Raw genomic sequence first — 121896 nt, 5'->3', positions numbered from 1 at the left:
GAGCAACACATGTCTGTGTCCTGACAGAAAGGGGAACTGAAGGGTCTTAATCTGGTTTGGATTATGCATATTTGTTGCCAAGCTCCAGGCAGAGTTTTCCTAGGGAAATCTGCATTACCTCTGCACTGCAGCTGTGAAAAGAAAAACGTGCTTTGCTCTGTCTTATGATGCGGGAAAACAGTAACTATTGACTGTGCAGCTTCACACAGGGATGACTTCACACATGACTCTCTGTATTAACGGGTCGTATTTTCATCTCTAGCATATCTTGTTCCGTAAGACCACAGTAAGTGGATAAAAGGCAAACTAGCAAAACCTCTGCTAAGATATAACTTTTCATAAACATCCAATGTAAATTGTTTAAAAGTCATAGGTTCAGAAACATGTACAGAAATATCCACCACAATTTTCTGGCATCCCGAGAGGTTGTCTTCGAAAACGCAGAGACCCCGCTGCTCCGGAACCTCCCGCCACCAGCCGGGACCAGCCACTGCTGCCCCCCCCGTCCCCCGGCGCGCCGCCGGGACGTCACTGCGCCCCGAGTCGCGGCCGCCTCTCCTCGCCGAGCGGATGGGAGCCGCAGGGGGCGGGGACTCCGGACTTGTGGGCGGGGCGCCTGGCGCGCGGCACCGCCTGACGTCACGGCTTCCCCGAGAGGGGCGGGGATACCACGGGGATCGCCGCGTGCAGCAGTTCTGGGCAAAGCCCGGTCTGGACAATGCGGCGCAGGACCCTGTCCAGCTGAACCTTAAGCGTGTCCAGTGTTGGGGAACCCACCGCGTTCCAGGGAGGCTGTTCCAGGGGCGGGTTGTTCCCGTTGGGAAGCCCCTGCAGCTCTGCGGGGTCTCGCTTTCGGGCGCGCGGCTCCTGCTTTCCGCGGGATGGCCGCGCGCTGACCCTAAAACCGGCCGTTCTGCCGCGGAACTGGCCCGCACACACCTCCGGCCCGCGGGGGGGCGCTGTCCGCGCGGCGCTCCGCCCTGCTACCGCGCGGCGCTCCTGCTGCAGGCCTGTCGGGAGTTGTGGTCCCGCGCGGCACGTGCGCGGGGCCCAGTCGTGGCCGCCATGCCCAAGGTGCGGGCGGGGAAGCGGCCGCGGCAGGAGCGGCGGGACGGCTGTGCCGGCGGTGAGTGCCGGGCGGGACTGGACAGGCTGGGCGGCGGTGGCCCCGCCGGGTTCGTCCTTGCTGCGGGGACGGCTCGGTGCTGCGAGCGGCCCCGGGGGAGGGCAGCGCCCGGCGGGGAGCGCGGTCCGGGCAGGGAGCGGCGGCGGCCGGTGGCGGTTCCGCGACGCGGCTGCGGCAGGAGTAACGCCGCTTTCTGCCCCAGGGATCCTCTTCAACACCGGGGCCGGGCAGCACATCCTGAAGAACCCGCTTGTCGTCAACAGCATCATCGAGAAGGTGCGTGGCGCGCGGGGCCTCCCGCCAGGAGAGTCCTGCGGCGCGGCCCTCGACCCGAACCGGCGCTGCGGCGCTCTCGCAGGGACCTTCCGCCTCCGCCGCAGCTACTGCCTTGATAGTGCTGCTCGCTTTTTGTTACTGCTTTCTACGTGTGGCGGCTTGCTTAGTTTTCTGTACGTGCAGAATCACACAGTCCTAGAACTCTTTAGTTTCGAAAAGACCTTTAAGGTCATCGAGTCCAACCATTAACCTAACACTGCCAAATCCACCACTAAACCATGTCCATAAGAACATCATCTACGCATGTTTTAAACCCCTCCAGGGATGGTGATTCCACCACTTCCCTGGCCAGCCTGTTCCAATACCTGACAACGCTTTCCGTGAAGGATTTTTTTCCTAATATCCGATATAAATCTCCCTGGCACAACTTGAGGCCATTTCCTCTTGTTCTATCACTTGCTATTTGGGAGACCAACCCCCTCCATGCTACAACCTCCTTTCAGGTACTTGTAGACAGGGATAAGGTCTCCCCTCAGCCTCCTTTTCTCCAGACTGAACAGGCCCAATTCCCTCAGCTGTTCCTCATCAGACTTGAGCTCCAGACCTCCCGACAGCTTCGTTGCCTCCTCTGCACTCTCTCCAGCACGTCGGTGGCTTTCTTATGATTAGGGTCCCAAAACTAAACACAATATTTGAGGTGTAGCCTCTCCAGTGCTGAGTACAGCGGTCAGTCAGATACTCCTGTTTTCACAGTTTTGCTCCCATCCCTTTCTAAACAACACTCACACTCCTCTGCTGGCTGACTTTGGCCTTTTACCAAGCTGCGCATATGTCACATGCGTTTTGTTTTAAAATTAAATGGTTACTTGAAATTGGTTCTAGAAAAGTAACTGAAATGCTGTTTGTTCATAGGCTGCCCTGCGACGCACAGATGTCGTTCTGGAAGTAGGCCCAGGAACCGGTAACCTAACAGTAAAGATGTTAGAGAAAGTAAAAAAAGTAAGTGAATTTCTCCCTCACCTTCCTCAAGCTCAAACCACCTCATGGCTTAGACTGTGGCAAGCAGAAGGATCTTCATTTGCTTGATTAAATTAAGCAGAATTATGGATACTTTTCGTAATATTTGCGTAATACCAATGAGCTTTTAGCTATTCATGTAAATCTTGCATGGTTTTATCAAACTATATTGCTGTTACCCATTTATGTGGTGAGTCTGCATGTTTTGGAGGAGGGAGGAAAGATGCACAGCCTTTTTGGGAATTTTAAAGAATGATATGAACCCATAGCAACAGATACACGTTTTTTTTCACAACTGGAATTTTAACATAAAGTTGTAAATATATACTTTGTTTTCAGGTTATTGCTTGTGAAATTGATCCTAGGCTTGTTGGTGAGCTTCAGAAGAGAGTTCAGGGCACGTGAGTACCAACTGTGGAAACAGCAAGCACTTAAAGCAGCAGAGCTGCCGTGGAAGAACTTTGGCAACGTGCATCTCTGAGGATAACCACACTGTATTTTCCCCCAGGTGTCTGGCAAACAAACTTGAAATCAAGGTTGGAGATGTCTTGAAATCAGACTTACCGTTTTTTGATGCGTGTGTTGCTAACTTGCCTTACCAGGTATGGGCTAAACAACATAGCAAAACTTCTTTCTCTTTTAATGATGATTGCCCTGAAGTTATACTAATGAGATTGCTCTTTTCCTCAGATTTCTTCACCTTTTGTGTTCAAATTATTGCTTCATAGACCTTTTTTCAGGTATGTGGAAGAGAGCTCTGCATTACTTGATAGAAAAACAAAACAAACTTTAAAAAATATTCTCAAATCTAATTTTTTCAGTTCTTAAAGTATCAGTTTGATGGGTCAGAGCTGCACCAGGTTTTTTTTCTAATACGAAAACTGACAGTGCCCAGGAATTAGTTCAAGTCTGTGTAGTAAGCGCAAGAAAATTGAGTCTTGGCATCAGTGAGTGTCCAGCTGATGAAAACAGGAGTTGCACCTCGTTACATTAGTATTATAACAAATCGTTATTCTGCGGATAAGTAGGGCGTTGTAGCATCTCAAATGCCTTTCTGCCTTAAAAATGAAGGGTGGAAAGTGCCTTAAAAAGGAAGAGTGGAAAGGGTAGGATCAATGCCAAGACACTTCCTGTTATCTGGTTCAAAAATGCAGGTGCTTAGGTACTGCCGTGTGTTATTCAATGTGTCAGCAGTTACTGATTTCACTCACTGAAGTGCTAATGTTAGTGACGTTACTGGTCAATTTGTGGAGCTAGAGAGTCTGGATTTGAAGGATTTGTCATAGAATTGTTCAAAATGGTTGGTTACAGTCAGGCACAAAACTCTGAGACTAGTCTCTTCCATCCTAATCCATTTAGTGGTATAAATAATCAAATTCTTCTGTAGCTTTAAGGAGATTTAGATGGTTTCACCATGTTTTATGGTGGTTGTTCTTTTAAGAGAGTGAGCTGATTAAGGCAGAGTTTGTTTATGACAAACTTTTATTGCTTCTAAGCAGTGAGGAACATCCTTTGTTTTCCAAGTGTGTTAGTTGGCTTTTGACATAGAAGTTGATTACTTATAATGGATTTTCTCATTTCTGTTATTCTCAGGTGTGCAATACTTATGTTTCAAAGGGAGTTTGCACTTCGTTTGGTTGCAAAACCAGGAACAAAACTGTACTGCAGACTCTCCATTAATACTCAGTTATTAGCTCGCGTGGACCATTTGATGAAGGTACGTTGTTCTGTGCTGCCTAACAGAGCTATGAAAGACAGAAGAATGTGTCTAGGAATGTGAGGATTTGCTGTTTATTCATCCAGCTGCCTGACTTCTCCCAACTAACAGGTTGGAAAGAACAATTTCAGGCCCCCTCCCAAAGTGGAATCAAGTGTTGTCAGAATAGAACCAAAGAACCCACCACCACCTATCAACTTTCAGGTGAGTGTGGCATACTCAATAAATGTGTAGTGTACTAGTGATAATACTTAATTTCATTTTTATTTTCCCTTCTTACTGAGTTGCATGTGCTGTTTTCACTATTAAGTACCAGCTATTCATTGGCATTCACTTTCTCTGTTGATGAGTCTTGTGTTAGGATGTTACCTGAGTGTGCCACCATCAATTCAGGTGAACCTTCATTTGCAGTATTTCTGACAAGACTGAGATGCCATCTCCATGTTGGTTGGGGAGTTGCTAATAATAATGTCCCTTTCTTCATGGTTTGTATCTCCCAGATACATTCTGGCTGATGACTTTGTTGGTTATGATCAAAGTGGTATTTATGAGAAGTCTCATGTTCACGTGAGTGGGTATTATCTCAGAAGACAGATGTTACAGCATGCTATTCTTAAACCTAATTTTTTAAAACATTTTGATCTTCAAGACCGTCTTGCCCAAGGTTAGCTGTAGTTTCAAGTGTCTGCTTCCGCAGCACATAAAATCTGGCCAATAGTGCCTAGGCATGAAAATGAGCAATCAAAAGGATTTTGTGGGTTAAATATTTTCTCCTCCGTTTGTATTGCCTTGTTCAAGGCAGGACTGGTTTTTATTGTTTAGAAAGGTATTTTCCTGAAAGATTTTCTTGCGTGTTTGGTACTGTGAAGTTGTCCGTAGTGGCTGTTCTGGTTTGTAGTAGCTGTCTGTTCCATTCTGTAAATTCTGAAATTTTTTGTTTCAGGAGTGGGATGGTCTGGTAAGGATAGCCTTTGTTAGGAAAAACAAGACACTCTCCGCAGCATTTAAGTAAGTAACTTCTATAAAAGGAAATATTTTCAAAGTTTGAGAGTTCATCCAGTGAACCATTTCTTTTGTGCAAATGCAGAGCTGTGTTAGATGCATGCCGGCACAGTCTGGGGTAAACCATGATGGAGGATTTCTGCTGAGGTCACGAGCTTTTTCTTTTCAAAGAAAACTAGGCAGCTGTTGAACAGCTTTGTATAGTAGTTACAGGTTTTTATAATAAAGATTTAAAACCAACCTCAGTTACCTCAAAAAAAGAATCTCATTAAAGCTGAGTTTTCATTCTAAACTTGTATTTCTTTCAGGTCAAGTGCTGTAGAGCAGCTGCTGGATCATAATTACCGAATTCATTGTTCCTTACATAATACAGTAAGTGCCTTTTTAGTATATTAAATTCTGTTTCTGTGTACTGTGACCTACACACTGGCTTTTATAAGAGTAAAAAATTAACATTGACAAGCTTAACATGTTAAAAAGATTTTCATGGGACAGTTTGAGGGAGGAGCTTCCTTCCTAGAGGAAAATCTAAAACTGTCAGTATATAACAGTGCAAAAGCTGAAAGCTGAGTATGTTATTAATGCATTGGCTGTACAGGTCTCAAGGACATTAACTGATGTAAGGAAACATTTTGTCTCTGCTTAGCAATACTGCTGTGATTAATTTATAGTGAACGAGCTGAAGTGTGAAAATTCAGATACAACAACAGAAGAATATAGTAGTCAACACAAGATAAAATACAACTTATTTCTATCACTTGAAACAAGAATTATTCTAAAGCAGAAAAATAACAGATTATTAAAATGAACTATTTCTATGCTATGAATAGCAAATGAATTTGTATCCTATTTTCTATTGACAGGAAATACCTGAAAATTTCAAAATTTCAGAGAAAATACAGACAGTCCTGAAAAATACAGGTTACTCTGAGAAACGAGCCCGTTCAATGGATATAGATGATTTTATTAGGTATTTTTTTGTTTCAATTTATGCCTTTTAAGCTTCTTCACGTTCTGTTTGCACCTGTACCCATGTATCACAGATTAGTATTGGGTTACACAGGAACAGTACTAACTCTGTTTTCCACTCAATACCAGACACTCCTGGCTCCCAGTCTTGAGCATGAACAAACATGTGAACCCTGTATATGCATTTTAACTGCTGCTTACAGTATTTAGAAGGAACTAGCAAAAGATCCCTATTGCTGGTATTTGTGTAATAGACCATTCCATGTCTCCTCTAAAAGTGGCTCTAATATGGAATTGGTTGTTATAATTTCTCTGGAAGCAGACGCAGCCATTCTCTATATGTCCTGAGGATTAGGTCTTAGTCTATAGCACAATTTGGAAATTTGGGTAATGAAGTGCTATATTCTGCTCTTACTTCTGTCAGTTAATTTAAGTGGCAACATGAATCCTCTTCTGACTTAAGAATTCCCAGCTGTTTCTCAGTTTGACAACAAATACAGGTTCCATTTTTCTACCCTCTTTAAAAGGGGTACAACGTTTCCATTTTTCCAGTCATCAGAGACTTCACCTGACTGTCGTGACTTTTCAAATATCATGGAGAGCGGCTTGGCAAGTGCATCAGCCAATTCCCTCAGGACCCTGGGATATATCTCATCAGGTCCCATAGACTTATGTATGTTCAGGCTCCATGAGTGGCCACAGACCTGATCCTCACTAACGTGGGAGGGACTTTGCTCCCTCAGTCCCCTCTTGCAGTTCATCCACTTGAGAGGTGTGGGAAGAGAGCTTGCTCGTGAAGACTGAGGCAATTTGCTGAGTGCTCAGCCTCCTCCTCATCCATTGTTACCAGTTCACCAGTCTTGTTCATTGAGGGGCTGCACTACCTCTGACCTTCCTGTTCTGCCTGACCTACCTGTAGAAGCCCTTCTTGTTATTCTTTGTGTTCCTTGCCAAGTTCAGCTCCAGCTGCGCCTTGGCCTTCCTGACCTCATCTCTGCACAACCGCAGTGTCCCCTCTGCTCTTCCCAGGATCCCTGTCCCTGCTGCCACTGCCTGTGCATTTCCTTCTTGCCCCTTGGTTTGTCCAGCAGGTCACGACTCAGCCATGCCGGCCTCTTGCCCTCCTTACCCCATTTCTTATACTGGGAATCGGGAGCTCTTGCACTCAGTGGAACGTGTCCTTAAAGCTCTGCCAGCTCTGTTCTGTTCCCTTGTCCCTGAGGGCAGTTTCCCAGGGGTCATGTTCACTAACTCCTTGAAGAGCTGGAAGTTGACTTTCCTACCATTCAGGGCCCTGACTTTATTCGTCATCTGTCCCACGTCCCTCAGGACTGTGAACTCCATGAGTGTGTGATCACTGCAGCCCAGGCTGCCTCCAGTGTTGGCATCACTGATTAGCTCACTTGCACTGGTGGCCATCAGGTGTGGTGTCACATCCCCTCTGGTAGGGCTGTCTCTTACCTGGCCTAGAAGTTATCCTCAGTGCATTCCAGGAGTCTCCTGGATTGCCTACAGCTCACTGTGCCACTTTTCCAGCACGTGTCAGGGTGGTTGAAGTCCCCCAGCAGGACGAGCCTGCAAGCACGATGCCTCCTGTAGCTGGAGTAAGAAGGCTTCATCAGTAGCCTCCCCCTGATTGGGTGGCCTGTAGGAGACACCAGCCACAAGGCTTTCTTTGTTACCTAATTCTCTGACTCTTACCCGTAAGCTTTCAGCCTGCTTGTGGCCATTCTTCAGAGACAGCTCTTCACACTTTGTCCATTTCTTGATGTAGAGGGCAACACCTGCACCCTTCCTTCCTTGTCTGTCTCTTCTAAACAGCCTGTAGCCACCAGTCACTGCACTCCAGTCATGGGATCTGTCCCACCAAGTTTCAATCATCGCCACAAGGTTGTAGCTTTCTAGCAGCACAGTGGCTTCCAGTTCCTCCTGTTTGTTGCCCATGCTGCGTGCATTGGTGTAGAGGCACTTCAGCTGGGCTGTTGGCTGCGTCATGTTGTTAGAGGAACCCCCTTAATTCTTTAGAAGTATTTCACTGGAGTTTTCCTGTTGGCCTCAGTTACCTCGGAGTCCCTGCCTTGTCTCCATAAGACTTCAGGTGTGTTCCAGTGAGGCCAGCATGTCTCAAGGCCACTGGCTGAGGGTCCTAACTAGCACCCCACCCCTCTGTCCTTGGTGGCTTGTCCCACAGCTTGTCACAGGCTATATCGTCTCCGTCCCCCATCATGTCTAGTTTAAAACTCTGTTGATGAGCCCAGGTAGCTCATGTGCAGAGACCCTGTTTCCCCTTTGAGAAAGGTGAGTTACATCTGACACCAGCAAACCTGGTGTTGTGTAGGCCATGCCATTATCAAAAAACCTAAAATTGTGGTGGTGACACCAGCCACAGAGCCATGTATTAATAGATGGTGTCCATTTGTTTCCTCAAATGTCACTGTCCACAACTGCAAGGAGGGAGGAGAAAATAACCTGTGGTCCCAATTCCCTTACCAACTGTCCTAAGTCCCTGAAGTCTCTTTTGATCACCCCTGGACACCTTCATCACCACCCAAATGTAAGACCAGCAATGGGTGGTAGTCCTGAGGGCCGTACCAGTCTGAGAAGTTTCCTGGTGATGTCCTTAACCAGGGCCCCAGGAAGGCAGCAGGCTTCCCTAAGAGGGGGGTCTGTTTGGGTCCTCTGTTCCCTTCAGAAGGGAGTCACCTACAACTACAACCCATCTTTTCTTCGTCATGGAGGTGGTTGTAATACAGGGGATAGGCCTTTCTGATTCTGTCAATACTTGTGGTGTAGATGTACCTTCATTTTCCTCATCCATTGTGGCCTTCTACATCCAGAGCCTCATACCTGTTGTACAGAGACACCTAGGAGGATGAGGTGGGTTTCACCTGCCAGCCTGAGTGTGGATTTGTGGCCATTCACTCCTTTCCCTTGAGCTGCTGTCTGCAGTTTGGCAGGGGGAGGATACAGGACTCCTTTGATCTTGTGTTTTTACTGGTGGCCATTCCTGTCTCAGGGAGGCCAGAGCACGGTCCCAACAGTCTGTCTCCTCCTCTGTCTCCCTGATGTTTCTTGACCTTTCTACTTCAGTACAAAAACTGCACTGAAAATATACCTGTCTCTCTAAAGTAAAAAATTTGCAAATAACTTCTATTTTAACATTTGTAACAATTCTTGATGACAGTTGAACAGCAATGGCTACTTTCCTGCTATTTTTGCATGTTCTTTGCCAGGCAGCACATCTTAAAAATGCTGTAAGCTGAAGTATAAATTGCTAGAAATGGTAACAGAAATGTTTTACTCTTTCAGACTGCTGCATGGCTTCAATTCAGAAGGCATCCATTTCTCATAGATCCTACTGCAAGCATGGAAGATGGTCTGTGTTTTGTCACCAAAACCTCACATCAGACAGAGTGACTGCAGTGAGACCAACTCTTCTCACAAAAGGGGTGGACAGAACACAACATCCACACTCCGGTTCTTATTAAATCTTACATGCAGTTTTATCGCAGAGAGGAGGCAAAAAGCTGCTGCTCTGTATTTTAAAAGCAGTAAATTCCTTCCTGGCAAAAGTGAGGTGCTGGACTTCCAAGTGACTCTGTGTTCAAATACACCAAATAACATGTATTGATGCTGCCGTAATTGAAATCTACGTTCTCTGATCATGGCCTTCACCTCACTATATTCTTGCACAATGCTTGACAGTACAACCCATAGTCTGGTCTGGGCAATGGAAACAGAGTTACAGTCATTTTTCTTGTTGGGGATTATTTGTATTAAAGTGTATTTAAACACTTCCTTTTGATGCAAAATGCCTGTGTCTTCCATTTGTCCTCTGGTAGTGACACACATTCCAGGTCTGTCCATAACCTTTTCTTGGAGAAATCCCAGTAACTGTTTCTCAGAAACAAGAGCATTGCAAAAACGTTATCGAGGTACCTGAAACTACCGCCATCCTTTACCCCCTCCTCGTTGCCACCAAACCACTCTAGGAACCAGCAGAAAACTACCCAAGGGCCGGTGCTCGTAAGCATGGACAGAAGGTGTGGGGGGTTTTGTCAACTGTAACTTCAATTTTAATAAGAAAACCCCCCGGCACTTCGGGGCAAGGAGGAGTTGTAGCCTCCATCAAAGCTGTCAGTGAGTCTTAGAGCAGCACATATCTGTGTCCTGACAGAAAGGGGAACTGAAGGGTCTTAATCTGGTTTGGATTATGCATATTTGTTGCCAAGCTCCAGGCAGAGTTTTCCTAGGGAAATCTGCATTACCTCTGCACTGCAGCTGTGAAAAGAAAAACGTGCTTTGCTCTGTCTTATGATGCGGGAAAACAGTAACTATTGATTCTGCAGCATCATGCAGGGATTACACAAACTATTCAGCCACAACTTCAAGATGCATCTGCTACCTGACAGGACACGTGTAATTTGCAAGATGTGGTAAAAAGCTGCTGAAATCCAGCTGCGTCTGTCCTTCCCACTCCTGTTTGGTACCTCCTGTAAAGCACAGCCTGGCTGTGGCTCTGGGGGCACATGCGGGAAGAGGAGGGAAGGCACCGCTTCTCAGGTAGGGTGTCTCAATCTTCCGAGGCTTTTTAGAAAGTGCGATTTCCCTAGAGCAGCTCCAAAGAAACCCACTGGGACTACACCTCTACTATCACCTGCTAACAAAAGCTGCCCCCTTCTATTTCCGTGTTTTCTTCTCTTCACTCTGACGGACGATGCTCTTAAACAACTGCTCAGAAAGATGGGTGATGGTTCTTTGAAGATCTTCTGCAAAACTAAAGTCAGGACACTACTCTGGGGAACTTCTTCCCCTATGACACGTTTGTACAGAAGCGTTAGCTCCAAGTAAATATCCCATCTGAAATCAGAGGCCTTTTCAAAAGTGTAACTCCAATGTGCTTTCAATGTGAAACCCTTCCCACAGCGCAATATAACTTTTGTATGAATAAATTCAGACGTACAATTCATGTAATAGCTTACTTTTATTAAACACATGTAAAATCTACATTGTTTCAGTTTTTATGTTTACACACAGGAGGACTTTTTTTTGTTTTTTTAATCTTGATGCAACAAGAGCGTCCCATAGCCTATCTTGCTATGGGAGATACAAACATGGAACACGACAAGAATCCTGGCTCATTTAACTCTCTTTTCATTGCCTTCCCCTTATTTCCCTCCAGGCCTGGCACAAACAGACAGGCCTGTCTTCCAAAAGCAATTGTTCAACAGCTCCAAGGGAAAGTCTGCTGACACAAACTCCTGGAAACAGGGAGAACTCCTAGAGAGTTCTACAATTCTTCATTTGACAAGAAGTCTTACATGAAAGATCAATCTTTTTTGGATACTTGCAAAAATAACGTGAGTGCCACCAGCTAAAAAGTGCTGACACACGTGGTGCCATTTGTGAGAGTTCAGGTACTTGTGGGATTTCTGTTAGCACTAGGTAAAGGTATTGCGCAAAATCCTCAAATGACGCAATTTCACCCCACTTTTCAGTTGCTGGCACTGTACAAAGGGAAAAATAGGCATGAGCTACTTTATTTTAAAGCAACAGAGCTACTCAAACTACCTGCAAACTACAATTAATGTACACGTAAGTTTCTCATGCATCAAAAGCTAAATTTTAACAGTATGTGAAAGGCAAAGTTTGCATTTAGCTATATCCCCATAGTTTGACAACGCAGAGGTCAGATCATACCTTTACGCTGACAGTATTATCACGCCACGCCACATACTGTATAGCTGCTTTATGCTAAGATACAACTCTCCTCAGTGCTTAAACATGACCCTTTTATACATCAACTATTTTTTTCTCTTTTTTTTTTTTTTTTTTAATTACAGAGAAAAATGTTAGAATTTTATAATCATTTTCATGGCATTCAAATAAATCTAGATTCCAGATTTTTCAAAAGGAGGATGGAATGTCCAGCTGTTTGTCCACTCCAACAGCTCTTGCAGTTCCTGTTCAAATGATATGGCACATCCTGTGAAATGACACTAGCCAGCAAAAATTAAAGTCTAAAAACACGTTAAAAACGTACACGCACTAAAAGTAATTCATACTGACAAATAAGGAATGTCGTTCATTAAGGCTGTGCTTCAGGAGGATGTTCAGGGTTAAGTAGCCTTCAGCAAGGCACCGAACGGGAAGAGGTCAGCACAGCTGTCTCTGGAAGAGGAGGTATGTACAACCACTAGTGAGGTGTGCATGCACGCAAACACAATTTAAATCTGCACAGCTGGTCTTCGTAATAAAACTGAACACAGCTAAAAGGAAATACTGCGTCTTTTTAATGGCCACATTTTTACTTCATTATTAAAACATGGCCGATATTTCCAAACATAAAGTTCACACTTTGAATAAATGAAATATTTTAAACAAAGTGCTTCACAGATCCGAACCCTGCACGCTTGTGCTGTCTGGTCTAGAAGCATTTTGTAGACATTGGAGCATTTCACACGAATCTGAAAATGTCACTCAGGTGAATAAGAAACAGGACATTTCCACAGACATTTCTAACAGTTTTACACTTTCAAGTAATTGAGTTCTTACGGCCACTGGGATTTGTAACAAATGTTGTGCTACAGCAGTACAGGTTCGTGGATTCCTTTAGCAGCAGAGGCCCCTTTCAAAGGGCACGTGGTCTTTTCGGGTTGATCTGTTTACTGGCCTGTTCCTCCTCTTGCAGAGCTGCCCGGAAAGATTTCACTTTGTCTTTAAAGAAAAAGAGAGAGTAAGTGCTGATGTGCCTGCGCTCAACACAGATCTTGAAACTAAGCCCTGATGCTCGGCATCCCGGCCCCAATGCACAACAAAGAACATTCTTCTGCAGAAACAGCTGACGCCACAAACTACAAGAGGATTGAGAGAAGCTTAAATTCAATACTCACCACACAAACAAGTTGCTTAGCAACTCAGTCCCTTCTGAGATGCCACCCCTGTCTCCAAGCAGGAGAGGGCTGGAAGCTGCACAATTGCATTCCCAGCATGAAACCTCTTCACACCTAAATTCTGCTTCTAACTGACAGAGTACAGGGAGATGCACACCACACACACCCTTCTGCTTCCCAGCAGCTTCCAACCATGCTCAGAGGCACACAGAATTGTATTTAGCGTACAGTCTCTTCTGTACATTCCAAAGCCCAGCAGAGTAAATTCTACTCCCCTTGTGATCTTCTATGAATGTGAAAAGCATTTGTGATTAAATTTTAGAAGTTCTTCACTGTAAAGACATAAACGTATCATTTGTTTCATCGTAACTTGAAGAGGAATGGCAGAAACGTCAGATAGGAAGTGCAGCATCCTTTCATATTTCCGTTCCTATCCCCTTCCACTCTCCAGTAATAATAATAACAATAATAATAAAGAAGAAGAAGAAGAATAGTAAAATACCACTCCACTCGTCAGCCCCCAGCAACACCCTTGAATTTTTACCAGAACACCATGCTGCCTGGAGTACAAATTGTTATAGAAACTAGAACGAAGAATTCATCTCCGGGAGGTACCAAGTTGACAAGCTGATTTTGGAAGTGCAATAGTCAGTTCTGGGCACTAAGAATTATCTGCAGTTTGTTTTTCAACAAAGAGAGGCTGACAAAATTCAGACCAAAAGGCTGCTGAAGGAAAAGGAAGGCTAATAAACAAGCTCCTCAGAGCTCGATGCCACTCGTAAGCACAGTCTTAAAAATGACGTTAGGCTGCCTGCTACACTACAGAATGCAACAGAGCAGGAACTGGGAGCACCTATTACCTTTTTCTCATTGCAGTGCCCTCTTTTTTGTTTACGATGTGTTTGGATTTTCTTTTTCTTTATTGTTTTGAAACAAAGGAAAAGCAAAGTTGCAGGATTGGATTTATACTTGAGGTAAAGCAGAGGTTTTTCCTTTCAAGTAGGAGGAACTGAGCACAGATGGGAACTTGTTCTCATGCAGCAGGATAGAAGTTCCTTCCACAGGACATTACAGGGCAGTGTAAGAGGGAAAAGGACCCTAAACCACAACCACACTCTTCTGTTTCTCATCATTATTACTGCAAGTCTCCTTGGCATATGAAAACACATTGCTAATAATGCACACAAAAGTGATTGAAAGCAATCTACCTCTAAGTTCGGTCAGAATATCGATTTTTTGCTCTAGAATTGCTTCAAGTTGAGTAGCGTAGGAATCCACATCATAGTCTACTTCTTCTGTCATCTCAAGAAGAGCTTTTTCATCTTCCAGCCATCTAATAGATTCCTAAAACAAACAAACAACAAAAAAGTTAAAGCCAACGCCAAAAATTAAAGACAAAGAACCAAGCTAGACCTTTTCTCAAGCTGACCACAATTTTCCTTTCAAGCCACCTCACTAAAACAGGTTTCAATCCTAAAATGAAATCTTATTCCTAAATCAGAAAAACTGAAACCTTATTCCTAAGGTAGCAAAGTGGCACATTTCCCACATGGTTTCCTAATTCTGGTGGCCATAACACCAACAGGTAAACACCAGTGAACGCAGTTCTCTTCAAATTCAGAATACTAGGTGGTTGTAAAGCTAAGAAACTCAGAGAACAGAACTTTATATCACAGTTATTTCCCCTTAAGCACGTATCAAACTTGAAGTCAGACTTTCGTTTTAAGTATGGGCTGGTTGCCACTGAGTAGAATCACAGTGGTATTGCTACACTCAAGGAACCAAGACAATTCTGTCCATAACAGAAGCCCACTATTGCATGAGCTATCTTCCCAGATAGAGAGAGTACTTTAAAGGTTGGCTAAGTCAGCTCTTCGGCATCTTTGAACTCTGAATATTACAAAAAAAGAAAAACAAAAAAAAGTCTTGCAGTAAAGAAGCGTGCGACCAGGAGCTTAGAGCTTACAGCACCATGCAAAGCTGTGATCAGGAGAACTGAACCCATTGGAAATACTGTGATTTAAGAGAACCAAAGCAGCTGACATGCTGCGCCTGAAATACAATTAAGTCTTCCCCTCTGTGCTCAGTAGCCCAAGTAATATTGAAAGCTCAGTCCTAACCCCACGTATGCTTTCTGCCTTTCTGGAAAAATGAGCTCATACTGGGATAGGATTCACCTCATCCAGTGTAAAATCATACATCCAAGACACTAAGGAAAATCAACACCTCCACAGCACTATTTACTCCATTGACCTATTCTAGACATTTTTGTTAGGAATGGATGTTTTGTATTGGCAGCTTCCAGAAGAAAGCTGACAGAAGACAAGTTCTGGCTGGTGCAGCTGGTAGATTTTGTACTGGTCCAGCTCACCCCCACTCACAGCATAAACTAACAAGCCACGCTGTGAGCGAAGGGAGCTGAGGTTTGCACACGTTTCCTTCCAGCGGCTGCTCGGAGGAGAGCTGATCTCCAGCAGAAGGGCAGATGGACACAAAGAGGCAGTGACATCTTAAGCTAACACAGTTCATCCCTCCAGAAGTCACAAGCAGTAGGACACAGCTACAGCATATGGCAGGTGACTTTCACACTTCTGCATGTTTTACTTCAGGGTTGATGTTTCATTATAATGAAATCCTTACATTTGTTACAAAATGCGATGTTTAGCATCCTACTGAATCACAAACACACCTCAATGTTCCACTAAGTCAGACACCTAAACTGAGATGTGCGTATTCCCTACAGGTTTAGTGCTCTGCTGTTCTCTTAGTAAAATAAAACAATTTAGAAATCTCTGACAGCAGTGGAATGACAGTATGATATCCCACAACTTCAATACTATGCATTTTCATGGCAAAAGATCTGGACAGGCTGGAGGAGGGGGCAGAGAAGAACTTCATGAAATTCAACACAGGCAAATGTAGGGTCCTGCACCTGGGGAGGAATAACCTCAGGCACCACCACATATTATGACTGACCTGCTGGAAAGGAGTGCTGCAGAGAAGGACTTGGGAGCTCTGGCAAACAGGCTGACCATGAATCACAGAATCACCGAATGTTAGGGATTGGAAGGGACCTCAAAAGATCATCTAGTCCAATCCCCCTGACAGAGCAGGAACACCTAGGTGAGGCTACACAGGAATGTGTCCAGGGGGTTCTGAATGTCTCCAGAGTAGGAGACTCCACAACCTCCCTGGGCAGCCTGTTCCAGCGCTCAGTTACCCTTACTGAGAAGCAGTTTCTTCTCATATTTAAGTGGAACCTCTTGTGTTCCAATTTGAACCCATTACCCCTTGCCCTGTTGGTTGTCACCAAGAAGAGCCTGGCTCCATCCTCGTGACAATCACCCTTTACGTATTTATAAACATTAATGAAGTCACCCCTCAGTCTCCTCTTCTCCAAGCTAAAGAGACCCAGCTCCCTCAGCCTTTCCTCATAAGGGAGATGCTCCACTCCCTTCATCATCTTTGTTGCCCTGAGCTGGACTCTCTCCAGCAGTTCCCTGTCCTTCTGGAACTGAGGGGCCCAGAACTGGACACAATATTCCAGATGGGGTCTCACCAGGGCAGAGTAGAGGGGGAGGAGAACCTCTCTTGACCTACTAACCAGTCCCCTTCTAATACACCTCAGGATGCCATTGGTCTTCCTGGCCACAAGGGCACAGTGCTGGCTCATGGTCATCCTGCTGTCCACCACAACCCCCAGGTCCCTTCCCCCTATGCTGCACTCTAATAGGTCATTCCCCAACTTATAATGGAAGCTGGGGTTGTTCCTACCCAGATGCAAGCATCTTTCCTATGAAGAAAGATGGAGAGAGCTGGGTCTGTTCAGCCTGGAGAAGAGAAGGCTGAGAGGGGACCTTATTTATGGTTACAAATATCTCAAGGGTGGGTGTTAAGAGGATGGATCAGGCTCTTTTCAGTGGTGCCCAACAACAGGATGAGAGCAACAGGCACAGACTGAAGCACAGGAGGTTCCGTGTGAATATGAGGAGAAACTTCTTTACTTTGAGGGTGCCAGAGCACTGGAACAGGCTGCCCAGAGACCTTGTGGAGTCTCCTTCTCTGGAGACATTCAAACCCCATCTGGACTCATTTCTGTGCAATCTGCTCAGGGTGAACCTGCTTTAGCAGGTAGGCTGGACTAGATGATCTCCCAAGGTCCCTTCCAACCCTAACAGCTCTGTGATTCTGCAAAAATCCAAACTCCTGGATTAGGATAAAATGAAGTACAACTCCATCTCTTACCTGGAAGACAGCTCTGTGGTCTTCTAGAACTTGCTCTTCCATTTCTACCATTTGTGACACAGCTTCATGGAAAGTAAACAACTGTGGAGAAACTTCCTCCTCCTGAAAACAATATTTAAGCTTGTCAGTCTGGAAAGAACTGTGGTTATAGGATACATAATGAATGTGATCCATCCCATCACAGAACACAAAAAGAAATATGCAGAAAGCAGAACCTGTGATAACCAGAATTTAATGCTTTTAACAATAAAATCTTCAGAAATGAGAGCAATATATAAAGAAATGTTCAAAGAGTTAAATTTAGTTCATGTTTTGTTTTGTTTTTTTGTGGGTATAGGTTTGTTTGGTTTCGTTTTTTTGGAGGGGTGGGTTGGTATGGCAATTAACATAATCCTACGAAGTGACAAGGTGAAGAAGCATATTCTGTTTACTTAATGGTCTTGCTAACAGGCTATAAATAAACATTAACCTGGATTTGTTCTGCCCCTGTCTTTACCATCACCTCTTTCCACCTAATGCTGTAAACTACTCACATTTTGTTCACAAAGCAGTTTGAGATCATCTCTCTGAGGAGAGCTACCCACACCCCACTGTGTCTCCAGGTCGTCAATCTGACTGGGAGCGTGGTGTATAACGGGACGGGCATCTCCTGCTGTACTGGGATCGACCGTCAGCTCCTTCACCCTGCGAGCACAGAATGTTTCATTTGGAAATCAGTAACTTCCTGTGCAAACGAGTCTAACCAAAAATAAAGCTCTATGGGTTTATGCGCAATTAATCCATTTATTAAGGAAGATGATGATGTCAACTTCACAAATTCAATGTGCTTTCACTGACAAAAGGTTGTTTCTCCAACTCCTAAAAAGCGTGGACCATCAAATTTCAACTCCTTGTAGGTGCATTAAACCCCATCTTCTGGCCAAAAGCATTCTCTGATTGAAAACTTCCTGTTCTTTAACAGCTAAGAAGGCAAAAATCTTCAAGTCTGTTAAGTTTAAGAACATAGTCTTCATCTCTTTAAAGAGAAAAACATTTTTTCCAAGTTGTACTTATTTACTACAATGGAGACTATTTTTCATTCAATGCCAGAGGGATGAGAAGTTTTTAAAATAGACACATATGAAAACAGTTTTATTTTTTAATTAGAGATATTCAAATTACCCTAAACACAAACTTGTCATATTTGGTCCACTAAATGTACAAAGGTGACATCACCATTTGTTTTAAAATGTACAAAGGAAACTATTATAGCAAGCCTGGATACAGAGTGTGGATGTTTAAGGAGGGTGAACAAAATACTGGGAAGATGATTGCAGATCATGCAGAACCATCGCCTGCCAAACAAAATAAAAACAAAGTATGTGTGATTCAAGGCAAGGAAACTAATGAAAGGTTGGTCCGTAAAATTACATTGCCAAAAACAAAACTTAAAAATAAAGATTCCATGTATAGAATGAAGTAGACCTGGTGATTGAAGGAGAAAAGTCGTCATACTCATAGGAAGGAGAGAGATCAGAGCGACTGCCACTACCCTGTGAGAAGGGAATGTCCGAAGGACTAATTCCAAATTCCTTTACTCTGCAGCAGCAAAATACAGCAGCAAATTAAAAGAAAATGTTCTTACAAACACAGTTAAAATGACAACACTTTGTTTAGCATACTTCTTTAATAGTTTAACAATAAAACTATTGGTATATTAAAACATAAGTGTGCCAACATGTTTAAACCTTCTACAAACAGAATTACAGATCATGAACACAACTGAACAAAATCAGTACTGCTGATTTGCAGCAGACTGTAATAGCGGTATTTTCAGAAAAGTAGTTCCAGATTTCAGTTCTACATTCAATATTCCACTAAATGGTTCCTTTGAAAACATCGAACTACTACAGCTACAAAACTTTAAATTCTATTCTGTCCTTTCTGTTACACTGCACACACACTGGTGTCCAGCATCTAAAATATAATTGTACTACGAAAGTGATATTGTGCTAGAAAAAATCAAAATACTACACAAAACACATGAGTCATTTACTCCACAGGCTGGTCCAAGCCAGGCAGATGTGCTACTAGTTCCCTCAACCCAGGCACAGAAACATCTGGATACCAGGAGGAGCAGGCACTCGGCCCCCCTGGCAGCCCACAGTGCCCCCGGGCGACGGCCCGGGGTGCCCGGCCAAGCAGGGTCTCCGGGTCACAGCTGTGACTGCAGGGACAGGCGGGGCCTCACCACCTCTTCTCCACAGACATTAAACAAAGAACTGAGCAGGGGAAGGCACCTTTCACACTCACCGAAGAGATGAACACCTGCAGCAAGCGGTACAGGTCTCAAAGGTGATGATTTCTCTACACAGTTTATAAAGTCACTATTGGATTAACTGACTCTCTACTTAGGGGTCTCAGAAACTTGCCTGAAGTCAGGAAGTATAAAATTTCATCTGTATCTATGAAACAGACTGGCAACTGCATGCAGTTCCACCAGGGGGATGAAAAAAAAACCAACACATCACAGAAGGGTATTTCAGCTAACACCTCAGGAATCATCCCGAATACAGACAACCCTTATGCAAGAGATGGTGCCTCCAGAGCTGGGGCAAAACTAATAGTAGCATCTCCAACATTCCTTGCAAGCCACTTTATCCATCTTTGGGTAATGGCTTAAAAGTAGTTGCTATTGACTCCATTGTAATGGTCATAAAGAATAACAAATTAAATGTAAGCCTGGATCAGTAATTTGGTTTTAATCTTATTCAGAAATGCACATACGAGAAAATTATTCAAGTAACTAAAATAACTATACATCATGGAAAAACACTATTCTAAATGTTGGTGATCAACAGACAGTATAGCTATAAGCAATAACATTTTCCATACCTATTTGCGTATCTCAACGTATTTAGAGTGTTTTCACATGATGCCATCCCCGGAGAAATCGTAGCGATCTGGAGAAAATAAGCCACCTGTTAATGAATTACTTTGTACAGTTTCATTTGAGATCTTCTACAAAAACGGTCTACTACATACATCTGTCCTTATCTAATGACATCTTATGTGGCAGATGCATTCAGCACCCCCAGCCAAAGCAGCACCAGTCTGGTCCAGGCTCCAGAGGAAGTGAAGGAGGAGCCACGGCTGGGCCAAGAGCTCCTGTCACAAAAGCCCCAAGGAAGCAGAATGGCACACGGACGTTGCGGGTGCAGGGAGTCTCCTGCAGACCTTTCCCACTGTGTGCAACATGACTATGAGCCAACCACTTTATTCAATAAATATGATAGCCTGTGTCAGCCTACTCTGAGCTCTCCCTGCTAAATAAGCCGGCTGTATGGCGATGATTTTTACTACTCACAGATCAGTGCATAAGCCCAGTTTAAGTTTCATATCAGTCATTTATTTTAAGTCAATTCATACTGAATACAATGAATCACCTAGAATTACACAGTTGTGTGATTTTTTTTAACATGCTCTCTGCTTCATGTTACTTAGTAAGCTCTGTAAAGTTCTGCCCGTATTTACCAAAAGCAGTTACACACTACACTGAACATCTGTGAGATAAGGTCTAGTTCGCACTTTGCTGAGAACAATGTAGTTGGCTGGGGAGAAAATTACAACTTCTAGGCTAACGAGAAGACACCACAGACATCTGTGAAATAGGGCCTGTCCTGCACTTTGCTGCAAAGGGAAGGATTCATTCGGACAAAACAGCACCTTCAAGGCTATGGATTATAAACAATAACTACAGTTAAAGAAAACAAAGGCCCATCTAAGATCTATGAAATAGAACCAATGAGAAGCAAGAAGACCCGAGACTCAAATATGGCTTCTGGGCTGAATCATGGTATGAATGGTCTGCAAAAATACAAAAATACAGGGATTTCTGTGCTCAGCTGGGACCTCTGTACAGGCACCCAGCTCGAGCCAGCCCTCCTGCTATTCTACTCCATTAAATTATTTATTTCTATGAACTCTGATGCCTGAGAGTTTGCTTTGGGAGTTCTAGGATCCAGACTCCAGTGTGACTGGACACCAGGCCTCTGGAGGGAAGGTCAGCAGCATTCAACTTGGCATATTTCCTCCATGCAGCAAATGACAGAGTGAACCTGCTCGCAAACTCTCTTAAGTCACACTCTTCTCTGGGTGATCTAAACATTACAGCAAGCTGAACCCTAAATCGCTCATCCATGGCACTTAAGGAGACAGGTGTCGAGTCAAAGCTACAATTTATTTTTTTTTTTAACCACACCCGGAACATTAAGAATTCACAAAAATTCAGTCAATTTCCCCCATCTCACTGTCTCGGCAACATAACATGTAAATGCAAAACTCTAACTGAAAAAATAAAGACTCCTCAAAATGGGAAATATGCTACTCAATAGAAAGTGAGCCTAACATATCTGGGAAACAATTACCAGATTATTTATAAATACATATATATCTTTGCAGGCTGTTCTTTAGCTAACTCAGAGAGTAATTTCCAACAGGCTAACTTTCCAAACCTTCAGCAGTGTGGATATAGTAGTGAGAGATGCAAAATCTAGCTTTCTGATCCTGCAGAGCATTTATGAAGTTACAGAATCATAGAATAGTTCCAGTTGGAAGGGACCTTTAAACGACATCTAGTCGAACCCCACTGCAGCGAGCAGGGACATCTTCAACTAGATCATGTATGTCTCAGTGGGAAATAAAGCAATCCTGTCTTTTCATCAGAAAACTGAAGGAGAAAAAAATACTAATAAAAATGCTGTTTTGCCACCATTTTCAAATTAGAACCATACCTAACAGCTAAAGGGAAGACTAGGCTGCCCTAACACCATGGTTTTAATGTTGTGGTCAGCAGACTTCTCTGTCTTATAGACTAATTAATTCTAGGGAGCCTGTGAAAAGTAATGAACACAAACAAGCCTAGCAATTGGTGTCCACTGCAGAGAGTTCGCATTTCCATAAGGAGAAATGTTAAGGATGCACAAATAAAAACAGCTGGATCATCATCATCAATTCTCTGTCCTTTCTGCCATCTTTTCTTTTTGTAATGGATAGAACAAACAGTTAACCAAACCAACTTACCATACAGGTACGGGAGTTTTCTCCTATGAATGAATCTCTTAGCACCTGAGTAAGTTTACTTGCTCTGAAAGGTGTGTGAGGTTTATTTCGGCCTAAGGCTCTAATGCACTCCTGAAAGAACAAACAAGTTTATGAATTTTTGTCTAACATGGGCTGAATAAATATAATACAAATGCAATTCAAAATCAGAAAATACATGCTTTAGATAAGCTGCTGTCCCCTAAAATAGCATTAAAATTTACCATTAGAGTTTGTGTTCGAGAAGTGCTAGGCTTTCACCTCTCCCTAATTTCAGTAGAGAGGTAGGAATCTGAAAGGACTTGGGAGCCCAAAAACTTTCTGAATTTCATACAGAATGTTTCTATGTGTTGTAACTAACGCCACCACCAAAACAAACCAGAAAATAATGAACTTAAGTGTCCAGACTAACAATTATTTCTCATTATCAGCTGCAAAAGCCTGAATGATTCACAGCCTCCACCAGCAGAAGCAGTGTGGACAGAGACACATGTTCCATCTATCGGTTGAAGGCAGTAGCTTTGCTTCTGGCCCTACCACTGACTTTCTTTACAGCTCAGAAGAAAACAAACTTTCTGAAAGCTTCCACAGGTCACATACCTCCTACTGATGTACTCAGTGTTGGAAGACAATTGAAAACCTAAGTCATTCTCTCCATGTGAAAAAAAAAAGGGGGGATAAGGTCTCTTCTTTCACTCACAAGGGTGTGGGGCTAGACTAACATCTGCAATCGGTTGGAGAGTTTCAGTGAGAAATACTGTACAGATGTAATTATTATTAAATTACTATAGAAGTTGGAGCAGCGACTAAATATAACAGTGCAAACCAAGACCACTTTTTCCCACTCGGAGCCCTAGCATCAGAAAATAAATTACTTAATAGGCAAAGAAAGTTTACATTTAAATGTCTATGTTGTTGTCATCATTGTCATATTTTGATCATTAATTCCAGTTTCTGACTTTGCCTCAGTACTTTGTGTACAGGCATTTCTTCAGATGCATGGCTTCCTTGGTAGAGTTTTAACACACGTACATACAGGACTTCTTCAAACAGCCACACTTTAAAGCTTTTCAAATCATAACTTTGCATTTAGTCGGGCTTTTGTGCCACATGGACAGTTCTACAGCAGTTCAGCTAATCCTCCTGCTGCAGCCATATCCCTGTGGCCTTTTAAAATTTCCTAGAAACAGTGTCTTCCAAAAGCCAGGCTAGAAACTGTGGGATGATAATCTAAGAAAGCACTGCAACTGCGAAACAGAATAAAACAGAGCTAAACATGGGATCAGAATAAAACTGCACTGATACAGAACAGAACCAACACTAGGGCCAGCCGGCTTTAACTAAAGTGATTCTTTAAAAACTCTCATCAGCTGAATTTTATAGAATGGACATGGCTCAAACAGAAAGACTGAAGCTTGCTGAATGTGAATTTCACTCACAAGTGCTAAAAAAGATTTATTTAAAAATATTTATTTATAAATATTTTATATATAAATTTATTTTTATATATTTATATATATATATTTATATATATATTTATATTTATATATATATATAAAAATATTTATTTAAAAATATTTAAACGTGAGCAAGGTGGTGAATTCCTTGCACCTTCTGAATTTGTACATTACACTACACTTAACTAAGGAGAAAAGCAGATTAGGCATGAAGTGGGTAACAAATTTTCAACAAGTCATGTTACAGACCAAAACCAGTAACAAATGTGCATGTTGAGTTATAGATATGGAAACCAATAAGTTTAATAAAGATATTTCAATTTACTATAATGATTTTTAGTTTGCTTGCTCCTGAAAAAATAGAATCGTATTATCTCCTTATTAGTAAAATGACTGCAGGACACTGCCAGCTTCTAAATTAATGGAGTTTTTAACTACTTTTGCTTTTCATCACAGCTCAGAAAACCCGGGAACAAAAATTAGGTTGGTGCAAAAGTAACTGTGGTTTTGGACCACGAATTTTAAATCATTATAACTAGGCTCAAACACATCCTTATTAATCAAAATAGGAACCATTACAATCAACACATTTTTGCCAAGGAGAAATAGGTTTGTTTGTTCCCGTAGCATAAAAATCTGTGCTTTGGGATTCAACAAACTCTTGGAAAGCATTTTCTGCATCCTGCTGGGTGTGGAAACGTTTTCTCTGCAAAAAGTGTCTGAGAGGCTTGAGAAGCAGCAGCCAGTTGGCGAGAGGTAAGGGGAATACGATGGATGAGGCAAAACTTTGTAGCCCAATTCCTTCAACTTCGGAAGCATTGGTTGTGCAATGTGTGGTCCAGCACTGTCGTGGAGAAGAACTGGGCCCTTTCTGCTGACCAATGTCAGCTGCAGGCACTGCAGTTTTTGGTGCAACTCGTCGATTTGCTCAGCATCCTTCTCAGACGGAATGGTTTCGCCAGGATTCAGAAAGCTGTAGTGGATCAGACTGGCAGCTGACCATCAAATAGTGACCATGACCTTTTTTTGGTGTAAGTTTGGCTTTGGGAAGTGCTTTGGAGGTTCTTCTTGGTCCAACCACTGAGCTGGTCACCTCCAGTTGAAATGGTTTGTTGTTACTGCATAGAGTAAGAGAAGATGATACTTCAAAATGATGATTTTCCTGATTTTCAGTCAGCTCATGAGGCAGCCACTTATCAAGCTTTTACACCTTTCCAATTTGCTTCGGATGCCAAACAACTGTAGAATGGTCTTTGTGAAGTTCTTTGGCAATTTCCAATGCAGTTGTAAGAGGATCAGGTGTGATGATTGCTCTCAGTTGGTCAATGTCAACTTCCCATGGCCACCATTACGCTCCTTGTTTCCAAGACTCTTGTCTCCTTTGTGAAACCTCTTGACACAGCCCTGCACTGTCCATTCATTAGCGGTTGCTGGGCTAAATATGTTGTTGATATTGTAAGTTGTCTCCACTGCTTTGTAACCCATTTTCAACTCAAATAAGAAAATTGCTCAAATTTGCTTTTTGTCTAACATCATTTGCATAGTCTAAAATAAATATAAACAGCAAGTAATAAGTCAGTAGCAAAAAAAAAAAGAAAAGTGGGAAAAGCACATTAAAATTATGTATAACATAACCACATTTACTTAAGAATGTATCCAATATCAAATGGCAAATTTCAAAAATGCAAAAACTGCAATTCCTTTTGCACCAACCTAATAGTACATTAAACTGCTAAAAACTGGAGAACAGGCAGTTTACAGAAATAACTTCCTGGGCCAAAAATCTGAACAATTTAAGACAGGACTGATATCCACATGCAAACAGTAAGTCTTGGATAAGCACCAAAGACCACTTATCAGAACATACTAATTTAATTCAAACTTTACAGTAACTTCAAGGGTCTTGAATACAAATGGAAAAAGCTGTGTCATGTTTTGGGGGATAAATGGAAAATGGAAAGCTAACATACGACTGAGAAACGTATAACTTCTTATACCACTGTTTAGACCTCTCCAAACCTCCACGTATTTTTATTTCCCCTTCCCATATAATTTGGGTCACAACCACTAGTATGGCAGCAGCAGAACCTTTCACTATAATTAAAAAGATAAGCTGTACGAAAATGAACTAAGTATGTTGTATGGCTATTGCACTGAATGTACTAGCCAGTACAAAATCAAGTAAACTGAAAAAAAAAACAGAACAAAACCAAAAACAAACCCTAACCAATCAACCAACAGCGAAACAAACAAACAATCCCCCCCCCAAAATGATTAGAAAAACCTGCTTTATTCAACTATTACACATTTAGAAGAAAGTGATAATGTCAACATAATGTTGCTTGCATGATCTACTTTGATGCTAAATCAAAACAGGCCACAATTTCAGAACTGCTGCTTCCCGTTTTTCAACATGCCACACAATTTTGTAACACATCATAGGTTACAATTTTGTGTTTTGCGAGATATGCTTAGAGTCAGATAGAAGTCTTCTCCCACATTTATACTGGAGATAAACAAGTAAGCACAGTGATTTTGGCGGTCAGGTTCTTTATATAAAACTGCAGTGCTGGTGCTGATAGCAGTGAACCCAAGCAAAACTACACAACAACAGAGAAGTTCTCCCCAGGTAAGACCAAAAAAATACTTTCCCTGTTTAGACTGAACCTCTTTTAAGCACTATAAAACACACAAACAAAAAAGGCATATGAATATTTAAATAATATGCCTTAGCTCTCTTGATGTGTCCTGAATTAATGTATGAAAATCTGACAAGTCACTGTATCAGGCCATTTCCTGTCAAAAAGAGTAGTCAAAAATGGATTCCAACTTTCAAGGGTTATTTTAGTCTACTTGCTAGCTCTTTCTGGATACATTGCTGCTGTGTTTCTTTAGTGAATTAATTAACAGCAGTAAATAAATATGTTGTAAAGGTAATTCTATTTTTATAAATAAAAAAAGAAATAAATACAGAGATCAGCAAGAATATTTCTAGCTAGTATTTCAGACCTTGAGTACCAAAGTCCCCCCAAAGTACCTCCCATTTTAGAGGACAGGTTTTTTTTTTTTAATTTAAATACAAGCTGACAGTACAACGTTTATACAATGTTTCTACTTGGCAATTACCAAGTGCTCCTTCAGGCATTTAGAGGAAACATCATTACATTATTTTACCTGTCACATCAGAAGACAATGTAGACAAGCAAAGCCTCCAAAACCACTCATTTTAATAGTCATTGCTATTACATGCAGAAGGCTTCCACCTACTCAAAGGCAATGGAAACATTTCAGTTACCTTGAGTGCTAAAAGGCTCTTGTTAATTTCTGCACCTTCCAGTCGGGTCTGCCTATCAGCACTGGAAGTATCTGCTCCTCTTTCATTGCCAGCCAAATCAATCAGAGAAAATTTACCATGTAATTTCCCTTTCCGTCTGAGAATAATCTGAAACACTGCATGGCTTCGAGATGAGTGTGCATTTGCAGATGTCTGGCCAGATGTCCTTAAATAAAAGGAGAGAAGGGAAGGACATGTGAAGAGGCGAAGGACCATACATGCTAAACACACTAACCTTAGAACGTCAGTTTTCTCAGGGCAGAGTGCTGTGTTTTCTTACATGTGTTGACAGCATGTCTAATGTTCTTGTGGATACTAGATTTACAACCCTAATAACTGGATGCACATAGTACAATTATACCTCTTTTTTCATCTCTTGAAACAGAAACGGTATATTAGTAGCATTTAACCTCCCTTTTAATATCAAGAATAAACAGATCTTCAAAGATTCAGATTATCAGAGAGCTTACATGTAAAATGCTGATGGCATTTTTATCTGGTCAGGCAGCACTCTACGCACTAGGCTAATTTTAAGAACAATGAAGCTGGGTTCTTAAAAAAAATATATATATAAATAGATATGTATATATACGCTTAACCATCTCTCACTATGAATCAAGGCCTTTTAGAGCAGAAGAATCTGGCAGTATTCCAGATTAAAAATGATTTGAATTTAAGTCAGTAAGCTGCTTACATAATGCATGCAGTTCACATCCTTTAGAAAAATCAGTTATTTCTCTGTAGGAGATAGAGAAACTCTAAATATCTTTATTTAAATGGTAGTCAGTCCTCACTTGCAGCCAACTTCATCAAAAAACGCTCTGCATATTAAAAAGCCATCACTATGAAGAAACCCCAAGAAAAGCTTCTGATTCTTTAACAATGAAAAACTGGTATAAGCTATGGGAGATACCTGCAGCTGTTGCCTATTTCAATAAGCTTAAGAACATCTTCAACACATTTGACTTCCCGTTCCTGTAATCCCACCACCTGGACTTGCTGTTTACCATCTTCTAAGACTCTTAATTTTGTCTTCCTGTTCAACAAGTCAAAAACCTTAGAGGGGGGAAAACAGCACAGTTAAAGAGGAGCTTTAAAATACATTTTTATTTTAAGATCCTATATCAAAATATGTAAAGCATTCCATGGAAAAACATGATTGGAAGGGCAGCATAAAGAATCACGCGAAATAAAGCTTTTAGTACAAAGAGGAAAAAATATTTTATGTGACAAACTCAGAATCTTTTTCATGAAAGAGAAATGCCCCCTTCCTCAGAGAAAGATCTGGTGCTTACCTTACCACTGTAGATCTCAAAAAATGTTGCATATACTTGAAGTTCTAACTTCTTATAGTTTGGTTTCTTTAGCATTAAAAAGACATCTCGAGCTGTGAATACATTTCCAGAATAAAAAGAAAATTTGTTCTTTATTTTCATTTAGTGCAGACTCACTAATGTGTAACAGTCTATTTTACAGCGTCTCATATTTTTCAAGGATAACACATAGGGCCAGTTAGCTAAGTCTAAAATGCTGGAGTTTCAACTGCCACATTACACCGGAAGATGCAAAAGATCCCAAAATTATAAACTTTGTTAATCATCTGTTGCATTTATTGCGTCTTTTGAAGTAATCTACATATACCTTTATTTCACTGTGTAAAGACTACACCTCTAGGAACTACTTTTGATGTCAACAAAGCTCCACTGTAATGCAAAATATGTAGACCCTTATGTTTGTACAACAGGGAGCAAAAAACTTATTGGCCTCAACTAATCTGCAAAAAGCCAACAGACCAATAAAGTCTCACCTGCAAGTGCATATATTCCGTTAGAACAATCTTGGTTCTTTCCTAAAAAGTCACCACCCATAGTCTAAATTAAAAAAAAAAAGGAAAAAAAAATCAAAAATACACTGTGAGAAAATCACAGAACTGTAGCTCGCATATTTGTTACTTATTAGAACTTATTTAAGTGTATCATATATAAAAAGAAGTGTATTGCTGACATGTAGAACAAATACTTACATGGGTTTTTCCACTGCCTGTTTGCCCATATGCAAAACAAGTGGCCATCCCCCTTTCAAATATGGTTTCCACTAAAGGTCGAGCTGTAAACCTTAAATGCAAAAAACAACATAACTTAAGAAATTGAATTACTTTAAGATGCTACTACCACAAGGATGCTATAAATATTAAGGCCAGAAGTGACAAAACTGGTCCTGTGATTCAAGAGATCAAAGGACACCACCTCATTAATTCCTGAACTAAAGAGACTACTAGCTCTAAGGCATTAAAATATCCCAAACAAACAAACATAAGCTACAAGGTCTCTCCCATTTATTTCACAACACTATTATCCTTCTTTAAACCCTAAGTAAAAAAAAAAAATCTTGTTTTAATAATGCAACACAACTGTTTTGTTTTGCCAATACTAAAATTCTGCTACAGATTTTTTTTTTTAGTCCTTTTTGGGGGGGGTTCTTGTTTTGTTTTTTCCAGCTCAAATCAGCTTTCAAGGTATAATTTAGAAGATGAGTGGCTAAAAGAACACTGCACATCTTAGTATTCTGAGAACATACATACACTGAGAAAAGGCTCAAGAAAACAGAAGATACCCAAGCCTTTCAGAACTGAAAAATCTATTTTTCTCTGAAGTATTACTTGATGTGTCAAAAAAATATTATCCGAAGTATAATTTTTCTGTTTTAGAGACTTAATTTTTACTTTAGAAAACAGATGATTTATTGTTCCTACTTCAGCTGCTTATCACCGTTACTTCATGATGAACTCCTAAAGCAAAGGGTAAACTAATGGAGGGTTACCAAGGGAGGTAAGAGTCTCTCTGCAAGTCTCTGTTTCTGAATTTTTTCCAGGTGTTCACACAAAAAGTACCTTTAAGCGACAGAAACAGGAACAATTGTTCACAGAAACACAGAGCTGCTAGAACTTTATTTCATGCCACTTTGGAACAAACACAAGACTACTTACAAAAATAATATGGGCAAGACTAAGCCATTTCGCAGCCAAAGGTTATAGAAAAAACTAAGATTAACTGAATACTGAATTTTCATCAAAAATGTACCAGTGATTCCTGATCAGCCTTACTGTTTCTATTTTGCTTCTTCTAAACATATACTTCCTTTGTCCTCAAGAGGATATACCCGCATTCTGATGTTTGTGCCTTTTATATATAAAATACAAAATTTCACAAAGCCTATCAACCTAACAAATACACTCCATTATCTCTTTTTAACTGACTTTGAAAAGATTCATTTTGCTGATTCATAAGAAAGAAACTTAATTATATCTATTTTAAAGTAAGGCAAAATACAAACATATCTACAAAAGTTATCATAAAGCATTATAAACCTCTAAATGGTACCATGCAAAAACAGTCCAACTTTACTTTTAATAGAACCTTATTTGCAAACTTGATCTTTCAGAAATGTAAAATCTGGTTCTGCTTTAAAACGTGTGTACGTTTTTTAACATCAGTGAAAACTTACAACTCAGTGTTGTGGCTCAGAGATTCAAATATACTTAAAATATAGCTTAATAATAATAATAATAATAATAATAATAATAATAATAATAATAGAGTAGTACTCTTCTCCTGCAAACTGGAGGCTGTTTTTCAATATAGAAATACAGTGACTCATTTTAGTAAACTGGAGAAAACTGGAGGAACTTGTCACACTATTTTTTGCCCCACTGTGACCCTGGCATTCTGGTAGGAGCAGATGATGATACCTATGTTGTTCTTAGTTCTATTTTACAGGAGACCTTGAAGCAGTTTGCTCTTCAAATAATAATAACCATTATTGTGCCATGAGGGAGAAGGAGAAAGTCTGCACTGCCCCACAGACTAGAGGTTTACTGTTTCAGTACAAATACAATCATCTTTCAATATTTCCAGTACTATCATTAATGCATTACGTAACTAATAAAAATTGTCTGGCAAAAACTCAATACAAAAATTCAACAACACTGTATGCGAAAAACACCCCTTGCATTTATACACTGCTCACAAATGTAAGTAGCAGGAAGGAGGGATATTAGAAGAACTGTTTGCTAAGTGGGAGAAGAACTACTGCAAGAGGCGCACATCACCGGCTAGATCGCTCTCCCGCAGCTCTTCAGTCTCAAGGAACTAAAGATGCTACCAGTAAACTACCATTAGAGACAGACATCTCCACAGGCACAGCTTTGCTGTTTAGAAGCCTTTTGTGAGTGTAAACAGACTATGCCAATTTTCCTTCTACCACCTTCATCCTTCTAATTATATCAAGCATAAGACAGCAGTTTTAATTTTCAAGGCCTTTTAATAATTCTTGTATTATGAATTTTCTGTTATCCATCAACAGGACATCAATATCTAACATCCATCAGGACATACTGCTAACTTCTGCTTCCTAGTTCTTGGATTAAAAACAAGAATTAAGGTATTTCTCTGTCACTCTTCCCTAAGGCTACGAGAAGCACTTTCCAAGCATAAGGAAAATAATCTTAATCGAATTCCTCTCTAATATCAAAAGCTTCACAACATTTAGACTCTGTACCAAGATTATAACCTGGTATGGTGTCTAACATTGCCTGCTACTGTACCTGCTCCATTTAGTGACTCGTACAAGGTAAATAGCTACTTCCAAACATGTTTTTAAAAGCATTATTCTGTGCTAGCTTTAGAAAGGAGACAGAAGAATAAAGGAGAAAATGGAGATTAAAATACCTTGGGGCTGAAAGTGGATGTGTGTCTTTGTTACTGGGCGGTTTTTGTGTGGGGGGGTTTTTTTTTGTTTGTTTAGGATTTTTTGTTTGTTTGTTTGTTTGGGTTTTATTTAAATCAGGAAGATTCAGCATTTTGAGCAAGTTAACTTAGCTCCATGCAGCTCTGTGTTACATCAGCCAGATTGCTCCCAGCAGCCAAGCCATTCTGGTGTCAGCACTGCAGCAACATAACCTCTCCCACTTTCTTCGTACTTTCCCCGCCCTCTCCCCATTTGTTTCCATCTCTTTTCACATATGTAAACTGCTCTTCTGGGCTGGGGCTGCCCTTTTCTTCCAAGTTTCCTGAAGACCAAAAGCCTCAGGTGCTGCACGCACACTAATTAATAAGACAATAACCCTGATGCGAAGGGAGAGCTCATGAAGTTGTTCAAATATTCAGCAGCTGAGGAGGCACGAAATACACGCCAGAGCCTGGAAACCATCAGGGCTTGGAGGAGAACCTGCAGCAGGACTGAGGCCAACAGAGGTGGAGACGACATTGCAGGTGAGGAATTCAGGATAAAGAGTTAAAACAAAAGTAAACAGAATAATGGAGTAGCAATATATATTGTCTGGTAACACAGAGAATAGGAGTAAAGTCCATGAGCAAGGAAATCCCACAGTTATTGACATGGGAGATACATGAGAAAAAAGATTCACATAAAAAAAAATAAAAAAAAGCATATACACATACCTGTAAACCATTTCATTAGGAGCCGTGTCATCAAAGGCATAATCAAAACGAAAAGTTTGGTTTTCTAGGTACCTTGTTAAATCCACCTTTTGTTTTGGTTCATGTACCATCACAACATCTTTACTAGGAATTGTTATTACATCAAGGTCTTTCATTAAAGTTTCTATAAAATAAGTGAAATATATATTTAACTAGCAACACATAATTCTTTTTTACATTTTTTTCATTGTTTACAGTCTTAGAACATCTCAGATAACACAGCTCCTCCAAGTAACAACAATGCAATGGATTTGGGCTTCCGATGCCTAGATAGTAATCTGCTATGGAAGAGATTTAATTTTGGAAGCCTAGTCATCCTACCAACTGCTAGAAATTAAAGAGAGGTTGTACAAAGCTAATTCGAAAAACTATCACTGTAGCTTGTTATGTATTCTCTAAAAAAAACACTTTCCATGGATTTGAGTTCTTTTTCCTCAGGGCTTCTATACTGTTTCACAGATTACTGCCATATTCTTTGAGTTTTTAAAATTAACTTCTCTGCTGGATAAACTGGACACCGAAAGCCCTATACTGCTTGGACGGTTAAACATGCGAAGAAACTAATATCCTTACGATAATCTGCTTAATTTTAAATTATCAACTTTTTTACGTTCCCTAAATCCTTAATGTTACAGTCATATGTTCACAGATTTCAAAAAGAAAAAAAATAATTTCATTCTACACAGATATTTTAATTTGCATATTCCTCCTGGAACCTACAGTATACGTCTTTAATACAGAACTTACCTTGTAAGCAGAAAGCTGAAAATGCTAATGATCCTTCCTATTGCTAGGCATGAACAAAAGCCATCTAGACAGGATTTCGGCAGTGAGATCCCAGGTTATAATTACTACACAGCACTACAATTTACTGCTAATTGTTGTGTGAGATATGAGTCAGCAAAACAGAGAACCCAGGAATCCGTAATATGCACAAAAATAAAGATCCTTTGTGTGCACAGCCAGGATCATTAATGTGTCCTAGTTGCATTTCTATGTAAAACGTCTTCAGGCATGCAGTTCAAGAATTTGATGTGACTTTATACAATCACATAGAAATCTTTTCACCAGTTAACGTACTGATCAAACAGTACAATGGTTACCATTACATGACATTACACACCAACAGAAACATGTATTCAAGTCACTATATAATAAACTTCTCAACTGCACTGAAGTCAAATAAAATGCAATTATTCTGCAGTAATCACAGAGAAGAAATAAGGAACAGTAATGAACAGAGATGTATGACAGTCAATTTTTGCAGCAAAAGCTTTTAAGTTTAAGTAGTCAAGAGCTGATTTTCCTTAAACAGTTGTTTGAAATAAGACATTTACCTGTTCCCAGCTATTTGTTATGACAACCTGTATTCCTTGATGATGAAAATTTGGAATAGTGTCTGTGAAACCCACCATACATTTCTCAATTATAAAAATACATCACTGAAATAAAACTTTAAAATGTAAATCTGAACACCTACTTCCTGTGAAGTCAATTCACAGAATGGTGTTGAGAACCTAAAGATTTTTGTGATAATTCTCTGTATATGAGGCTGACAAGAAAAACTAATTTTGTTTTTTCTCTTCATGTGGTTACATACTAGTATCTTGGATTCTTCAATTTTAAAACATGTCACGAGAAATACTGTTTCTTATGAAGCGTGTGTTTTCAGAAGATTGTATAATGTGGGTAGTAGATTATCTCGATGGTTCACCCCCTGCATAGATTATTTCATTAATACCTTTTTACTATAGCTTATTCTTAAAAATGCGAAACAACTTTAGCGCCAACCTCATTTTTACTTGGACACTCATCTTCCTACAAATACCTCTGAACTATTTTTAATAGCTCTAAATCACTAATACTTAATATAAGCAACTTTCACAAAAGCAAATCCTACTTCTGAATCCCAGCCCATGCCAACTTCCTCTCATTCACTGTCATTTCCCTTTGTCCACCTTCAGTGCAGGTAGAAGGTGATGCTTCCCCCAAATGTATCAGATTTCTAAGTCATATTTCATTAAAGATAACCTCCAATGCTAAAACAGAAATTCAGCTGCTACCAGACTTGTATACTGAGTGCCCTTATTAAATACGTTGTGCAACTATAGACTGGTATCAACATATGTTTTCCCTTTTCCACACAATTCTCCCATCTTCCTCTCGATATGCGCTAGATAATCCTTAGTTCTGACAGTACAAAAATAGTAAATGCACACCATGTTGTTTCAGAGTCAGAGTGATGATCTTTGAGTCCCCTAACTAAGCAAAATATAATAGAAAGAAAAGGAAAGAAACATCTTTCAAAACAAATGTCAGTTTACTTAAGTCCTGGGATTCAGATAGGCTGCAATCCAGAAGCATTTGCGTTCTTAATTTCCCACTGAAAGTACAGAACTTCATCAGAAGAATGAGATTCAACATATCAAAAAAGTCACTAGGGAGTCATTCCAGTATCTAATAGTTTTTTAGTGGCATTTCATATGCCCCAGGGTATCTTGCCCCACCTCCAGTTTGCCCTGCAAGGATGTCTTGTCTTGTCGTAAGACATCAGCGTTTAAGCACCTCAACTGCTCTCTTGATGTCTGATTCAAGACCATTTGAAAGTATAAAAATAAGTGTACAAAAAATGTGTATGAAAGTTTTCACGGGGCAGGTCTCTGGTCAGGTCATCCCTTGAAGGACAGTCTGAAAGAATGGTGATCCTAATGCAAGGTAAGAACACTGAAGAAATTACAGTAGAATTAATGCCTAGATCAACTAAATACAGCCTACATGATCTTGGAAAAAAACTGCAGTCTCTCTGCACCTCAGCTCCGAATCCATAAAATGGTGACAGTTAAACTACTTTTCTCCCATCTTTATCCAGTTTATGATGAGCCTATGAATTTTCTGGGTCTGTCACACATACTGTCTAGCCTAACAGGTTCCCCTTTGATCAGTATTTCTAGATCTCTTTAGCACAAATCATACTACTATCAGAAGCAGTTTTAAAAGAAAAAAAAATAAACAGCAAAATCTTCAATGGTCATACCTTTTTTATTGAGTGGTCGTTTTCGTACACAAACACATATCCTGTGCTCATCAATCTGCAAAAGAAACAGTCTTTCAGTGAACCATACACCAATTCAGTTATACAATATTTTACCTTATTTTACTTATATTCTTGATTTAATTAGCCAATCATGTATACAAAGAGAAATTTCCAAGACAGTGAGTCATCTGAACATGTAAAAGCTCCATGTGTCTGCAAAATAGCCAAAAACCCAAAAGGGAGAAGCAGAGATTAACAAAACTCCCTGCAGACAGTGATCCAATTCCATAGAGTACCAGGGGCTTCTTGGAATATGGTAAGAAAACCCACATCTAAGAGGGCAGGCGCTATGGACAGGAATTGTCACAACCTCTGATTTCCACAGAGATCTGACAGTGTTCATCATTTAGGGATTCTGCTCCTCTGACTCCTCTGCAAACCAAAGGCCCTCATCACCTTCAAATATCAAATCTTAATCCTTACACTCACGAGGGTTTTTCAGAGAAGCTTAATGATTTTGTGTGCACATCCCCTGCTATCCCAGGAAAATTTACAATAGAGGCTGAGTGACTACTTAGTACATATTGGTACTATTTTACAGTAAAAAGACATTTAAATGAGATAATTAACAAAATTTAGTAACCTAGGACTTTCAATACCTACAAATTTCAATATCAAATTAGTGAAAAAAATAAAACCCATGTTATAATGAATACTAATATATATTAAACTACTTGTTTTTCATGTTTACAGACAGAAGTATACATTGAAAAAATTGAAAACACATATCAAAAACAAAGGAGGATAAAACATTTCCATGTTGCTAGGGTACTTACAGGATCTGCAGTTGTCAGTGGTCTATAATCCAAACTTCCCCTGAAATCTCTTATCATACACATAATTTCATAATTTGGGTTTGTAGCATCAACATCCTGGGGAAGTGAACAAAAGAATTGCTAAATTTACTTTTTTCATGAAATGGACTAAACTTCAGTATCTTCTGTATTCTTGATAACAAAAATACACACCAACTGAAACCTTATTTTTTCTCCAAAACATTAGAAATGTCTCATATGCAAGTTTAATGCCTTTTCCCATTCTGATGTAGCTAATTTACTGATCATAAAGCAAAACAATTACATGCTTTCTATTTCATGGTTTTGGTTGGCATGTAATATAAAATACTTTTTAATTAACTGTCTGCTCAAGAAAGAGAAACTACTCCTGCTTTGCCAGGGTCATGACGTTGAAGAAACACCTCCAAGCGATTGCACAACATTGGACAGCACATACAGCCAACACTTCCTGAAAAAAGGCGGTCCGATGGACACACTGCATTACAGGGGTACAACACACACTTCAGAGGACAGCGCAGGCACCCTGGCTACTCTAAACACAACACGGCTGCAACTAAGTAGGTTTAAGGAGCTTGATCCAACTACTGGTCCTGAGTTAACTCCTACAGTCACTCAGATGAACTGGAATCTCTTCTAAGACTTCTAGACCCCTCAAAAGGCAGAAGCAATCCCAAAGATATGTGGTAGGCAACATCCCAGCTCAGAAGACCTCCCACCCCTACACCTAAACTCATCACTACCAGAGCAATTGGGCACCTAAGAAGCCATGCACAGAGTCCCTTCAAGCCTTGCTAAGCCTGAGCCTACTGTGAGCTGAGCTAGTCCTCTGCAAGATCAATCAAATATCCTTGCTGTCACTTCTTCCCGCGACTGTCGGTTTTTACACCTTTTCAGAACATGGTCTGCTGATGCCACACACAACCAGCTCTGGTGCTCAGACCTTATAGAGTCGTGCATGGCTCCTCCCAAAATGACATAAACCTCCTCCTGGATTGCCACTCCTTGTGGAAACAGTTGAAGTGCTTTCAGAAAGCGCTGCACTGGGGTTAATGAGCTGAAAGGGAGCATGCTCATGTCTCTGCACCTCTGACACAGCCGACCATACCCCAGATAAAACTGCATCCTGCTCATCAGAAGCTGATGGTACTTGGTGTTGTTGACCCTGATCACAGTGAACTAAAAACTGCTGACTGTAAGCCCCCACAAAATGTATCCCTGCTGTAGTGCTTCCTTCTAACAGTCAGAAAGGAGTATTGCTTATTGCAGAAAAAGTGTTTGCCTGATACTCTTCAAACCCTGCCTTAGCCACTAGAAAAGAGTGTTTGGCTAGTTATTGCTGCATTTCATAATGACAACAAATGACAGACTAGACGAAGCAACAGGAAGCAGAGGTAAGCACAGGCCACCAAGACAAACAAAGCTTCCTCATACAGAAGTTTAAGACTCAGATGCAAAGGGACTCTTCACAGGAGTGACAAAAGGAAAATTTTAGCTGTAGTGTGAAGTCAAAATATTTCAATATCAAAAGTAATATATAAAAAGTATAGAAATATAAATACAAAATAAACCTAAACATGTAATATGAAATATAATATTAAATATTATATGTAAAAATAACATATATTTTTAAATATATTTGTTCCTTGCACATAAAGGCATAGTAATGTTTTCTGTTTGTGTAAATGGATGGAAATTAGAGAACATGAATTCAACATAGGTGATTTTAGGTCAACTTAGAAACAGCATAAACTGTGAAGTGAATTGCCTGAATTATTTACTTGGTGATGGTACTTCCCATGTCAGCAGTGGATTGGTCGTATCTCTTTAGAGACTAACACATAGCCACAGGGCTGCCAACAAGATTACACTACGAGTTTTGCAAAAGCTTTTGCACCACTGTGACAGAAAGTCATCTAATATTAAGAGATTTTTCTCACAGGATTAGCAACTTCATTTCTTTCACACAAGTTTCTAACAACTTACTGCTGACCTGCTTGCATGATGCAAAGGTAAAATATAAATACATAGAATGGTTTAAAGAAAAAAAAAACATTAAAAATCACTGTCTGAACTTGAGCCTCAAATCAATCTCCTACAAAGCATCAAAGATCACAAAGAGTAATTTATCATAATGCTGTAATACCTCCTGTAGAATAACAGACCTATCTAAAAGCGAAAGACTTGATTATTTTCTTCAATATATTTCCCTTAAGAAATAGCTATTATCAGTATTTGATCTTTAAAGAACACATGGCAAGATAAGCAGTTGTAAGCAATTATTTCTGTAGGATGAAAAGGAGGGGGAAAACTGTCTAAAGTAATAGTTATGAGGGCAATGCAACCAAGCATGAAAATATTTATCAAACTTGTATACAGGATGAAAACATTTAATTTCAAGATCAATACAGTTCATAAGAACCATTAAAGACTGAAAAAAGCACAATGATTTTGCAAAGTTCTCTTGCTGACGTAACATTTTCCATCCAAGCTAGAAATACTAACCTGAGCTCTTTTTTCTCTAAGTTCCTGCTGCTGTAACCTTCTTTTTTCACGTTTCTCTTGCAATTTTTCAACCTCTTTTACACAATTAGATTTTCTACGTGCTTAAAGAAAACGATACACTCGTAAAAATATTTTCAGTGTTGCATGAATTTAGTATTTACACTGTAACACTTCAATTATATTAATTTATCAATAATTAGAATGTATTTATTTCAACTATTTTTTCAAGCAAATCAGTATTAGTACAAAATAATTATGGCAATTTTATTTCTAAAATTCATAAAATAAATGAATTAGAAAAAAAATCATTGGAATAGGACAATAATTGCATGACCAAAAATATAAGGACAATGACCCTCAAAAAATATTTGGACGGATACATGTGATCTCTTGGTTTGAATTAAAAGAAAGCCCAGGAAAATTAAAAAAAAAAAAAACCAAAACAAACACCAAACCACCAACAAACACCACCATGGTTAAAAAATATAAAGGAAAAACGAAATCCGCATACTGGCGTAACTATGACAAAGTGAACCTTTTTTGAGCCATAGCGCTCTGAAAAGGCTCCTCGAGGAAGCCCCACAGACAACTGTGCATGTACACCACTGGCCACTTATGGACAACACAATCCAAGAGAATGCACATGTAACGCCCAGAATAAATGAATCCTTGATACACGGTTTACATACAAGGGGGTCCAAATTCCTTTTTTGCAGCTTGAACTGGAGATATATCTGAAACACTACCATTCTGTTGAGAAGAGGAAGACTGCTCAGGAAGCTGAGTAGGTCGCGCGCGTGCAGAACCAACCACTGCAAAGGGAAAAAGCACAAAGCTCATGTGGACAAGGAAGAGTATCATTTCTACACAATTCTGAAACGCTTTGGTACGATGAGGAGATAAAACAAGGCCCCTTTTCCAGACACAACAGTTTACTGGGGGTTAGGGGGAGCCATACATGTAGAAAGTCTATTAATAAAGACCTTTGGTATGTAGCCTTTTTTATCCTAGTATCATACACCAACACAATGTAATTATTAAGTACCAACACTGCGTGTGCATATTTTAAAATACTCTACTGCAGAATTAGTACAACTTATTATGTGCATAGAATGAAGCATGCACTTGAAGGTATGCAGTCCTGAAGTTTTAAAGTGCTGAAGTTTTATTTATATTGTGACTATACCCAAAAAGTGAGTAAAAAGAGAAGCCCTGCTGTTTCACATTCTCTAGACATTACAAAATGGTCCCACCCCACTGAGCCTACAATCTCTGGAGGGCCAAAGGGATAGAAATGAAAGGCAGCCAAGTGCAGCTCAATCTGTGAGTGGAAGAAACAAACCTTTTTGACACTATACTGGAAGGGATACAGATACAATCAATACGCATAAACTTATGCATTGATTCTATATGTGCTAAGGATGCCAGTTTCTGAAGATGCAGTGATGTGTGTTCCCAGTGAATGCAGGGGGAGTGGTGAGCACACAAGCCTCTTTGTTAGGGCTGAATGCTATCAATTGTTTTTCAAAGAGCTGCTTCAAGCAGCTCTGCTTCAGCTGGCCCGTTTCCTGCACACACTCCTAATAGAGCCTGCCAGAGGAGTACGACAGTTAAGGTACCAGCTTTGATTAGCAGCCAGAGATGACAGCTCACCGTGCAACACAGAGACAACCACGGAAACAGGTATCGAGCGGGACAGATGAGACAAATGCCCAGATCATTCCACATATGATAGGAGATCTAGCTGATAGCACAAACCAACTACACAAAATAAGACAGCATGCTGAGAAAAGCTTAACTACAAGGCCAACAAAGAACAAGTACTTAAGCCGACTGTGAATAGTAAGATGCACAGGACCTATTAAAATACAAGTGACAAGGTTATTCCAGACCAAACAGACTATTTACTACAAACAACATGTTATGGATATGAGAAGAGCCATCAATAAGATGTCTCAAGTTTAAACCATATTAGTTCGAAAAAGATTATCTCCTCCTCATGAGATTTTCAGTTTAATACCCCCAAAGGCAAATGGCAGAGAGGTGAAAGTGGTTCCAGTCATCCACCAGAAGAGTCTGAACACTTACAAAGATATGCAAGCCCACTTGTTTTTCAAGTTAAACAGATGGACTTGAATCTAGGCCGTATTAATGACACCAGATTAATGTTTAGAAGAAGAATCATCAGCATAAGTTAGTTGCGGGAGAGAAGATGAAAACAATAAGAAGTAACTATTCCTTCTGATGTTATAGATGCATTACATGCATATTAACCCAACGTATACTTTTCACCTATACTCCTGTGGTATTTCAGCATTTTTTTTGTAGATTTTTCACTATTAACTTCAGAGAAATAACCCATACGGCTTAAGTACTCTTTGAAAGGATGCTTATACACAGACCATTACAAAACTAAGCTAAAAAATTGAAAGCGTAACAATTTTAAGTGCACTATTTAGTTTATATTGAAACACTTAATTAAGCAGAAAGGTAACTGAGGATGGTTTAACTTGAAGAAGTCCACACACATGACTTAATGTACCATAATTAACTTCAAATTTTTGCACCTTCAGTTCATTCAGCTTAACTTTCCTAATGCTATATTGCTTAAATTTGCGTATAAACACTATTCGTACAGCATGAATTCCTAAATATACATTGGAATAATTCCAGGAATGAGCTACCATGTCTTTTACATTTCACATGCATACATACTGAAAAAGAAGTGCAGAGCTATTAGGGAATGTTAGATGAGGAAGAGGCTAAAATGTTCCCATATTTTTTACTTCCCTGAAATGGAAAGAGATAACATTTACCTCTGTTATCTCTGGCAGGGATGTCATTCTTCACAGATGACACAGTCCGTCGAGTCTGTAAAGAAATAAATCTGCGTTATTCAGCCGCCATATTACTGAAAATGTAAACTGCAGCCTCATCTCTGTTTCTTTCTGGTGAATGGAAACACCACCACATCAGTAATATAAATAGGTGATTGCTTCGAAATCCCTCCCTGAAGATCCCATGGTGAAAGCTGCTTGAACTACACATACTGTTTTGAAACAACCTCCAAAACCTTTTCGGTACTTTTCCTTGAGATATATTTAGTTATAGAAGTATTGGTTCCCAACTCCCTCTCTGTTCAAACTGTTCTTAAAAAAATGTTAGAAACTGCTACTCACCACAGGAAAAAGAAAGGAAAACAGTTATCAGATAGCTCCAGAGACACAAAAGTTGAAGTTAAAAATTCAAGCCCAGCAACACGTATATAAGTACTGTAAGTTTAACATGAACATGCTACATTAATATTACCAACCTTCACAATTTTGTTTACTTTGGCTGATGAAGCAGGTGGTGGTGGTGTCTCTGGACTAGGCTCAATATCTTCATCAGGTGCCAGATCTGGGTTAAGTGAAAATATGCTCTCCAAGTCAATCTGTGTAGAGAATACAAAACACATTTGTGAGTCTTAAAATGGTATTCACCCCCTCCATTTCTCCTGTGATGTTTGAGAATAAACAGCAAATATATTTAAAGTTTTTACGCCACAATTTGTTAATTCTAAAATGTGAATTATCTTTTATGTCAAATAAAAACAGCTTAATCTTCAGTCTTGGTATAAACTGAAAACACACCTTTCAGAAAAGGGATGAAAGACATCTCAATTATTTGAAATTTCCCGGACAGCACAAAAGAAACAGATGAATTACAACCACCCCAAAATAAAAAGCATAGTTGAAACCATGACAAATTTATCATGCTATTTTGTTTTTCTTTTAAGTGTTTCTCATTCAAAATCCTGTAAAATGTAAGGGGGGAGAGCCAGGATCTCAAAAATACCTGGCTTCAGATCTATTGAAACTTGGTTTCCTAAAAATCTTAAATAGCTTTAGTCCCTGTGGATTGCCATTTCCTCTGGCTGCACCTTTCAAAGACCTCACTACTGTATAGACCCTCTGTGTCCAGAGGGATAAGCTCAGCTGATTACATCACTAGGACTTTCTCAACAACGTTTTTTCTGTTTCCTGTGTTTTCACAAGACTGGTAAGTGTAATTATTTCTGAGATGCTTCTGCAAATCTCAGCTGAAACTGGGTAACGTGGCCCAAAATTTAAAGGAAAGTGGGATGGCAAAGTGTTACACAGAAATACACAGTTTCTCAAGGGAAGGAAGGATGGAAAATTATTGCCAAAACTAAATAAATAAGCAAACAAACTAGCAGTTTAATTCCTCAATAATAGAATCACAAGAAGATTTCTAATCTAGCTCTCCCACTAGTTTCCTGTTTGAACTTCGAGTCATTCTCCATCTCAAAAATTTAACTTTTATACTTGTAAAAAGAGGTTAACAAGGTCAGCCCTTGTAATCTGGTTCAAAATCAACAAATGAAAAGAACTATTTAAAAGCTACAACAGAGATCTCAGGAAGACAAACTTAATAAAACAGAAACCATCCTTTGCCTAACAGCTCCCAGGCAGAACAGTCTGTAACCAAACAATCATCAAGTAAACTAAGATTTATATCTTCTTTTTGTCTCTAGTGCAAATTCCAAAGTAATATTAATCTAGATTACACATTTTCAAACGATTAAAGTTCTGAAATCATTTTTTACCTCTTTGCCTTTAGTATCTCCATTTTCAATCCATTCAACAGTTACACTTTCATTATCTTCATTCAGGGATGTTACCATAGCTTGGTGAATTCGGCCTAGAAAGCAAACACAAATGATCATTTATCAATTGGTGAAAAAATTTTCCAGAAGTTATTTTCATCCCTCCACTGAGACATGCAGAGAGAGGCAGGAAGAAGAGGGTTAATAAAAATGAGGCAATAAACAGAAGATGATCCCTGGCCACAGACTGTGAAGTGTCTCAGACAGTGGAGGCTCTAACGGGACAGTCAGCATACAAGTAAAAAGCTCAATGAACAGAAAACTGGGGGGTAAGTAAACAACACACCACGTGAAAGCCACACCAGTTAGACTCTCTTTTCTTGAGAGAAGAAAATGCAAGTACCACGAGACTCTCATGAGCACTGAAGTCTCCCAAGCCGCGCTCCACAAAGTCTTGTTTGCCCCCTTTCTAGGATGACATTAATACAATATCACATGTCCCAACACAGGAGTGAAGCCCTCTGAAACTGTATTCTGATATCCATTTCTTATGGGCATCCAATCAGTCGGTAATTAAACTGCTTGCAACAATAATACAAATCATCATTTTAAAACAGCTGCTTACACAGATTGCTGAGCTGAAGTGCCGTTGCTCTGACTTCTCCCATGAAAAACCCAAAACCAGCAAGCCCCCATGAAGTACAATAAACCCAGTAAACTTTTAGCGGGAATAAGGAATTTTCTTCTTAAATATGTAGCATACCACAATTTTCTTATGTCCTCTTTCCTACACACAGTAGTGAGGAACAACTGGAAGAGCAGAGCAGCCATGCGCTGACACAAAACAATCAAAACCCAGGTGTCACATTGATTTCACATCTGCACTTTGCCCTGAGAGTACCAAGAATTGGGGTTTCTGAGGAACACGAGTCCAACCCAACGGCTCCGCCACCACCCTCCTTTAATGAGCCACGGCAGGAACAAGCAATCCCTCAGGCCACCCAGCCCAAGCCAGCCCCAGGTGCCCAAGGGCCACATCCAGCTCTCAGTGCATGAGCGACCGTCCCGGAGCAGCCCACACACACGCTGCTGCTGCTGCTGCTGCCGGGGACCCACTCGAGGGCCAAACACAGCGCAGTCCTGACACATCTGCTCTGGTCCAGGTTCACCTTCCACCCTCTCGTTACCTAAAGCTCCCACCCCCCTGCCCACTTCAGTTTTCTCCTTTGTTGACATTTTTGAAGTTCTATTTTAGCAATTTCAGTCATAATTTGATGATTTTCCGAAGTCACTGTTTTTATACAGTCTGAAAAAAACCTTGACTGATAAGTCACATCATCCCACCTAACAGAGCAAGCAAAAAATGTACCCTGTTAATATTTCTTTGATTGCGGAGGCTGCCTAAACATTCACACCTAGTTAAAATTAAGCAAGAAGAGAGACTACGTGGAAGCACCATGGCAGGTAACAGCACACCTGTGTACTTCAGGGTACCAAGTGGAGGAAGAGCTCAGCTGATGCTCCAGCCAAGCGCAGCACCCGGGGCACGGGCAGAGCAGCCAGCACCCCCGGGCACCGCTGTCTCCACACCTGCCATGCTCGGCTCACCCGCATTACATACGCATTTACAACCTCTGTGCCTGTTCTTGCCCAAAGCCTTAAGTTTCACTCCACCACTAAAGAAGTTTGAGTAGTTCTTTTTAACATTAAAAAAAAAAAAAAAAAAAGAGCCTCCCCCTTTGCTTCACTTGGTTTCTCTCCCCTAGCATTCATTAGTTTCCATTCTCCTGATCTGTGCTTTGCCCAAACAAACCCTTCTACTTGTGCTTCCTGAGCACCATCCTCACGAGTGCCCCCGCTGCACGCTCTGCACGGACAGCCTGAGCGGCGCTGCAGGAGATGATGGGCAGGGACCACCTGCTCTCCTCTCCCCACACTGGCCTTCCCCTTTGCCCCTTGCACAAACCACACTGTGCAGGCACACATCCCGCCCTCGGGACTCTGCCTAAATTCTGGTGGCAGAGCTGAAGCAGACACACTGAGCATGACGCTGTCACACCTTATTTCCTTGGACGAGCTTTTTTGTGTGAGTTTTCTTTGTGTAAGGTCATCAATGTTTCTGCATTTAATGACCTCCAGGGACTTAATTTTGCGCAAGAAGACCCTGTTGTAGAATGCTTTCAATAAACTATCTGGTTCATCAGCAAAGTAGCAACAGAAGCAACTGTCTTCCTGTAGCAGTGTCAGTCCTGCCACTTCTACAGGGAGCACACTGGGACTGCAAGGACACAAAAACTGTGGGAACCGGAAGACTCCTCAAGCTTTGATTGGTATAATCTTCTGTTATTGTTTTAAAGTCAGGCCCAGCTGTCAATCCAGAATCAAGAGAAAAACAGTATATGAAAAATGTAATTTTAGCCAACAACTTCTATACAATATAATATATTATACAATATTATAGAAATATTGTATATAAATAGACAACACAGCTAGGCACACACAGTCCAGGAGGTTCTTGCAGAGCACTGATAACTTTTTGACACAGGTGATGGACGATCCAACAAGGAGAGGTGTGCTGCTGGACCTTGTCCTAACAAAGAAGGACTGGCTGGAGATACAAAGGCTGTTGGTCACCCTTGGCTGCAGCGACCATGAGATAGTGGAGTTCAGGATCCTGTGTGGGAGAAGCAAGATAGTAAGTAGGATTACAGCCCTGGTCTTCAAGAGAATTAACTTTGGCCTCTTCAAGGTCCTACTTTGAGGAATCCCATGGGTTAGGGCTCTAGAAGTTTGGGGGGTCCAAGAGAGCTGGTTTATATTCAAGTATCACTTCCTCCAAGCTCAAGATCAGTGCATTGCTATGAGCAAGGAATCAAGCAAAAGAAGCTTGTCTCATCATGGATGAGTAAGGAGCTTCTGACAAAACTGAAATGGAAGAAGGAGGGCTACAGAATGTGGAAAAAAGGACAGACCACTTGGGAGGAATGTAGGAACATTGTTAGAGTATGCAGGGATGCGGTGAAAAAGGCTGAGGTCCACTTGGAATTAAATCTGGCAAGGGACATCCAGGACAAGAAGAAGGGCTTCTTTGAGTACATCAGCAGCAAAAGGAAGATTAGGGAAAATGTAAGTCTGCTGCTGAATGAGGTGGGTTCCCTGGTGATGGATGATACAGAGAAGGTGGAGTTACTGAATGCCTTCTTCGCTTCTGCCTTTACTGCTAAGACCGGCCCTTGAGAATCCCAGACCCTAGAGGTTGGAGAGAAAGTCTGGAGAAAGGAATTTCCCTTGGTTGAGAAGCGTCATGTTAGAGATCGTTTAGATAAGCTGGACATCCCAAAATCCATGGTTCCCAATGGGATGCACCCACAATTGCTGAGAGAGCTGGCAAATGTTATTGCCAAGCTACTCTCCATCATCTTTGAAAGGTCTTGGAGAACAGGACAGGTAGTAAAAAGCCAACATCACTCCAGTCTTCTAAAAGGGCAAGAAGGACAATCCCGAAAACTACAAGCCAATCAGCCTCACCTCCATCCCTGGAAAAGCAATGGGACAGCTCATTAGGGATGTCATCTCCAAGCATGTGGAGAAAGGAAGGTTATGAGGAATAGTCAGCATGGATTCACCAAGGTGAGATCATACTTGACTGATCTGATAGCCTTCTATGGTCATATGACTGGCTGGGTAGACGAGAGGAGAGCAGTGGATGTTGTCTACCTCGACTTCAGCAAGGCTTTTGACAGTCTCCCACAGCTCAGGAAGTGCAGGCTGGATGAATGCATGGTGAGATGGACTGAGAACTGGCTGAATGGCAGAGCTCAGAGGGTTGTGATCAGTGGTGCAGAGTCTGGTTGAAGGGCTGTTGCTAGTGTTGCTCCCTAGGGGTCAGTACTGGGTCCAGTTGTGTTCAACCTGTTCATTAATGACCTGGATGAAGAGACTGAGTGCACCCTCAGCAAGATTGCTGATGATGCCAAGCTGAGAGGATAGGATGATAAACCAGAAGGCTGTGCTGCCATTCAGTGAGACCTGGACAGGCTGGAGAGTTGGGCAGAGAGGAATCTAATGATATTCAACACAGGCAAGTGTAGGGTCCTGCACCTGAAGAGGATTAACCCCAGGCACCAGTACAGTTTGGGAGCTGATCTGCTGAAAAGCAGCTCTGTGGAGAAGAACCTGGGAGTCCTGGTGGACAACAAGTTACCCATAAGCCAGCAATGTGCCCTTGTGGCCAAGAAGGCCAACAGTATCCTGGGGTGCATTAAGAAGAGCGTGACCAGTAGGTCGAGGGAGGTGAATCCTCCCCCTCTACTTTGCCCTGGTGAGGCTGCATCTGGAGTTCTGTGTCCAGTTCTGGGCTCCCCAGTTTAAGAATGACAATGAATTACTGGAGAGAGTCCAGCAGAGAGCTGAGAAGATGATGATGGGTCTCGAGCACCTTTTGGATGATGAAAGACCGAGCAACCTGGGCCTGTTCAGCCTGGAGAAGAGAAGGCTGAGAGGGGATCTTATCAATGACTATAAATATTTCAAGGGTGAATGCCAAGAGGATGGGATCAGACTCTTTTCAGTGGTGCCCAAATGACAGGATGAGGAGCAACAGCCACAGACCGAAGCACAAGAGGTTCCATCTGAATATAAGGAGAAACATCTTCATTTTGAGTGTGCCAAAGCACTAGAACATGCTGCCCAGAGAGGCTGTGGAGTCTCCTTCTCTGGAGACATTCAAAGCCTGCCTGGACACATTCCTGTGCGATCTGCTCTGGGTGAACCTGCTTTAGCAGGTGGGTTAGACTAGATGATCTCCAGAGGTCCCTTCCAATTGCAACCATTCTGTGATTAAAATAATCTTTAGTATGTTACCAAGTTTTATAAATTTTCAAGAAAAACAGTACTCACAGCTGAAACCTGTGACACTATAGTAGTTACAGAGCCATCATCTAAGTCCCATTACCTGCCCCTGTGCTCTACAACTTTTGACAGAGAACAAATAGCCATTTAAAAAGGTTTAATCTTTGCCATAACAAGTGAAAAGAGATCAAAGCAGGCTGATGAACAAAAAGAAAATACTGAACACTCTCAGAAGTACAGTAAGCCAGCATGCTGGAACAAAAGAATCACAATAAATCTTCCATCTCTGTGCCAGATTTCATCCACTGCCTGGCCAAGAAAGTCAGGACTGAATAAAAAAATCACTAATGAAAATTAAAATTATGTCTGTCTTTCAAATATTCTCAGCTTAAATACAAAATGTATACTATAATGTTTGAACTGGCAATGTACCCTTACAATTTGTTCCTAAAAATTCTTTGTTACTAAAAGTTTACATGTCATTGAAGTGCCAGAAAACACATTTACATCTTTACAATCGCCTCTTGCACTCCGCAAACAGTATTCCATTATATTTTTCTAGTACACAGCTGAATACAGCAGCTGTGAAATTCAGGAATGCCAGCAACCAATTAGTCTGGCATAAACCTCGTCTAGCATATAAAGCAAGACCAAGCTGCAAATGTTACGAGCCAAATCAATCTGCAAAGAGTGGTTGAAGGCAACATCCCTGATTTCTGGTGCATTTCCTAGAGTTGGTATCAACCTCTGAAATGTAAACATGTCCATGTAAACGTGAGCATGCATTATGATGAACTGAGAAAGGAAAAGTGATCCAAGAAAGACTAATTTCACACACACATCTCAAAAATAAAAGAAGAAAGTAGAGCCATACTGCTGATACACTGATTCTTCACTCGGCGTTTCTTTTATTTCTAGTGCCTCTCCTCACCTGATTAGATTTCACATCACAGGCAAAACTTTTTCTTGGAAGTTGTTCCATTGCTATAGAGCTCAAAACCCATGAAGTTATTTGAAAATACTATTATTTGTGTACATTCTGTCATACAGTGTGTGGCATCTGGCTTATCTCCTACTGACTAGAGCACGCAGAAAATATTGCTGCAAATACAGCAATAGAATACAAACATATGTGAAGCTGACACTTTTCAATTACCTTAAATACATATACGTTACAATCTTATCACCCTAATCAACAGAAGTGAAGAACATAAACTCTCCTTCACTCTTCTCCTAGTCATCTGATGGACATTCCACAAACAGAAGAAAGCAAGCATAAACATCTGCAGAAACATCACGTAAATCCCCACAGCAATTAGGGGGCAATTGGTGTAGAAAAAGCCTCAGGAAGCAGCAAGAAAAGCAAATAACCAGGGCTAAATCAAACATTTTACCTAACCCGCAATCTAGGTAGCAGAGCCAACTGATGGCAAATACCAAGCTGTACTTAGAGCCTTACCTCCAAGCAAAATGAACATTTTCTACCTGCAAAACTTCTCCAAACCACCACAATTTTGAAGCAGTGATCAGTTACAGTACTAAAACTATGGCCTTTTTGCCTTCCTAATACTTTTCAGAAATGCCAGTTTCAGTGTTAAATATAGGTTGGTGTTTTCTAAATTACAGTCTGGGCTACAGCACTGGCTGACATGTGACTTAAACCCCTCTGCACTTTCCCAAGTGACTCAAGAAATAAGGCTCGAAAAAGACCATAGCCTTCCCCACCCTTCCACATAATTAAAGTGCCCCCACACCAAAAGACACCATATTCACACATGGCACACCAAGGTTTTGAAGTCTTAGAAATATTTTTGAGCCATAATAATTAAAAATTTACACAGAGGCTCCAGATCAGGCTATGGAAAAGAAAGGTTCATAATTTCTGGTATGACACTCCTTTCTCTCCCAAAAACCAGGCGCCAGACCCTGCCTGGCAACCTTACGCTACAACCATCATACAGTTGTTTAAGCCTCGTTAGCTCAAACCCAGGCAATTATTTTTAGCAGAACCAGGCTATGGCAATGTTAATGGACCCAACGTTCAGTAAACAAAACTCACAGCTTATGTTACATCCTCTGAACTTGCCACTTGTTTAGGAGCACAGATGTGTTATATCAGCTCAGCCAGCAGTCTGTCAGCCGAGCACTGAGCTTGTCTAAGTGCATCAACAGTAGATGTTTCATAGATGAATGCAAAAACATACTACAACTTAACATCTGCTACAGAGTCTTGCTGAGGATGACCACTGCCACAGAAACTACCCACCCCTTACCGTACTGTAATAGACATTTGTGAAATAGCCAGGATTTTCCATGAGGGTCTAACATGAGTGCTATCTCATCTAGGGACACCTGGACAGGATTGACCTTCACCCTCTGCCACTTGATATTCAAAAATTAAAATTGTGAAAAGAAGAATTTTCTTCACTGTCTTTTAAATATAATAAAAATGCCAAGTTACATGTACAACAACAACCAAAAAAACATGTTTAAGAAAAACATGAAGCTGCAAATCCAGAAGCAGCATTTACCAGAATTACCATGGTTCAGAAAACTGTCTCCCGTGCTACGGGCTCCAATCCAGGCGACTGGTGAAAAGGCTTTCCTGCTCTCTCAGGGCTCAAGGAGGTGAAAAATAACCCTCTAGTCATCGAACAACAGCTATACCAAAATTCAAGGAAAAAATCTAAAAGAAAAAGAGAATGCCAGGCTCGGTGTCTCCAGCAACATCAACTGTGGCGACACTGCTATTCAGGCTATCAGGGCTTGTCCTGGTCCCCCCTGCGCTGCACAGGCAGTCCTGCTGCTAATCCCCCAAGGAAAAGCTGGCAGTTACTAGGGACAGATGTTTCTTTCTCCACAATACTAAACATGTTTGATTTAATTTTGTTCCAAAGGTTCATTTATCCACAAACAAGTAGCCTTTTATTTTCTTTGTATCTACCACAGTTATGCTTTAGTTTTGTTTTACTTAATCATACAGATTTATTTTGGTTTTGCCAGGCTTCCTTATTGTCTTGTCTGTTACCTTATGGTGTTACCACACCGTCAGTTAGGTCGCTAAACAGACACGGTACTGCCAGATTTCTAAAGCAAGTTCTTAAATACCAAACGAAAGCCATGTAATTTTAATCAAAGATATATTTTCATATTTGTGTTTGTGAATGATCCCTCACTACCAACTCATTTTGTTTTATTCTCTATATTATCACATTGATACTCAAGCTCTTCAAATGGCAAGCATGTTACAACATTTTATGATCTCTGTAAAGCTCTAGGACATAATACACAGGGATTTTCAAAACAGAAACTAACATTACCCAAATCAAGCTTCCCATATCTGCGTGTATATTTCAGCTTTGAATTAAAATCCAACTTAATCTAATCTTGCCCCCATCTAGAAAGCCACCAAACTCAGAAAAATCCACATCTAACATATGTATGTATCTTATTTCTGTGCAAAAAGAATCAAATGTAGTACTTTAGAAAAATGAAGTTCACACATCTTACTGAGAGTCCACTAACAAATGAGGAGGGGAAAAAAAATCCAACACATAGACATGTCACTGAACTGTCTACAATATTAAGCTTCAAAATACAAGCAGCACATTTAATGTCCCTCATGAAGCAAGTAGGACATCGGCGACTTCTTGGTTTCCCTTGCATCCAACAGCAACAAGCACCCCCCTTACAAACCACTGAATTGAAATTCACTGTGCTCAGCCTACCTGAACTTGTTTCCTGTCCACACTGATGCACCTTCTCTCAAGCAGTTCCCTAGAGCCGCATCCCAGTGCTGCTGTCACCGTTTTTGTTTCTCTATTATTCATCAAATCTCCAATCCTTTCACATTGTGATTCAGTGGGGTTTTCCGCTGACTTTTCATTTTGCAAGCCAATCTCTAAAATTCCCTTTTACATTCAAAACAAATTTCCTGTGGTTTCCCCACTTAGAGGAACACCTTTGTTTTTTATTTCCCTCCAAGGTAGCTCCAGTTTCTTTTTCGGGTCAGAAGCTAATACACCTTCAAGCACATTTCAGAGGGCATTGATTCACATCAGTGAGCTCCTCTTAAAACATATTCCCTTTACTCTCAGAAGCTTCACACAAGGTTGTCAAGAGTATCTCACCACCGTGGCATTTAGAAGCTACAGCTACATATTGCCTTTGTAGGTATCAGTGTCAGAGAGACACTTGTTTTTCAAGCAGCTCAATTCATAAAGTACCACATCACAATGGCTAACAGATGCACTGATATTTAGGTATTTATCATGAAGTTATATCTTTGCTCTACGGTTCCAGCCATCCTATCATTTTTAAGAGGATGAGTTCTCCACAAAAAACTAAGCCACAGAAAAAGATATTTGGAAGGAAGTGCCCATCCAATCGTATGTAAACGCATAGTAGTGAACACATTGCACCTTTATGTTATTAAGTAGTCTGCCTCTGCTGTCCACCCCAGAGAGCTGCACTAGTACATTGCTGTCAGCATACACAAACTTTTTTACAGATTCCATGTGTTCACAGCCATCTAGTACTGTCTGCTTTTTTCATGGCTTGTACACATACAGCTGTAAAAGAACAGCAAGCCACCTCTACCAGCTTCAGCCTCGTAGGAGTACCTTGTTTTCCAACACTGCCAACCAGGCCAAGGTGCAATAGCCCACCGAAGCTCCAAACTGCTTTCCACAGGAGCACTCACTGCCAAATAACAGTAATTTTGACATTGCATTCACTTTCCCCCTTGCCACTTCATCCTGGTAGTCCAGGTTATTTTTTGGTTAACTAGAGTATCAAGGTTTTTTGTCTGTCATTCATGGTTTATGATCTCCCAGTCTACAGAAAAAGCACAATGACTTGGTGCCATGTTTTATCCCAGTTGTTTCATTTCATAGACCCCACCTGGAGTCCTGCATCCAGCTCTGAAGCCCTCAGTACAGGAAAGACACGGACCTGTTGGGGAGGGCCCAGAGGAGGCCACAAAAATTATCAGAGGGCTGGAACACCTCTGCTGTGAGGACAGACTGAGAGAGTTGGGGTTGTTCAGCCTGGAGAAGAGAAGGCTCCAGGGACACCTTATTGCGACCTTTCAGTACTTAAAAGGGGCCTATAAGAAAGATGGGAACAGACCTTGTAGCAGGGCCTGTTACGACAGGACAAAGGGTAATGGTTTTAAACTAAAAAAGGAGAGACTCAAGCTAGACATAAGGAAGACATTTTTACAATGCGGATGGGGAGATCCTGGCACAGGTTGCCCAGACAGGTGGTAGATGCCCCATCCCTGGAGACATTCCAGGCCAGGCTGGACAGGGCTTTGAGCAGCCTGATCTAGTAGAAGATGTCCCTGCTCATTGCAGGGGGATTGGACTAGATGACCTTTGAAAGCCCCTTCCAAGCCAAACTATTCTGTGACTCTATTATATGTCCTAATCTTGCTGCATGATACAGATCTCCAGAGATTATACTCTCACTCTACCATAATAATGAAGTTTCTCAAGAACAGTGTTACTTTCTGTGTTACCGACCAGGAATGAGTAACTAATGGATGGGAAAAAGCAGGGAGCTAGTCCCAAAACTGACCCCAGAAGGCACACTTTTAGGTAGAAATTATTAGGTATGCTACCATTACCTGTCTTAAATGCATTACTGTATTAAAACTTCATATGAATCATTCTTCATACTCTACAAAACATTTTCCTGACATTCACAGAAACTTAAAACTGACCTTCCTAATGGGTTGATATCGGTAACGCTGCACAAAGCCTCTCCCATGCTGAGGTCCCAGCAGGACCAAGATGGGGTCAGGTCAACCCCATCAAGCTCCATGACTCAGCACAGCGTTTACCCGCTCCACCTCTAGGACATGAGTTTGGGACACATTGACTAGAAGTACTTTAGCATCTGTCCTCCACCGTTTGCTACTACTTTTATTCGAGGCACTGCATGCTCCTAGAACGCCTCAATTAGATGCATAACTTTTCCGCTCATTTTAGTAGGAAATCAAGCAGGATGGGCTGTAATCACTTCCAAAATCAATGTGATGGTACACATGCTCTTACCAAAATATGCCATAACCCATGACCAACCTCCTCATTCTCAAGCAGCAGGCAGGACTACGTTGTAATAGAAAAACCTCAAGTCCCAGAGATCATCTCTACACCTTTTATTCCAGACCCCACCATGGACAGAAACCCCAAGATAACTGGTACCGGTCGGTTCATGTCCACAGCACCCCTGGAACAGCACCTTTCAGAGCACATTGTTCACAACTAGAACACTTAGTGTGCAACCCATGTCCCTTGGCTGTGCCTGTCTGAGTAGTGCACTGCAACAGGAGCAGCTCTGCAGAGCAAAGTTGGTGGTGCTGGGGAAGAGACATTCATACCACATGTTTTGGAGGGGACCTGGGCGGGGGGTCTAGTGCCAGAGACTGAGCATCTCGTGTTGGAGTGCATCAGGGACATACCTGGAGTGTGCTCTCCAGCTAAATTTCATCCAAATGGAATTTCGTGTGCTCCAAGGCCACTTTCAAAGCGAACTAAAGCATAGCACAAGTGTGTAAGCGACAATCAGAAGATACATGCCCAAAGTCCATTCTTGATCCGAACTGAAATGCTTGTACAGGTGCACCCTGCGGTACCAAGTGGCATGCATAGAGCCCTACGACCTCATAGTTTATTTTTTCTAATGGTTATTCACCTTGACACAAAAGTGAGAAAACTGCATTGCAGCCTCCCACTATGATGCTTTCAGATCACAAACAGGATCATGTGCTGCATGCCCAGGGATGTGCTCAAGAATATGCAAGTGTGATGCAGAAGCACTTGTTTGAGCAGTGACAGCTAAAATGATGCAGTTTAGGTCTCTCCCCAAGAACCACCCAAGGAGTTCAGGTTTCCTGTAGGAGGCTCACTCCAGATGGAAGCCTGGACATGAACTACAACATGTGCAACAAGAATGCTCACAGTACCAGACACTAGACTAAAAGGAGATGCAAGATAAACTCACAATGAGAACAGACCAAACCATTAAATACTTCTAATCCTCTGTACAAGTTTACATAAAAACAGTGCTAAGAAAGGAGGGGACTGTTTTCTTTTATGGTATAGGCCTTTCAAAATATTAGCTAGAAACTTATATGTCATCTTCCAGCATGGTGTTCACTTAAACTCTGAATTACACTAAATTTTGGATCTGATCCTTTGGCAAGACAGGTTTTTGGATAGTCAGATGACATTACTTCAAAAGGGCCTCTCAAAAATAAGGCAGTACAGAAAAAGGTGGCAGATGAGGTTCAACATAGACAAAAGAAAGATAATCCACCCAGATAAAAATGATCTCATTTATAGGTACACAATGCTGAAACTAGAAGTTACAACTCAAGTAAAGGATCCTTAAATTAACACTTCTCCAAACATATCAACTCGATATGTAGCTGCAACAACAAAAAAGGCCAGTAAAACACCAGCCATTGTCAGGAAGCTACAGTATAAAAGCAAGTGTAATTTTCAAACTATAAATAAAACATTGGTATACTCACATCTCAATTACTGAGACACTATTCTTCACACTTCAAAAAAGATGTAGGGGAATTAGAAGAGGTAGAGAAGGACAAGAAGACAAAGAGAATGAAGATATCAAGTTGGGGATGAGATTTCTCACTGTGCTGGGCTAACTAAAATTGAAATATTTTTCTTTATGCATTTAAATATTTTATTCTTGGTAGCTAGCAGAGTCTTGTGTTTTGGATTTAGTGTGAGAATAAAGTGATAACATTGTTTTTTCCTGCAATGGAGTTAATGTTTCCTTGTCACTAGGCAGACTGTGGTTTCGGCTAGGTACAAAAAGAACATACAAATTCACTGATCTTTTGGTTGTTGCCAAGGAGACTAAGGACTTCTTCAGCCTTCCAGCTGCAGGTGCAAAATAGCGGCTGGGAGGGAGAACATGCAAGACAGGACCAAGATTGACATCCAGGTTGGTCAATGAAATGTTCCCCACCACTAGCATCACGCTCTGCATGAAGCTGGAGCTGACTCTTTGGCCAGTTGGAGAATTCAGTTCCCTTCAGTTCCATTCCATTTGGAGTTCCATGTTAGTTCAGCCTTTTGCCATTCTGCCATTTTGCAATTGGCCAATGGGCTTTCCACTTTTTGAATTTTTGGTCTCCTGTTGGGATCGGCTGTTCGAGACACAGTCTTTCCAGGACTGGGTATTCAACACTACAGGAGTCCATAAGCAATTACACTGCAGAACATTTATTTCATTTTTATATAAATAATTAAGATTAGTATATTACTATCATCATTATCATTATCTATAATAATATTATGTTGTCTTATTAAACTATTCTTATCTCAACCCATGAGCTTCTCCCTTCTTTTTCGATTTTTGCCTCCATTCCACTTTGCAGGGGAGACAGGACGAACCAGCAGCTGCATGGTCCTATTTGCAGGTTTTTGAGAACAAAACTGTGAGTGGATTTGGTTGCACTTTACAACCACACAGGACAAAATTAGTTGAACCTGATATTCACCAAATCCTGCAACATTAAAGCTGGATCCAGTCTCTTAAGACTCACTGGCTTCAAGCATATAAAAACAGCAATGTACTTTCCTATGCAGCAAGCAGGGAAATACCCGATCTTGCTTCCACAAGAGGATGTTGAGGCAGACAGTGAAAGGTGGGTCAGAAAGGTACTCAATAAACTTACAGAAAATAGATCTATAAATGGGTATTTAATAGGACTAGGCAAAGTTGTATTTCTGATATCCCAGATATAATTCCAGATACTTGGGGAAAACAAAGACTGTGGCCACTGGCAAGGCTGACCTGCTTTCCCTAAATAGCCTTCCCTGCCGCTGTTGGGTTAGAGGAACCATCAGTTTAATCCTCTGAGGCACTTCTTATGGTAGTGGTGAGGGAAATTTAAGGAGAAGGACAAACCTCCAAAAAGGCAGAAACACTTCATAAGCTTTAAAAAAAAAATCACATTCTCCAATTTCAGTTAAAGACTTCTAAAGAGAGAAGGGGAAAAAAAAAGTAATTCGTTTTTCATAAAGTAATCTTCATTTTGTCATATATTAATGAAAGCAATCTCCCTTCCAAAGTGTAAAAAAAGCCCAAACCAAAACAATAATCCACCTGTTTTCGACATTCCTGCGAGGTTTTCCCATGCCTACTGGTCCCTTTCATGGCCTATATGAACCCCACCAGCCCTCAGATTTAGGGAAGATTAAGCAACCAGAGCTGCAAACTTTATTCAAATGAGAATAATTCATTAATGCATGTCATGATAGTATTTTCTGTCCTCTATGACATTTTTCTTTTACTGTCACTTTGTAAGTCAAAGTTTTCATTCATTTCCTGGTAATGACATTCGCATCTTTCCTATAAGTTGACAACTTGTAAGCAAGTTGCAGGAATACTTCTTCTTATATATATTTTTTAAGTTTCGTAAAACTGAACATCACTTGACATATTTTTGTACATTGAATCAGCAGTTCCTTGGAGTGCCTTAGAACAATTTTGCAGGCAGCTTCTTTAAAATCTTTTTAAACTGTTTATGAAAGTTCCTCTCCAGAATACTTTGCCATATACTTTTACACATCAAAGTCCTCTGTGTTCAGTATAAATTTCAATACGGTTATGATACGTAGGAGCAAAAGTAGATTCAGTCAAGTATCTCTTTCAAGCAGCACTGGGGTTTAGTGTCGTTGAAACTTTTTTAGCAAGAGGATTTTAGATTGTGGTGTACCACTTGGTGTGATGAATACCCTCTGCCAAAAAATTGAGATGACTTGGCTAGTTCTCTCTCCCTTCCCCCTTTCTCATTTTGTTTGTTGCTTTAAAAAATGGCAAAGACTTCCTTTTCATTATTTTCTCTACTCTCTCTGAAGCTGACAGTAACTGCCTAGAAACAATAGCTTCTTGCATCACACAGAAAATTTCTACCAGCACCTTCTACAGATGTTTCCAAATGGTACCATTTGCCTTTTACGACCCACCCTGTCAAATAGTGTCTTGCTGGTTTTTGTTTGGTTTTTGTTTGGTTGTTGTTGGGGTTTCCTTTGTTAATTTCCCTTACTTTGCAATATTATTTTTAGTAAGAATATTTACCATTACCTAATTTACAGAGCTGCCAACTGTTGCTCCTGGTCAGAAGTAAGAAGCCTTTATCCTCATACACATTTAAAGCCTGTATTTTTCCTGTATCTTAATACGGTTCTAAAAGCTCAAACCAGCAAGAAAACTTGGAATAATATTTTAATTCTTCTCTGTCGTTTGATGAAACTTATTGTAACTTAAAGATCATTGGATTGTGATTTATGTTTACCTCATTCATCACCACCTGAACTCCTATCCTATTATAGTGTCAAGATTAACAGAGAAGTTAAATTCATAGAAGCATAGAAGAACATGCAAAAATAACCCAAAAATGAATCAAAAGCTTGGAATATTTCAAAATCTAAGTGTGCATGTACTTTTCAGATTGAATTCATTTCCACTGCTCTCTCCTAGAGCCAAAGATCCCCATCACTGCATCATTATGCATGCCTACATCTCTAGCAAATACTTCAATAAATCAGTTGGATATACACCTCAGACTCTCTATATAGTTCAGATACAAGCGTAAAGTAACACATTTTAGTGACTGCAAAATATGCAGCACTGTGCAACAAAATCTCTAGATCCAAACACTGAAAGGGCACAAATATGCTATGCACCTTGCTTCTAAACTCGTGCTCTACCGCCCACCACTCACTCACACATTCAGTGTGTTCATCCACTGAAGGCAACTCCTAACATACTATCCTGCAAGTAACAGAAGAGACTGAATATTCTCACAGTTCCGATACCTGGGATTACACAGACCTGTCAGTGCCTGACAGGAGCCATGAGAGACTCAAACTTGCACTTAACAAAGCTTCAGCGGGATAATTGCTAACTTCAAAGCATGTTACATTACCCCACAGGAAAAGCAGAACCATCCACTGATAAAAATGAAACCAATGTCAAATTTTTTTTTGTTATATACAGGTTACTTAAGTCACTTTGCTACTGCTTGGGACTGGACAATTAGTCCTACAGAGCTGGCACAGCAGAAGTACCAAAGAACACAGCAGACTGATCCCATTGCAAGTCTGGGAAACTTAAATGCCGCTCATCCCTGATGACATCAGAACTGTCACTAGGTAAAAACAATAAGCTATACTGAAAGTGTATTATTTGAATAAAGCAAAATAAAAAACTATACTATCATATTCAAGCCTTCTTTCTCAAGAGTCAAACACAAGACTCAGTGTTGCTAAACAAGAATCCATAAAAAAACAAAACACAACAAAAAAAGCAACACAAACTGATCAAATGGCTTAACTATTAAATCTACCTGGCAATTCACATTTTTTAAAATCTCACTTAAAGTTTCGGTTAGATGCACAGTTACACAGAGTTTTGTCAAGAACCTCTACTTACTCCTTTTAACTAAGCAATTCTAAAATTAACTGGGGTTCCCAGCAACATAAAAGAACAACCGAATTTAGACAATAATAGTAGAGTTACCGAAAGTCTTCTAGGCATGTTCTACTCATGTAAATGATTCAGTGCACTCCACACATTAAAAAACAAACAAACAAACAAACAAAGCCTGATAAATTTTTTTTTTTTCCAGTAAAGGTACTTCTAATGTCATTTTTTACACAGCGTTATTACCTCACATCTAACAATCCAGCTTTACATTTTAGAAATGAGCAAATTCGAAGACAGCAAAATTAACTCCACAGAACACTTCTCAACAGGGAAATGGCAATGTCATCTTCATGACACCCGTGGCTGCTCTGTGTCCCAGGCCCAATGACCAGGCACAGAGAAGTGCTACAAGAGAAGAATGTCCCTGTTCTGCCTCCAGTGGTGGCTCCACCTGAGAAAAAGCATTTCACGTGGCACGTGTACTGCACTGCATTCTAGTAAATCAACAGGTATAGATGTTTTAAGATACAACTGACCTGTTTATCACGATACCCTTGGGGATATGAACAAAACACATTTCCAGGGTATCAGACACAGTCAGTCATGTTGCATAGCCATATACTACAGAATTCAAAGCGTTCCTTTACAGAGGTCAAAAGTGTAAGAAAATCACATAAATTAGCCATCTATATAGAGGGAACACTAGAGCAAACTATAGGCTTTCTTATTCTTTGAGTGAAAATAGAAAATAGTACTCAGCAATATAAAGCTATGAACATTTTAATAAAAGGAAAGAGGACAGAAAAAGAAGAAACAGCACATGTGCCTGTACATACACAACATGAACAGGTTTGAGGATACACCTCACAGCAGTTTAAGACAATCTACACCTGGATTACCAGTTTCAGTGCCCTCAACCCCTAATTTCCCTTCAAAACATATAACTAAAAACTAAAACCAATGCAGTGCACAGACAAGAGCAGCCCAGAGTTAAACATATTAAACACATGTGGAATCACACCAACAGTCAAAATTAACTGTAGCTAATTTAACGATGAAAAGTGGCTAACAGTCCTATGTAAGTATAAATACCTCTACCCAAACCCAGGAAAAATTGATCCCAACAATAAAGCTAGGAACATTCATTTTAGTGTTTACAGTCAGTTCAGTATTGAGAACAATTTACATAAAACCTCAAATACCAAGTCACAATAAAACCCAGAGGTTTCAAATATTCAACTGCAAGCAATTTTTTAAAAATTTTGTTAGAAGGAACTGTAACTATTCCCCCCGCCCCAAAAAAACAAAGACTTCTGAAAAGACACAGTGGTAAAATTGGAAAACACAAATAAGCTTTCAAGCAAGCAAACTCAGCTGTTCATACACATGAAAGCTTGTTCATGTTTTTGAAACAGATGAACAGATAAAACAAAAACTGTACTGCAGCTCCATAAAAACCTTCTGCCCTAGATCTGGAAAGACACATTGAAAGCATTTATGCTTCCAAGTAATTTTACCTATGTTACAGAAGTATAATGAAAAATTGACTATAAAAAGGCAAGCTCTTCTTTAAAGCTCTTCAGTTTTAAATTACAAACACTGTCATGCCCGACCATATATTTTGTCTACTACACATTGCTACTACTGGACAAGAACTGCTTGGCAGTCCTTACTGTGGATTTCTATATTTTACTTCTTGCATTACATCAGAAGTTTAACTTAACTCTGAAAAGTTAACAAAAGCATTTATCAAAAGTGATTGTGTTATTTTCCTATATAGACTAAACACACTGTGAACAATTATAGTGAACACCACATTTTAGTGTTCACCATGGGCTGATCTTCCTCATCCTGGCTCCAGTCACACAGTACAGTGAGGAAGACAAGACAACCCAACAAACAATAAGATGGGAAAAAAGGTATTTTGTTTTAATCATACTTCATTGTATAAGTAATAAACACTTAAAAAGGAAGACCTTAAACAAGAACAAAGCAATGAAGTGAATTTACTCCATTCTGTTACTTGTTCCTAAAGCGCAAAAAATGGCAGTGGCACATTCCACAGGTCAAGCCAGCATATATGCTCCAGGAAAGGAGCTCACCCTGCAAATACTTCATATTCACTTCTCTACATTGTCCTACGGTAAGTGGATGTACTAAAAGAAGTCAAAAGACTAATTTATCTTCTAGAGCAAACAGAGATACTTTTGCAATGACATTGATCTGCTGGCAGGGATCACCTCTACCCAGTGATTTATGGTCCCTTCCCACCTTGCCAAGGTGGGAAGCCATGCCTGGTGCCATAGCAGCATGGCAGTCTTCATAAAGCTGTAAGAAGAGAAGACAAGTAACACTGGGCTCAGGCAACAGGCCATCAGACAGAGCAAGTGGGAAGAGCAGTAACTTTATCTACCAAAAAAGAAAGAAATTATAAATTGCTCAACATGATCAGACGTGAAAAAACACACAATACAAGCTGTGTAATCCTCATGGCCACACACAGCTCTAAAGACATGATTGGCAGGATGTAATGCTATATTAAACACACTTATGGAACAAAGATGAGAAGATTCACTGAAGATTAGGACTCTACTCGTCATTCAAAAGCTATTTATACAAAATGTAGAAGGCCACCATAAATATCTGAGAATCTGCGAGTTACCGTGCAAATCCACTTACTGCATGGCAAAAGCTGAAAGCTTAAAAAGTGATTTCAAGAAGGACTCAGTAAATTTAACATATCTTCCTGGTCAACACTTCTGTAGGAAAAAAAAAAAACAGAAACTCTGGATGTAATAATATGAGAAACTACACTGGCTAACCCAGCCTAAATGTTGGATCCATTAGCTCAACCCGCAATAGCAAACTTGAAGCCTTGCCTGCGATCCGGCCACTATGGAAGGACAAAGACACATTGTGCCCATACGGCTTACATAGGGATTAGGTAATTGAGTCAAATGATTTAAACGTAGTAATCACAAGGAACAAAGAGATATATGTCACCAAAGGGAAGAGTAAAAGCACATTACCATTTAAATCTATCTCCAAGAGCTTGTAAAATAGGGTGACTACCCAAACCTGAACAGAATTTTTATAGTGTTGTTATACCTTCAATCCCGCTATAAAATCCTTGTTGCTACTGGGAGTTGTACGTCAAGATCAAGATCATCATACAGGATTACCCAGAAGACAGAGCATGTTACAGACCTCTCAAATCTGAGAAACATCAAGTTCACGGAAGCTGGACTTTAAAGAGAAAAATTACAGCCCTTACCGTTACAAAAATTAGTCTCGTTCAAGTCTGAAAGGCAAAACAGTTACCATGATGTTTCAGCAAGCCTACAGAGGAAAGAGCTGCCAGCAGGATTTTGGACGACATGGATTATATTCGACCGTGACCAGTTCCAGCTGCTTCAGAGGCAAGTGAAGAAAATTCTTAAGTAGGAAATTGCAAAATAACACAGCCACAGGCAAGATTTCTTCCTACCTCCCATCAGTTAGAGGTTATTTAAACGACACACTCAGGAAGAACAGAAACTAGCTTTTACACTTCCTGGTGTATTTTTTAAAATTTTAGTGTAAAACTGAATCTTCTCACCATCTTTTTTAAAATTCTGCTATGCTTCTTGCCTCCATCTCCTCTGGTAACAAGCTGCACATGATAACTGTAGCTAGTCTGTTCTCCTTCATCAGCGTTAGTTTTCTCTTTCAAACACTGACAGATCTCCTGTTTCTCTATTATGGAAAAATGGTCACAAACTCATAATCTTTCTTTTTTACATCACTTGATGGTTAATCTCTAAATCTCTGCATTTTTCCTTTTCTGGAACTTCAGTCAAATCTTCAGTTGCTCTTCCAGTTACAAGAATGTCCCTTGTCCTCATGCCTGTGACATTATTTCTGACACATTGAGATCAGAACTGTATTCCACCCCTTGCTTTCAAAACGAGCAAATACATAACTAATTCCTCTGTCTTTCCAGGTAGTACTTCAGATCTGCAAAGGCAAAGAGAATAGGAACAGCCTGAAGAGAAAATGGAAAGAACACAACTGGAGTGAAAAAGGAAGAACACCCATCAGCCTACTAAAGTGCTGCAGCGCATAAGCGATTTATCCTATTTCAGCAACAGACTGAATGTATGGGAAAAAAAAAAACAAGTGAAGTTTTTTTCTACAAGTAGTTATACAGGTATTTAACATCATTAACTGGATAATGCACAAGAAGTGGAGATACAGGTGTAAGTTCACATATAAAGCAGTGAGCTATTTTTATAGTATTTGAGTAAAGGGAATTCGTCAACAGCCAAATGCCTGTATTTAGACACCAAAAAGAAGCATCTTCTGGAGAAGTCTCACAGGTATCCTCTGACTCCCTCCCTTCTTCTCTAAGCTTTCATGGGCTAAGGCACATTTTTCAAGACTGGAAATACATTCCATTCTTAGCAATTTGCAATCTAAATCAAAGGAGTTCCTTCCCATTTCCAAGATAGATTACCTAGGCATATTTCAAGCAAAAAATATAAATTATACTGAAATAAGAAGTAAATTTCAGTATCAGAAATTATGACCAAAAAGAACAAACTAGCTGACCACTTGGTATTCTCTTACATTACACAAACATGACTAGTTATTCCAGTTATAACAGGAAATATTATCTGCAGCTCTAGACAACATTTATACCTATGTTTACCCACTGAAAAAAAAAAAAACAGATATACAGCAAGCAGCTCTGCCAGCATCAGTCCTTGAAAATGCTGGGTTTTATCCAAACACTGGTTTTCATGTGTTTTTGGCCAGGACTTCTAACAATGCCTTTCATTTGTACAACATCTATTTTCTATTGAGTCCTATAAGAAATCTCTCATGAATCACTTTAACCTAATTAGAACTTGTAAAAATGACAAAACAAGTAACTTTTCTTCCCAGAATGTTCTCGTCTTATTCTTTGGTTTATTATGTTTTGCCAGTCTTTGCAATTTTGGTGTAGTCAACAAGTATGACTTGTCACATTGATGTTTCACCAAAAAAATGCTTTCTCTTAGGTTTCCTTTCTATTTAAAGACAAATAGAGTTATCTGGAATTAATAAAACTCTGTATTCAGAAAAGTGTTTAACGTTACTGGTGGACAGATGGGAAAAAACACATACTTTTTCAAATGATCCCATTAACAAAGTTAAACTTTATTCTTCTCTGGATTCAGCAAATAAACAGATAACTATGGAAATTTTTAAAGAATTACTACACATGCCGCTCAAAATAATATTTAGTTTTAAAAGAGGGCTCCCTACAAACCACATGTAAAAAATAGCCCAGATCAATTCATCACTCTATCCAAAGTTTCTTGAACAGTTGTAATTATGCTTTCATGCAAGCATAGCTGGTATGATACACAACCCCAACTCTGCCTAGGACACAGCTCTGGGTAGAGCAGATCCAGGTAGCTCACTGTTTACTGAACCAGGAGACCACATGTGAAGACCTCCATTTCATCCTGGCCATGCATTTCCTACACACTGACACTGCTGGGGTCACAGATCCCTCTGTGAGCTATCGGAACTAGCGCATCTAACCATCTTCTGCTGTGTTTAGTCAATCAAATCATCAATCAAATCATCAGAAGAAGAAACTAATTGACCACACTGGATGAGAGAGTTTGTATGAACAACGTGGCTGACAGAGGCACAGGCAGCAGGACCGTCCCTTTGTTAGAAGCAGCTAGATAAATTTTGAAACCCACCTTCTGAATGGCAATGTTATCTAGTCCTGGCTGCCCTTCAATATCTTTCTCAAAATGCCCCCTTCCACACACCTAGGACAGACTCTCCTACATTTTAAAGGGAAATCTTAACAACAGAAGGCTGCAGTAGATTGAGACAGAATGGGGTATCTCCTCCACCAGTCCCAAGAGAAAACAATCAGACCTCACAATAACCAGGACCCACTAACTCTAGTATGACACTGCAGTCACAGGAGGACCAAGTTAACATAAATGCTCAAAACCCTACAGTTTGAGCAACTGCTATAAAGGTATCCCCCTAGTATTACTGACGTGTAATGTATTAATGTGTTGCATCACATGTGTAAGTCATCCAGCAAAATATGTAAATAATTAACAGTAATGAAAGGAAGTATTTTTACATTCAAGAATTACTGTCCTCACTTCCGACTTTACAAGGGAGTAGAATCCTGCAGAGGGAAAAAAAACCACAAACCCAAATCAGCAAAGCATGCTCATGCCTTATTTTCCAAAAGCATACAAGCCAAACAGTAACATTTATATTTATTAGAAGTTCACAGAGACCTCATAAAAACAGTTTTATAAGTTGCTACAGTGAGGTTTTCTGAAACCCCAGACAGAGATCTGCAGAAGTTATAAAAATAACTGCCAGACCTATCAGATTCTTCACGTGACACACAAGCCATCAAGCACAAATTGAGGGGTTAGGTTTACTATAGTGTCCAGCCAACTCCAATCATTACTTTATTGTAGGGTTGAACTGCAGTATGGGACACAAGAAAGACAAGCTGCATAAAGCTTGTCAGCTGCTTGTTTCCTGGCTCATGACAAAACCATGCTAATTTCAGTGCCTTTGACCTCCAGAGATTTCTTCCATGGGATACATCTGGTTATTCTTTAGCTAGCTCCTGAACTCTGAAGAGAAAAAAAAAAAAAGCTTTCCAGAAAACCCCAGCAGAACCCCACCCCAGTTCAGCAGGCTCCACAGACCTCCCAGAGGCTGAGAACAGATGACATAGTCCCACTCAAATTAAAGAGCTAAAGTCACGAGTGACCTGCCATTGATTCAGCCAAAGAACTTCCCATTTCAGTTATCTCCTACCAGACAAATATGAAGAGTTAGCAGCCTAAACCTGACACGCCTCCTTTATTCACGTGTATTTCTAGACAGCACCATACATCCTCCCTCCAGGAGGTGCTGAGCAAGGTGAGAAACATTGGATTCCCAACGGAGAATTAACAACTCATGGCCACAAATAGCAATTGCTCTTATATTTTGACCATAAAGAACATCTGAAATAATGACATCAAGATTTGTATCAGGTGATGGAAGTGTCCGGAGGCATTTCTGTCAGGGCATACTGTTGTGTCATTCTTTCAGAGCACGGCTTGTACCCAGACCAAACGAGAAGTTATTTATTCACATTCAAGGCCTTTCCTCCCTCCATCACCTCATCCTTTCCCCTAAGGTCCTCCCACCTCCCTGCCCAAACCTCCCCGGGCTCTCCTCACCCACGCCCGTCTCCCCCCCAAAACCCCCGGATCACATCCCTCCACAGCCGCCCGGCACGCCCCACTGCCCACCTCATACCCCCCCGCCGCCGCGGTCCCTCGCTCCCGCCCTGCCGCAGCGGCCCCGTCCCCAGCGCCCGCCCGCCCCGCCGCTCGCGCCCCGCGCAACCGCCCTGCGCCGCCAAGCGCGAGCGCTCCCCTGACAACCGCAGCGCGCGCCAGGCCCGGCCACTCCCCGGCCCCGCGCACACAATGGGCCCCGCGCGCAGCCCCCTCCCCGCCCTCCCCCCGCGCCGCGCAGTGGGGCGGCGGCCCCGCCGGGGCCTGCGGCCGCTCGGCCGCGCCGGCCCCTCCCGCCGCCCCTGCCCCACTGACCATCGCTGCGCTTGATCTCCACGTAGATCCCTATCTGGATCTTGCCGAAGTTGGCCGCTGCCATGGCTTCATGGGGCAGCCGCGGAGATCCGAGGCGCTGCCGGCCGGGCGCACAGGGGGCGGGAAGGGCGCGCACAGCGGCGGTGGCGACGGCGGCGGCGGCACCGACCGCGGCGGCTCTGGGAGGACGGGAGCGAGGGGAGGAGGGAGGGAGGGAGGGGGAAGAGAGAAAAGGCGCCGGCCGGATACAACAGGCGCTGGGAGCGGCTGCGCCTGCGCGCCTCGCCGCGGCGTCACGGCAGCACCGGCTGGCGGAGGAGGCGGGGGCAGGCGCGCCGCCGCGGCTTCGTCAGCGTGAGGTGTCCCCTCCTCCGCCTGCCGCCCCGCGCTGCCCGGGCGGGTCCTCGGCCCAGCTCCCACCGGCGACCCAGTCACGAGGGCGCCCCGTATCCCCAGCCCGCGCCCTTGGGGAGCCCCGCCTCGCCATTCACCCGCGCCGGGATGCCGCAGCCGCTCTCTCACAGCGGCCCTTCGCTGCACCTCGGCCGGGCTGGCATAAGATGGGTGCCCTCTCTGCCCTGGGACCGGCGCCCCACGGTAAAACCCTGCGCTGGCCGCCTGCCAGCTCGCGTGGGCCCGGGCCGGGGCCGGGGCCGGGAGGGGCTCGTCCGAGGCGCAGGTCGTCTGTGCCAGCCCCTGTCTCCTGGACATGTCCCGGCTTACAGACACACAAGCACCTGTTTGGCACCAGATGGTGACGGAGCTGCTCTGAAGTTTTAGCGTAATAGTGTTATCTATATACTCTCTGCTTATTCCAGGCTGAGCTCTTCCGCGTAAGATCCAGTGACAGGACACATAGGAATTGTTCAAAGCTGCACCAGGAGAAGTTTAGACTGGACGTTAGGAAGCATTCTTTACCTAAAGGGTGGTAAACACTGGAACAGGCTTCCTAGAGGGGTGGTTGATGCACCAAGCCTGTCAGTGTTTAAGAAACATTCGGACAATGCCCTTAATACTATACTATGGCTTTGTAAGCCCTGAAGTGGTCAGACAGTTGGACTAGGTGATTATTGTAGGTCACTTCCAACTGAAATATTCTAGTCTAGTATAGTTTATTCTGTTCTGTTATCATGTTCTGTTCCATTCCACTCCCATGTGCCAAGCTGAGCAGGTTAGAAGCATGCTTCAAGTTCCCCAACCTGTCAGCAGCTCTTTGGTCCAAGGAAGCCCATATTGCCAACAGCATCCACCCATATTCACCTCATTACTACCCTGTACCTTTATACAGCTTAAATAAAAACCAAAACACAATTCATGTTCTTTATTTCCCTGTAGTGACTCCTGTACCCCAGGCAAGCCACCTTCTTAAACATTGTCCCTTGGGTTTCTCCTCTGAGGGTAGTTCCTGATATGATGAAGGCACCACCAGTTTATATTTGTCCTTGCTGCAAAGCTTCCTGGACACCTTGAGTGTCATCACAATACCCTAAACACACAGCCTCTTCTCACTCAGCAAAGCCAGTCTATTAAAAATAATCCCTTCAATCCAGACATCAAGGGGTAATACATGATGACAGCTGACACTGCACCCTGAGAGCTGTGCCCTCCCATCCAGCCTGTCACCCCCCTTGCCTTGTGTCTTCTCCATGCCTCCGCTGTCAGTTTTGTACTGAAATCAGTACAATACCCAACAACTCAGCATTGATAAGTTACTGCTTCCAAGTCCTACAGGCTGTATATATATATGTATATGTTTATATATATATATATATATATATATATATATGTTTATATACGTACATAGAGAAAGCAGCCCTGGAGGTGAAAAGCTGGACATTACCTGGCAAAGTGTGCTCGTAGACCAGAAAGCCAACCATATCCTGGACTGCATCAAAAGGAGTGTGGCCATCAGGCTGAGGGAGGTGATTCTGCCCCTCTGCTTCGCTCTGGTGAGACCCCACCTGGAGTCCTGCATCCAGCCCTGGAGCCCTCAGTACACCCCCGGTACAGGAAAGACATGCACATTTTGGACAGGGGCCAGAGGAGGCTACAAAAATGATCAGAGGAATGGAACACCTCTGCTGTGAGGAGAGGCTGAGAGAGCTGGGGTTTTTCAGTTTGGAGAAGAGAAGGTTCCGGGAAGACCTTGTTGCGGTCTTTCAGTACTTAAAGTGGCATATAAGAAAAGATGGAGAGAGACATTCTAGCAGGCCTGTAGCGACAGGACAAGGAGTAACGGTTTTAAAGTGAAAGAGGGTGGATTTAGGTTAGCTATAAGAAAGAAAATCTTCACCATGAGGGTGATGAGGCACTGGAACATGTTGCCCTGAGAAGCTGTCAATGCACCGTCCATGGAACTGCTCAAGGCTGGGTTGGATGGGGCTTTGAGCAACCTGGTCTAGGGGAACATGTCCCTGCCCATGGCAGAAGGGTTGTAACTGGATGATCTTTGAAGGTCTCTTCCAACACAGACCATTCTGTGATTCTATATACACACACACGAAAGAGCCAGAACACAAGCTGACAGAAAGTTAGACGGCAACAACCATCTTGCACAACTTCATTGCTACTTGTGTTGACCCTAAGTGATATGAATCACCCTTTTGATGAAGTGCTAAGGAAAAATAAAAAGAATGAAAGTTTCACTTTTAAAAACCAGGTCTTACTCTCTTGTCTTTGCCCACCGTAATTTTTTACATGAGAAATGTAGGTCCAAATCACATTAGTAATAGGAGGCATTGCTTGCTATGGTTATGATGGAATTATAATATCAAAGATACCAAGATATGTCCACCCAATATACTTTGGCTTTTTAATTTAGTCACTGTCCATTTAACTAAGACTGCTGGCAAACACGGGGCAGAAATATCTCTTTGAAAAAGTTCTGATGTAAGTAATAGCACAAAGAATCCAATGCCATTAAGAAGACCTCTTCTAATGATAAAAGAATTAAAGATCTATTCTTTTTAACCCATAGATGATTTTGAAATAAAACCAAAATGCAGTAAGTGTTTTAGATTTACGCAAGAATTAGGCAGAGACTAACTTTGAATTTAAAAAAAATATTCTTCTACCCACTGGAATTCCATGGCATTTCAATGACTTGAACACTTTATAATGTTACTTTTACACAAATTTTATGGCATAAATATACCTTTTGTAGTTCAGTTTTGTTTTGGAGAAGTACCTATAGTACCTAAAGTACCTATATCCAAGTACTTGGATAGCCATTGCTTGGTCTTTGTTTAACTTTTACATTTATGATCACTTTGATTAAACATTTTCAGATGTTTTTATGTAATGTAAAGATATGAAATGTTTTCTTTTTGAAGATCAACTCAGAAAATATTTTCCTAGTTACACAAATGCAACTGGTATTAGATGTGTACGTAGGGCATTCAACAATCAGGTTAAAGGAACTTTTGTTTGCTTGTAAAATAAAAAAAAAAACAACAACAAACAAACAAACACACAAACCAAACCAAACAAACAAAAAAAGAGGAAAAAAACAAAACCCAAACAACAAACAAACAAACAAACAAGCCTCAAACCAACAAACAAAACACCCCACCATATTTATTACATAGAAACTTTTAAAAAGAAATCACCACAATACTGTAGCTTCTCAGGTCATCATGGCAACCTGGTAGACTATAAAAAAAAATTGCAAAATTAATAATAGATTATTTCTTCCACTTAAGAATCAGTAAATATACAAGAAGAACCTGAAGCAGTTTGGGATCCCAGTTAGACCCACTTAGACCACATGGACCACTGGACGTAGACTTGTCCACTTTGGTACCTTTGTCAAAACAGTGACAGCTGAGCTGTCTCACAGATCCCTTCCTGCCCTTTTTTCCTTTTAAGCATCTCTTCACCTGTATTGTATTGCTATTTAAAACTACCCGCTGTGGGACACAGCACTTCATGAGTAACAGCACTACACAATAGTATCACAAAGTTATAAAAATAGGAGAACCACCTTACTTATAGAGTTAAAATATTTTAATGTATTCTGCTCTATTAGATATAGCAATCTGATTTTCATGTCTCAATAATAAATTACTGTAATTGTAGTGGTTTAACCCCAGCTAGCAACAAAAACCACAATAGCTGATTGCTCACTCTCCGCCCCACACACCCAAGTAGGGGAGAGAATTGAAAGGGAAGGGAGAAACTCATGGATTGAGGTAAGAACAGTTTAATAAAATAACAAAATAATACTATCATATGCTGCTACTACTACTACTAGTAGGCATAAAATATTGCATAAAATAAGTGACACTCAATGCAATTCCTCACAGACTCTGTCTGTGCCAAGCAACCCGTCCTGAGAAGACGGAGGTCCCTGCTCCTGAACAGCTGATCCTGGAGGGAGAGAGGAAAGGCCAAAAAAAGCAGAAAGACCCAGAGTCCAAGTGCGAAAGAGCAGAACAGCAAAAGGTGAGCTAATGGGACTCCTGAATGGAACTCAGCCGAAATGGAGCAGAACCAGAACAGGTCTTCACAGCTAGAAAACCTGACTCCCATTAACTATGAAGCATGATACTAATGGCATGGAATATTGTCATTGATCAGCCTGGATGTTAGTCCAGGTCTGTTACATCTATGCCCCCATTCCTAATCGCATGAAAAAAATTAACTTGATTTCAGTCAAAGCAGCACAAATATTCATAACTTTATGTAGTTGCCCTATCTGACAGTCAAAATATTTTAAACTGGGCAGTTAAAGGTTCATAACTAACCTTTTGTCATTCACAAATGTGTTCTAGATTCCATTGCATTAAATGTTCTGCTGGTTATCTGCAGCAAATGAATTGATGACTCACTTGAGTAACAATGCTTTTGGGCTTATAATTAACTAATTATATATTGGAAACAACATAGGTGGGTAGGTTTTCTGATTTAAACAAATATGTCTAAGCATAATAGGTTTCTCTGTATTAAAGAATGCAGGTGCTGAAACTGTTGCTGTAAAACTCAAACACACTTCACCTTCGTAGAGGTGTCAGTGAGATACCAATATTCACGCCATCATGAGAACGGGAGGCATTAAGTTTTTCTTCAGCAGTGCCTTGCAGATTTATATGAAAGTTTATAATTGCTTTGTTGTCACCAGTGTTACCCCACAGCACCCTGATAACTCCTAACACAGCTTTTCTGGTCACTTCTTCTGTATGCTTCTTAAGAAGGTCAGGTTTTCTAAAAGCCACTAATCTGCATGAACAGGACTAAAGAGATCCGTTTGTATGTTTTTGCAATTCTAGCTACTTTTCTTTTATTATTTTGTCTCCATGTGGCCTCTCCAGGTAATTCTAGATCTTGACTTATAAGAATCTTTCTAGCAGCACACATACAGCTGGCATAGGGGTGCATGATCAGGCCAAAGATAGTAAGAAAATGTGGGGGTCACTGACCTGTGTTGTTGTGAAGAACATCACTTCATGTATAGCAGTTTCGGCACATTTCTACTGGTTTGGAAGGCCAGCTAAAACACATGGAGAAAAGTAATTATTGAGAGTGTGTCCTTAAAGCAAATGCAAGTATACAAATAAAACTGGTATTTCATTTATTGCTTTATTCTTCCAGGATGAGCTGTGCTCCTAAAGAACTTTTGCATGCAGAAAAGTGGAGCACTGCTAGATACTAGTGAAAGAATCAAAAAGTGAAGAAGAGTGTGAATGTATTCCAGTCCCTTCAAAGAGGAAGGCCTTTGAGAAACAAGGTGCAATAAGGAGAAGCACACATCCCTCACTTACCATGCCCTTTACTCCAGCTCTGCATTTGTAGCCACTGTGACATCTTTTGCCTTCCCTCATATTCATAGGTGCTTGTGCAGTTATAGCACGTAGCTAAGGTTAGAAGGACAGTCCAGAAAAACTACCGCAGTTCAAAAAGTCACAAAATAACAGAAGCACTGAAGAATAACAAAAATTGATGTGGTTATTGCAGTAGGCAGCGGTGCAGTCATTATGGCTCTGGCACATGCATGACACATTCTTTTATTCATTCCATATGCTGCTGCTGAGTGTCTGGCCTAAGACAGCTGTGTATCTGAGGTCACATTTCTTTGTACTCTCCTATTGATCGTATGAAATACAAACAGGATTCCTGCTAGATAGCAAACTGCCTCAGGAAAGAACATGATAAAAACCAGATGAACCTTGATTTCTGCCCAATCCACTTGCTACCTACAGGTAAGACCAGAACAGCTACAGTGTGTATAGTCTTCTTCCTTCTTTCTTTTCTTCCTTCTCTCCTCTCTGCAAATCTTCTAGGGAAATCTCAGAGGGTTTGTGGTAAAACAGTGAGGCTATTCAGCTGGATAATAAATACACATATTACCCAGCTATTCAGCTGGTTAATAAACAGACATTTCCTACATCTTTCTGCTATCCAATGTAACTTTTTTGTCAGAAGGAAATCTCGTATCATTTTACCTGTGAAAACAATTTTAGCATTAATGCATCTGCCTTGTATCTCAATCTAATTATTACATCCCATCTGTCCCCGCCAGTGAGGCTTCCGCAACAAGTCATGTCAACCTTGTAAGAATTGAATGGTTTCTTTCCTTTGTCTTAGAAGTTATCCTGTAGCTTTCTACATATTTCTAAGTCATTAGTGCACAGTATTAGAAAAAACAGATAGTCATACCTGAGGTAGTTTTGCCTTAACACGCAATGGTTTAGCCCGTTTTTATGTTGAAATTTGAACTCATATAGATTGTCAATGTGCTTGTTTATAGCTTTATTCCTTTTTAATGCCATTTTATAAATCTGGTGTAACCTCTGTGTAATTAGCTAGAACTACATTGCATAAAACTATGCAACACCCAAACAGGCACTGGGCTTGGTAGTGCACCCAGAGGACATTTAACTCCATCCTGAATACACCTGTTCCTCAAAACGCAACAGAGAGGTGATAAAAATACAAAAAGAGCTGTTTGCAGTTTCTCAGTCTTGAAGCAGTCAGGACTTAAATTCAAGCTAAAAGGCTATTCTAAAAGAAGGCAACGGATTTGATTCCACATATCCTGGAATACTGAAAACATTTGGAATAAGTATGATGATACGGTGATCCCAAGCTTCCTTCTAAGCACTAGCACAGGCCTCTGACCGTAGAAATCCTTCTACTAGTAGCCTAATAGTGCAACTGGAGAACATTTCTAACTATAATGGTGCATACTTTTATGAAATAAAAATAGGCAACTTTTTAAAAAGCTGAAGTCATTAAAACTTTACTCTTCATCTTTCCCCTTCTAGAAGAACTTGATGGAATCAGGTGCGTTTTTGTTCCTTGTGTTTTACCATATAAAAAGCTTAATATCAAATCTTCTAAAACAGAAAGAGATAGTAGAGGCTGCTTTATAAAAAAATCTCTGCTAAATAGAATTATTTTCTTAAAATGCAATTGTTTGATTAAAATAAATGTTTATTCTTACTTGACAGATTCCTTGGATAAATTAAGAAATTTGCTTGCAAATGGATTCTTGCATGCTTTTATATTCTTAAATGTCAGAGAACAACAACCAAAAAAAAGCTGAAAAGATGTATCAGTTTTTAGACTCTTACAAATCTGATTGGATTTCCTATCCATTCACCTTAGAAAGTAGACAGAAATGATATATGCAGACTATTGTGGTCAATTGTGCATTTGACAACTGAAGTTACTCGCATTTATCATAATAAAGATTTTTAAAAGTATCATAATAAAGGCTGTTTATGTTTAGGGAGCTCTTATGCGTTATGAGCACAGCAAACGTAATGTTTTGTTCTTAAAGTAAAGAAAAAAAAGAGAGAAAAGCTCAGACATTGTAATTAGTTATTGTAATAACCAGGAAAGCTAAAAGTTATTAAAACCATGTCTTCTCTTGTAAGCTAGCCCATACATTAATTTTCTATATAATTAATAAGGAGTTATTGTCAAACTGTGTTTCTTTTTCCTGAATTTCAGAAATGGTGGCTCTTATGAAACTGAATAACCCAAATGTCTTCAAGTCCCTAGGCAAAAGTCTACCATCATGTCCTTCTTACATTGCCAAAGCAATGAGAAAAAAATATTATGATGAGAAGAAATTACTGCAGTAACTACTCTGTCGAAGTAGATGTTAACTTCAGTATAGTTACAGCTGAACGGCTCTTTAAGGTTATTTAAAATCTAGGATTCCTTTACAGTCGATGAATTGGGGGGCAACCCATTGAAAGAACCTGAGCTCTTTATAGCAAGTGACATGGATAAATACTAAAACCCTACCTATTTCAAAGAAAGAAGTGCCGTTGGGATGAGTTCCATGGCACGGACATCTGTCAGCGTTGAAAAGTAAGGGCAGCAAGACACACATTTGAGTGGAAGGGCTCTTGACAGGCAGCAGTACTTGGGCTAGTCCTGTTCTGCTCAGAGGAGGTGTCAGGAGTCCTGGATCTCTCTGAAGCTGGAGGCACAGAAACTGTCAGCTGAGATGTGGGCAGAGGCACCTTTGAAGGGGATGTGGTGCGTGGCTGCAACACACAACATGGTCAGAGACAGCTGCTGGTGTCAAAGGAAAGGAATTATTTGGAAATACCGGCATGCCTCAAGACTCAGTGAATGTAGTGTACAGTTCTTTCACCTGAATGTTCATAACTGAATTCAAATGTTTCTGAACTCACTGGATCAAGTGCATGAAGGAAGAAATGAGACTAGAATATTTTGTATCTAGCTTCTGGAATATATTTAAATATGTTTAAACTTCTTACACTTGTACAGATAAGTACACACATAGTGAAAGTATATCAAGGAAAAAAAGCCTTTTATGTTTAGCTTGGAAAGTGGACAGGCAACATTTTGAGGTTATTCTCCTCTTTCAGCTTAAGGAAAGGTATTAATATTAATTTCTGTTTACTAAACTTCTGGATCTATACTTGTGGGATGCCGTAGAGTGTCTTTTGAGTCTCAGAGCCTTTCCTAAGGATGAATATTTCTTACTTTTCTTATTTTTACCTCTGGCAAAGGTATAACTTTGGTTTTTTGGTTTTTTTTTTTTGAGTGTGGCACTGATGAAAATAGTAGGTATCTTGTGAAAGATAACTAAGTTTCATTTTATCTCATTTGAACTTGCTCTTAATTATAGTCTGTAGAGTGCCTTGAAGAGTCTATCCACAAGACAGTTTTTTCCCCCAAGTGTTATTCTAAGAATTACATTATTTCTTCTTAACGTGCTGCTAGAAAAGAGGGAGTGGTTCAAAGAGACACACAAGTGTAGATAGCATTGTGATTACCTCAAAATGTAACAGAACAGAAGCTTGAACAGAAGCTTTGTCCAAACTTGAGGAGCCTTGTCCTATACTGCTGTTTACCGGGGCTGAGAAGAGGCTGCTTGGGCAGCAGAGCTGGCCTGGCACAAGCAGCTTGTTGATATACTGGCTATGTGGAAGTAAGTTAAAATTCCCGAAAATTCACCTGTCAACAAGATTAAATGTGGTAATGGCAATGTCAGACTCACAAATGAGAATGTGCTACTTCATGCTGTGGAAATTCCCCCGTTTTTTACAGTAACCATGCTGAACATGACCCAGTGTCTTGCTCTCGCAGAAGCAGCAGCCAGTGCAGGTTGGATGTGTTCATGAAGAGTACTGTAGGGACATTACAGGAAAAAAAACTTTCTGTTTAAGCATAGTTAAACACTGGGTCAGATTATGCAGGGCATTTGTCATAATTCTCCAGTGAAGGTGATTCAATAAGAGATTAAGTGTCTCTTAGAGACAGTATATAACCTGTCTCTGAGCAGGCGGATGGGTTCGATGACCTCTTTCAGATCCTCACTGTCTTACGTTTCTATCGCATTTGTGACAAATCCTTTTCCTCCTGCCTAAACCCTCTGACCCGTCTGGATTAACAGATTTCATTTAAACTTCATGGCTGTTCTAATTTTAGAGATGAGTTTAATACTGTATGTTCAACCACCACCCATCTGATTTACCTGATAACTTGGGCGTGTCTGTACAAAGGTATCTGAAGAAAGAATCCCTGCCTTTCAGTCTGTTGACAGAAGAGGTGGAGGCTTTTTTTCTGAATAATCATATACAAAACCGCTGAAGTGCCCTTCAGGGGCATTAAAATGAAGTTACTTAGTAATTACTGAGGTTGTTACAGTTACTATCATTTTTCATTTCTAATTCTAAGGTTATAACCTCAACTAAGGAAATCAGAAACAGCAGACAAAACCAGGCAAACCCAGGCAATTCCAGAATATGCAGTAAATGTTCATCTATATCAGAAACTTTCCTTACAAGTTGTTTTCTGTTGCTCACAGGACAACAGCCATCAATACAGAGCAAACAGGAAAACAACAGGACCCAGTTATGATGAGAATAAAATCCCTGTCCTGTAATTTTGCTCCCTTCATAACTTACACATTCTTCATATTAACTTCCTTCTAAAAGAGGCTTGCACAAAGAGGTGAAGTGGTTTTTCTTTTGCAATTGAATTAGTGAAAAAACCCAACATACTGAGAAACAATGAAATGGGGGATATACGAGCTTTCACTATGCAGGTTACAACCCATGAAGTTGGTACACATTTTAGGGAGTGGTGTTAATTTCCAGGTGTTACCTTAAAGGAACTGTAACTGTTTGTTCTCAGCTATGATTATTTATTTTAAAAATCTTGCTTTGAAAGAAAAATAAAGAAAAAATATCCTTGCAGTATTTAATTCTTACAGGCCTGTTGAAAGCAACTGTGAGCATTAAACACTCTGAGAATGAGGGATTGTAGTTAGATACTTACATTTATGTGCCCCAGAGTTAAAAAGTAATCTCACAACATCATTGTATTGCTGTCTTATAGCTGGTCACATCTCTATTAAACCTGCTTTCCACAATGTCCCAGTGTTCACCAAACAAGAAGCAAACAGAATGACTCTGGATAATGATGGCAGTCAGCAGACCTGTGGTCATCAACATACAGGGGTTTTTTTTGCATTAAGTTTCGGTGTGCTCACACAGATATATTTTATTTGTAAGAATCCTTTATAATGACCCGTCACTGCACACACAAGCATAAAGCACTGGCATTAGAATAATTTGTAAAGAAAACTGGGGTGACTGCAAAGTACCTGTCACGTTGAAGGACTGTGATAATATCAGCATAGGACTATGGGAAAAGCTTTTTTTCAATAAACATCAAAATGGCAGCTTGAAGCGAGTTGTACCAAGAGGATGGCTCACCACCGCCAGATTCAGGAAGCTGCCTGGTAGATAAGCCTAGTTAAATATTGTTGCTGTGTGGAAATAGAATGCGTACAAGACCTGGATAAAATATGAAATTAAGACATCCTCTACAAGGTGATTTTTACTTAGACCAATGGCACTTAGACTAGTGATCCTAACTGGTGTAGGACATCAGAACTGTGCCCCCCAACTAAAATGTCAGCATTCAACAAGACCTGCATGGAGCTGGACAATAAAAGACCATTAACTCTAGTGTTATCTCTATTGTCCTATTTCTGGTAGAAGCTTACCTTTATAATCTCAACTGGCATTTGAAAAAATGAATCTGATTATTAAATTTGTTTATGTGGTCTGAATTTCTTTCTTGTATCCCAGGAAACTGGAAGCATGAGGAGTCCTGCAATCTAAATACACTAAGTAACAAGAAAGTATGAGTATGTGCAGAAGCTCAGTATTTCACATATTCCTTATGCTATGTGGGTTTGTCCCAAGGACTGAGCCACCATAGAATTTCATCTACCAGTTGATATGTCCTTCAATGTTGAATTGTTCTTACATATAAAGTTGTATGTTAAAGACTGTGATTATCCTAGTGACAACATAACCTACTATTGCTGCACAGTCAGTAATAGAAACAGGACAGTGCAGCACTGTTTGCTGAGATAAATACTCACATATCATAGTCTTGTGTTTTACTAAGGATTCTCACTTGTCCCAGTTGATAGATGTAGTAACTCTGTTGGTTCAAGGTTATGCTTTATTACCTAAGAGCCTTTTCCCATTTTCTATCACTTCCTTATCAAGAGCTGCCATTTTCAAAGCTCAGCAGTTTGTACTGAGCATTGCCATATTATATCATTTACATAAGATAGGATCCTTCCTTTTAATTGAAATTCTTTCAGTATTTCAAAGATTTCTTTGCAAAATATATTTCTGTCAGGAAAATTGCATTTTCTGACACTTGGTCTCTTCTTGGATGTAAAACCTTCAGCTTGATCCTCACTTAAACTTTTTCTTCATGGCTTTCATTTCTCTCACTGCTACTACAGTGTGTCAGCAGGAATGCTTTTCCAAATGGTGATACTTTTCTGTAGAAAATGTAGATTTCAACTGGATAGGAAAAAAATTGCAACAACTTTGAAAGAAGCTCTCTGGTCTTGCTTTACAAGCCTCTCCTTTACCCCATAGTTCAGTTACTAACACAACAGGAAGCATGAAGAGGACAGGAACTTACCTGCACAACTGGCTCAGGAACAGATTTGTCAAAATCACTGAGTAAATTGCACAGAAATACATAAAAGCACTGCAGGGAAGATAACAGAAGAAGCTGTTTTCATCTGAAGAATAAAGAATCACAAGCTTGATTTTTTTTTTTTTTCCTAAGGAAAAGGAAGTGGCTTAGCAGAATGGTATTAACTTTGCTGCTATTCCATCTTTATATGTGTCTGGTTTACTCCTGAAATTGACTGTATCCTTTCCCAGGAAATGTTCTAAAACAGTCTTAAAGGAGCTCCACCTTTCTTTTTGCATATTTCTTTTTACATATTTCTTTTTCTGTTGGAGAAGTCTCAAAATTAATAACTTCAGACCCGTCAACTTTTTTATTTTCTTGTAATTGTGACTGCTATCATATATAGGATTTTCCTTGTAAACTGATTTTCTGTACTTATGTATTTAAAGGAAAAATAATTTTTAAATAACACATGTTGCCCCCCTGCTTTTAAATTTGTACTAGTACTTAGTATTTTTATAGGAACATAAGTATCCAAAGTACAGTACAAACATTTATCAACTGTTACAAAGCCACTGGTGTTGGACAGGAGAACAAATGATCTATGGAATATCAGTAATAAAACTGAAAATAGAGAGACTAATGATGTGCTCCTAACAGATGAAAGTAAATTATGACATATTCAGTACATATGACTTCTTGACTCTCAGCTTCGCATCTTGCAGCTTACAAGCCCCCCTGCAGTGTGAATGTGGCAGGCTCACCCTTGTCCTGAAGTGCCCTATCAAGAAGTCACCCCAACCCTTTTGTGTGACACTTCCCAGCAGGAACTCTTGCCATATTAATTTTACACTCCTTATAGTCTGTCATTATTTCATATTCATTTGAAGCCTTCTCCTTCCCTGAAAAAGTGTGACTGAGATCTGGCATCCTGTCCTTTAAATAGCATAGGATATCACTTCCTTATTGTTCTCTCCAGGCAATTTTCATTAGTGATTTGCTAAAATCTCAAACATGCCTCTTCCAGGAAGCCTGCTTGGGTGACAACTGTGCATACTATGCATTCTGGTTGTAGGCCAGCGCAGAGGTTTCCACCACAGCAGCTGATCTTCCCTTTCTCGCACTTACCAGACTGGTGGCTTTGGGTCCCCATTTACTGGACCTGTGCACAACAAAAGTTGCTCTGGGTTGGCTGTAGCACTGTCTGTTCCCACCTCTTCATGGAATCATAGATGATTTGAGTGGGAAGGTACCTTCAAAGGTCATCCAGTCCTACCCTCCTGCCATGAGCAAGGACATTTTCAACTAGAACAGGTTGCTCAGAGCTCTGTCCAACCTGACCTTGAATGTTTACAGAGATGTGGCATCTACCTATCTACCAGTTTTTCACCACCCTCACTGTAAAAAATTTCTTGCTTAGTTCGAGTCTGAATCTGCATCTGCCCTCTTCTAATTTAAAATCATTACCCCTTGTCCTATTGCTACAGGGCCTGCTAAAACATCTCTCTCCATCCTTCCTATAGGCCTTTTCAAGTACTGAAAGGCCACAATAAGGTCTCCCTGGAACCTTCTCTTCTCCAGGCTGAACAGCCCCAACTCTCTCAGCCTGTCTTCACAGCAGAGGTGCTCCAGCCCTGTGATCACTTTTGTGGCCTCCTCTGGTCCCTGTCCAACAGGTTCATGTCTTTCCTGTACTGAGGGCTCCAGAGCTGGATGCAGGACTCCAAGTGTGGTCTTATCAGAGTGAAGCAGAGGGGCAAAATCACCTCCCTCGACCTGCTGGCCACACTTCTTCTCATGCAGCCCTTGATATGGTTTGCTTTCTGGTCTGAGAGTACACATTGCCAGGTCATGTCCAGCTTCTCATCCACCAGAACCCCTAAGTCCTTCTCTGCAGGGCTGCTCTCAATCCCTTCATCCCCCAGCCTGTACTGATGCTGGGGGTTGCCCCAACCCAGGTGCAGAACCTTGCTCTTGGCCTTGGTGAACCTCATGAGGTTTGCATGGGCCCACTTCTTCAAATTGTCCAGTTCCCTGCTAAAGGAATCCCATCCCATTTTCTTGATGCAGTTCCAGCCACTGCCCAGTCAAGCCCCTTTGAAGATCTTGACAGTAGTACTTGTCAAAATCCATTGCAAGTTTAATAAATACTTTCCTAAAACTTCAGTTTTGTAATGTTTTTTCATTATCTTCATTTTTAAAGACCAGAACAACGATTTCTATTTCTTGCCATTTGAGAATTTTTCAATCTCAAACCTAGCTTCTCAAAGTGAAAATCATTTTTATGAGCTTCAGCAAGGCTATTGTTAAAGATGCTTTTTGGGAATAGGAGTCTTCCTGCTTAACCACTGACCAGGTTAGCGTTACCTGGTGATGATAGTGATACATCAGCCATCTGTCACTGTCCCCTGAAATGTAAGTCCTCGAAAGGACCACAAACCCCATTCAAAATGGAGTTTATAGTCAGATAGAGATGTCTAGTCCCCAAGACAAATCAGAATTCTTAAGTTTTTTAAAGACAGGTTTCCTGTATGAATACACATTTATGAAATTCCTTAAATTGGTTCCTAAAAGCTGTATATGGAGAAAGAGGTTTCAAGTTTTTCTCATGGATTTTCTTGAATTAGCTCTAAAAATCCTCATGAAATAAGTAATCATGCATAGAAAATGATTACAGCATTGTGGCCATATGTGGAATTTTACTGATAATATTTTTGAAACTGGGTCACTTTTGTGAGAAGTGCTAAATATTTAAATTCAAAGTTAATTCTTGAAGTGTGCTAATTCTGTCTTTTAAAGAATTTGATAGGACTTGCAATGCAAAGTCTAGGCAGTATTATACAATAAGCTATCTGAATTATAAAAAGAGAGTATATATCTTAATATAAAAAAAACAGGCATTTTGGCAAGCCAAATAGCATATTTTTACTTCAGTGTAGTGTTAAACTGTAACAATAGTTTCCTGTTTAAAATCAATAGTGATTTCCATGCACGAGGAGAGATGAAGGATAGATTGATGCAGTCCTCCACAAGCCCAATTTAAAACAGTAAGGCTCGTAATCAGCATTCCTTAAGCATCGGGTTTTTTTACACTGAAAAGAAGTATTTAGATTTGACATCTGAATACTATAAAATCTGTAATTGCAATCATTGAGGACAATTTATCTCTGTGTTGCTCACCATCTTGGTGCCATTAACAGGCAAGAATCAGGAAAGGAAGATGTCTGTAGCTGGAAGAGGAAGAAAAATAATTTGTAGAAAGTACAGCAAAATTAGAGTTGTTGTTCATACAATCTATGGCAGATAATTTTACTTGGAAGAGAGGTGATACTGTGACGGCTTCAGTATAAGAGACATAAATAAATGAGAGATTGTCCCGGTTTTGTTGAAAACAAGTTTTTGTTTTAATGAATTTTCCTTTCGGCTAAAGTCTTCTTAGTAACTGCACTTTTCTGAAAACTAGATACATGTTTTGGTAGACATAGCGATGGAATGCAAGGTCATTTGTAAGGATGGACATACATTCCACGAGAGGGGCAATGAGAAACAGGTGACCAGAAACTGACCAACTAAGTATCCCATCCCATTCATGTGATACTTCATATAAAAGTGGGAGATCATGAGCATCTTGTGCCTTTTCCTTATGGCCGACATTAGGAGAGGACCTTGCGAGTCGTCCTTGCGAGCTGAGGCCTAGTGAGAGACTGAATCCAGATCCAGTTGGCTGCAGAGTCCAGTCCAGGGCTTCAAGTGCCGGCCCTACATCTGCCAGAGCAGTTGCCAGGATTTTCAAGGTTGGTTTTATATATTTTGTATTATTTTCTCTATTTTATTAGTAGTATTAGTAAAACATTTTTAATTTTTTCCAGCTCTTCCTCTCTGTCCTTCTTTTGCCTTCCAATCACCTGTCCTTAGTGGGAAGAGGGAGGACTAGATGGGGAAAGGGTGGGAGAGGGGTTAACAATACATCTCCCACAGTTTATTGTCACCCTGCAATCAAACCTTGACAGAGAGGTAGAAGAAAAGTTTACAGAGTGTATTTCTAAGTATTTTAAGGAAATAAATAAAAATTCAGCATCTTCTAAAATGGCCTATTTTTAATATTTTAAAAGTTTGAAATGTTTAAATTGCAATATACTGGCTTGATTAAACCAATAACTTTTACTGCTGCTGTGAGAAATTTTGATGAATTGCCAGTACTGAGTGTGGATGCCAGTTCCCTTTTCACTTGTTAAATATATCTGGAGGTAGTGTGGCTTAGGAAGACACAGCATCTTCCAAGAGATGATTCAGAGGACTTTGAGACAGTCCACTTACTAGTTAATGTTTTAGGGAAGGATTTGCGAATTGTGTTCTTTTTTGGGGGAAGAAAAAGCTTTTGAATTTTAAAGCTGAACAGCATGTTATCATCTTGGATACATGAAAAGAAATCCTCTTTCATAGATGAAGAAGAAACTGTCATTGCCTTGCAGCTTAAACTTATTCTGAATATTCTTGTGCCCTAGATTCTTCCTCAACACTCAGTACATGTTTTGAGATTAAAGTTGTTATTTGTGATAATCAGAAATAATGAATGTAACTGCAGTAGCTTCATCCAGTGTAATTGTACTCATTTTGGCAGTACTTTGGAACTCCAAACATCAAAAGCTATTAAAAAACATAGGAAAAAAATGCCACAAAGGATACAGAAGATTCCTTTGCATTTTGCCTTATCATTTTGCCTTATGATGTGCTGCACAGGCTTTGTTTTGTTTACTTCCTTACAAGCCTGGTGTGTGTATACAAGTAATTATTGGTGTCTGGAAATGAGTCATTGCTGCATCAGTCTTTGGGGGACTTAGCCCAGCAGTGACACCTAGAATCCTGTGCTAGCCATCAATTTTTCCTGTCCACCTCAGAAAGTCATCACAAGGTTTCCAGCTCAGGACAGCATGCTGACTGGGTGGTTACACGAGCAGTCTTTCTGTCAGGGACACTAGAGACCACACGGTTACTCTGGGGTTTAGCAGTGAGCCTGTCTCACAGCCACCCTCTCTGGGACAGGAGGAACATGTTTCAGTTGCTTCCTCACTGCAGCGCAAGATTGTTCTCAATTCAGGCTTTCTCATAGAGATGCTTATTCACAGGATCCCTCAGAGCATCTCCTTTTTTAGGACATCATGAGTATCTGGATCGTGTTGTCTAAAATGATCACTATCCCAAAAAGGTGTATTGACTTTCAATCCACTGAAATCAGCACTGATTAGTCTGTCCACTGAATGTGTGAATTCTGTCTATTTTAAAGACCTTTATGTTCCCTAGTACCTAAAATCTATGCCATTTATTTGTGGATCTTAATTTTAAAACGTTTTGTAAAAACAAAAATGAACTTGGTAAACTCACTGTATGTGTAAAATGCACTCATATTTGTATGTCACTGTCACAGCTCACCAAATATCAGTCAAGGGCCGGTCACTACTTTTCCAATAAATTAGCACATATATAATATGTAATATTTAATTTGTTTAACACAGAATGTCATTCTTTTATCCAAGTGACAATTACATGACAATAAGAAATTTATTACATGAGTGCACATTAATAAAAAAAGTTTTAAAAAGGATAAAAGGATATTTTCTTCTCAAAGGAAGGCCTTTTACAAGTTTGGAGCAGGTCTTTGGAGTGCACATACCATTAATACTTTCAAAAAGTTTTTGATGTTCTGTGATGCTGACAGCTTTCCTATTACTTTGAGAACAATCTAATATTTGGTTATGCATTTTTCTAAAGATTCTAAGCACATGTAATAGGCCATGCTGTCTCCATGGTGCCTGCACAGAAGGCAAGTCACATCCTAGACAATTATTTGCAGACAGACCTTTCAACAGAGATATGATTTTACTGTAGCTAAAGTAGGTTTCTAATAGGTTTCTCTGAGGGCTGAATCAAATGTCACCAGTAGGGCCTGGGACTATTACCTAAATCAAGCATAGGGGCTAAATTATTCTTTGCTTAAGAGACTCTCAAGAAATCTGTGAAGCTTTCAGAAAATCTAAAAATGGTGTTTTGTTTTGGAAAGTATTCTCTTCTTATCAGCACAAATCTTACTCTGTCATTTCAATGGTTTAATATCGTGAACATTACTAGATTAACTGACTACAGAATCTGACATAAGATTCATAGAGTTACTGTATTGTTGAGGTCTGTCAAAGATCTGGTCTAGTGCATCTAAAAACAAAGGTGGGCTGGTGCTGATGTATCTAATATTAAAGTTTTCAAGTATACAGGTTTTGAGATAAATTTGTCCATATAAAAGATGGAAGGGCAAAGAAGAGTTGTTGGAACAGGGTGAACAGAAACTGCAGAAACTGTTTGGATCTCTTCTAGCACTTCTGCAGACAGCATTTCTGCAGTTTGTTGTCCCCAGAAGACAACAACCAAAAAGAGCCCATGCTGGAGTTTGACACTTACTTTTATGGTAAGCCACAAAAAGTGTCTTTGATGTTTACAGTGGGGAGCAAGATCAGAGTTGATCAGACGGCTGCTGACAAGCTTTCGAGAAAATACAGCACAATGAGGTTGCTGTAGTCAAGGGTCTATTTCTGTTTCTGTTAGAATGAAGCTAATTTATTTTGTAGAATATGAGCAGAAAAATCTTCAAAGTAAAGCCTGTAAAGTTCTATTTCCTGCCTTCTGCCTTTGGTTAGCTGTCTCATAATAATTAATAAAACTTGTGGTTAAATAACTAGATCCTAAATATGCCATGAATTTACATGCTAGAAAACATGGGGGTTTTAAGTATAATAGAATCACAGAATCACAGAATCGACTGGGTTGGAAAAGACCTCAGAGATCATCGAGTCCAACCCTTGAAAATAAATAAAATAAAATAAAAATTTTTTTGAGAAGCTTGATTTTATTACTGTCTTTGTTTAGAGTAAATAAGGAAAAATTAACAAGAAGCCTAGAAAAGCAGAGGAAGAGGAGCACTGAAAGCTTCCCCATCCTCTCTTTTCTAATGCTCTGTAGATAACAACTCAGTAGGCACTACGATTTAATAGCCAGTGAAAAAAATACCCCAGCAAGTATCAGCCTAATAAAAACTCCACTGTGGTTGAGTTGCTTTTCCTATGTTACAACAGGTGTAATATTAGTCAAAACCCAATGTCTTTGTAGGATATGAAAAAAATACAGTTACCCTTGTCAAAGCTAATTAGGAGTTACATAATGTCAGTGCATAGGTTTTGAAACATCCAAGGATAACTGTCTGGAGGAAGAGAGACTCTTGTGAATGTGCTGCCATTCTGGAGCCTCTTAGAGTAAGAGTGTTCTCTTTAGATCATTGCAGGAGTTCATACAGTAAGTGGTAGAGCCCACTAACTTATGCCAAAGTGTTTCAACGCAAGTAACTGCTTAGTGAAAGAAATTACAGTGACAGATTATTTTTGATAATTCATTCATTTTTTGAATAATACTACTATATCATTTCAACTTTGGAAATTCTATTTTATTATTTAAAAACATCAAATATAAAACCCTCAGACCTTATGCACAGAAGAAGCAGGACCTCCCTGTAGTTGCTGTATTAATGTTGAGACAGGAAGAACTTGGAATTCACTTTCATCATTCTTGATACCTGTGATTAGTAATTCACCTGATACATGGCAAGAAAAGGAGTACTGGAAGAAACCACAGATGTTAGTATTGTATATGACAAGGGGGCTTTATATTCTAAGTGCGTGTTTGCACTCATGCTTTGCTGTTAAGCACCTGCATAAAGAGGTGATTTAATCTCCAGATGGATGGAGACTAGACTAGACTACAATGGACTAGGCTAGGCTAGAATAGAATAGGCTAGAATAGAATAGGCTAGAATAGTATAGAATATAGAATATAGAATATAGAATATAGAATATAGAATAGAATAGAATAGAATAGAATAGAATAGAATAGAATAGAATAGAATAGAATAGAATAGAATAGAATAGAATAGAATATTTCATTTGGAAATGGCCTACAACAATCATGTAGTCCAACTGCCTGATCACTTCAGGGCTGACCAAAGTTACAGCATGGTATTAAGGGTGTTGTCCAAATGTCTCAAACACTGACAGCCTTGGAGCATCAACCACCTCTCTAGGAAGCACGTTCCAGTGTTTGACCATCCTCTAGGTAAAGAAATTCTTCCTAATGTCCAGTCTAAACATCTCCTGGTGTAGTTCTGAACCATTTCTGTGTGTCCTGTCACTGTATCCCAGGCAGAAGAGCTCAGCACCTCCCTCTCCACATCCCCTGCTCAGGAAGCTGCACAGAGCAATGAGGTCAGCCCCTCAGCCTCCTTATCTCCAACCTAGACAAGCCTGAACTCTTCAGCCATCTCTCATGGGACATTCCTCCCAGCCCATTCACCAGCTTCATTGCCCTCCTCTGCAGGTGGCCAAGGACCTTCACATCTTTCCTAAATTGTGGGGCCCAGAACTGTACCCAGAACTCAAGATGAGGCCATACCAGGACTGAATACAGCAGGGTAGTTACCTCTTTTTAACAGCAGGTTGTGCTGTGTTTGATGCACCTCAAGTTGCAGGACATGGACTCTTGACCTCCAGGACACACTGCTGACTCACATCAAGCTTAGTGTCCAACCAGCACACCCAGATCTCTTTCTGCAGGGCTGCTCTCCAGCCACTTGTCTCACAGTTTATGCTTGTGCCCTTGGTTACTCTGTCCTAGGTGCAGAATCTGGCATTTTGACTTGTGTAAATGCTCCAATCTATCTAGACCTTTCTGCAAGGCATCTTGTCCCTCAGGCGGTCAACAGCACCTCCCAGTTTGCTGTCATCAGTAATCTTGCTAATGGTTCATTCAATTCCTGTATCCACATTGTTGATTAATTTATTGAACAGAACTGGCCCTATAATTGAGCCCTGAGGAACAGCACTGGTGACTGGTCACCAGGCAGATGTAGCCCCATTCACTACAACACTTTGAGTCCAGCCCTTCAGCCACTTCTTCACCCAGCACCCTGTGAACCTGCTCATCCCACAGCTTGAACCACCCTCAGTTGACCAGATGAACTTCGCAAAGGCCTTTCTGTTTCACATGCATTCAGCTAGAATATTTTAACCTGTCAGATATTCTGTAGGCCAAGAATTACAAAAGTATGGATGTGTGCGCATACCTCAGTGGATGTTTATTGACCCTTTATCTTTTAATAAAAAGGTCTTTGTTTTCTATTGTGATTAAGACTTCTGTTATACATTCAATTTTTTTTTCAGCCAGAAGTCCGTAGTATTCTTGACTTTCTACAGAAATAAAGCTTGACAAACTCTGTTTAAATATAGCTACATGAACTCTGAAGTCAGCCTGTTGAATTGATGCTATTTGTTTCAAATGCTTGATAAGGATGTCAAAAAATAGAGCTATGAAAGGTGTTTTGGCAGCTGCAGCAGTAGCATTCGAAGCATCTTTGTAATTAGTGTTATCTAAAGCTTATTTACTATTCAGATTCACTGAGATTTACTGCCAAATTAACAGTTTTTGCTGTCTTAGGAGTTTTTAAATAACACGGTCCAGCTCACAGTTTTATTTACAGCTTGCTTCAATAATATTTTTTTCATTATTTTTTTTATTTTTAATGAAGCTGATCATTTGCCTTTTTCCAACAAAGTTTGAAGTAAAATATGTACTGATTTGGGATTAACATGGGAAAAACTCTGCAATCATGAATAAGTGTAAGGGAATGGAGAAGAAATCTGTGATGCCCAATCTTTATGAGCATTACTGTTGCCTCTCTTGGCCTGAGCTGTTACCTGGTAGCTGAGGCAACTGCTTAGGAGACATTAATGATGCAGAAAACCCTGTTTATTACCACAGACACAGAGTTTTTTTTTCTGTAAAGACTGACTTAATTTCTGAAGAGGGGATGGAGGCAGCAGTAACTTTTTGGCAAATGCCAAAAAAAAGTTGCTATACTATCACAAAGGTAAAAGCATTCTAAAACTGTGGCTGACAGACTGGCTTTGTGGCAGAGAGAGGTTTAAGCTAAGAGTTTACCACTTGGCTTTTTAGTCCTATGTGGAAAAAAGATTTAACTCCTTCCTTTCCACTTCATTGCTCTATTCCCTCTATTGGCAGTAACGGTGTAAGGCTGTGAGGTCGTTCTATATGTCAATTGGGATAGCATCAGTCATTAAGAAAGGCTGTTGACCAGCTTATCTTTCTCAGGTTCATCCCTAGTCAGCCAAGATAAATCATAGATAAATCTGACCACGCCTGACTGTGATTCCACCCACTGTGGTCAGTGGAACAGTAGGGTCTTCTCCTTAACTGACTTGGTCTTTGGGCCAGCACATCCAGGGAGAAAGATCTGTCTATTGGGTTATGCCTTCTTGTGAGGGTCCAAAACAGCTACATGAAACAGCAGGACAGCATTGTCTGTTGGCACTCCTGTCTGCTTCCTAGCGAAGAAAGATGTGAGAGCGGGACTATACCTTATCACAACTGGGCGCCACCGGAGGGGTGGTGACAGTTCAACAGCTGTAAAGTGGATAACGTGTGTTTTCCTTGAACTGGTATCAGTGGCTGAGCGAGAAGATTTTTCCCCAATATCACTCCCCAGTGCTGACTCCATGTAAAAACCCATGATGTGGTCCCCATTTTTTTTTGCGAGTGGTAAATTGTCACACAGTAAGATGTATGCTTTGCCTGTGTAAGATGCAAAGCTCGAGGAGCCAGCAACTGGAATCAGTCTCCTTTTACTCCCCTGTACTGATATCAGACCCTAGCCTTTCTGCTATGCTATATGACACTCCTTCAGAGATTGTCCATGCCTTAAACAAGCATTCTTCAGAAGCATAAAAACAAAATGTGCACTGCAACTCCCAGTAGGTTGTCAGATTTTTTAGTGCCCCAAGTGGAATCTTTTTTAAGTGTACTGAGATTTTCTCATGGACGTTTAGTTCTGTCTGAGTTTTGAGAATATGGTGCTTGCTTTTTCCTTCTTGCTGTGTTTTGTTAGTAAAGAGAATAAATAGTTTATTTCCCTGTCTAACAAGCCCATATTTTATAGCATTCACAGAAGTTCTGTCAGTGTGCTACTGCCATTTAAAACAAGGTTGAAAACTTGTGAAGCTAAATTGGGCAATATTGTTTGAAAGATGTATGGGTATCCTTCTGAATCCTTTGCCAAAGCCTCTGCTCAAGAGAAGTGGTAATAAAGAATGAAAACTAATTCTTTTCTGTTCACTTGTTATCCTGGTTGTGATAGAAGAAAGAGAACAGTAAGGTGGTTTAACTAACCCGTAATTTTCTTAATTAATCTGTAAACACCACCTGGCATGAGATAACCCATTGAAGATCACAAGTCATGGCAGTGAAACACGGACATGGGCTACCTCTGGGTGCTGCGAAATCTCCTTTGAAAAGGTGCTGGACAAGCACATATGAAGGATAGTATGGCTCCTGCCCAGTGCAGGGCTGCAGGTGAGGAGTTTCCATCTACCTTCTGGCTCTGTGGTGCATCTCTGTGTGGCTCTGCTGATTTGGGAAGGCTGCCCTTAGTGTTACACTGGCCTTCGTCTGGGATAGCGCAGTTTTTCCTGGATATGTAATGAGGTAGCTGTGCATGGGTGGATTTGGACACCACTGATGGGAGGGCATATGCTACCTCTGGTCTCAGATGGGAGGTGCCTCCAACCCTTTCTCCTGTTTCCTGAGCAGCATTTTCTCCAAACCTGTTTTCTGCTTTGATCTATTGAGGATCTAGTCACCCTTTGGGAGTGAGCAGCAGTGCTGGGAACGTAATATCTTGTATAGTATGTTGGCCACTTCAGAGTAGTGGGTCCCCCTCTCCCTTCAGGGTGCTTTGCTTGGCCTCTCTGAGCTACACATGGGCCTCTTTATACCTCAGCTGCTAGAAAGGTGGTCTGGAGATGCTCGGCATGGGTCAATGATGGACAGCTGGTTATCAGCAAGCTGTTTTTTTGGGGTTTTTTGTCTATGTGCTTTGCCCATGACAGGGTACTGCAGGGGATGTCAGCTCCATGGGAGCCAGGACCACAGGGACTCCACAGAGCAGCAGGGCAGGACCTCACAGCCAAGGCTGTTCCACCTCCCAGCCAAAGGGTTGGGCAAGATGGGGGTCAGTGAGGCAGTCCCCTCCCCAGGCATTGGGCATTTTCCTGGGGGTAGTGACAGGCCAATATCCACAGCTGGATGTGGGATGTTTACATATATAAAGCATATGCTTGATTTGGAAGTAACAAGACTCAGCTTCAATATGGGCATATAATAATTTGTTAAAATTGGAGCTAAAATTTGTCTTAAGCGCTCTTCTTGACGATGTTTACTTCTGCTGTCACTTGGAAATATGGACCCAGAGGGCCCCACTGCAATGCTTTGTAGCTTTACTGAAAACAAACTGTGCCTTTTTAAAAAATAGCTTACTCCAGGGACTGTGACTCCAGGGATTCTGTTGAAGGCCACCAGGTAGTGGACAAAGTGCATTACTCATTAATAAATCAAGTCTGTTCCTGTTCCCTTCAACCATGTTTCCCCTCCCAAGCCCTTTGGGTGTTCTAATGCTGGTAAAAATCCATTCCTGTTCTCTCAAATGCTCTGAAGTCTCAGGGACCAATTCACAGGTCTCTGAAACAGAGAAATGATGCTTAAGGTGGTAGGTAACAGTTAAACAAAGACTGATATTTCCAGAAAATGACAGCTGACAAACAGCAACACTTTCAAATTTACTATTGCTTGATTTGGAACAATCACCCAGCAGTGCACAAGCACCTGACCCCATTGAAAGTGATAACAAAACCCCCATTGACTTGTAGGCAACTAGGATTTCAGCACTCGTATTTAGCAATTCAGCTGCAGAGTTTGTGTCAAAAAGCAAGGTATTTGTATGCAACTCTGACCACCCAAGAGATGCGACAACAGTCCTGGCAGTGAGCACAGAACAAAGGATTATTGAACCGGATCCATATGCCCTGCACAATGCATTGGCTGCATTTGTACAATTAGCCCATCATGACGTGAGTCATGGACAATAAAGAGCTGTCTGTAATCCCACACAGCAGTAGCAGCAGGGCATGAGGAGCTGTGGCCATGGCTCTGCAGGCAGGATTCTTTAAAGAGTAATCAGGTCACTTGACATATGTTAGGCATCAACATGGCCAAGAAAACAACTCAGCCAGACACCTGGAAACATCATGGGATTGGTAAAAACAGATGTATGACTAACAGGAAAATCCTCAAATCCCATTTCCTCTTCATTGCTTTTAAAAGTGGCCATCATTTTCCTTGTGCAATCACTGTGGCAAAAATAGATCCATAGATGATAGAGATAGAGATAGAGATAGAGATAGAGATAGAGATAGAGATAGAGATAGAGATAGAGATAGAGATAGAGATAGAGATAGAGATAGAGATAGAGATGATAGAGATAGAGAGATAGAGAGATATATTTTTGTAATTAAACTAGATTTTTCAATAAATGAAACATTCTGCTGCTCTTGCTGAGGTGAGTCCCAGATGGGTGTGAATTAATGAGAGCAAGAAATTTTCCAGAAAATGGTACCTCAGCTTATCAAGACTGGAGCCTCAGCCAGCATATGTTACCCTTTCATATGTTTGCAAGTACGTTTTGTTCATTTGTTAACCCTTATAGAGATAGATGTCCTCTCAGCTAGCTTGACAGAAAACCAGCAGTTTTCTCTGCCACTTTTATAATGAATACCAAGAGCTCAGAGTGATGGTTGTGGGGTGACAGGCAAAAGGCCATAGAAAATGGTCTATAACTGAAGTTCAGTTTTCAAGTTCAGCTGGGTCCTGTCAATACCTTGGAGCTCCCTGAGAAATGTTGAGTGTTGGCAGTACACCTTAGCTTGAGAGGGATTGGAAGATGCTGATCTGAATGATTTAAAACCAGGAAAATCTAGAACCTAAGACTTTCTGCTCTTCTTGGGTCCAAGTATAGGTAGCTGCACTAGTTCAGCTCAGTCACTTCTGTAAAATTAGCTTGTGAAGGAGATCACCACTTCTGCAGCAATTTCTCTTTTCAGTGGCACATTCAGGCTAATGGCTTTTGGACAATCCTACTTCCAAGAAATAACCGATTCTATTTTTAGGGTTGCATTCCTTCTTACAAGGAACCATTAATAATTTGACTGAGCTGTTAATACAATATCATACCTGTTGTTGTTCTCTATTGCTTTTTAAGATGTTTTGATGGGACATGTAGAGGTGGCTCCTGCTGACTGAATATCCTTCATTAATCTGTCTTTTGATTTAAACAGAGATTTTAAAATAAACAAGGAAAGATCTTTCCAACAGGAAAACACTGCTGAAGTATTAATTCAGAGAGCTGGTTATTACAGAAAAATTATTTGAGTGTCATTTAGTATTAAATTTATCACTCTGCATTTGTCAACTAACTGGTTTAATGGGGAATTGCTTAAATAAAGTACACAGGAGCAGGCTCATTCCTAAGGCATATTCTTTGCTCAACATTAAGAAAATATCTGTAAGTCTGAATAGGGCTAGCTAGAATTTTTATTGCTCATATTAATCAGAGAGAGATTAGAAAGGGATTTAGAACAAACATTGTTTGTGTTTAAGCATTCAGTACATAATCCTCCCAGCCTGATGCTGTGTCAGGTACTCTCTACTCCCATCTCATGGTGAGCAGAGACCATGGCAGCTCTGGGACCAGGAAGTCTGACCCTGGAAAGTCTGTATTTCATAGAAGCTGCAGACTTTTCCAAAAGATAGTCATTCTGTATGGGACAAAAAGTCAAATAAAATCACCTCTGAGAAGGAGATTTCTCTGAGTCATACACTTTAAAATAAAATGTACCATTCTATTTGGATTTAAATTTTTAAATAACATGTATCACACAATCTGAATATATTCCTTTGCTTTGAAGAAAAGCCGTGGTGCTTTGAATGCACTTTCTAACACTGCTGACAAAAAAAAACCAAACAACTGTGAATTATGGTGACTAGAATAATGGAGTGAGAAAGAAGGTAGATCACTGATGGATACTTAAAAGCAACTCTGCTATTTATTAATTACTCCTGCTTGGAGAACTGATTCTTTCTTCAGTGATGTGTCTCTTCTGAGAACGACCAAGATTGTAATTCTTTTTGTCTTTGTCACACCTACGGTTTAGCTGTAGCACAGTAATACCCCATTTACAGTGGTGGATCTCCCTAACAGAAATGAAACATTTTATTTCCTTCTAAACAGAAGGATAAATACTGGATGCTTTTCTATGCCTGACCCAGAGATCCATGGCTGGGCAGATGCTGTAACAAAACCTGTTTCAGTGCTGAACCTCTTGGCTCTTGGGAAATGCTCCTGTTGCTATGTCTGGCATACAGAGCTGAGCTGGGCAGATGCCACAGTTTGGGCCAATATCTTCAGCTAACACATCTTTGCTTGCATTAAACTCCTGCTTCAGTCCATAATCCCTGATTGTTTTATGTATCTGAAATTTTAGCTCACCCAGCATAAGCCAACTGGCCTCCTCAGTGATGAAACCTGGATGTAGCCAGGGTCTGGCTTTCTAGCCTCCTCCACACTCCCATATGTCCCTACACTGGCCATCTTTCAGGGCTCAAAACCTTACCATTGTGCAGAACAGCCTTCTCACAGGAGAGAACTTCTGTCACCTTGCATGGTGTAGGAGGAGCTCCTTCAATTGCAGGAGGCCGGAATGTTGGTTTGCCTCTTGGGGGCTTTTGTGCAGAAGTACGCTTTGGGTTTAGTCACTTGACCAGGTGCCATGGTGTAGAAACGTAGGGGTTGTGTCTAGCAGCAATGGCTGACCAGGGCAAGAAGACACTAAAAATGCATGAGGTTTTTCACTGTATGATGAAGAACTGAATCAGCCCTCCCCAGTCACAGGCCTTTTTTTCTGATGGGATGCGGGCATCTCTGGCATCCAGGGCAGAGGGAACTGGCTGACAAAACAACACCAAGGAGGGTGAACCTTGCCCAATATCACATCAGCCTACTGAGCCTTGCGCCAATCCTGCCTAGGGCACTGGAAAAGGGAAATTTTGTGCCAGCTACTTGTGTTAGAAAAAGTTGGAGGGGAATGCTGGACTAGAGACTCCTCTGATTTCTGTGGACTTGTCCAGGGGTGAGACCTGTCAATTGTGAGGGTCCATGGTCTCTGGGTAATTCCTGTATGTCTTTGATGGGTAACTAAGAGAAGTAGTGCTATTGGGAGACATCTTACATCGGTATACAGTCCCGTGGAAAACTTGTAGAAGGATCTACAAAAAAAGCTGCAAACTTGTTCTGTTTAATTTCTTTGGATTTAAACAAGGGCTAAGAACCCTTTATTTGATTTATTTGGTCTTGTGTAAAGGTGAGGAGCCTCTGTTTGATTTTACCTGACCTATTAAAAGCAAATTGACACTACTCATGTAAGTTCATGTTATTGACTTGTTCTGCTGTAGTATTCAATATGCAGCCTCTCTTAGCCGTGAAAACATTTCATTTTATATCCTGGACCCCTCAGGGAAAGGTGGTGTGTTTATTGACCCAGAAATTATTTGTTTTCTAGATTCCTAAGGGAATGACATAGGACTCTTTTGGCCTTATCTTGTTGCTGTCACTTTGCTGTGATTGATTGTAATATGTATGTTGCCTTAAGGTTTCATTATGGCTTGCATCTTGTTGTGGGCCAAAAATGGCCAGTTTTGCAATGTTCCTGAAGGAACTAACAAATGCTTACTCCTCAAGACCTTACCAGGGCCTTAGCGTTACCATTTCCCCCACCATCAGTCTTGCTATCGTATAGAAGGACTGCAGAGGCAGGGTGAACATTAGCAAAGCACACAGGTGGAATGAGGTACAGGGGAGAAGAGAAACTGCCTGTGGATTCGTGAGGCTGTGCAACTTTTGAAAGTAGGCTATGGAAAAGTACAGGCTGTGGGAGACAGAAGCACATGGAAGCTTAAGCAGACCCATTTAGAGGGGCAATGCTAGTGCCACGTAGGCTCAGAAATCATGCACTTTGCTGCTAAGCAATGGAAATACAGCTAATCCCAAGTATGGTCTTCCCTCACAGAAGCACTGACGTCAGTAGTGTTGTTTTCAAGATACATTCATGAGGTCCTGAGCCCTTTGCCCTGGTGACAGGATTCCTCACCAACATCAAAGATATTGTGCAGAGTGTGAAGGTTTGTGACGGTGAACACCATGCTAGGGATGCAGGCAGGCAGCCAGTCTTAACCTCTGTGTGTGGAGGGACCTGGACACACTTGCTTCACATCTGTGCTACAGAGACTGGGTAGGCACTGGGTGGTGGCTTGCAACAGGTGAGTAGGAGCACACAACCAGACTGGCACCTGGTTTGCAGTGTCACCCACCATGTAGGCTTTTTTTCACAAGACAGAAGACATCATTATCTGGCCCAGGCTAAACATAGCCCTTATGTCAGAATTCAGCTGTATGTCTTGTTTTCAACTCTATTAATTGTATTTTCTTCTAAAAAAATATTAGTCTTTATTAGCGTAACCCCTATTTGTGGTTAAAAATACAACATGCTAAAATAAACCTTTCTGATTTTTGTAATTCCGTGTTACTTTCTGATTCAAACAAATCCTGCAAGTCCAAGTTCGGTAAGTTATAGAATTTTCCTCTTGTGTTTCTTTAAATAAATTTTCCAGGAACTAGTTGTATAAGCCCTTTAGGTAATTTTTTGCCCAGCTAGTATATGCTAAGCCAATGAGTTGTAGGGCCATAGAGAAACTGATTTATACCAATTAAATTCAAGATCTGATAATATTTTCAGAAGTAGAGCAAAAGATTTGGTTCTAAAGGCACTTCAACTTGTTTTCTCTTACAGGATGGTACTTGCAACTGAAATAGGCATTATGGGGCTAGATTTTATTTTTGGTTATTCTGTTGCAGAGCTGTGGCAAACCAGTGAAAACTCCCATGGGTGCAAATGGGTGTGTTTCAGACCCATTCGAGTTGCTTTGCACAGACGTGTCAAAGCACGTGTCAGACCTCTCTTGCTTTGGCTTTATATTTGGAACAAGGGGGCTGTTGTTAAGCAAATATGTGCTTGCTTGTGGTATACTAGACTTGGATCCAAGTACTCAATTCAACTTTCAGAAACTCTTCCATATTCCTTTACAGAAAAGCTGTTTTTCACAGCTATATGCAACATTTGGAAGGCTAGATCTGTAGACAGTTGAAAGCATTTCTGTAGCTATATCTCAAAAAAGCAACACAGTGGGAACTTAGGTATTTCAGGATCATACTTACGATTTGTCAAGTTTTAGAGGCGATTAAGTCATTCAGCTTTCTTTTCTCGATAGATGACCTAATTGTACATTAAACTAATTTCGTTAAGGCCAAAGACAGTTTTAATGTGAATACATTAATACAAAATTAATCTAATTTTCAGAGGTTCATTTCTTAAATTCAGAGCTATTTTTCTTAAAATACATTTTGAAGTATTTTAAAATGTGAATAGTCTAAACACTCATGAGCAGTGTTATAATAAACCAGCACTTTTACATGCTGCAGACATTTGCTTTAGTGAAGGAATAGATTTAAGCTTTGAGTCTCCAACAGGTTGTGTGTAAAACATAATGGGTCAAATTCAATGCTATTTTGGGATTCTTTCGTGACGTTCATCCACACAGTATCTAAGAACCAATTTGTACCATATGGGACTTCACAAGAAAAAATTTTCTGGACAAAACAAATATGTATCACCACCCTTAGGCAGAACCTAGTAGCATGGAAAGATGCAGGCTTTCCTGGCAAGGGCAAGGCAGCACAGGGAGACTGTCACATGTACGCAAGGGTAAATGCTGACTTAGGCAGGCAAGCAGCCCTGCCTGCATCCAGTACAGGAGGCCAGCTGCCTGGTGTTGACTGTGCCCAGTTAAACCTGTGTCTGACACTGCAAAGGCAGCCCGTTCAAATTAAAGGACTTTGAGCAATGATTAAGCACAGGTGAAAGTCTAATTGTGGGGGTGACTCAGAGTGAGAGCAAGCAGAGTGGGGAGGAGAGTGTGAGGAGGTCCAGACAGACCAAGAAACGTGCAGGTGCCATGATGGGAAGAGGGATTTGACCAGTGCAACTTAGTGTCCTCTGGACAGGGGATATGAACTCTTCATCCATTCTCAGCTCTAAACCAAGGGGATGTCTTATGGTGGAGGAAACAACATGACATGATATTTGCCTTTGTGAAGGCAAATATCTTTACAAAGCAGTTAGGATAGGAAACAAGGGGAGAAATTGCAGAAAAAGTACATTGTTATTACATGTTACATATGTGATCTTTTTGGGGTTAAAGTCTCTTCTTCCCTCAATCCATTGTAGTTCAACACAGACATCCACTGCAGTCAATAGAGTAACATGATAGTTAAGGAGCATTCAGTGTTTCCTTAGACGGGGGTATCTCTGGGTACATTAGAGAGGTTACAAAACTGAATGAGATATAAATACTCATTCTCCAAACCATACATCAGCTGCTGAGTGCTGAAGTGATGAAGAAAGGTCTATAAAAAGTGACTCCCTAACAGGCCAGTACTGATTTTGTGATAATCCAGCTCTCTGGTCTGGCCATGGGTGAGATTATGCCCTTCACAACATTCCTCTTTCACAGCTGCAAGAGCATTGCCATCACTCCTGCTGCTCCTCAGCATGGTTCATCCCAGCAGGCTGGGCAAATTGGCCATTAATTAGCCTCAGGAGATTAAAAGCTTAAAAATTAATAATAACAATAAGAAAACAAACAAAATAACAAATAACAACAGGTGAAAGTTAAGCATCATTTTAGAGATTAAAAAAAATAGTTTTGCATAATGCTGAATAGGCACTTACCTGATTGTAGTGGAAATCTATCTCAGTACTCCTAATAAAAATATTCCTAATGATTTCTTTTCTTTCCCTCAAAATAAAAAGGTCAAGACTGGTTCTTCCTCTGTTTCCTTTCTGAGGAACTTTATCACATCATACCATACTTGTTGACTGCAACACAAAAACTAAAGCTATACTGGCCGCAGCAACTGCAGCAGTGATTTTTACCTTCAACATTTTAACATTTTAACTCCTTCTATTTCTATATTATTCGTCATTCTTTACTGTAACTTAGGTGATTACAAATATATATTAGCAATAGCTCTAAGAGCATCCAAGAGTACTTTATACACTGTCCATCTATTAAATTACTTATGATTTGTTTATTTTGGTATGCCTTTCCTCTGTCTCGATATTTGGGTATTATGTTTTGCAATCTGAGTGATTTTTTTCAGATACTGTGACCCTGTATGTGTGACCTACTGAGCAGTCCAATAGCTTGTGTACAGTCCCATGAAAAAATAGGTAGGATCAGCTGGTATGAATTTCACCACAGACTCAAGATGAGATTCATTTACATTAGTATGATAGACATATCGTAAACAAGAAGGTTTCTACTGGAGAAAGCAGTGTAACTATTGTAGGTGATTAATATTGCATTCCTATCCACTGCAAATGACTATTTTCCAGCACAGTTAAATCACCACATTCGGTGACATCCATATGAATTTGTAATAACTGTTACAATGATATTTTGGGCTTTTCCAAACTTAAGACTCATTTTATATATAAGGGTGGGCAATGGATTTTCAAAGTTCCTGCTACAGATTAGTGTTCCCAGCAACTATTGTCAAACTACTGAAAGACAAGAAGAGGAGAATGTTCCACTTAGTAACTAGTTCCCTAGACCAGAATTCAGATTAATAATTTCCACACCTTCCCTTTACAAATGTCCATCATTTAATCATCCTGGCTCTGCACAAGAGCTCTGTAGGTATGACGTAATATATTCTTCACTCTACGGCTAAAGAAAATGCTGTTGAATTATTAATTTACTCATCTGAAGCTGCGTTGTGAAAGGAATCACTGTTAAGAGCCTCTCCTTCTTCGTTTGTCTGTATTTCAGTGGACCACCCACTTGGGCTCTTCTCCCATGATCTGCCCATGGTGGCAGGTTGGCTTGGCTGGTGCTGAAGGACCACGTCAGCCTGGACACCCTCTGCAGTCTGGGTGGGAAGAGGTGTGGGACAGCAATGCACAAGCCAGGCCTTGCTCTCTGAGCTGGCTCAGGTGTGGGTGGACAGGAGCAGTGAGGGGCTCAGCAGGGTGGCTGCAGGGATTCCCAAACCTGCCCAGGAGCTCTTCAGGAGGGTACAGGCTGGTCCAGGCCAGAAGCATGCCTGGGGCTTTTGTAACACCTCCCCAGTGCAGATGACTGTGTTCCACCTTCAAGAATGTTTCATGATAGTTCTGAATTAAGACATAACCATGTAACTCACACCTCAGAACCATCCCTATTTATAGGCACTTGAGCACAATAATGGTTCACAATTCAGTAACTGATGCCCTCAAGATTATCTGAACAATTAAAATAGAGAAATTTATTTTCTAGCTTAGAGAAATGTTAAAAAAGCCCCAGCAAACTGATCCTGGGCAATTTTGGCTTTTGTAGAAGACAGAAAACTCATGTGTGTTGAGGGCACAGTCTCCCAAGGGCAGCCTTGGGATGACTTGTCGGCTGCATTGCTGTCTGCCTGTGTATATGCAACTGCTGAATGCTGTGATTTTTAGTCTTAATAGGTAATGGACATATACAAAGTGAGAGCATTTAAAGTTTTAGGAGACACAGCTCAAAACATTCTTAACAGATTGAAGACCATGCATACTTGATATAATGGTCCAACAAATGAAAGAAATAAGTTTATTGTGGTTTTCTATTATATACAGAAGGAATAGGTTTCCATTACCGGATTAGTAAGAGTGATTAACCTTGTATGGCATTGATGAACTGTGTTTTAAATGTTTGTAAACCAGCAAATAGGACTGTCTAAATATCAAGAGTCTCTACAAGACACTAATGAAGTTATTTTAAGCTTTAGGCTAATCAGTGTCTTCAGACATATGTTCCCCCAGTATCTGGTGATCTTATAACAGTAGCATTGCAAGTGAAGTGATAAAGAGGAGGATTAGCTGTACAAGTGTAGAGGAGTTGTGGCTAATATATGCATACGTAAATGCCACCACTGGACATAAAGGCATCATGTTTATGGATTTGGTTAGAGAACTGTTTTCCTCCAAAAATGTATCTCATAGCTCTCCTTCATTTAGTTTCTGTTTCTCTAGTTGGAGGCCAGTATCTAGTGGAGTGCCTCAGGGGTCAGTACTGGGGCCAATATTATTCATTAACGATTTAGATGAGGGAATAGAGTGTACTATCAGCAAGTTTGCTGATGACACTAAGCTGGGAGGAGTGGCTGACATGCCAGAAGGCTGTGCTGCCATCCAGCGGGACCTGGACAGGCTGGAGAGTTGGGCGGGGAATAACCTAATGAAATTTAACAAGGGAAAGTGTAGAGTCCTGCATCTGGGCAGGAACAACCCCAGGTTCCAGTATAGGTTGGGAAATTACATATTAGAGAGCAGTGTAGGGGAAAGGGACCTGGGGGTCCTGGTGGACAACAGGATGACCATGAGCCAGCACTGTGCCCTTGTGGCCAGGAAGGCCAATGGCATCCTGGGGTGTATTAGAAGGGGGGTGGTTAGGAGATCGAGAGAGGTCCTCCTTCCCCTCTACTCTGCCCTGGTGAGACCACATCTGGAATATTGTGTCCAGTTCTGGGCCCCTCAGTTCCAGAAGGACAGGGAACTGCTGGAGAGGGTCCAGCGTAGGGCAACGAAGATGATTAAGGGAGTGGAGCACCTCCCTTATGAAGAAAGGCTGAGGGAGCTGGGTCTCTTTAGTTTGGAGAAGAGGAGACTAAGGGGGGACCTCATTAATGTTTATAAATATATAAAGGGTGAGTGCCATGAGGATGGAGCCAGGCTCTTCTCAGTGGCAAACAATGATAGGAAAAGGGGTAATGGGATCAAGCTGGAACACAAGAGGTTCCGCTTAAATTTGAGAAAAAACTTCTTCTCAGTGAGGGTGACAGAGCACTGGAACAGGCTGCCCAGGGAGGTTGTGGAGTCTCCTTCTCTGGAGACATTCAAAACCCGTCTGGACATGTTCCTGTGCGACCTCACCTAGGCGTTCCTGCTCCAGCAGGGGGATTGAATTAGATGATCTTTTGAGGTCCCTTCCAACCCCAAACATACTGTGATACTGTGATACTGTGAAATAATGTATAAGCCAGATGTTACTTCCACTAGTCCTACGTGAGTCCTTTTACGATGCCAGAAACAGTATGAGGTGCAACTCCCAGGCATTTGGCCACCTACCACTTGAGGTAACTACTGTGAGCTGGATGTCCAGGCTGTCTCTAGGGTCAGTGGGCACAGATGAGCATTTCCAGGAGGTAGTTTGTTGCACCAGGTTTAGGAAATCGTTGCAAGGGCCCCAGAATTGTCTCTCTGCCCCAAGTAATCATGGAGGGATATTACCTGACTAGCTTAGATCAGGTGCCTGCCTCCCAGATGGCCTAAGTCAGATAGGAGAACATTAAATTTTGATCTTCTTGTGCTTATTGCACAAGCATATACTGTTTCCTATTATCACTTCACTGACTTATATATGACAGTTATATATATGACAGTTTAGGAAAAGGAAACTAATTAACAACAGATGTTTAACTGATCTTTGTCTCTAGCTAACAGTGCACTGTGGTCCACATCCAACTTTAATAAGAAGAGCAATTATAAATAATAAAATGCCTGAGAGAAGCCAGTCCTGCATTTACAATATGTTTTTTAGCTGGAATTTATTCAGTTTCCTAAATGCATGCCATAACTTCTATATGTTTTCATTTAGATTAAGAAAAGACAATTTTAGAAGTACAATCAATCTCAAATAGGTTCTGTAAAATCTGGCAGACTGTGCAAGGTAATGTGGTTGTGGACTTACGTTGTACCAGACACTTTCTCATTTCAGGACAGGTTATTATCGTCACGTGGCTCAGGGCTGTGGGTTATAGCAACAGGTCAGTCCTCATTTTCAGAGCAACTCAGCAATGCGAGAGAAGAAAGCAAGTGAACACAATACAATGCACATGGTCAGGAATTTTTGAGATGAGTGAAACAGTAAGTCATCAATTTTAAAAATTTATCTTCCTACCTGTGGAGTTTCTCAAACTTAATTTGAACCGAATTGCCACCCTTTTAACTAGTGGTTCACCCAAGATTCAGCTCTGAATCTGTGGAACTTGAAATCTGTGAGCAATATTGCTGCAGCTCTCCAGGTGGTGGCACTGCAGCCCTGTTTTTTTCTAAGGCAGAAAAAAGTGCCCTGGGAAGTCCAGGGGAGGCAAATGTTTTCTTTCCTGTCATTTGTTCCATTTGCAAATAAGCATTTAAACTTCATTGTAAGAGTCACACTGGAAAGCAATCATGAGTAAAGTAAAACAGGGACTTCTAACTATTGTACCTATGATGCCTCGTTTCTTTTCTTCAAACTTTTTTAAATACTCTGTCATTCTGTGCATAGAGACTGTTTATTATTTCATGCACTATTTACTCATCATAAAAATGAAGTGACAAAGAACAGGGGCAAAGGTCTGCTGCTTGCAAGGAGTGGTGGATAAGTATATTTGTTTGTACTATAGGATTGCAGTTCCACTAGAAGGAACACTTGACATTTTGATGAGTGTCTCCAGGGAAAAATGGTACTAACTTCAGAATTTAGTTTTAATTATAGTAAGGAGATTTCATTATTCAAAAGCATCCCACTGGTAAGGTGCAGCATTTCCTGAAACAGTTTAGTGGAAAATGCCACATTAATCAGTTCAGTATTACATGCAAATGGCTTAATGAAGGGAAGAAGTTGAAAGCACTGTTGCATGAAAAAAAAACAAAACAAAACAAAAAAACAAACAAACCCAAACAAACAAAAAAGGGACAGAATGTTCCCATAGTCCGAGGGAAATGAAGAAAAATTTCAAGGCCTTGGGATGGTTGGTGAAACAGTCTCGGACGCCAGTTATTTTCTCTTCCCTCGTTCCATTTTCGGGTGCCAACATGGGATGGAATAGAAGAATTCAGTCCATTACAGACTGGCTACAAGACTGGTGCTACAGGCAGGGCTTTGGGTTCTTTGATAACGGCTGGTTTTATAAGACACGAGTCCAGACAGTGATACAGGGGAAAGGTTTATGGTACAAGGCCAACAAGATGGTGGGGCAGGAATTAGCAGGGCTCATTTGGAGACCTTTAAACTAGACTCGAAGGGGTTGTAGCTGGGCTTGCACCAGTGGGGCAGCACTCTAGAGCTGATGAAGACTGGGAGTCCTCCTGTCCCTCTAGGGTGAAATCAGTGTGCTCAGCTCCCTTCCTGAAATGTCTGCACACCAATGCATGCAGCATGGCGAATAAGCAGGAGGAGTTAGCAACCTGTGTTCAGTCAGGAGATTATGATCTAGTGGCTGTTACAGAGACATGGTGGGACAGCTCACATGACTGGAATGTGGTCATGGATGGCTTTGTCCTTCTCAGGAAAGACAAGCCAGCTAGGTGTGGTGGTGGAGTTGCTCTTTATGTGAGAGAGCAACTACAATGTATTGAGTACTGTCCAGGGGTGGATGAGGAGTGAGTTGAAAGTCTGTGGGTGAGAATCAAGGGGCAGGCTGGCAGGGGTGATACTGTTGTGGGTGTCTATTACCGGCCACCAGATCAGGACGAGGAAGCTGACGAGGCATCCTACAGGCGGCTGAGAGCAGCTTCACAGTCACAGGCCCTGGTTATGGAGGGAATTTTAACGACCCTGATGTTTGCTGGAAGGACTACTCAGCCAGCCAGCCACAGTCCAGGAGGTTCCTCCAGTGCATTGATGATAAATTCCTGATGCAAATGGTGGATGATCCAACTAGAAGAGGAGCACTGCTGGATCTCATCTGCACTAACAAGGAGGGTCTGGTTGAAGCGGTAAAGGTTGAGGGCTGCACTGGTTGCAATGACCATGGGATGGTGGAATTCAGGATCTCATGTGGCAGAAACAGAATATCAAGCAGCATCGCAACCCTGGACTTCAGTGGGGCCAACTTAGGCCTTTTCAAACAATTGCTAGGGGAAATCCCATAGGCAAGGGTACTTGAAGGCAGAGTTACTGAATGTCTTCTTTGTCCCTGTCTACATTGCTGATGGCTGTCCTGAGGAGCCCCCTGAGTTTGCCTTAGCTGATGAGGACTGGGTGAGCGAGCAATTAAGCAATCTGGACACCCATAAATCCATGGGTCCAGATGGAATGCAACCACGGGTGCTGAGGGAGCTGGCTGAACTCATTGATAGACCACTCTCCATCATCTTTGCCAAGTCTTGGGAAATTGGAGAGGTGCCTGTGGACTGGAGGAAAGCAAATGTCACTCCAGTCTTCAAAAAGGACAAGAAGAAGGACCTGGGTAACTATAGACCGGTCAGCCTCACCTCCATCCCTGGAAAGGTGATGGAACAACTTATCCTTGGTGCCATCTCAAGACATATCAGGGATAAGAGGGTCATCAGGGGCAGTCAACATGGCTTCAGCAAGGGGAAGTCATGCTTGACCAACCTCATAGCCTTTTATGAGGACATAACAAGGTGGATAGATGATGGTAAAGCAGTGGATGTGGTCTATCTTGATTTCAGTAAAGCATTTGACACTGCCTCCCACAGAATCCTCGCAGCTAAACTGAGGAAACATGGTCTGGACGATCTGGTAGTGAGGTGGACTGTGAACTGGCTGAAGGAAAGAAGCCAGAGAGTCAATGGGGCAGAGTCTAGTTGGAGGCCTGTATCTAGTGGAGTCCCTCAAGAGTTGGTACTGGGACAAGTACTATTCAACATGTTCATCAATAACTTGGATGAGGGAATTGAGTCAGCAAGTCTGCTGGTGACACCAAGCTGGGAGGAGTGGCTGACAAACCAGAAGGCTGTGCTGCCATCCAGCGAGACCTGGACAGGCTGGAGAGTTGGGCGGGGAAAAAATATAACAAGGGCAAGTGTAGAGTCTTACATCTGGGTAAGAACAACCCCACGTACCAGTATAAGGTGGGGAATGACCTGTTGGAGAGCAGTGTAGGGAAAAGGGACCTGGGGGTCCTGGTGGACAGCAGGAGGACCATGAGCCAGCACTGTGCCCCTCTGGCCAAGAAGACCAATGGCATCCTGAGGTGTATTAGAAGGAGGGTGGTTAGGAGGCTGAGAGAGGTTCTCCTTCCCCTCTACTCTGCCCTGGTGAGACTGCATCTGGAATATTGTGTGCAGTTCTGGGCCCCTCAGTTCCAGAAGGATAGGAAACTGCTTGAGAGAGTCCAGTGCAGAGCCATGAAGATGATGAAAGGAGTGGAACATCTCCCTTATGAGGAAAGGCTGAGGGAGCTGTGTCTCTTCAGCTTTGAGAACAGGAGACTGAGGGGTGACCTCATTAATGTTTATAAATACGTAAAGGGCGAGTGTCACAAGGATGGAGCCAGGCTCTTCTCAGTGACAACCAATGATAAGACAAGGGGCAAAGGATACAAACTGGAACATAGGAGATTCCACTCAAATATGGGAAGAAACTTCTTCACCATGAGGGTGACTGAACACTGGAACAAGCTTCACAGGGAGGCTGTGGAATCTACTCTGGAGATATTCAAAACCTGCCTGGACACATTCCTGTGTAACCTCATCTAAGTGTTCCTGCTCCAGCAGGGGGATTGAACTAGATGATCTTTTGAAGTCCCTTCCAGTCCCTAACATTCTGTGATTCTGCAATTCCATGATTCTGTGAAGGGACTAGGATCACATTTTAACAAACTCTTTAAAAAGTAAGTTTTAGAGAGGGGAATATCAGCAGAGAGGAAGCAATGCTATTTTATTCTTGTTGGTGTGCTGACACCCATAGTGGCTCTGGTGCTGTGCTTAACTGGAAGACGACATGAGGTATGCCTGTGAAGCTCACAATCCTGCAACTTGTGCCCATGGCCTTTCACTGACTTGTTGAAGCATAAATATAATCTGCTGTTGACATTTTGGCATTTACGTGTTGGGATCAGAACCCTGTTGAATGAAAAGGCAGATAAAGCATCTCCAGACCCACGTTGGTTTGTCTGCAGTTACAGTTAAAACACAAGGGCTCAGGCTGAGTTGTTTCTCTTCAGAAAGATAAAGGGCAGATATTTGGGGCCAGTTCTTTTTGAATAGGCAAATAAATTAATTTGAGGTATATGAGTGTGAATTATGGCTGTGTGCATTCACTACACTTCTGCATTTCACATACAGATCTGGCCTTTTTTGTCATCTCACATTGCCTCCGTAGGCGTTGGTGATCTCTCTTAATGACTCACAACATTACCAATGTGTTTTGCTGTCATGTTAATGTGCCTAAACATTTTATTACCCTGTTCTTTCTCCTCATGTTCCCTCATTCCCATCAGTATCCCTGGGCTATCAAAAAAGACTTTGCACAGCTGGTTCAATCCCAGCCTACATGAAATGAAATAAAGCTGTCAGTCAGGCTATTAACATTGTCAAGGACTGGAGGGTGGTCTACAGTTTTTCTGAAGCAGTGACACACAAAGGTCTCTCCACACAGAATAGTGATGCCCTTAGCAGTACAAATACCCCTTGTGCAGGTGAGAACATTCAGATAAGCAAAATGAGGAGTCCCACTACAATTTTTGGCCACACCACTTTGCCTAGTCTTCTCCAAACAGAGAGGAGGGATGTAGTAAAGGGTCTTTTTGAGTAATGATATTGATAGAGGAGATAAATGCAGGAAAACAGAAGGATACTGGAAGTCCTCCTTTGACTCACTACCACTGAGATACAGCCAAATTGCACTGTCTGCATTCTGCTCATGTACACACTCTAGGAAAGGGCCTAAAAGTTCACAAAATAGTAAGTAACTGCCAACATGGATTTGTCAGGAACAGATCGTGTCAAAACAGCCTAATTTCCTTCAATGACAATATAAGTGGTTTTGTAGCAAAGAGAGAAACTGTAGAAGTGACCTTAGTGTATCTTGACCTTAGTGTGTCTTTTTGCACTGTCTCCCATGACACGCTTATAGAAAGACTAGGGCTACTTTGTCCAGGGGAAACTTCTGAAAGCCTGGACACTGGTCTTCAGAAAACCATTCTTAGGCAACAGTGATCACTGGTTCAACATCAGCTTGGTGCACCTATCAGGGGGACTGTGTGGGCATCAGTCTTGTGTTGTCTACTATTGAATAAAGACCGGGTTGATAGATGAGAAAGGATGCCTGCTGTATTTTCATACAAGTCTAAGCTGGGAAGGATTGCAAATGTTTTAGATGGCAGGGCCAGCATTCAAAAGGATGTCAATGGACTGAAATAACTAGGCTGCCATTCAATGAGGATAGGTGGAAGTCTCCACGCATTGACTGGAGAAATGAACTGCAGTGCTGTGAGAGAGGTGGCAATGAGACAGGAAGCAGTAACACAGATAAGGATCTGCAGCTTTTAGCAGGTTGCAAACCAAATACAAATCAACAGTGTCATGATGCTGTAAAAAAGCAAACCTCATGGGGGTATATATAAAGCCAGGACTATGTCAGACACTTAAAGCAATCCTTCCCTTTTGGCAAGGAATCAGCTGAACTATAGCTGCCACTTTTGCATGGCAAACATATTGAGATAAATATCTCTTGATCTGCAGAAACCAATGCAAAAATAGAGGCAGTACAGAGATTTTATATTACTAGAACCCCAACAGTCAGAAATGTGTTGTACAACATTACTGTATGTTGTCAAATATTTGGAATCATCAGAGCTAACCTGAGAAGCAAAGAAATTAAGACAAAGGTGGTGAAGATTTTCAGGCAAGATTAGTAGAGCTGAACATGTATGGTTTGCTTAGGCAATTGTTGCAAACTAAAATCTATTAAAAGTACAGTCATTCGGAACAGTGAGAATAATTTCACGTTACACAAATATAAATAGGGAGTGATGGCAGCAATCAGAACCAGAGTTTGGGCTAATATTAGAAAGAGCCCTGCCCTCATGAATGTGCAGTATTATCTAGTAGTCCCTGTCAGGATGTTATGCAAGGCCAGTGTAAACCAGTCTGTTACTGTCACCCTTCAGTGCCTCAGTAAGGAACAATCCCATCTTCACTGTTAGTGAAAACGTTTACTGCACACAGGTATTACCATTATCTAACTTTTAAGATTCTGTGAAAGTGAAACCAAACTAAACCTGTTTGTTTCATTTGCTCTCATGTTAGTTACAGATTCTGTAATTCCCAGTAGGTTTTCCACTGATTAGTTCAAATTAATACATATATCTTGAAATAGCCATTGCTTCAAACTGAGATCATCGTATTTAAATTTCCCCAAGTACAGAAGAAAAGCCCTACATTTAGCAATTCACAAAGGATGCTATTTGCTTTGTCTTACCACTTCGGCAGATACTTGAATTCCTCCATTTTGGCTGAAGGTAATTTCTGGAATTTCTAGTTCATCTTTGCTGAATAAGAGTCCAGGGCTCCTTTTTGAGAGGTGAAGAACTCCAGATGGCTGTCAGGCCATGCACACAGACTTTGCCAGCCCGACACTGAGTCTATAGGGAGTATAAGCTGATGGTACTTGTTGTTGGTATTAGGCAATTCCTCTCACACACCAGAGTTAGTGCCGTGCTTGCTGAGTCGTCAGTATGTCATCCCGAACATCATACCAGCCACGTGTTTGGAGGTGAAGAGACTATAATCTATATCAAAACGAGAATAGCTCTTTGGTTTTTCTGGACACTAATAAACGTTGAGTCAAATAACTGAGATGGGCTGGCAGGGTCTTGCAGTGCGTGCTCAGAGATACATGGTGGCTGATGCCTTCCTAGCTGCCTTTCTTCTCTTTTTTCCCCGATCTTGCTCTTGAGTTCTGTAAGTGTGAGTGTTGGAAGCCTTTTCTTCCTTTTCCACTTGCTAATCTTGCATACACACAGCATGTTTAGTATTGATGTGCTGTGGAGATTTTGCCTTTTTATACCTGTGGGTTGTCTGATTTTTTTACAGTTTTTTTTTTTTTTTTTGGATAATACCTAATTTGGTCAGGTTTGTGCCTTCCTTACTACTCCATCCAATTACTGTTTGCATTCCAATTACCGTTTGCATTAACGCTGTAGATACAATTGGTATCTCTACAATTCTCTACATTGGTAGAGAAATACAAGAAAGATGCTATGAGAGGACATTCCAGAATGAGAGAAGCCAATGTTTTGCTTTCTGCTTCCTCCTCTCTTTTTTAACACTGCCCTTCAAAACCTTTTGCTCAAATACCCTTCCGATGGCTAGAAAAGAAGCCGTCACTTTTATTCTTAAAAACGTATTTAAAGAATTAAAAAAATCACTTTCCCAACAGCTGTGAGCCAGTGGGTACCTCCAGCTCAGAGAACTGCATGGGGTGAGCCACGTTGCCTGGCACCAAGTGTCCCCAGGATGGACCCTCTGTGGAGCCGTGGCTCCAACCTTGAGAAGAATTCTTACTTCTTAATCCAGCTTTTCAGCCTGGAGACTCAGTGAATGTCAAGGATTTTAATTTTTATCCATCACCTTATTTCCTTGTGCTTTAAAGCATAAGTTTTCTGTTGGTTGGTTGTTTTTTGTTTTGTTTTGTTTTTGTACTTTAGCAACTTCAAATGGGCATTGCCTTTATTAAAACTTCAGGGCACTGAAAATCTATTTCATGGTAACAAGCAGATATTTTTCTTAGGATTTCCAACTGAAATTCTGCATACCTCTCCCCATTCTTGATGTTTACTATTCCAGCTTACTCTAATTATTCCCATGAGTACAAATAAGCAGGTACACATCAATGGATGCTTGGCTGCTGCTGCTTTTTCTTTATTATGAAATTTAAAACTCACATGGGAAAATGTAGTCATACTTTCTCTAGGAAGCATTGACAGTTTGAGGTTTAGCCACTACAGCTCTTTTGTAATGACTATATTTAAATTCTGTCATTTCAAGTAATGGTCAAAATTCTACTGTAAGTCATCTTTGGAAAACTCCCCAGATTTTACCAGGCTTCCATCTCTTTAGGAGAGATCAGGCTTTCCCTCATGTTTTCTTGCATGACTCCCAGCTGGATAGGACCTATAAGGATACTGAAGACAGAATATTTACAGAACTGATGTGAAATAGAAGCAGGACAAAATCCAACAGATATCTTGACTCAGATCAGCCTGTCACTTTACTATAATTTTATAACACAACACTGTAAATTCGCTGGTGTTGATTGAGCTGCTTCAAAGTCACACCATGAAACCTGAGGATTTCACCTGGCCTCTGCAAACAGAAGTCACCAGAACAGGAGAGAAATGGGAAGATAAGCCTTTTGTGCTGGATCTGAGTTACAGCTTACCTTGATTCAGCTGCTATTACGGATTGCAAGAAAGACAACAGACAAGAGATAGAAAGGAGAGGAAACCTAATTTAGAACCAAAGGAGTTGCAAGCAGATTTGGCTGAGCAGTGCCTGGTGCTTTCGCTCTGGAGGTTCAAAGGACAGGACCTCTGGGACTGATAACCAGTAATGATTTTATGTTGAAGTGGAGAACACCTCTTTTCAGAACATGGGCGAAGGAAGACTGTTTAAAGTGAAAAGATTTTATTTGTGAAAGCAATGCAAGCAAGTGAAAAATATAAAGTGAGGAAAATTAGAAATCACCGAAGTATTTAATCTGAAAATAAATCCCTGGGGTTAGACCAGGAGACAAAGGCTCTGAACATCTGAGCTCCTTTCCAGATTTTCTGAAGCCAGAAGAGCTGTACAGGAAGTCACTTTGGCCATGGGACTTCAGGTCTCAAAGGTCCCTCAACTGGAGTTCACCAGTGAACTAGGTAAAATACGAGGCCACACAAAGCTCAGTGAACAAACCAAACCTGCACCCTCCCCTGCCAATAATGTGCCTCTTCTGTTCTGCTACAGGACAGACTGTACAGTCTTCAGGGCAGAAACTTCCCTGTGGTTTGTTCATTGTGCAGTTACTGAGAGCTGGAGGTGATATTGCAAGGTAAGTAATAATAAAAATCTCCGTTGTACCAAGGAGGAAACCTTCAAGGGCATTAGTGTCTGGAAGAAAGTGCTACTGAAGAGAATATCAAGCTTCATAAACAGCTACTGCAGATTAGTGTTTGATTAAAAGGAGAATAAGGAGAAAAAGCAGAAGAAAGGTAATCAGAGGAGAAAGAAATATCACTGGGCCTTGCTTGATTTTTTTTGTTTGTTTGTTTTGTTAATGCTGCTTTCTATTGTTTATGAAGCAAATGCTTAAACAAGCACCACTGGTATTGTTGGTAATACTGTAACATTTGCCTTCAGTCCCTTTGTTGCTCAGGGAACATGTCAGATTTTCAGCACATTTAGCCTTGCCATTTACTTCACAAATTGCAGCTGCAGAGTGGTACAACCAAGCCAATTTTACTAGAAATGAAATGCTGAGGAAAAGAAACTTCTCCAGTGGTGTTTTCAGGTATTCTGAGTTTAGGGTAATCTTTTCACTGATTTAGTTTGGCAAAGAGATAATCTGTAAAACCACAGTGTTCCTGTAGGATTAAATAATAAAGATCACCAGTGACAGTTAAAGTATACAACATATGTACCTTTGTGGGTCCTAGTGCAAGTTTGTATCAGCAGTGTATTTTTCAGAATATAAGCACCTAATATTAAAAAAGGCAGATAAGAGGAGATGGATGTAAAAGACAAAAAACTCTGAAGTCCTTAATGTAAATTCACAAGCTGATGTTTATACTAAGATGAAATGCCCTCTTCTAAATGAAATGCCTTCTGAATTTCTTGCTATAAATATTTTACATTGGATAGTAACAATTAGCTTTATTTTTACGGCATTTTCAGTTGCCCTCAGGGCAGACGATGGAAAGAAGCTAGTTGCACTGAATGAAATGTTGCTGAATACCAGAGCTGGGACACAAGCAGTTCATGTAGCTGTCTCTGGCTAATCCAGAGACTAGAAAACAATGAGAGAGGAATGCACCGTTTTACCCAATAAGAATTTAATTTCATATGTTTCTTTTACACAGGTTAAAGAGCTCAAAGGATAGAGAAAATGAGAAAGGAAGATTATTTTCTTCCTTACGTGTGAGAACTGCAAGTAATTCTATAATAATCAACTTTAACCGGGGTCAAATGCACACTATCTCGCAACAGGGTAACAGTCATGGGCAAAAATATCCCTAAACTACAGTGGCACTGCGATAAGATTAAGACTTCAGAAACAGACACATGACTTTACCCTTGACTTACTGAAGTCGAGGCTTCCAAATTTCACTGTTATTTAAAAAGCTGATTTGGAAGGCACTGGAAGACAGAGCTGGTGGGTGACAATGTGGAGCCTTCCGGCAGAAAAACACATGGATGCCAAGGAGAGAGTGGAATAAAGGCCCAGTGCTTTTGGAAATCCACTTGAATCCACAGCTTCCAGTGCTTTATACAGAGTAAGGATACTTCCATCCCTTGCAGTACGACCTAATAACCTGGAAGCAGAAAAATAAATGCTTTTTGTGAGCATGGCATGACTTTGATATTGTATGAAAGCACGTACAATGTTAGGCACTTTATTTTAAAATACTGATGTTTTGAAATGAAGTGCAGGTTCCTCTACAAGATATTAACGGTAATAACATGTCATAGTCTTCTAGTCTGTAAAACACAAAGCTTGAATTCAGATAAATATTGACAATGGAAGTTTGGTCAAACATAAATGCAACTAATTAAGCCATTTAGACAATTTCTCCCTGATCATTAATTTGATGACTGACATATAGTAGTGACTTTTATGTAACAGTGAAGTGATTTTGCAGTTTCTTTTGCAGTAGGAAATCTGCTGTCTGTCATTTAAATACTCAGGCTCAATCTTTATCTCATAAATTCTTTCAGTATTGTGAATCCTGTGTTTCCACAGCAGCATTGTGAATGTTAAAAAGTAAATTTTGGAGGTATATGCTAGTATATTAATTTACCTCTTTATAAAATGTTTATATGATAGTATTTCTTGTTATGATATCTCTTGGCAAAATTCAGGTTTCAAAATACTTACTTTTCTTTTTTCTTGTTTCTCCAATCTTATTCCACTGTAAGGCACATTTGCATTGCTACTATTCCATAATTCCTTCTTCGGCTTAATTTTTATCTGAAAAACACTATTATTGCTTTGTAATTTGTGTGTTAAGAGAACAAAAGGAGAAATTGCAGGAAGGAAGCAATGAAGAGTAAAGCAAACTCTGCTATATCCTACTTTTTTTCAGCTAATTGCTTTCTAGGTCACCAACTCTTTTCTTTTCATACAAAAATACACAAGTGCTCCCATCCACAGAACAGCAAATTAAGGGAAAGCAGTTTCCAAGATATACTAACTTCTTCCCTTATGCTATTGCTGACATCAGCAATAAATTTGTCTGGACCTGCAGCTCCCCTTCTCTGTAATTGAACAGGTATTTTGCTATCAATTTCAGCAAGATGTGTTGTTTGACTCCGCATTATTTGAGTCTCTGTAAAGGACTTCTCAGAAAGTAAGCCACATGTAGATAACTGAGGAATCTTCCGCTTTAACAAAACATTCTCTGAAGTCTTCGAGCCTTCCAATATCAGGGGTTTCTGAGCATTTCAGAAACACTTCTTGGTCTTTGTTTAGTCTTTGTCCCATGGCTGGAACTCTTCAGTGCCAGCTTTAGGTGTTCAATCACCAATTTTATAGCCATGGACAGAAGTGTCATCTTGAGTGTTAGATATCTTGTACTCCACATCACTAATCTGCTCACAAAGTTGTTCAGTTTGGAAGTGACACATCTGATTCACTTGGCATTCTGTTTTGCAGCAGGGCAAAACTGAGAGGAATGTGAGGCAGAGCACTAGCTGATGACAGAGGCAGTAAGGAAAAAAATGGCACTGTGAGACAATAGAAAGATTTTGCAATTAAAAGCTCATGAGAAAACCTGTGGAGCAAACCTCCCAAGTGGACAATGTGATGACACCTTCATAGGCTGAATGTTTTTTGTAGAAACACTTCCTTAGTGTATAAATCTGCTACTCTAAATTATTACTATTGAAAATATATTACAGAGGTTAAAAGAAGAAGGACACTTCCTACTAAACAGTAAATTCAAATAATGTAGGCTACAATATTCCTTATCCAAGTTGTCAAATGGTGTACAGTAAATGATCTGACTGAATGAGCATCCCAGCGTGGTTCAAAACATGATCAAGAAGCCAGTGAAACACATCATCAGTCGTTGAATGGCTTTTAGAGTAAGTCAGTGACAAAAATGTTAGGCACTGCTGCATGACCTTGTTGGGCAACGGAAGACCCATCAGGCAAAGGAAGACCCGTCAGGCCATGAGGGCTCTGGACCAGGTGGGTTCAGTCTATGGTTCTGACAGCAGGAACAAGAACATAGAGAGTACAAGTAGCAGATATATCTGGAAATGAATTTATAAAGGCACTTTGAAGTATGAATACAGCACCCGTGTGCAGTACCTTGTGCTTGAAAATGTAGACTCATCAAGTGCAGGATATCAGCAGAGGCTGCTCTGGAAACTGTTTGTTCAATCTCCCTGTCACTGGCAAGGTGACAGGTGGCAAGGTGGCACTGTGCTGAATGTGTGCTCCCTGCCTGAGCTTGTGAGGTGTTCTCCAGATGCCCTAGATTCTCCTCAAGCCCTCGTTCTGCCCTTCCTGCCTCTGACCAAGGTCTGTGAAAAGCACCTCACAAAGATAAACACCTTGTCCTGTATCTGTATCTCTCTCTTCCTTCTGATGTTGCCGGATATGCTCAACTTCTGAAGCTCTTGTTGGCCCTGCTTTCTGTGGTGCTGTCTTCTCCTGTGTCTATTCCTCCTCCCAAGAACCACTTCAAGATTTCTTTTATGTGTTCTCCCTTTTCCTATCTGGGGAATGGTACTTGGACCCTGCCTACTCCCTATATCACCTTTCTTTGGATGATGTCACCTGCCTAATACACTTCAGCAGGATGACCGTGAGCCAGCACGTGCCCTTGTGGCCAGGAAGGCAAATGGCATCCTGGGGTGTATTAGAAGGGGGGTGGAACAGGGAACTGCTGGAGAGAGTCCAGCACAGAGCCACAAAGATGATGAAAGGAGTGGAATATCTCCCTTATGAGGAAAGGCTGGGGGAGCTGGGTCTCTTTAATTTGCAGAAGAGGAGACTGAGGGGTGAGTTCATTAATGTTCATAAATACGTAAAGGGTGCATGTCAGGAGGATGAAGCCAGGCTCTCCTTGGTGACAACCAATGGTAGGACAAGGGGTAATGGGTTCAAATTGGAACACAAGAGGTTCCACTTAAATTTGAGAAGAAACTTCTTTATGGTGAGGGTGACAGAACACTGGAACAGGCTGCCCAGGGAGGTTGTGGAGTCCCCTTTTCTAGAGACATTCAAAACCCTCCTGGACACATTCCTGTGTAACCTCATCTAAGTGTTCCTGCTCTGGCAGGGGGATTGGACTAGATGATCTTTTGAGGTCCCTCCCAATCCCTAGATTCTGTGATTCTGTGATTCAACTACTATATTTAACCTTCAACAAACCAGCGCTCTTTTTAACTATTCTGTTATCCGTGAGTAGATTCTTGTGAACAAATACAGAATTTCTTTCTTCTTTTCTTCAGATATCTGATCATCAGCTTAAACTTGGACAAAACTGAGCTCCTGTCAGTCTGTCATGACTTATCATGCTTTTCTCAATCACTGATCACACCAGCACATTATTTTCTGTCCCACTGGTTCACAGTCTGACTGTAAGTTTCCACATGTATTTCTCCCTTGCTCTGTATATCTACCTTCTGACATGTTTATCTTCCCAGTACTTTCTAGACTGTAGTCCTTCATGTCTGTTCTTCCTATTTTATAATTCCAGCAAGACCATCACCTGCATACATCTTGGATACATTACCCTGTCCTGGCCTTGCCCAAACTTTTTATGTCATCCTTCAGCCTTCAAAGAACAGATAAACTAATTTTCCTCACCTGCCATGAAACTTTTCCTTACTCTTCTATTCACCATCACATGGAAGTTCTTGTTTTGCATCTCTCTTATATTAATTACATCATGGATAGCTGCTTTGAAATTCGACTTTACCACTGATTAGCAAGTACCTTTACTTTCTTCCCCCCTACTGTGTCTTGCACTCAAACTTCTGCCTTAGATTAAACAGTAAGGCATAACAGCTATATGGATCAAGATTTAGTTCAGTCACATAAAAAAAAAAAAAAACACAAATAAAAAACCTGACAAAACAACAAAGCCACCTGCAATGGCTGTGTGGGAAGCAGTAGGAGTGGGATACAAGGTTTATTTACTTTAGAGTTTTCAAATGATTCAGAATGAGATTGCAGCCCAGGTTTTATTACTGTCCTTTTAACAGCTGTGCCTTCTCACACTATCACATGTGCCACGACTTGTCTAACTCCCAAACATTTGCAACACCCAGCTGTGTTACCATCCATTGATGAAGTTAACATTCTTAAAAGTGGGTTTTTAAGTTAAAATTAAAACACGATGGCACTATTTGTGGCTGACCTCTGAAACTATGATAATAATCTAGTGGTGGGGGCTAAGGATAAGTGTTACTGCTTTAGTTAACTTTTGTTTGGTAGCCCTTACACAGAATCACAGAATCACAAAATCAACTGGGTTGGAAAAGACCTCAGAGATCATCAAGTCCAACCCTTGGTCCAACTCCAGTCCATTTACTAGATCATGGCACTAAGTGCTGTGTCCAATTTCAGTTTAAAAAGCCTCCAGGGACGGTGAGTCCACTACCTCCCTGGGCAGGACATTCCAATGCCTGACCACTCTCCCTGTAAAGAATTTCTTTCTAACATCCAGCCTAAATTTCCCCTGGCAGAGTTTAAGCCCATGCCCCCTTGTCCTATTGCTAACTGCCTGGGAGAAGAGGCCAATCCCCACCTGGCTATAACTTCCCTTCAGGTTCCCTCCTGTTCATGTACAGTTTAAAATGTCAAGGACATTATACATCAATGATGATTATTTTCTGAATAAACACATTCAAATAAATAAACATTCTCATTTGCATTAATACAGGTTCTTCAAGTCTCTAGTAGTCTAAGGCAACATGCAGAAATAAAAGGAAAGACAACCTTTTCTGCAAAGGGTTTATAAACTTACCATTAGTCAAGTTAGGCTGTTTGAAACAAACAAAAGGATTCTCAGGAGGTAGCGGGTATCCAGAGGCCTCTAGTACTCACACAGCTGTTTTTTGGCAAGACTTGTGGTGTACACCAGATAAAGGGCTTTTACGATGTTGTTAGCAGAGACAAAGGAACATGTTAAACACAAGTATTTTAGTTTATCACTGCCCAACTCAGAATAAGCAAGCAGTGTTTAAGGTTCATCATGTTATGTGAATCACACAGAAAGATTTTAAAGAAGAACACCATGGATTTGGGTAAAACACTGCACTTTTTACTGTTAATTCAGTCCCTTTCTCCTCTCTTGCTTTCTTATTAAACTCACACCTCTTCCTTCCTCTGAGATTGTCATATTTAACCGTTCCTCATAAGCAGAGACTGTATCCATCTTTATGGCTGCACAGTCCTTAATACAAGGGAGTAGCCTGTGGTTACTAGGAAAACTATCATCACACATATTCTGCACGTCTGTGTCCTTTGCTTTGTTTGCAAAGTTAAACAAGAAATAGAAACTTAAACATTCAGAGCACTGAGATCTTTAAACCACTTCCTTTATATCTGTCCTGTACACTGAATGGGTCATAAGCTGACAGAAAGGTTCTATCTGGACATATAGTTTAAACTGATGATAAAAATGGTGAACCAGACCTAGGTTGTTGAATCAGTTGAGTAGGTTTAACACCTGTATCTTGATCCTAAAAAATCTTCATGTGGCTCAGTTCCACCTGTATCACACAGCCCAAGTGAGGGAGAGAGTAGACACACGTGAAGATTTCCCCAGCAGCCCCATCTGCATTCTGACATTTCCCTGCACTGCCAGGAATGCACACCATGCAGTGCGTCCTGCACACCAGGCACTGCACACCAGCCACCATGCACCCCACGCCATGAACTGCACACCATGCGCTGCAACATTGCACACCACGCACTGCAACACCTCACGCTGCTCACAGCACAGCGGCACAGCACACATCACCTGCTCTGGAAACACTCACTAACCATCTCCTCTCTCCAAAATACCTATCTGAAAGTGTACAACTGCATGACTCCCTGTCACAGAGGCACCCCAAAGTCAGTTTTTGGCAGACTAGAAGTTCCAAAACAGACTTTATTCTAGCCAGAAAAGTATAGACAATAAACTGAATAGGAACAGGGTTTAGACAGTTAGCACTCCGGCAACACAAGGTGCATGCATACACTCGCAAGAAACAAAACCAGAGGCCTCTGACTCCTGGGTACCCACAAGAAATGATCACTTGCCTGGATTAGGTGATGGCTCATTCAAGGATATATCCAATAAATAACCACTCACCGGAACGAGGAGGTGAGGTGCTCTCAATCCCAAAAAGTCTCCTTAGATGGTGTCCCACTCTAAGAGGAAGGCTCCAGTTCACAGACCCACTGCTCCAAGAAGACCACTCCAAAGGGGGCCTTAGGCAGGGATCCCATTTTATAGCCTGGTCAGATCTGGCTGTAGGCATTACAACATAGTCCAGAAGCTTTGCAGCCACTCTGGGCACCTCCTTTGTTAACGACCCTGTTAATTGAGTCAGGGTCCCGTTAAGGGGGGGTACCCTTCCTGCCCCATCGGCTGGTGAAGGTGAAGTCACCGTGCCCCGAGGCAAGGGAGGATGTGACTGTCAGCACCTTGGTACCACCCTAGGTGCTTACCTGTGGACAGGCACAATGGGGTACAAAAGGTGCTGAAAGAGCCATCAACTGCCGCACTGAAGGCTTCAGATCTCAGGGGGATGTGCAACTGCCCCACTACCTTAAGACAGATGTTTCACAACATTTATTCACCTAAATTCATCTAAATATTCAATCAAATATTAATCTAAAAAATATTTGCTTTGTTTGTAATTTCATTTTTATTTAAGAAGCTGGAAACTAATTCTGTGAAGTTCACCATGACCACTGCCACTTTTCCTCAGCATGGCTTGAGACACAAGTTTCAGCAAAGAGCTCCTGGCACTCTTTTAAAGAGCTCTTGAACTCCATAAAAATAAAAAGATTTGCTGTTCCCAGCTGATGGCTGTTACCTTAAGGGGAGGGATGGCTGTTGGGATCATGTACTTGTACCAAGAAGTGGTCATGGCAGTACAATTTCATTTCCCTCTGTTAGGAACTGAACCAGTTTTACAAAATGTTCCTGAAAGGATTAATCAGTTTTGTAAACTGTCCCTGAGAGGATGTTCAAGCATATCGTGTTCGAGTATACTCTTATCTTAACAGCCTAGCTTTTATCTTAGCCTAAATACGCATAGAGTGAGGACACTGCACATGATCAAAATAGTTCCAAGATGTTGCAATCGATGTTGTAATCAATACTGAGTAACCGTTATGTATCTTAATGAATATATGAATATGTATGTGAATGGACTGTATAAATACTGTGTAACTTAAACTGACCTGGGAAGCCAGCTTTGGGTGCGAACCCCTGGTTTCCCAGTGCTGAAATAAAGCACCACATATAACTACGCCCGTGGTTATGTGTCCTTGATTGCTAACACCTCTGTTATGGCCTTTTACTGTGTTTCTGCTCCAGTATCATCTTGGCAGGCTGTAAAAATTTTTCTGAACCAAATGAGTCAGAAAAGGGAAATAGTGACTTCTGACAGAGTGTATTTTAGCAAAATCTAAACAGGTTTCCTGGGGTGAAGTAGATCGTAACCCCAGGGCTTTCTCCCCGTTCGCTGATGCAATGCCTGGAATGGTGTTAGTGGCCCAGAAAAGACAAGGCTGGAAATTATCTAAATAAATGAATGAATG

The 121896-nt window shown here is 40.9% G+C and overlaps 2 protein-coding genes across 6 annotated transcripts; one reads left to right on the top strand and one right to left on the bottom strand.

Annotated features, from left to right (window-relative positions):
- Positions 1–655: 655 nt before the first annotated feature.
- Positions 656–11114, top strand: DIMT1 (DIM1 rRNA methyltransferase and ribosome maturation factor). Its single transcript, XM_065045272.1, has 12 exons — positions 656–1126; positions 1329–1402; positions 2315–2401; positions 2759–2820; positions 2928–3021; positions 3110–3159; positions 4013–4136; positions 4248–4340; positions 5080–5144; positions 5447–5510; positions 6002–6108; positions 9417–11114. The coding sequence occupies exons 1-12, from the start codon at positions 1066–1068 to the stop codon at positions 9457–9459; spliced, it is 924 nt and encodes a 307-aa protein (XP_064901344.1). The 5' UTR covers positions 656–1065; the 3' UTR covers positions 9460–11114.
- On the bottom strand, positions 11073–67825 carry KIF2A (kinesin family member 2A). Of its 5 annotated transcripts, none has more exons than XM_065045267.1 (21): positions 67561–67768; positions 43616–43710; positions 42320–42439; positions 41823–41877; positions 39696–39818; positions 39007–39107; positions 36484–36579; positions 35648–35702; positions 32575–32737; positions 29139–29229; positions 28923–28986; positions 28411–28502; positions 28029–28171; positions 27077–27281; positions 22307–22417; positions 20120–20187; positions 18710–18823; positions 17779–17929; positions 17246–17347; positions 14209–14344; positions 11915–12824 (listed from the first exon to the last, which is right to left on the bottom strand). In XM_065045267.1, exons 1-21 carry the CDS (start codon positions 67622–67624, stop codon positions 12739–12741), a joined length of 2235 nt encoding a protein of 744 aa, XP_064901339.1. In that variant the 5' UTR covers positions 67625–67768; the 3' UTR covers positions 11915–12738. The 5 variants fall into 5 exon arrangements, with proteins under 5 accessions (XP_064901342.1, XP_064901343.1, XP_064901339.1 ...); XM_065045268.1 differs by having other exon boundaries at positions 18740–18823; XM_065045269.1 differs by having other exon boundaries at positions 39753–39818.
- Between the last annotated feature and the right edge of the window lie 54071 nt (positions 67826–121896).

Source organism: Columba livia, chromosome Z (genome assembly GCF_036013475.1).
Source record: "Columba livia isolate bColLiv1 breed racing homer chromosome Z, bColLiv1.pat.W.v2, whole genome shotgun sequence".
In the NCBI taxonomy this organism is placed as follows: domain Eukaryota; kingdom Metazoa; phylum Chordata; class Aves; order Columbiformes; family Columbidae; genus Columba; species Columba livia.
This window is presented reverse-complemented; position numbering and strand designations above follow the sequence as displayed.

What these genes read in the sequence shown, in the direction of transcription:
- KIF2A (XM_065045267.1), bottom strand. Translation starts at nt 67,624, where the DNA reads ATGGCAGCGGCCAACTTCGGCAAGATCCAGATAGGGATCTACGTGGAG. An exon ending in GAGATACTAAAGGCAAAGAG is followed by an intron (nt 42,440 to 43,615) that starts GTAAAAAATGAT and finishes TTCTCTACACAG; the next exon opens with ATTGACTTGGAGAGCATATT. An exon ending in TTTTCTCCTTCAATCACCAG is followed by an intron (nt 17,930 to 18,709) that starts GTCTACTTCATT and finishes CTGTGCTCGCAG; the next exon opens with GGTGAAGGAGCTGACGGTCG.
- DIMT1 (XM_065045272.1), top strand. Translation starts at nt 1,066, where the DNA reads ATGCCCAAGGTGCGGGCGGGGAAGCGGCCGCGGCAGGAGCGGCGGGAC. An exon ending in ACACTCTCCGCAGCATTTAA is followed by an intron (nt 5,145 to 5,446) that starts GTAAGTAACTTC and finishes TATTTCTTTCAG; the next exon opens with GTCAAGTGCTGTAGAGCAGC. An exon ending in GATATAGATGATTTTATTAG is followed by an intron (nt 6,109 to 9,416) that starts GTATTTTTTTGT and finishes TTACTCTTTCAG; the next exon opens with ACTGCTGCATGGCTTCAATT.